Source organism: Lepidochelys kempii, chromosome 10, assembly GCF_965140265.1.
Source record: "Lepidochelys kempii isolate rLepKem1 chromosome 10, rLepKem1.hap2, whole genome shotgun sequence".
Lineage (NCBI taxonomy): Eukaryota > Metazoa > Chordata > Testudines > Cheloniidae > Lepidochelys > Lepidochelys kempii.
In genome coordinates this window covers 34,967,779-35,089,674 of record NC_133265.1, presented here as the reverse complement: position 1 = coordinate 35,089,674, position 121,896 = coordinate 34,967,779, and the positions used below count along the sequence as shown (strand labels likewise).

Here is a 121,896-nt window from a genome sequence, read left to right as displayed (position 1 = left end):
TGAGCCCAATTCCAGGAGACTCCTGGCCAAACCAGGAGGGTTGGCAACCCTAGTGAGAGGTCTCTGTGCTCCCCACTGCTGGATCTCTAGGGGAAACACCCTCAGCAGCTGCTCCCCATGCACAACAGGCCAGCTGGCTCAGCTATAGGAGAGAGGCCCCACACCTGGGCGTGCAAATCCAGAATAACTCCTCCGCCTTCCAGGGGCTACCCCGGGATCAGGCAGGTAGAGCAGGGAGCAGAATACAGAATTTGCTGCTTGGCTTATACTGAGTGTGTGCACAGGGACAGAGCTGCTCGGTAACATCTGCTGTGCCCGTACTTGGGATTAAAAGCTGCTACCTGCCGTTCACCGGGGCTAAAAGGGGGCAAAGAGGTCAAGCTGAGAGGTAGGATGGGCAGAGTCCAGCAGGGGGCGGAACCGATTGCACTGGGGGGAGCGGAGGGACAAACAGCTGGAGGCAGCCGGTGAAGGAGAGGGGCCGAGGGACAAAATCGGGGAGAATGGGTAGGAGCGGGGAGTGAGCTGCTGCCAGATGGTGGCAAAGGGCAAAACCCCAGCTCGGGGGGGGAGGCGCAGAGGGGGTAACAGTTACTCCAATGGGGTGAGTCACATGCCCTGTTTGCAAAAATGGGGCGGGGGGGGGTGGAAGGGCTTTTTTATTTCCTCTCTCACAGGACAGTACATCTCAGCACCCGCTTCCAAGGGCTGTGTCATGAAAGGCACAGGGCGTCCCCATGCCTAGCCACGGCAGCTCTTCCCTATTTGATATAATGTATTGAGGTGCTACAGGAGAAAATATTTTACATACACCCTCAAAAAACAATCTGTCACCTATCTGGAGTATTTAAAAGAATCCCTTAGCTGAGTCTCTGCTACCACTGGATCAGAGGATGACAAAGGTGAGAGGTAGCAAACTGGGACAGGGCAGCAGAAAGAACCTCCCTTGGTGTCAGTAACTGCTACTGGCAGCAAAATCTGTTAGTAGTGGCTTTTGACATTACACCTGGCAGTCTCAGAGTAGCGCCGCAGAGCTGCCCTCTCCACAGCCAGGCCGCATGGAGGGTAGGCTGACAGCTAGGTCGGCGTGGGACTGGCTGAGGGGGAACACTCCCAGTGACTGGCTTTACCTGAACGTGCCAGCGAGCCCCAAAGCAGGAAGACGTCCCCCCATGCTGAAGCCAGGATCCACGCCGCCCATAACTGCCAAACACCCCCTTGGGCATCAGCGCTTACAGCATAGTGCAGGGCTCAACCCCATGCTCCCCACATCAGCTGTAATCTCCGTACCTCTGATTTCAGGTGGCTCAGTGGGGGATCTGTGCAGGAGACACCCAGATCGTGAGAGCACCTGTAGAGATCAGGTACTCTGAGGCTGATCCCCAATGCTTACCAGTGGCAGTGTACATTTTGAATGGCACCTCATGCCCAACCAGCCCCATCCCAGAGGCTGGCAGCGCAGAGGCACATGGCTGCTGGTATTTATAGCCTGCCTCTGCTTAACCTCACACAGAATTTCTAATTCACTGCCGTATTTGCGCAGCATACTCCAAGCCTGCATTTAATTAATCTATTGTTATTGTAGGGCCTACCTCAGATGTAGAAGTTTAAATTATAGACTGTGGAGTGGCTGGCACAGAGTGTTTGGACTGAAGTAAGCAAGTGGCCCAGAGGGCCAAGCAGGAATCTTCCACCCTCTATGGACCCCTCTAGTGTTCTCAAGTGGGTACTGCACACTCTCACCCCTGCTCTATTCTGCCCTCATCAGAAACAATGGCTATGTTATGTTACGATGATGCTGACACCAGCCAGGTCAAGGCTCCGTTGTGCTAGGCGCTGTACAAACATATAGAAAGTGACAATTATGCATGGGGTTTGCTTTAGAACACTGCAGCAATGAATGCTGATGCTAGGTTCAACCTCTGGAATGGAAAAAAATGGGACCTGGTGCTCAGACACTAGGGTGATGGGTGCAGAATGTCGCAGGAATCCTCACAGATTGATGGATAGATAGTTGGTGTAATGCTGATTTTTTTTTAAAGGCTCCAGAGGTTATTCTGGCAATTACAGGCTGGTTAGCCTAACTTCAGTACCAGAAAAATTGGTTCAAACTATAGCAAAGAACAGAATGATCAGACACACAGATAATATTGGGAAAGAGTCAACAAAGAAATCCTGCCCCACCAATCTATTAGAATTCTTTGCGGGGGTCAACAAGCATATGAACAAAGGGGAACCAGTGGACATAGTGTACTTGGACTTTCAGAAACCTTTGACAAGGTCCCTCACCAAAGGCTCTTAAGCAAAGTAAGCTGTCCTGGGATAAGAGGGAAGGTCCTCTCATGGATCAGTAACTGATTAAAAGATAGGAGACAAAGGGTAGGAATAAATGGTCAGTTTTCACAAAGGAGAGAGGTAAACAGTGGGCACCCCCAAGCATCTACTGGGACCAGTGCTGTGCAACATATTCACAAAGGATCTGGAAAAAGGGGTGAACAATGAAGTGGCCAAATTTGCAGATGAGACAAAGTTCCTCAGGATAGTTAAGTCCAAAGCTGACTATGAAGAAGTTATAAAGGGATCTCACAAAACTGGGTGACTGGGATACAAAATGGCACATGAAATTCAGTGTTGAAAAGTACAAAGTAGTGCACATTGGAAAAAATAATCCCAACTAGACATATAAAATGATGGGCTCTAAATTAGCCATTACCATGGAAGAAAGAGATCTTGGAGTCATTGTGGATAGTTCTCTGAAAACATCTGCTCAATGTGCAGCAGCAGTCAAAAAGGGTAATGGAATGCTAGCAACCATGAGGAAAGGCATAGGGAATAAAACTGACAATTTCATGACACCTCGATATAAATCCATGGTACGCCCACACCCTGAGTACAGCATGCAGTTCTGGTCACTCCAGCTAAAAAGAAATAAATAAAATAAATAAATAAAAATGAGAATTGGAAAAACAACAGAGAAGGGCAACAAAAATGATTAGGGGTATGGAACAGCTTCCATATGAGGAGAGGTTAAAAAGACTGGAACTGTTCAACTTAGAAAAGAGATGACTCAAGGGAATTCTGATAGAGATCTATAAAATCATGACTGGTGTGGAGAAAGTGAACAGGGAAGTGTTAGTTTCCCCTTCACATAACACAAGAAATAGGGGTCACCCGATGAAATTAATAGGCAGCAGGTTTAAAACAAACAAGAGGAAGTGCTTCATAAAACACACAATTAACCCATGGAACTCATTGCCAGGGGATACTGTGGAGGTCAAAAATATAATTGGGTTCAAAAAAGAATTAGATAAGTTCCTGGAGGATAGATCCATCGATGACTGTTAGCCAAAATGGTCAGGGATGCAACCCCATGTTATGTGTGTCCCTATGCCTCCAATTGCCAGAAGCTGGGACTGGACAACAGGGAATGGATCACTTTATATTTACTATGTTCTGCTCATTCCCTCTGAAGTACCTGGTACAGACTAACACGGCTGTTACTCTGAAACCTGTCAGAAGACAGGCTACTGGGCTAGATGGACCATTGATCTGACCCAGTATGGCTGTTCTTATGTCCTATGTTCTAACTGGGTCCCTCTGCTCACCTGAAATGCCTAATCCTTGGGAGAAGTAGAACTGGAGTCTTGGACCCCAGTAAGATCAAGGCACATGTGTCACAAGGAAAGATCTAAGGAGCTCTGACATGTGCATCTTCTCGGTTGGGCCTCCAGGAATGTGGACCCTCCTGCCTTCATCACCTAACTCTAGTGGCCTCTTGGGGTGGGAGGAAGCTGCACGCTAGTCCAGGGCCTGCCCTCTACAACAGGATGAGGCCAACAGGGAGATCTGGGATTGTTCTGTGCCAGGGACTAGGCTGAGTTTCCTCCACAGGAGTTTGTGGTAAGCTGTGTAGTTGATCCTGTGAATCTCTCTGCTAGCCCCACACATGAGCTGTCCCAAGGTCAGATGAGCTCATAGCCATACCCGCATTGGAGAGACAGGAAGGGGAGCATGTCTAGTGCAGGAAAATGAGATTAATGTCCACCCCAGCTGAGTCCCCCATTTAATACTGAAATCCAAGGTCCTGGCGCTGATTCTTAGAACCCCTGATGAACTGGCGTCCATGTACCTAAGAGACCAGCTCTCCAGTTCTGACACCCGCAGCAGGGCTTCTCCAGAAGACAGAGCTTCTGCAGAAGACAGAACCTGGGGCGACACTGTGCAGGGGAGAAGGGCTCTGGGTGGTGGGACTCCATGCCAGAAGGAATCGGTTTGAGCCTGAATGTCTCCAGATTTGCCCCAACCACCCTCAATGACAAGGGCTGGCTCGCTGGCACAGAGGGAGAAAGGAGAGAGATTATCAACACTCTAGCAAAGGGAGAGCAGCTGGAGTAAGAGCAGGGGGAAGCCATGGCAAAGGCAGGCAGAGGTTCTATGATCCTCAACTCTGTATGGGGTCTGGACATCATCGGGAGGGGGGAACTAGAGCCATCCAGCTGGGGGAGTCGTAGGTGGGCTGCATTGGGAAGGAAGTTGTCTCAATGCAGTGGGCCTGTGATGCGGGACAGCCCTGACCACCCAAAGTCAAGCCAAAGGGGAATAGTCTGGGGCTGTAGCTGCTCAGCCCATCATCTCCTGTGTGAGCAAGGGCTGGGGCTGGCAGCTAAAGAGTTAACCTTTCCGCATGAATCTGGAGCTATTAATATCCGCACACTGGTTTATCTGTCAGAGCGAGCTGGCTGCTCTGTCATCCAGACAAGCCCCGCAGAGCTGTGTCTCGGCAGGGCCAGAACTTTTCTTTGTGCGAGCTCGCATGTACCCGCCGGGCCGGGCTGCTCCCCCAGCCCCAGCTCCAAACGCTGTCAAGGAGTTCCACTCCCGCATGCACACTGCTCCCCTCCCGCCCCACGGAGTCGCTGAGAGCCACGGCTGATGCTGGTTGCTGAAGAGATTCGAGGGAAGGGGAAACTTTCCCAAGAGCAGGTCGTGCTGCAAAGTCCAGCTGAGGCTGAGCGCTGGGCACTGAGGATCTGCCTTTGGGCACCGGCGCCCTCCATGCTGGACCAGCGACAGCAGCTCCACGGATCCAGACACAGGATGAGATCCAGCACCGGCCCCTGGAGATGGGTGGCCATGCTCCCATACTTCTGCCTTTGAGGAGCAGCGGGATGCTGTGGGGTCTCTGTGCTGATGCGTCTTCCCCAAACTCCTCAGCTCAGGCTCTTCCACCTCAGGCTACAGACTGAGCCCTCCTTGTCCTTCCCCAGCTGCCCGAGGAGAGAGTCCTAAGGGGACAGCCCCATCTCATCCCACAGAGAGAGTGCGACAGCAGTGGCCCCAAAGATGGCCATCAATGGGAGCGAGAGTGCAGGGTCCCTTTTGGCTGCTGAGTGAGGACGGCGTGGGACAGGAGTCACAACAGCTGGGCGGGACCGTGCTGTCCAGGCGCGCTCCCAGTCAGACGGGCCGAGGGCACGGGGTCACCTCAGAGGGCACAGGGCAGGAGGAGCTGCGACCTCTCCCTGGCAGAAGGAGCGACGGGTAATTTGGGAGACAAAGCACATGATGACACCTCCCGGCAACTGGTCCGGGAGACCGAGGACCTGCTGACTCTGGCTTCACTGGCCTCCGGGCAGACTGGTGAGGGGCAAGAGGATGCCAACACCTGTGCAGCGTACACAAGCCTGGAACTGCCCCCGCTGTGGTGCACTGGCTGTGGGAGCGAGGAAATGGATACCTTCTGCTTCGTCTGCTTCCAGAAAGAGGAGCGACAGCCCTTGCAACTGACCAGGTCAGTTCAGTACTGCCTGCTCTCCCTTCCTCCCTCCCCAGCACCCAGGGCCAGCGAGGGGCTGGGGCTTTGAGTCACTCGGAGCTTGGGCAGAGAAGGGCTCCCGGGCATTCTCTGAAGGAGGAATGTGGGCCTACGTGTGGGGAAAGCCAATGGGACTGCCCAGCTGATCTAGGGAGGGGATGCGTGAGTGTCCCGGGGGCAGCAAGGCCAGCTCGCAGGGCGTTGCCCCGGAACGGGCCCATAAACCTCACTTTGTCAAAAGTTTCTCTCAAGCAAGTGCCCCATCTTCTCTCAGGATGCGGCTTCGTGCAGCTGGGACCTGGGCATCTTTCCAGCTGGAATGGGGGAACCTGCAGCATAGGGGAGAGAAGGGATATGCCTGTGTGTGTGTACACACGTCTGTGTGAGGGCATGTCAGAGTGTGTGGGGGTGAACATCTGTGTGTGTGTGCACTTCCAGGCTGTTTGTACAGAACTGCCTAGGTGTGTGTCTCTCTCTCTCTGGGTGTGCCCTTCCCAGGCTGTCTGGGGGTGCACGTGTGTACATCTGGGGAGCACTCATGTTCAGGCATGTGGGAGTGAGTTTGTGGACAGGCACATCTCTGTCTCGATGCTCATGTGTCTATCTACATGTCTCCTTGCGAGCATGCACGTCTGAGCTGCACATAGGGTCAGATGTTGGAACAGGAGCCCAGCTCTGGGTGTGGCAGACTGAGCCGGTCCTATGTGAAATTTATCTAATGCAACAAGTATCAGCGAGTGTCCCTGTTCCTGTGCATGTCAACACCTTCCTGAAGCTGTGACGGTGATCCCTGTTCACAGCCTGATCCTGGGGCGTCCTTGGCAAAAGTGGCACCTGGGTATTAAGAGGGACTGAGCCAACCCTCTCCTTAACCCAGAACTGTATCAGCTTCTCCTGCCATTCACAGTGCCCAGGCAGACAGACCTGAAACCAGGGGAGGGGCTCTGACCTCTGGCCAGCCCCTTCTCCTCCATGCAGGTCCCAGCAGTCTTGCATGGAACCTTTGCAGGGGTGACTGATCCCGCCTGTTGATTAGACCCAACCCAGTGTTCCCCCGCCTCACCCTTCCTCCACACTGAAGCCCATAGTCACTTGCCACCTTGTTTGGGAGGTGCCTTTTCCCTGGGGGCAACTCCTGCAAACTCTGCTCTTCTGCGCTGCAGCCTGGCTTCAGCCCTGCCTCCTCTGCCAGAGATACACATGGCATTGTCTGCTCAGGCTCCTATGCCACTCTCCAGCCTGCTATGGGTGTCCTGGAAGGTCCTGGCCTGAGATGGGGTCGGGAGGGTTACTGGGGGAATGACTAGGTCTGTGGTGCTGGCTTGCTGGCATAGCAGAAGTCAGAACGTGTTTCCCAGGCACTGTGGATGCATGTTATCTGCCAGGCTAAGTGTATTCCAGACAGCTCCAGTCTTGGTTTCTCCAGGTGTGGAGGTTGCTCCCTGTGGATTTATCTGGTGGCAGGTAGAGCTTGGTAGGAGATGGGTGAAATGCAGCTTCCTCCGAGCTGGGATGCAGCAGCAGAAGTTTCACAGAGCACAGCCAGCTGGGACAGGAAGTAAAGAGACCATAATCATTTGCACTTGCCTTTTAGGGCGGGGGAGTGTAATCAATCCCAGTTAGAATTGGGCCAGGTTAACCCTCTCTTCCCTTGTGAAAAGCACCACGGGACCCTTAACCATTGCATGTGACTGAGGCTGGAGTTTCCCGTCTTACCCACAGTGCCCCATAGGTACTGGATCGGTACTGATTCAGGTGCAGGAATCCACAGCCCTTCTGATGCCCCTAGACTTTCCACCAAGGTCTCTCATCTAAGGGCTGAGAAGGCCCCGCCTTCCATAGCTGGGGAGAGGGGAGGAGATCCCAGCTCCAGGTGGTGAAGATAAAGCACCAAGCAGCAGAATGGGTAGCAGTTTGCATCCTACCTCTGCAGGAGGTCAGTGTCAGGACCTCTGTTCCACACCTGCACGCACTGTGCTCCAGCAGGCCCCACTCTGTGTGCAAGGGGTCCCCAGGCTGCAGCACTAGGGAGTGGGGATCCTTCAACGCACACAGCTGGACCTGAGAGCTGAACCTGGCCCATGTCAATACTGCCATGGGAAACTCCCCAGCCCAGGGAAGCAGTGCCCCCTACAGGCAGGGCCCCAGGACTCATGCCAGCCTGGAGGAGCAGGGAAGGGCAGCCCAGCGATATGGCCAGCTGGTGCTGAGGGAAGCAGGGCTAGCCAGCACCATACTGCTCTGCGGCTGGGAGGAGGAATAAGGTCCTGCCCGGTCCATTGCCTACTCGGATTGTTAGGGATTACAGGTGACCTGCCCATCAGGCCTTGTGCTGTGGGGCCCAATCAGTGGGCGACAGGGATGTCGGGCACAGAGGTGTTATCCTGCGGGTGATGCTGCATGTTCATAGGTGGCCTCTAATTATTGAGGCACCAATTTTCAATGCCTATGCAAGGCCCCTGGTTTTCAGACGCGCCGAGTGCCCACAGTGCACACTGACTTCAGTGTGGGACCTGGAGGCTCAGACCCTGGCCCCAGCCCCTTCCCCCCTCCAGCTTGGGGACCCAGCATGTACCAGGCTGAGCCATCACAAAGACTGCACAGCCCCTGCTGGAGCTAGCAGCCCCCGGCACAGGTACACGGCAAAGCTACAGCAAATGGAGTAACCCCTCTCCCTGGGCAGCTCCAGGCCCCACCCAGCTTCTCCACAGGGTGCATGCTGGGCCCATTGTGCGGGATCTGGAGAGGGCTGGCCACAGCTTTGGGGGGTCTGGAGTGAATTAGCTGTAGATTGTACCCACTCTGCTCCTCCCCCTCTGCTCCCCCCGGGACAGAGACTGCACTGCTGGATGATGGCTGCTGTTCGTTGTCATAGTCCAGCAGTACCCAGGGCTCCAGCTGAGATCAGGGCCACACTGCAGTAGAGTCACTGCCCTGCCCTTACAATCTCAACAGACAAGCCAAATGGAGGGGGCCGAAAGGAGGGGTTGTTATTCCCATTTCACGCTGGAGACCTGCACCACTGAGAGACTGGGGCTGTGCTTCTCCTCTCCAGCCAATGGAGTGCCATTAACCTCCCCAGAGCCTCTCCCAATCTATGCCAGCATGACTGAGTCCTAAGTGACGTGGCCAAGGTCAGGCAGGAAGTCTGGCAGAGCCAGGAACTGGCCCCTGATCTCCCAAGTCCTGGCTTTCCCACCAGCCCCAGTTGTCCCATGCTTCCCCATCCCCTGGCTCTGGATGCTTTGATGCCTCGGCAACAGGAGCTGACATGATGAAGAGACAGTAATAAACCCTCCATGTGCAGGTCCCCCGCAGAGCAGTGCCCTTGTTAGCAAGCCCAGCCTGGTCTCTGCATGCACCCACTTCCAATGCAAGGCTCCCTCAGCGGCCGGGAGAAGATGGGGAAATAGATTCCTGGCTGTGCATTCACAGATCAAAGTGCAGGCACCCGTGGCTCCCTCCCCACCCTAGGGTTACCTTCCCCTCCCCTGCCAAGGGTCACCACCCACAGCTTTCCCTTTCCATCCCCAGTTGCTTTGCCACCCCGTGGGGCATAGTCTGATCCCCTGCCCACATCGCAATCTGAGGAATTACTCTGTGTCGATTCCTGTGGCAATGAGATCAGAATCTGGCCCTGTTTGCATTAAGAAGGTGATAAATGGAGAGTGGAGGGGCAGAAGGAAAGAGCACACCTGACTTTCCGGCCAGAACCCGGTTCTGCTCTCTGTGACACCGCTGTTAACCCAGAGTGAGTGAGGCTGCTCCAGATAGACCCTGGGGTAGGTGTGTGGTGAACTCCCATGGCTTCCTGGCCTTGCAGAAAGCTAGTCACAGGCTGGGGGGCTCCCTGTGAGCAGGCGCTTGGCTTGGGGGTATCCCTTTGCCAGAGGCTCTGGAGCTCCCCTCCCTTGTACTTTCCATTCCATTGCTTTGGGAATTGTTCTCCCCTCCCAACTGGCAGCCAAGCCACGTGCCCCAGCTCCCCAGTCCCCGAATTAGCGAACCAGATGGCGGGAATGCAAGGTGCGAATGCAAGCATATGTCTTCCCCAAGCTGTTCCTCCCAGGCAGCAGGACTCACTGGCTGCCGGGAGCTGAGCAGGACCAGGTGTATGTGGGGTGGGGGCATCCTTCCCTCCCCCCACCATGGGAGCTGGCCTACAGCCTGCCATTTCCCTTTAACTCCCCCCAGCCCCAGCATGCCTGCTCCTCCCCACAAGGGTCTGCGGAGGGGACAGTCACTGAACCAAGGGCTCACTTCTACCTGGGAGTGGGGTGGGGTGGGGTGGGGGGCAGGGCAGCTCCAATCTTTTTGAGTCCTTTGAGTGACATTGGCCCCTTACCAGTATGCATGGGGTGGGGGGCTGCATTCCTTTATTTTCATCACTTTGCTGCTCTATTTCCTCAGGCTCTTGGCTGTCATTCCTCCCTCCCTGCCCCCCCAGACTAAGGAGGAGACTTTGTGCCCTTAATGTTGGGGAGCTATTGGCACTGGTATGAATCAGCACTTTCCCCCACCTCCACCCCTCTCTGCCAATGCCCCTCGATCCTGACCAGCAGCCCCTGGCTTCTCTAGGCCTGCCCTCCCCACACTCCACTCTGCCAATGCGCCTCACTCCTGAGCTGCAGCCCCCTGCCTATCAACCCAGCACCTTTCACCACCATGACATGCCCTGGGCCTGGAAGATCGGAGTCTGGAAGAGCATCGCTGCATGATAATCGGGGAAGGTCACTTGGCTCTGGTGCTGGGGCTCGATGGGGCTAAGCTGAGGGCAGCTAGCTCCCTGCCAGCCCATGCAGGAAAGGGCACAGCAGTGGCAGGGCTGAGTCTGGGCTGCTTGCTTGTTTCTGATGAGGCGCCAGGAGAAATGCTGAGCTCTGTGATGCAGGCGAGTGGAAGGGTCACGCGCTCTCCGCTGCAGCCTTGGGTCCAGCGTCTTTGCTCCAGCAGGCAACTGCAGCCACCTTCGTGCTGCTCGCCCTGGCCCATCTGCTGGGCGCCAAGAGCTGATGGAGAGTTTCTGAAAGCTCCCCGAGGGCACCACTGTCAAGGGATTTGTTGGGCCCTTTAGACAGCAGGGGATGTAAAGAAACGTCTGCCCTTCTCCAGCGGCTCCAAGCTGAGATGCCCAGCCCTGCCTGGGGATTCACACTCAGCAACAGCTGCAACACTGGAAAAGAGTCAGACACAGAAACAGACACGGCAGGGCTGGGGAATCTTGCCCATCCCCACTACCAGCACAGGGAGGATGTGTGGGGTGCACAGGGGCCTGTGGAGTGGCCCTGCCTCTGGACTGGGGTAGATTCTTCCCCTGCCCTGGCCTGGCTACTCAGAGCAGGCCCAAGACTCCAGGCTTGGAGCCCAGCATTGCGGCCCATGAGGTGTGCACAGAGGAATCGGGCCATGGGAGGAGCCTGGCAAGGCGTCAGTCCCTAGCAGGCAGCGAGGAACCGCTGGCTGAGCTGAGCTGGGCTTAGCTATTTTCAGGCCCATCTCAGAGTCTCAGCAGCCAGCGCTTCTCACCACCTCAGCTGCCACAATGCCACACTCAGCAGAACAGGCATCACTTCCCTCAAGGTCACAAGGCCTAAAATTAGACCGGCCAGCTGCGCATTGGTACACGAGCCTGCCTGCAGCCCTATCCCCTCTGCTCCAATCATGCGAGCTGGGTGTGTGCTTGGCGGGGGTGGGGGGAGTAATGTACAGGCCCCGTGCCCGCCAGGGCTCTGGTGGCATGAGAAGGAGGCGTGTCTGCTTGCATACCATGCCTGCTCTGGGTGTGCCAGGGCCAGCAGACTGTGAGGCTCCCTGGGGTTGGGTGTTGGAGCCAAGCTGCGGAGGAGGCTTCATTCTTGGGGAGGGATGTGTGAAATTAATCACAATCGGTGGTCTTTTGAAAATCCCCATGGCTGCCCCTTCCACCAAAGAGCCCCGAGGATATCTCAGCCTTTCATCAATCCTCCTCCCAGGCATGTGTTCAGTGTAGCTGGGCAAGATCCTGGCCCCCGACTAAGGCTCCTGTATAAAAAGATCTACAGTGCCCCGCAGGGAATTCCTACAGGATAGGGACAATGTAGGCAACCCTATGTCATCTATCAATCCATCCCTCCCCTCTGCTCATCCCATGGGCTAGGTGGAAGGGCAGGGCCAGGGCGTGTTGGGGACTGGTTGGAGAAGGCAGCTGCCATTCTCTAGAGCAGGCTGCTCTAACTTACATCCGGGGCTCTATCAGCCAACAGAGCAGCCCAGAATTAGGGAGGCATAAAGGTGACACACAGCCCTCCCCTGTCCCACACCTGCTGTGATGTACAACACAGAATCTGGCCCTTGCACCCTAGAGGCACAGACAGGGGAATGGGACCCACCTGAGCTCACATATCAGGTCAGTGGCTGAGCCAGGAATAGAACCCAGGCATCCTGTCTCCCACATACTATGGCGATGAGTGCAGTATAAGTCCCCTGCAGTACCCACCAGACCACGCTGTTAGGGTTAGGGGTGCCCAGGGCCTCTTGCCCTTGCATGCCCACTATCCATTAGCGCTCCACACACTGCTGGCACACAATAACCCTGCTAGACACGGAGAGTTTAGTGGCTTTGCGGTAAAGGGCACAGGTGCCAGCTCACGCAACCATGGTAGGCTCATCACACGGGAAGCCCCCATCCTGTTCTCTGTATCCCAGCATCCCGCTCAGCCAACTTGCCAAGTGACCCGCTATACCAGCCTTCCCCACTCAGCCAACAGCTGCCTTCCCAAACAGCCCCCCATCTTCCTCTAAGCACCCCCTGGTTTCACTGTAAGGAGGGCCTTGCACCCATCCCATATGATCCTTTGAGCCTGCAGTTCCAGGTATTCTCCCAAGACTGGCCGGACTGTAAGTGGCTCACTGCACACTCCTTGCACCTAGCATCCTCCCTAGGACCCTGGGAGAGTGGCAAGTCCTCCCAGGGAAGTTACAGCTTCTTTAAAGGAGGTAAAGATGGAAGAGGCTGGGAGAACAGAGCAGCTGAGCATGGAGTCAGCGAGCCTGAGCTGGCTGCCTTCCCAGAATGTAATGACTGATTATTCCAGGTTGGCACTGGGATCACCTCCTGTACCTGGCAATGCTTTAAATTTCAACAGGCAGATGGAATGGAAGCAGGGAGCAGCCAAGCCAAGCAGCATTTGAACAGTACAGGCTGAATGGGAAAGCAGGGCAGCCAGTCCCAGGGTGGGAGGACCAACCTTCCCCAAGTCACATCCAGACAGGAGCTGACTTTCCTCTGAGGGTCTCCACGTGCTTTAGGGACTCACTCCTTTAGCCTTCTACAAGGAGAGTTGGTATCATTATCCCCAGAGTACAGATGGGGAAACTGAGGCACTGAGCGGGGGTGTGACCTGGCAAAGGTTGTCCAGCAAAGCCAGGAATTAGGAGTTCCCTGCTCACCCAGTAAACCACACCCAGTGAAGGACCCAATTCTGAACTGCAGTACAGCTGCACTCAATGTGGCTCAGGGACCACAGGGTCCTTCCTTTGTGACTCTGGATTCTGGGGCTACATGGAGATCAGTCTGGTTCCTGGCATTAGTCAGAGCAGCCTCAGAATCACACTCCTGGATCTCACCCCTTGCTGCTACCCCAGCTCTAGACCACCTGGCGATTCCCCAGTGGCTGGTTAAGCTGGGTTTCAGGTGTCTTTGCACTAGGGTGACCAGACGTCCTGATAAAATTGGGACTGTCCTGATATTTAACTGTTTGTCCTGCGTCCCGCCCGGTGTACGATCAGGACACCATTTGTCCTGATATTGTAGGGTTGCTTGCCAGGCATCTGGTTGGCACAGGGCTGATAGGCTCCCAACCTGGCTCCAGGCAGCTCCCCAGAAGTGGTGACAGCTCCCTCTGGGTCCTAGGCACAGGGACGACCAGGGGGGCTCTGTGTGCTGCCCCTGCCATGAGTGCCTGCTCCACAGCTCCCATTGGCTGGGAACCGTGGCCAATGGGAGCTGCACGGACAGGCGCCTGGCTGCACCTCCGCCTAGGACCCAGAGGGAGCTGTCATCATTTCTGGGGAGCCGCCTGAGGTAAGCCCCGCCCAGAGCCCGCACCCTCTCCCATTCCCCAAACCCCAGCCCTGAGCCCCCTCCCACACCCAAACTCCCTCCCAGAGTCAGCACCCCAATCCCATGCCCCAGCCCTGAGACCCTCCCTTGGAGCAGGGGCCAGAGCCAGGGCAGTGCACCCCCGCCCGATCTGCGGCTTGTGGTTGGGGCCACGCACCCTCAACCGACCTCCGGTTTGTGGCGGGCGGCTTGCGGTGGGACTGCTGCTTGGGGCTGCCCCTGGGGCTGTGTGTCCCTGCCCCACGGTTTGTGGCAGGGGCTGGGGCCGTGCACCCCCAACCTGCGGCTTCCTAGGACTGTGCACCCCCCGATGGCAGCCACAGGCTCCAGTGGGGGCTGTGAGCCTGTGGCTGCCCCCCCCGTGTCCCCCAATATTTTATTCTTGCGATATAGTCACCCTAGTCGTTACAGACAGCGCCAGCTGCGTGCTGAGCAACGCCTTACTCTGCGTGCCACCCCACCCATGCTCTTCCCGGGAACCGTTTGCTGTTGGGCTTGCTCTTTTGTGCGTCTTCCTCCTAAGCATTAACAGGAATGGGAGGACCCTGTGAACAGAGCTCTTGTGGGGGTCTGTATCCACGTCCTTCTCTCCTAGCCCCCACCTGCAGTCCAGACTCCCTGGGAAGCAGCGTTATTGACTGGGTGTTTACTTTCCAGCTCACTCCGTCCCCAGTGCTCTTAAGGATGCTCAGAGCCCCCGTTATCGATAGGCATCTGGGAGCAACCCAGCTCTGCGGTTGGCCCCATTAGCTCTGTTTGCTTTTGACAGTGTGGTAATTACGAGTCTCTTCCTCGCCCCCTTCCCCACTGCATTATTTACAGCTGTCTCAGTGCCGTTGGGCTGGGTGCTTGCGCTCACCCAGCATCGCGTCATCTCCCAGCAGATTTGTGCCGTATTTATAAAAACAACAACAGAATCTTGGCGCTTCGACTGTACCTTATTTACAGCTGGCCTCGTGTTCTGCCCACGTGTCGTTCGCCAGCCCCGGGCTTCGATCTGCTGCAGCCAGTCTGCCTTCCGCTAACCTGCCAAGACCCCACTGCAGGACTCAGCCCAGCTCAAGAAGCTGTGGGATTCGTTCCTTTCGCGTCAATCCCATTTTTGGGTGCCTTGAGCTCTGAGAGTCAGTGTTTGTGATGACTGTCCTGCCCAGGAATAAACAGCCGGGTGGCTGTTTGCGTAGGACAGGGCAGGTGGCGTCACTCTAGAGGGAGGCAGGTACTTCATAAGGGAGGGCAGTCAGGAGGGCCGATTATAGACACATGGATCCCAGCACCCTTGTGGGATCTGGGGTTGAGCTCTGAGGTTCAGGCCTGCCTCTGATCCTTGCTGCATCTAGTGTTGCCAATCCTCCAGGATTGGCCTGGAGTCTCCTGGAATTGGCAGCAATCTCCCGGTGACTATTGAAAGCAATCCGGAAGACTTTCAGAGGATATTTTAAGAAAATGACATTACATCACGCTCGAAAAAAAAAATCTCTCAGAATAGCTTCAGTCAGAGTTGGCAACCCTAGCTGCATCCTGGGACAAGCCTGGACCAGACACTCTTACCTGGCTGGCTGCTGCCCCTTGGACTTGGATTACATGGTTAACCGACCAGCTTGGATGCTCTGAGCCTGGCTCTGGCCGCAAGGAACATGGGTTTGGTGTTCTGAGCTTGGGGAGGAGAGGACACCCTGCTTCCATGGAGCAGTGACAGCTAACATAGCGTATGCTCTGAAGGGCTTAGGAGCCCAGGATCCTCCCTATGGGGAGGGGGTGGCCTGGATTATTGTGCTCAGCGAATGTCATCTGTTGCCTCCTATCTTTCATTTCTCTTTTTCCATGCTCTCTCACTCAGAGGCGCCAACTTTGTGGTGCTCCGGGGCTGGAGCACCCATGGAAAAAAAAAGTGGGTGCTCAGCACCGACCGGCAGCCAGCTGTCCCACAGCACATCCCTTCTGCTGGCAGCCCCACCCATCAATTCCTCCCCCCAGCGCTGCTGATCAGCTCCTCTCCCTCCCTCCCAGCACCTTGCAGCCACCGTGACCAGCTGTTCAGTGTCGTGCAGGGGGCACTGCGGGGAGAGGGAGGAGCAGGGACAGGAAGAGGCAGGGTGGGGGCTTGGAGAAAGGGGTGGAGTCGGGGCAGGGCAGGGATGGGAAGAGGCAGGGTAGAGTGGGGGGTTGGAAGAAGGGGTGGAGTGGGGGCTGGGTCAGAGTCAGGGGGAGCACCCTGCAGGCTCTGAATAAGTCAGCACCTATGTTCTCACGCCTGGTGCCTTTCTAGAGGCCTCATGCTGTTCGTTTCCCATACATGTTTAATTCCAGTAAGACACAGGGAATGGGCAGCTCTTCAGCCTCGTGGCCTCCAATTATTCATAACACAGGCCACCTCAGCATGAGCTTTCACTCCGCCATGCCTCGGGCCTTCCATTTCCAAGGCCAGCACTGCTGTGGCCTTTCTCTGCAGAGACTGCTAGCAAGGAGGCTAACAGTGCGAACTCTGACCTGGACATGGGTCCGCCGAGACCTGGAGTAAAGCCACCACCAAGGCCAGGATCAGCTGTCATATGTAAATGGCTTTCAGCCGCTACTGGCCTGGGCTAGAGTTGTACTAGTCGCCTGGAGACAAAAGGCTCTGTAGCCCCACTGGCTCCAGCCAAAGAAGAGGGGAGTCCCCTTCACATTTAGCAGAGGCAGGAGAAGGGTCCTTACACTGTCTCTTATTTAACCCCCCTTTAGCCCGTTACCATTCTGGCCCCATCACTGGGGCCTTGACTGGGTTTTTAATGGCACTGAAGTGGCTCCTTCTCCGTGCTCGTCCCCCAGTGCCATCTATGCTGCCATCCCAGCTCTGCAGCCATGCTGCAGCTTTTAGTTAAGTCCTTTCCATGGGGCAGCCAGAGAGAATAAGTTTGAAGAGGACCCAGGTTGCCACTGTGATGCATGGTGAAATGGAGAGCAACAAGGCCCCGTCCAGGGATTATCTGGTGCATTAGGTTGCTCCCGACAGCATGTTCCCTGGGGCTGTGTCCTTCCCAGGATAAGTGTCCTAAACCGCTGACGGTTCTGCGGTTTAATGGATCTCACTGGCAGGTGAGGGTGCTGCTGCAGTCGGACCCATAGAATCCCTGTTGGGATCAGGCAGAGATCCCCACAGGAATGGCCCAGGCACAGAAGATATTTCTCTCCCCTCCTTGCTCTTCGCAGTGTCGCTCTCATGTGAGATAATCCCCTATCTGGGGATTACAGGTGTCTACAGGCAAGCCAAAGGCGGAGATTAGCTTCACACAGGCCACTGCCACCTGTCATGCCTGGGTGTTCAATTAGACGCACGCGCACATGCCTGGTCCTGCACCATCGCGGGTGGGCTTGGCTGTCTACCCAGCAGGCATGGGAGGTTGCATTTCCGGTCCTAGCAGAAGATTTAGGGGCGGGCATCCCACTCGGTTTAGTCCTGGCTCCTCCCTTGTAAAGGGATGGTGATTGTGTTTCCAAGGCCAGCTGCGAGGAAGCCCACGGCGACTGGGGATGGACGGCCTTCCAGCTAAGGGTGCAAGTCACTGAGTGACCACCCCTCTCTATGCAGTGGGGCTATTCCTATGGCCTGTCCGCGGGTGATCTAGCAGCTCACACAGTAGGCTACAAAGCAGGAAGACCAGGTCCTAGGCCTGGACAGCACTAAGCAGGCAGACAAGCTCTCTGTCCTGGATAGCTGAGCACACCAAGCCCTGTGCACAGACTGGTTAGAGGGCAGTGGAGTTGTTTTGACTAGAATAGATGTTGCAGAAGCAGGGTGAAAGGTGGCACTGGGCATGCTGAGTTAGGGAGATCACAGCACAGAAGCCCACAGCCAGGAATGGGAGAGGATTGGGGCTGGCGAACCATGCAGTGTAGTAAGCAACCCAGTCCAGGCTAGACCCCAGCTGGTGGAGATAATTACCATGAGAACCACAAGGTCTGTCTGTGTCCTGCAGCACCACTAACAAGTCCTCGTTAGTCATCCCAGAGAAGTCCTGTCTCTTCTCCCCCACCAGGGGGCACTGGTGGAGCTAAGGAAGCAAGCTGTGGAGTGGGAACAAAGGGGATTCAGGACATAGTCCTGGGGTGAGAGGCTTAAAGGGAGGGGAAGACGCTAGTAGAGGAATGTGGCCCAAGCAGCAGTAGCTGGGTCTGGCAGAGAGCAGAGGCATTCCCTCCCCTCTGGGCCCTGCAGCTCAGAAGGTGCAAGTGCCTGGCTATTTCTGGGCTGTGAAGTGATGCTTGCCACCTCTGTTGAAATAAAACCACTTGTTAATGGGGCTTGAAACTAAGTTAAGCAGCTATTCTCTCAGATCCTGTAACAGAGCCTCCAGGACCAGGTGACTCACCATCTGCAGTGCCTGCTCACAGCTCTGCCCACACTCCAGGAATAGCTGGGGGTTCCTGTTAAAAGGATCAGCACCAAAACAGTTAACAGGGCTATCAGCATGAGACCTCAGGGTGAACACCCCATTGAGCTGAACAGGAGCAGCTCAGCACTCTCTCAGAGCTATCGTTTCAGGCTGCCTGCAGACTCAGGTTTAGTCTACACTGACAAGTTAGGACAGCACAGCTACATCAGCCAGGGGTGTGAAACAACCTCCCTGCCCCACTGTTAGTCTGACCCCCAGCTTACGCACAGCCATGGCAATGGAAGAATGCTTCTGTTGAATTAACTATTGTTGCACAGGGAGGTTCCTACCCCAGAGGATAGCCCTTCTGTCAGTGCAGGCTCCATCTACGCTCCAGTGCTATGAAGGGAGAGCCTCCCTAGCATAGCCACAGCCTCAGACAGGCAGAGCTGCAGGAGTCCAGTAATAGGGCACCATCCTCACACCCACCCCCTGGTGACCCTAAAGTTGCATTTTCCTCAGTGACTTATTCAGAGCCAAGTATTTCAAGCAGGGACCCCCTTTTGTGGGGCTCTGATTTATTAACTCCCAGATAGAATCTAAGCACCTCTTCTTCAGACCCTTGAATCCCAGCCCCTCCAGGGTCCATGTCAGGGTTCAGTTCAGCTTCTGCTCCCACATTCAGCAGCTCCTCAGGGCTATATGCTATGCACCAGACAAGTAAGTCCCAGTAGCTGGAGTAACCTGTCTCTCAAGGAGTACCCTCCCTCAGCTGAGCTACGGCAGCTTTTTATCAGGCTCAGGTGCTCATTAGTCAATTAGCTGCCAAGCAGCCACCTAGGTAGTCAATTACTACAGGTAGGCCAAGATGGGCTTGTTCCCTATCACCACCCCATGGCCGCATCACATTTGGAACCAGCCAGTCCTGGCTTAGTCTGACCCAAGAGCCTCTGTCACATGAGGTGGGGGAGCCTTCCATGTGCAGAGCTCTGACCGCAGGACTGGGTCACAGTGGGTCATTCCGGTGCCACAAACTGCAACCCCATATGCCAATGAACCCCCTTCCTTCCCTGCCTGCCTACCTCCTGTAGGACAGCCCCTGTCACAGAGGGTTAAGCCCCTTGGTCTAAGGCTGAACTGGCTGATGGAGGGTTGTGGGCATGCAGATCTCACCCTTTCTTCAGAGCTATGGGGAGCCCATGAGCCTCTGATCAGGGGTAAGGCCCCGCCCTTTGCCCTGGGAACCCTCCATGACTCCTCTGGGACTGGGGTGAACTAGGACCCATGCATGTGCCTGTGGGGGTTGCCAGAGCCTTTAACCTGAGCTGGGAGGCAGGAATGCTGAGATCCTCCCCAGCCCAGGGGAGTGGGGCCTGGATATTCTCTGGCTAGTGCTCTCCCCCACACGCAGCAAAGCCTACTGTGGGAAGTGCTGCAAGCCCTGACCTAGGGGCAATGCAGAGCTGGAGAGGGGCAGGGCTGGAGTTAGCGGGAGCCCTGGCAGAGCTCTGTGCATGGGTATCCAGGGAGGATGAAGCTTTCCTGTCACCTGCCTGCGCTAGGCCTGGCTTTCCTGAGCTGTCGCTCAGTGACCCAAGAGCCAGACTTTCCATAACTGCCAAACGTACAGCAAACAACATGCTGGCTTTTGGCTGCAGGCACCAGGAGCGCTGACTGGGCAGGCAGGGAGCACAAGGCCACATTGCTGCGCCGCAGGATGCAGAATGAGCACCAGAGGGCGCTTCAACCTCAAATTCCCACAATAGGAAAAGTTACTTGTGTGGGAGCTGAGCATATGTTGCTTTACTGAAGGCATCTCGTCTACCCTCTCATTGGGGAAGGGTCAGTAGGTTCCCCAGCTCACCAGGAGGAACCAGCTCATATCAGGTGCTGGCAGGGGGTGAGGAAGGCAAAAGCTCTTCCTGCCGGACCAGCGGGGAGAGGGTGTTCTCCATTCCCAGAGCAGTCCTCTGTGCTGGCATCTGATGCTTCTTGCCTCTGGTGTTAGGAGCTGTCCTGGTGGGGCTGCCTGTGCATGGCAGGGGTGGGGCAGTTTGAATGTCCCACATTTTGCACATGCACTGTCCCGGCAGATACATCTGCTCTCTAAATGGTGATTGCCCCTCCAGCTCTCTCCAAGCTCTTCACAGAGCAGTGACCTCTAGGCTGGCGGTGCATGGCACATGCAGACAAATGTCTCCCTGGAGGCCCAGCAATCCCCCACCTGACAAGCTCTCCAGACACCATGTTCTCTCCCAGACGAGCTGGGGGCTGTAACGGTCAGTATTGTGGCCTGTGGAATTGTAACACATCTAACTCGTTTTATCCTTTGGCTGCTGGGGGTTCTCTTCCTTTGGACCAGTTTCTGCCAACAAGGTACGGAGCCCTTGACTCCAGGGGTAGTGTAATAGAAAACAATGGGGCTCACTGTGGAGTAAGATGCCGCTGGAGAGGTGTAAGCATGTCGGGATCTGGCCCTTCCTTCACTCTCTAATCCTGTTCTGGAACTAGCCTGTCCACGAGATTCTGTTCAGTTGTAAAGTGACCTGGCATCTGAAGAGTTAACACAAGGGCATTTGGGAGCTAGAGGGGGCTCTCGAAAGGGTAAGCAGCAGGCACAAACACTGGGGAAAGGGGCTAGTTTAACCCTTTAACATCCCAGCAAATGGATCCCCCCCCGAAAAAGTGGTTGAGCTCAGCAGTTATTTTCATGCCTAATGAAGAGGTTTAAACCTGAAAAAGTGACTGGCAGCTGCATGTGGCTGTTCTGGTGGAGTCTGGAGGCTCCACAGACACACTTTCAGGAGGTCTGGGTTCTCTCCCCGTGTGCCCCCTAGAGGCTCTGTCCCACCCAGCCCACAGAGCTTTGGGGCTCTGAGGGCAGACTGGACGGGCTGGCCGTGCAGGGTGCCTGGCTCGGGGTCAGGGCTGCGACATGTGTAGCTGGTAACAACAGGGCCATTCCAAGTGAGTGGCTGAACTGGAGCTTCCTGGCCATCATTTGGAACTGAAGGTCATGTCACATGTCACTGTGCAGTAAGGTTTTGGATCTGATCTGCTACCTCAGGATCAGGAGCTATTAATGTTCTCATGCTGCTAATGCGGCTGGACCAGGGTCCAGCTAGCCCATAGGCTGCCTCAGCAAAAAAAGGCCAATGTCCATTTAGGCCAATGACTCTTCAGAGGAAGGCATAACCCTCCCACCCATAACTATACAGTATACCATAGGTGGGTGGGTGGGTGATTCTTCCTGACTTCAGCCAGGGATCAGTCTATACCCTGAGGCAAGAGGATGAATTAACAGTAACCCTCAGCACTGGCATGGCACCATTCATCTGTGACCATCACAGCACTTTGCAAAGGTGAGAATCCTCGTTCCCATTGTATTGAAGGGGAAACTGAGGCACAGAGAGGCTGCATGACTTTCCCAAGGTCACATAGTGAGGCTGTGGCAGGGCCAGGTAGAGAACCCAGATCTGTGACTCTCCAGCCGCCTAGCCCCATGTCCCATGCACTGAGCCACCCTGCCTTACATCATTACTACCCATCAAGCCAGCTCAGCTTGTTCTCCCTTGAAACATGCAGGTTAGTGCGTTGTTGCACTAAAAAAACCAACCAACCATTTCCCTTTAGCCCTTGGAGATGGGCTGCCTTTTCGTGTGATGGAGAGGGTACTGAGGTGGGGGGCGGGGCACCCTGGTAGAGATGGGGGGAGTTGGTGGAATTCTGCAAAGGGCCCATTGTCTGTTTGGGGTTGGATCACTGAAGCGTTTTGCGGGCCTTTCTCAGCTCCCCCCTCCAGCAGCTGGGGAACGGTGAGCTCAGGTGTGGATCCATGCTGCAGCATGACCTGGCTGTGCTCCAGTCTGCCATCCCCAACAGTACCTACAAACTCAGCTCTGCGGCCAGCTACTGGCAGGGCTGAGCTGTCATCTGTAAGCTGCTCCCATGCTGCAGACTCATCACCTGCTGCTGCTTTCTGTGAGCGGGAGGCAGAGAACCAGGGAGAGTAATAGCCGGAATAGCAAAGCAAACCAGCTCAGTGCTATCCTGGCCAGGGGGATGCCCTCAGCCCACATGCAGTCACATCCCAGGAGATGCAGTGGTGGGTGGTTTGAGACTCCAGCACCGAGACAGGCCAGACTGGTTTCTACTGAAGGGGCATAAAACAGCTGCAAGATGGGATTTGGAGTTAGGCCCTTATATACAAGGCTCCACTAATCCCCCAGGGAACATGGCTTCCTGCTGGAGGTCAGTGGCACTGTCCATGGGACACAGCCGTGTTTCAGAGGGCGAGTGAGTGACTCAGGATTTGCATCCTGGCTCGGCAGTGCTGAGGCCAGGGATAAGGAGGGCAGGGAGGCAGGTGATAATGAGTCAGCCTTAGCGGGGGCATGCCGGGAGACATGGTGATTCATAGATTCCAAGGCCAGAAGGGTCAGTCTAGTCTAAGCCCTGGAGAACACAGGCCAGAGAACATCTCCAACAGGTGCCTTAGAAGTGCTGAGGAGAGGAGGTAGCTAGATCTGATGTGAGCAGGGCCAGAAGGGGGCAGCTGGCTCTGATGTCCCAGGACACAGGATGTGGAGCAAAGGAAAGCCCCCATCATCTGAGTGGGTGGAGCAGGTTGGGCTGACATCCAGTCACTCTCCTGCTCGATTAGGCTGTATGCTGGGCAGGGAGGGTTGCCAACACTGTATTTCAGAAACTGTTTCCTTAGCATTCCTGCTCCACCTCTCCCCTGATATTGTTACTGTTATCATCATTATTAGTATTAATACCAATAAGCAGGACTCACCTATGCTTGCCAGGGCTATTTTTTGGTGCTTTCTGCAGCACACAGCCACTCCCAATCTTCCTGTATAGAGATGAAGACATAAGAGACGTCCCTTGTAAGGAGTTGTTGGCCACCCTAGCGCAGGGAGATTGTTCAACTGGAGCTGGGCAGCCTGCAACTCTCAGCAAGCACCTCCCGCCCAGTGCAGCAAATCAGGGGCCACCACTGGCGGAAAAGTGAACGACTCCACCCGAGCACAGATTCCATCCCAGAAGCACCCTGGCAGGGGGAGTGCCTGGTGCTCAGAGCAGGGGCTGGGCTCCTAACTTCCATTCCCGGGGCTGCTGAGGACTCCCTGGGTGAGGGCAAGTCACCTGGTGCCTGCTTTGCAGTGGGGCAAGACCCTGCAGCACTCGTGAACTCTGACAGATTTAGGGTGCTCAGCACCCCTGGAAACCAAGCCCCGTTCCCATCTCGATTCCCCTGTCAGCAAAATGGGGGAAGGACACTCACATCCCAGGGAGGCTAGGAGGTTACTGCAGGTTGGCAAAGTGCTTTGAGATCCTCAGAGAGGAGGTACCAGAGAAGGAAAGGCCGGTGAGTGGTAGGGACCGTTACAAAAGGCCGGGTGTGATGGCTGCCATCTCTGCTGGCACCAGGCACCTCCAGAGCTGAATCTGCTAGTCTGCTTGCCCTGAAGCGCTGGGACCTGTGATATACTCACAACCTCTATGGATCCAGCAGAGTGTGGGATGCATGACACACTGGCCAGTGGGTTCTATGGGTAACGTGTAATCCCAGGCTTGCTCAGAGTGGTGCTCTGACCCCCTCTAGTGGCAGCTATGTCCCCTGGAGCAGGGGTGGGCAAACTACGGTCTGTGGGGCAGATCTGGCCCGCCAGCCGTTTTAATCCCGCCCTCGAGCTCCCGCTGGGGAGTGGGGTCTGAGGCTTGCCCCGCTCCGGTGCTTCAGCCGGGGAGCAGGGTCAGAGGCTGCTCCACGCGGCTCCCAGAAGCAGTGGCATGGCCCCCCTCCAGCTCCTACATATAGGGGCAGCTAGGGGGCTCCGCTCTGCATGCTGCCCCTGCCCCAAGTGCCGCCAAGCTCCCCTTGGCCAGGAACCACGGCCAACAGGAGCTGCAGGGGCGGTGCCTGCAGACGGGGCAGCATGCAGAACCACTTGGCTGCACCTCCGCGTAGGAGCTGGAGAAGGGATGTGCCGCTGCTTCCGGGAGCCGCTTGAGGTAAGCACTGCCTGGTGGATGCACCCCTGAACCACCCCCTGCCCTCCAAACCCCTCAGTCCCAGCCCAGAGCGCCCTTCTACACCCCAAACTCCTCATCCCCAGCCGGATCCCTCACCCCTCCACACCTAACCCCCCTGATCCCATCCTAGAGCCCCCTCCCGCACCCTGAACTTTTCATTTCTGGCCCCACCCTGGAGCCCGCACTCCCAACCAGAGCCCTCACCCCCTCCCACACTCCAACCCCAATTTTGTGAGCATTCATGGCCCGCCATACAATTTCTATTCCCAGATGTGGCCCTTGGGCCAAAAAGTTTTCCCATCCCTGCCCTGGAGAATGATGAGCCTGCTACAGCCTTGGCTAATAGATGTATCTTTTATAGCTCATGCATTCAGCTCCAGGGGTCCCAGGTTTGATCCCTGCTGCTGATGTCTGGCATTACACATAGTTCTGAAGTCTGGGCTCATTTACCTCTAGGGGAAATTCCCATTGAAAATTTCCAACAGGTTCCAGTTGTCCGTCTAAGTTTTGGAATAGAGCAATAGATCTATGGGGCTACTGGGGTTCCTGGTTCCGCTAACAGAGACCTGCCAAAGGGCCTTAACGGCACCTACTGGACTTTCCCTTGGGGTCTTCTCTCTCCCATGTGTTTCCCCTCTAATCAGTTTTAGTTTGTACAGCCTCTGCCAGCTCCCTTCCCAGCATGCCCCACTCCTGGTCTGTGCCCATCCCCATCCATTTAAGGGGTAGCTATTCCTCAGCCAGGGATTCTGTAATGTACCTGGCAGTTTTTACGTACATTACTAGAACGATGGATAGATTTATTCCAAGAGTAACATGCCTTCTACATTCCTTGGTACAGATTCACTCCAAGGTTATCTATCTATCTCATTCCATGTCCCCGGGGCACTGCCTGTGTTATTAGCAAGGCTGAGGTCACCACAACAGGTGCCAACTGACCAACAAGCTGCCTTTAGGTTCTGTCCATACCGTGTCTTGAACCCTGATCAAAGTTTCAAGCACCTGTTTGCTAGTGCACTTCCTAACTATCAGCGGCTAGGACCCCTATTGCTAACACACTGTGGGTAGGAAGTTTCATTAATAACTCTCCTGGGTGAAACTGCTGAGAGACTGTACTAGAGTCTGGGTTTTATAAAATGGTTTAGGTGCAGCCTTAAACTGTGTTAGGTGGAAAATGTGTTTGAAACAGTTCTGGTGAGAACACGGGCTTCATGATCAGGCCCCTTTCATCTCTTTGATCTTAATTAGTTAATGTTTGTAAGGTGCTTTGAAGATGGAGCGCTCTATGCGACTGTTAAGTGGTGTTATTATTATTATTATTCAATCTAGGCATGACCCACATGCCTGCTCCATAGTGAAGTTCGTTGTGCAGGATGACAGCCCCAGCTGCTGCATGAGAGCTGCTCAGGGGAGAAATTGCTAAGCTGGTCAGGGCTGAGCTCCGGTTTAATTGCTCTAAATAAACTGCTTGGTTCCGCAACCAAGAATTAGCCACTTCCTGGAAAGATTCTGGTGCCTGGGAGAGGCAGCCTGCAAGGGCTTTGTCTCTGACGAGTGAGGAGGGGAACATGTCACTCAGCATAGGGGTTAGCCAGCCGGAGTGACACCAGAAGGGCTGGAGATGCAGGTGCAGAGGATTTACTATCCATCAAACCATTAGCCTGGTAGATGCAGGATCACTGGGCAGCTGGCTAGGCACATGCTTGGCTTTGTTCGTCATCCTCTGTGCAGGGGAAAGAAGCTTTCCTGATCTCTGTGGGGAGGAGTTTAGGGCTATAATTACTCTGATCTTATTGTTGTTGTGACCAATATCACATGAACCACGATCAAAGCCTCTTAGTACTCCATGCTGTACATGCCTAGTAAAGATCACTGCAGGCCCTGGGGAGCTTACAGTCTGAGTAGAGATAAGGCACAGAGAATCACAGCTTGCCCGAGGTCACACAACAAGTCTGGGCAGAACAGGAAATGAAATCTAGATTTCCTGAGGGCCACTCTAGTACCTTCACCTCAAGGCTAGCTCCTTTTCCAGCATGCTTGTACACACAGCTACTCAGACCTGATCTAGAAACAGCTAAACACTTTAAGTGGGACATCTGGTGAACCGATCATAGCCCCCCCTTGAAACACACCAGAGGAGGAGGCTTATGGTAGCACAGAAGGGGAGAACAATTATACAGATGTGGCTAAAAAATAAAAAAGTGGGTCTCTTCCCTCCTAGTTAGGGGTGTCTGGCATGTCTCTGTGCTGGTCTAAAATGATCTGCTCTTTCAATTTGCTCTCCAGAACGTTATTGTTTTCCTTCCAAGTAGCAGACAGGATGATCTTGATTCAAATCAGTGGCTGGGAGGGGAGCTGAGAGGTTGATTATCAGCAGAACGTTTATTGTCTTGTAGGAGTGATTAAGAGCAGGTCCTCAAGGAAACCATTTTGAAGCACTTGGAGGAGAGGAAGGCGATCAGAAACAGTCAACAAGGATTCACCACGGGCAAGTCATGCCTGACCAACCTGATTGCCTTCTATGATGAGATAACTGGCTCTGTGGGTATGGGGAAGGCAATGGACATGATATAACTTGACTTCAGGAAAGCTTTTGATATGGTCTCCCACAGTATTCTTGCTAGCAAGTTAAAAAAAGTATGGTTTGGATGAATGGACTATAAGGTGGATAGAAAGCTGGCTAGATTGTCGGGCTTAATGGGTAGTGATCAATGGCTCAATGTCTAGTTGGCAGCCAGAGTGCCCAGGGGTCGGTCTTGTTCAACATCTTTATTAATGGTCTGGATGATGGGATAAATTGCACCCTCAGCAAGTTTGCAGATGACACTAAGTTGGGGGGAGAGGTAGATACACTGGAGGGTAGGGATAGGGTCCAGAGTGACCTAGACAAATTGGAGTATTTGACCGAAAGAAATCTGATGAGGTTCAACAAGGACAAGTGCAGAGTCCTGCACTTAGGACCAAAGAATCTCATGCACCGCTATAGGCTGGGGACTGACTGGTCAAGCAGCAGTTCTGCAGAAAAGAACCTGGGGATTACAGTGGATGAGAAGCTGGCTATGAGTCAGCAGTGTGCCCTTGTTGCCAAGAAGGCTAACGGCATATTGGGCTGCATTAGTAGGAGCATTGCCAGCAGATCGCGGGAAGTGATTATTCCCCTCTATTTGGCACTGATGAGGCCACATCTGGAGTATTGCGTCCAGTTTTGGGCCCCACCACTACAGAAAGGATGTGGACAAATTGGAGAGAGTCCAGCAGAGGACAATGAAAATGATTAGGGGGCTGGGGCACATGACTTATGAGGAGAGGCTGAGGGAACTGGGGTGACAGTCTTCAGAAGAGAAGAATGAGGGGGGATTTGATAGCAGCCTTCAACTACCTGAAGGGCAGTTCCAAAGAGGATGGAGCTCGGCTGTTCTCAGTGGTGGTAGATGACAGAACAAGGAGCAATGGTCTCAAGTTGCAGTGGGAGAGGTTTAGGTTGGATATTAGGAAACACTGTTTCACTAGGAGGGTGGTGAAGCACTAGAATGGGTTACCTAGGGAGATGGTAGAATCTCCTTCCTTTGAGGTTTTTAAGGTCAGGCTTGACAAAGCCCTGGCTGGGATGATTTAGTTGGAGATTGGCCCTGCTTTGAGCAGGGGATTGGACTGGATGACCTCCTCAGGTCCCTTCCAACCCTGATATTCTATGATTCTATGAAAGGTGGTTTCGTGTGTATGTGTGGGGGGGAGGGGGATCTTTTTGCTTCAAATTGCTTTCGTAGCTCCCTCGGGCAGGATTGAGCATGGAGAGAGTAAGGAAGGCCAGTGTAATTTTACAAGCCCTTGTCTTGTGTATATTTAAGTGCAGAGAATATCTCCAACCCAAGCTGCCTTGCAATTTTGTCTGTCTCTACATAGGAACAGAAACAAGCATTTGATCTGCAGGGGGAAGCACGTTTACGCGTTTGTCTCTGCTTCTGTTTGAGGAGCCTAGTCATTTGCCTGCTGTATGTTTCCGCTCTTCTCTCATTCCCTACATAGGAACAGTGCAGGATTGGATCCTTCTGCTGTTTGAGCTGATGTGAGTCAAGCACGGGCGGCACGTGAATCACCTGTTTGGGGAGGCTAGTCCCCAGCCCTGCCCCTTCCACCGCTAGAGCCCTGAGCCCCCTACCATGGTCACCGGCCCACCCTGCCCCAGCCCTGGGCGGCCTCAGCACGGGCCTGCACCCCCCTGAGTCCTGGGCCACAGGCCAGCCCACCCTAGCCCCAGCCCACTTTGGGACAGAGGAGCAGCCTGCCTGGGCTGAGGCCACAGAGGAAGTGGCTGGAAGCAGGAGGAGACCTCGGGATGGAGCGTGGCTGGGGCCACGCGTGGCAGTTTGGGGAGGCTTAGCCTCCTCTGGACTGCGATACCCTTTGCCCATGGAGTCAGGCCATGGAAATCAGTGGTGCTGGGATCTGGAGTCAAGACACAAATTAGATGTGTTTTATTCTGTGTATGAATCGCATTGGTATCAGAGGCCAACCCAACTCAGAGCTTCATCTGGGGCAGGGAAACACTCAGCTCCTCAGCTGGTGTAAAACACGTAGCTCCACTGATGGCATGACACTGGTGGAGCTATCCTGCTTTACACCAGCTGAGGATCAGGACCCAGATGTTCATCTGTGCTAATGCAATGTGGCTCTTTGTCCCCCTCTAGTGGCTAGATGATGTGTCAAGGTTTGAGTCAGCTACAGCCTCTGAGCTAAAGGAGCAGGTCAGTGAGTAGCTGCTCCTTTAGCTCAAGCAGTAGAGGTTTGTGCATCCAGATCCGGAGATGCAGTTCAATCTCTGCAGCTAGCCCACCTCAAGGCATTGTCACACAACGCCTAGGGATCTGCAGCAATGAGGGGGTAATCTTGGTTTGGTCGGAACCAGTTTCCAGTGGTTGTGGGCAGAAATTTGGGGCAGAGTCCCAGTCCTTATGTCCCTAAGATACCAGTGCTACAACTGCTGAGCCTATAGTCACTCATAGTCAAAACAACCAGCTGCTCTTAGCCCAGGTGTGGCAGCCTGGCTGTGTGTGCTCCCAGGGGGAGGGCAAGGAGGGGTTGTGGCATTGCTCACCCTTACTTTGACCACCATTTTCATCAGCCGCGACTTGCTCCTGGTTTCTAATTGCCCTGGGAGTAGCGGGGAGCTGCAAGAGTTGAGGTCAGGCAACACATGCACCTCTATCTATTGACTCAAATTAGCAGCCAGTCTGTCAACCAGGCTTGGGGCTGATTCACCATTCTCATTGCCACACCCAGCTCCCCAACGATTCCCAAATAGACAAGGAAGAAGCACCACCCTGCAGGAGCAAAAACCATGGCCCAAATTCTGCCCTCCCCCCCCATGAAATGGGGCCAGAGGGGGTGTGAAAATGGCCAGATGGAACTCTCTCTAATACAGGTACATCGGGCACTCCTCAGCAAGTGTGGTCTGACTCCTCCAGGGAAGCAAGGCCAAGTTCCTATCACGTTATGCTAACCCCCCCCTCGTCCGAGTTCAAACCTTCCCCTCCAGCCCAGGTCAATGGCAACTCTGATGTTCTTACTGTCCATGCCCATCACCCCAACTCCAGACCAGATTCAACCGGCCAGAACAACATGATAAGAGAGTTTAGTGATAGTTTCTCAACGGCACTCTGGAGAGTATCTTTGCTTTCTCCTCCTGCCTGCTCTCTCTCCCCCTGACTGCACTATGGGAGCATGTGCTTTCGCACTCTGGGACCTGATTCAGCACAGGAAGCTTGCAGCAGGTCGCTCCCCTCAGCTCTAATCGGATTCCAGTTTAGTGAATTTGTTGCAATTCCATTTTGTGTGCTTGACCTTTAAATTGGAGAGAAGTCCCTGACCCACTCCCGGCTGCAGAGGCAGCTGCTATTTTGTGTTCCATTCAAATGCAGCCTGCTATGCAAGAGACACACACTGTGCTCTCTCTCATGGGGACCCTACTTTTGTTCTTTCTTGGTTTTTTCCTCTTAATATAAAAGGCATTCTGGCAGAGAGTCTATGGTCGCTCTCTGTGGGAAAAACATAACTGGCCCATATGAAATAAACCTAAAGAACTGAGTAAGGATGAAACTGTATGGAAATTACTTGAAGGAAACAATGGAATTGAATAGAATAGCCTATCCCTACTACAGAAATCCATAGGCTGGTTTAAGGAAGACAGAGCAAAGTGATCAATGGTATTCAGTTTAATAAGCATTTCTGTCAATGGAAGGATGGTCCTGAGGCTAAGGAAGAGGCATGGGCGTGAGATGTGGGTTCGATCCCTGGCTCTGCCACAGACTCCCTGTGTGACCGTGGGCAACCTGTATAATATCTCTGTGCCATCGGTGACATTTCCATTGTCCATGTCGATTGTTAGCGCCTCAGGGCCGAGGTGATCTCTGGCTAAGTGTCTGTATAGCGCTTAGACCAACAGGGTCCTGATCTTGTTTGGTTCTTACAGATGTGGCTACCATAGAAATAATAACAACAGATGCCCATCAGTGTTATTTGGAGCAGGGGACTGCACAGTGGGATGGAGTGAAGAGGACTGACTGAACCAGAGAAATCATGAGGCTCCTGACTTCTCAGCTACACGGGGGACAAACGAGTGTAGCTCTTAGTTCACATGGGCCTGGGCTACAAGCCTCATCCCAGCACAAGCGCTGCATGGGGATGCCCAAGTGCTGAAAGCACTGAGTCATCCAAGCAATGGTTGATTAGCAGCGCCTCCTTTGCCTAGTGCCGACAGGCCCCTGGTGTCATAGCAGTGCTTGGCAGTAAATTGAAAAGTGTCAGGTTTTTTTATGAGTGACTTTAAACCAAGAGGCTGAATCAAGATCTAACTGCTCTGTGCACTAAACCAGACTTAGATTAGAGCTGAGGGAGAGACCTCCTGCAAGCTTCAGGTGCAGGAGGAGGTCTCTAGCAGGGTGGCTACCCCCAATCCTAAAATAGAAGGGGTTAAAAGCAGCCCTGGAGAGGGCTGTGGCTGCGGATGGCTGATTGGTGAAGCAGCCGTAGCTGGGCCATGCCCCAGTCAGGCCCCAGCTGGCCTGTATAAAAAGGCTGTGAGCCAGAGGCCCAAGGAGTCTCTCTCCAGGCTGGGAGAGAGCAGGGCCTGCCTAACAGGGTACCGAAGGTGGTGCAGTGCTGGGAAAGGAGCAGACTAAGCAGGGGCGCTCCCGGTTGGCAACTCCCCAGGCTGTAAGGCCTGGTCCAAGGCCCATAGAGGTACTGGAAGGCAGCAGGTCCAAACCCCCTTGCCTATGATGAGTGGCCTTTACACGGCAGTCTGCCCCAGGGAGTGGGGGCTTGGTGATGACTAGCAGTAACCCAGACTGAGGCAAGGTGGGGATAGTGGGCTGGGGGTTCCCCAGGATGGGGAGACCCAGAGGCAGAGTGTGGGGGTACTGCCAGGGGGCAGAACCCTAGAGAAAGGGGTACTGGGATCTGTGAGGGACATGGGGGCCAGAGCAGTGCAGATTGCCAGCCTGCAGAGGTGCTCCAGGCTGGAAAAGAGCTAATTCCCAAGGATAACCAGCAGGAGGTGCCACAGGGGTGAGTCTGCTCTTTTACAAGGTCCCAGCATGGGAAAGTACATGCCCCCAGGGTGGAGTTAGCGGGAGGCAAAGAGAAACTCCCTCATCCCCTTCTACAGCAGGGGGCTCCTCCCCTAGCCAGGCTGCTTCCCTTAATTCAGGAATGTCTATGGACATTGCAGGCCTTGTGACAGTGGGGGGAACAGTGAACATTTTGGCTAAGAGATGGCTGAAGGGCCAGGCACTGAGAAGGATAAAGGAACCCTGATTTTCACAATACATGTGCTGGGAGCCATCTGTTTCATTATTCACTGGAATTTGGATAACAGGGAGAGGCCACAAAAAGTGTTCCCAAAGCCTGAACACGTCAGCAGATTTTAACACCAGTGATGATCCTAACACTCCTATGGTGAAGTGCGTTATTCGTTATTGGCCAGCCTCTTGCTTAAGGCATTTCAATCTTCCAAATGGGGAGGGAAACAACACCATGCGCATTAGGGGCGGTCATCAACTCACTGTCCTGCAGCATCCCCTTGGGGCATGACATGGTGTTTCAGCAATTCTGCTTTGCTCTTGTCCCCAGGACTTCAGTGGTGAGCTTGTCCTCCAGCAGGTCACACTGTGGTTCCATCCCATTATCCGTGTCCCAAAATAATGGCAATCAGTGCAATATCTTCAACCTTTCCAGGGCTCCTTGTCAGTCCCAAGCTTCTTCCAGGACACTGGCTAACAGGTCCCTTGCAAAACTCCCAAACCAGATGAAATACAAACTAAACAACTCTGACCCATCTCAGACTTGAGCCTTTCGTCCATCTCACATTTCCCCCAGTTCTCGACTCTTCTACCAAACACCAACCCACAAGGCTTCCTCCCTGGAGCCTTGCTTCTTTTTCAAGGCCCATCACAGCAGCTAACACCACTCCTGTACATTTTCCTCACAGTTCTTCCTCCAGTTGGCTTCAGTCAGGTCTTTCCCATAGAGAAGGAACTCCAGACCACCTCACTCCTGGGACTCCACCACTCTCAGCTCTTTCCTTTTGACTCCTCCCTGAGCCTGACACACCCTCAGGGTGTAACAAGGTGCAGCTAATAGAGCTCTTAGGCCTTCTCAGGTGATGTGGGGTTTATATACCTCCTAAGAGAGACCAACCACAGAACATGAATAATGAATAGAAAAGAGTTGGAATGAAGTGTTTGTGGACAACACATGGCGTGAAAATTATTGGTCCAAATTTTTCAGCTAATACTTACAAAGAGTGAGCTCTCAAATGAGTTGCAAACCAAACACAGGTCTGCATTTGTAACAGATCCAGTGCCATGTTCTCAGCTGGGGAAAATCTATGCAGCTTGACTGACATCAGAGCAATGCCAGTTTAAACTAGTTGAGGATCATTATTTGTAATGAATAGTTTGACCAGATCTGTCAGTCATTCCAAGAATGGTAGGGTGGGAAGGAGACACAAAAGGAAAGAGATGACTTGTCTAGGGCTGGCTCAGGAAGGAATACCTAACTGCCTTTCATCTAATCTGTTATCTACAGTTATAGCCAGACCTTGTAGTACCACCTCTAGTTAAAATTGCCCTTATAAAAGACCTTCTTGTCAGCTGTTTGAAAACGTTACCAGTTTGGACTGAAATTTTCCATGCTGGGCATCTGCCTCAAGATGAATTTTCTTTTCAAGGTTCAGCTAAGATATTCCAGTCATTTTTAAGAACAAAATTAGGGAAAGAGGTGTTGTTTTGCCATGTTAAAAAAATCTTTCAGCTGTTTTGTTGAGACGCTTGAGAGGGTGGGTCACCTTTTTGCCATCCCTGCAAAAATCTGCCCAAATTTGGGCAAATTATAAACCTTTTTTGAAAAATCTCTCTTTGCACATGCTATGGAGAGACTTGTCAGACTCTCCAAAGAGTCTGTCTGCATTGAGTATGCTCCAGCCCAGGAATGCAGCTGTTGAGTAGGTCTCTCCCTGCAGTTGCTGCTCCCGGGTGCTGGGGTGTGCTGTGGCACCAGAACTGGGAAACTGTCTTTCCTGTGCTCTCAATGCTCCCCATGCAAGGTGTGTCTCTCTTCCCCCTTTTAGTGCTGATCCACAAAAAGGATGACAATCTATTACTGCTGCAGATTATGCCTGTAGCTGAACTGGCAGAGATCTGTTTGGGGGATCTAAAAGTGATCATGTGATGAACCACATGGGGGTGTCAGCATCATTCTACATGATGGAATTTGTTCAGTTTGCTTTTTTAAAAACCTAGGAAATTACACACATAAAACTATATTGAAAAGCCACAAGTAAGTTGGCAAAGTCAAGCACTCAGAAATTAGGAAATGCCAAAATTAAGGCCTGTGCAACCTTAATACTGCCCCCTTGTGTGTATGCATTATGCTACTGTCTTTAATGATGTGATCAGATACTATTTTTTCCACGGGCCCCCTGCCTCATTCAGAGCACAGGATGGACTGTGAATAGATCAGAACTAGCTAGTGTAGGAGGCTGCAATCTGTAGGACTCCTGTTCCTTTGTTGCACAAGTTGGAAGATGCTTGGTGACTGAGGCAGGAGACTGTAGGAAGAGAAAGGAGGGCCTCATGGTTAAGGAAGTTGACTCACAAAAATGTAGGGTTGGAAGGGACCTCAAGAGGGCCTCAAGTCCAACCCCCTGCACTGAGGCAGGACCAAGTAATCCTAGACCATCCCTGACAGGTGTTGTTTGAGCCTGTTCTTAAAAACCGTCAATGATAGGGATTCCACAACCTCTCTTGGAAGCCTATTCCAGAGCTTAACTCTCCTTATGGCTAGACAGTTTTTCCCAGTATCTAACCTACATCTCTCTCTGGCTGCAGATTAAGCCCATTGCTTCTTGTCCTGCCTTCAGTGGACATGGAGAACAATTGATCACTGGCCTCTTCATAACAGCCCTTAGCAGATGTGAAGATTATTATCAGGTCTTTTATGAAGACTAAACATGTCCAGGTATTCAACCTTTCCTTACAGGTCAGGTTTTCTAAACCTTGTTATCATTTTTGTTGCTCTCTTCTGGACTCTCTCCAATGTATCCAGTTTCTTCAAGTGTGGTGCCCTGAACTGGACACAGTGCTGCAGCTGAGACCTCACCAGAGCTGAGAAGAGCAGCACAATTACCTCCTGTGTCTTACATACAACACTCCTATTAATACACGGCAGAATATTAGCCTTTTTTGCAACTGCATCAGATTGTTGACTCATATCCAATTTGTGATACACTATAACTCCCAGATCCTTTCCAGCAGTACTGCTACCTAGCCAGTTATTCCCCATTTTGTAGCTATGTGGTCAGATTTGATTTAAATCTAATTGATTTAAATCACTAGTCAGGAAGACCCGATTTAATCATGGATTTCTATATAAAAGTGCATTCTTGTGGGTTGTTATAACCTTAATACATATTCTTCACAACTCAGAGATAGATGTAGGTTTCATTTTTAGAAGGTACACACTATACATTTTTAAAGTGATTTATTTTGAAAACTTTTCACATTAGTTTTACAACTATATCAGAAAATGAATGATTATTTGGTTATTTCATTTACCAAAGGTAATTGAAGCTGATATTTATGAAGTCATTGGGAGGTGAACAATCTCCAATTCAACAGGTTAATCATTAATATTAGGAGGACAACATCACCAGACAGACATTTACATTGTTTTATTTAATTAAAATAACAACATTATGTATTCTGGATTTTATTCTTCAACAGCAAACATACAATATTTTAACAAAACAAGCACATGAATTTTTGAATTTAGTTAAACATTCAAGTTTTTTAAAATCAGGTTTGTTTTTGTTAAAATTGTTTTTAACTAAAATAGTTAAATGAAATATTAAAAACAACAACAACAACAACCCAACTATGTCAGCCAGGTCAACTTAAAATATTTGCTTCTGCAGCTAACTCAGTTGTCTTCACCTTCATTTTCCTGTTTGTTCATAATCTGGAAAAGAAAAAGAAGCTTTCTTGCTTTGTCAGGTCCCAAACAGTTTCTCAATTTGGAATGAATTAATCCAAAGGAAGAAAATATTCTCTGTACGCTGCAGAAGAAGCTACTGCTGTTAAAAGTGAGATTATCACTTCAACAGTCTCTGAATCCAAGTGCTTAAGTGACTTCCACTAGTTCACTGTGGAAGTCTGACTTTCTTTAAAACATCATCAGCAAACATATATTTCTTGAAGGTTCACCCTTAGCTCTGAAGTTTATTATAGTTGGCATTATGGAGGGATGATTGCTGGATGTCCATGTCATAGCCAACTCCTCTTGTTCAGCAGTTAAGGTTTGACCCTGGAACCGAGTATTGAGAATATTTGCAAGAAAATGAGCTGGAGATAGTGCTTGTCCCACTCTTTTTTTAAATGCTTGTCATTTAACTCTGTCATTGCATATTTCTCTTTTTAGGATCTCACTCAGTTCCTTCCAAATTTCAACAGCATCAGCAATAAAATAGCTATTTCCCTGCATTTTGTTCAAGGCTAAGAAACAGGCTTCAGGGAACTCAGCATGTGTTCAACCTTTCTCTTAAGCTCCATGTTGAGAACTTCGTCTGTGACAGTGCCATCTATTTTTTGACTATTTTGTTCACAAACTGTCATCAGATTAGGCCAGTTCTTGATCTAGTGCTCAAAACAGTCCACTACTGAGTTCCATCGCACATCTTGTGGAAGAGTTAGCTTGGTTCCTCCCACTTTATTCAGAGCAGCTGCTGCAAAGTGGCTGTTACAGAAGTATTTTGCAATTTCAACAACATTAGCCTTTATTTCTGGAACACTGAAGTCTTTGGCTAGGAGGTGCATCAAATGAGCACTGCAACCGTATGTTATTAGCTTGGGACTCTCTTCTAAATTTCTTCTAATCTTGGATACATTTGCAGCATTGTCTGTGACCAAGCTGCGTACTAGACATTTGATTTTTTTTTATCAGTTTGTTATGACTTTTACTGCTACTTCTTGGAAGTATTCTGCTGTGTGTGCAATTCCCAAGGTATCAATTGTTTCTGTAAGGAAGACATTCCCTTCTTCTGTTATCACACAAGCACATACAACAGGATCATTGTGGACGTTGCTGCACCCATCAAGCCTCAGGTTAACAATTTTACCCTCTAGACCTTTTGCACATTGCTCAATTTCTCTTTCATACACGTTATCCAGCAATTGGCCTGTGACATCTGCTCTGTTGAGTGGACTATATCCTGGTCTTAATGACTGAACCATGTTAATGAAGAGTGGGTTCTCAATCATACAGAAAGGAGAGTTTGTTGCATAAGCAAACTGGGCAATTTTTTAATCAATTACCTCTTTTTGTAAACTGCTGGTTCTTAACACAAATTTATCTATATTTTTTTCTTTTTTGCTACAGGTGATATACCGTGGCTATGTGACATACATGATGTGACTGAAACACTATCATGGTGATCTTGAAGGTGGATAGTCTTCAGAATCCTGTATGTTGAGGATGGATTCTCCTAAACAAAATAAGTCAATGCAGTTATTTAATTATTACCATACTGCTAATTTAGTATTACTCATTGCGGTCACTGACACTCAGATCTACTTTAAAGCTGAAATTGTAAAAGGAAGATCTGCCTATTTCAGCTATTTATTTTTTATCACAACCTCATCTAAAATGATAGTACCATAGAGTAACAACTGTAATTTTTTTGCTCAAACATGAGAATTCAAGAATAGTCCAGAAGGAAGACAGGCAGTCCTTAGGAAAGAAGTATGAAATAAAAAAGTTTACCAACCTGAAGATCGTGCATGTTCAGACATGTTCCTTTCATCATCTTAAAATGCAGCTTCCTCCTGAGAAGGAACACTTCTCATGATGTTGTTTCATTCAGGCAACCAGGCCTTGCATTTCTTTGTTGCACTATTTGCATTTTGCACGCATGCCTGTCTTACCCACAGGTAGAGGAACTTCATTAAAATATTCCCAAACTGGATCTCTTTTATGGCCTGTTGCCATTATAGGTTTTCCCTTCTAGTGAGAGAATGATATGGTAGATCTCAAATCAATGAAGGCTACACTCAGAAAGACCTCAAGCCTTCTGGAATATGCTGCTCAAACAGTTTCACATTTGTTTCTACTGACTGTCCCTCCCTTCTCAAATTCACTTCCAGACTTCTTCTCCTTGTCCAGATCTATTCCGCCCGCAACAATCTTCTATTCATTGAACTTTGAAACTTTGTACTTTTAGAGAGACGTAAGGGATTAACTCTGTGTACATGAATTTGCAGAGGGACACTAGGGTTGAGGTCTGTTATTTCTCACCTCTACATATTTATTTATTTATTTAAAAACACTTTTGCTGTTAAGAAGCATGTTATCTCTGGAGACACAAAGCCACAGTCTGAGAACTGCAAAACTAAGCATCTCTGATGGCATCTTCTAGACTGAGCACTGAGTCCTATTGGGTAGATAGAAAGATTAACCTAAATCCATACAGAAGCCCCTGGAACCCCATAAGATTAGGTCCCTAATCCATGAACCCGTTGAAATTTGTTTACAAAACTTTTCTTAAACGTTACATGAATATATTGTCTCATACTATAGAATTCTAATTTATAATCCCTATTCCATGATGAGATCTCTTTGAGCTACAATGTATCTTAATTAAAATGATCTTTAGATAGGTTTTTTCCTCAAAAAGTATTTTATCAAAAAATCTGATTTAAACAAAAAAATCAGATTTTTTTTTAAAATCATTGATTTTTATCCACTCTGTATGTGGCTGATTTTTTTTCTTCCTAGGTGAAGTATTTTGCACTTGTCTTTATTAAACTTCATCTTGTTAATTTTAGACCAAACCTCCAATTTGTCAAGGTCATTTTGAATTCTAATCCTGGCCTCCAAAGTGCTTGCAACCCTTCCCATCTTGGTGCCATCTGCAAATTTTATAAGCATCCTCTCCATTCCGTTATCCAAGTCATTAATGAAAATATTGAATAGTACCAGAGCCAGACTGACTCTTGTGGAACCCCATTAGATATGTCCTCCCAGTCTGACAGTGAACCATAGATAACTAGTCTTTGAGTACGGTCTTGCAACCAGTTGTGCACCCACCTTATAGTAATTCAATCTAGACCACATTTCCTTAGTTTGCTTATGAGACTGTCATGTCAAAAGCCTTACTAGAAGTGAAGATATATCACATCCACTGATTCCATGTCAAAAGCCTTACTAGAAGTGAAGATATATCACATCCACTGATTCCCCAATTCACTAGGCCAGTAACCCTGCAAAGAAGGAAATTAGGTTTGTTTGGCATGATTTTGTTCTTGACAAATGCATGCTGGCTATTCCTTATAACTCTATAGGTGCTTACAAATTGATTGTTTAATCATTTGTTCCAATATCTTTCCAGGTATTGATTTTAGGTTGATTGGTCTATAAATCCCTGGGTCCTCTTTGTTCCCCTGTTAAAAGACAGGTATTATGTTTGCCCTTCTCCAGTCCTCTGGGACCTCACCCATCCTCCATGAGTTCTCAAAGATAATTGCTAATGGTTCCGAGATTGCTTTAGTTGGTTCCTTAAACACCCTAGGACAGGGGTGAAAGTAAGATCAAAATAATTACTGGTATGGGGGCCTGGCTCTGGGTTCCCGGAAGGGGTGGGGCTGGCAGGTCAGCCTCCCCCAGCCAGTCCCTCCATGTTGCTTCGGGGGCAATTTAAAGGGTCCGGGGCTCTGGCCACTGCTGTGATAGTGGCAGCAGTAGCTGGGAGCTCCGGGCCCTTTTAAATCACTGGGACCTGGGGCAGCTGCCCCTGTTGTCCCCCCGTCAGCAGTCGTGGGAGGGGCAGTGACATTAAAGCGCTGCTGTGTATGGGCCGCTACTGATTGCCACTTCTTACCGGTACGCTGTGCCAGCCCGCCCAGGCCCACTTTCACCTCTGCCCTAGGATGAATTTCATCAGACCCTTCTGACTTGAATACATCTAACTTATCTCAGTATTTTAAAACTATTCTTTCCCTATTTTGGCTCACATTTCTTCTCCCTTATGAATATCGTTTTGAGTCTCTGGTCACCGTAAACCTTTTTAGTGAAAACTAAAGCAAACTAAACAAACACCTCAGCCTTCTTAAAGCCATCTGTTATTGGTTCTCCTTCCTTACTAAGTGCAGGGCCTACATGGTCCTCAGTCTTTCTCTGACTCCTAATGTATTTAAAGAACCTCTTTTTATTGCTGTTTTTGTCCCTTGCCAGCTGTAAGTCATTTGGGGCCATAGTCTTTCTAACTTTGTCCCAAGGTGCTTGTGCTGTTTTTGTACTCCTCTATCGCAATTCCTCCTTGTTTCCACTTTTTGTAGGGTTCCTTTCTGAATAACTGGCCCCCCAAATAACTTGAGTTCCGCCCCCCTCCTTTGAGCAGCAGGGGACTGCACTGCCTGAGCTGCTCCTCCTGTTGGCCATTGGCGGCTGGGGTGGCGGCTCACTGCATCTGTCCAGCCAGGGACAGGGGAGCTGGGCGACTCTGCCCACACCAATGGGTGTCTCCTGCAGAGACAGCCAAACTCATGCTCTTGAGTCCTACCGGCGAGTGACACCGCTCCAGCCTGAACAAACCCCAGCCGCCCTCAGACTAACCCCGCCCCGTGAGCCCAGGCGAGCCCGGGCCTTTGGCAGCCTGCCCAGGCGTGTGACCCAGATACTCCGACCGGCGAGGTGAGGCGAAGGCGGCGGCGCAGGAGCGCTAGGACCCGGCTGGCTCGGCCCGCCGGAGGAGGAGCCGGAGCGCGGCGAGGAAGGAGGCCAGTGGCTGAGCTCTCAGGCAGAGACGGGGGGGACGTACCCAGACACACACACGCACCGAGCCAGGACAAAGCGGGGAGCTGGCTGTGGGGCTGGGGCGCACGGATCCCCGCGGGGCTGCTGGCCCAGAGGCGAGGCGGCTCTGGCTGCTCGGGGACCGTCCCTCCAGGGGCCGGGGGGCGCCGCGATGGAGCAGAGAGGCGGCGGCGGCGGTGGCCGGGCTGCGCGGCGGCTGCTGCTCGGGGACAAGCGAGGACCCCGCCCGGCGCCGGCAGCTGTAGCAGCCCGGGGCGCTCGCCGCGCCTGAGCCGCCCGCTCCATCCCCGGTCAGACCCGCGCTGCGGACCCGAGCCGGCAGCAGCCCCGCGCCCGGGGCCATGAGGACCAGACCCCCCTAGCGGGAGCCAGGCGAGCGGCGGAGGGGGGGGATGCCCCGGCCCCCCAGCGAAGTCAGGCGAGGCGGAGACCGAGCCCCGTCCGGGGGGCCCCCAGGGGCGCAGGGAGTGAGCCCCGCCCGGGCACCCAGGGGCGATTGTCGGCGGGCGAGAAGAAGGGAAGGCGAACGTGTGTGAGGGAGGCGGGAGCTGTCCGGGGGCTCGTCCCAGCTCCCACCCAGGTAAGGCCGGGCTCCGAGCCGCCCTGGGGCTCCGCAGATCTCCCCTTCGCGGCGTGGGTGGGGGTCCAGGTGGAGCCCAGCCCAGCCGGACAATGAAGCGGCACCCCCCAGCCCGGGCAGGGCCCTGCTAGGAGAAGGAGGTCGCTGTGAGGCTGGAGCCCCCCCAGCGGCCGGTCTGTCCCCCATTGTGCAGCTGCAGGCGGATGCTTCGGGCGGAGGCAGGTGCAGGGAGGGCTGGGCTCCCCTTCGGCAGCTCGCTCCAGCCCCCTGTTTGTACGTCTGAAGGGCCCTTTCCTTTGTGTCTCTCTTCAGTGCAAAACCTAGTCCCCCTCCCCCTCCCCCTCGTCAAGCGCTCGGCGGCACCAGCCCCAGCACAGCCATCCACAAGGGCTCTGCATGCAAGCCCTAAATGCGCTAGATCGGGGCTTTGCAGGGGGGAGCCCGAAGCCTCCCTCCTAGATTGTCCTGCTCTGGGAACACCCCTCTCCCCCTTGCTACTGGCATGGAAATTGACATGGTGGGGAGTGGCCGTGAAACAGGCATCCAACCTCTCTTTTTATCAATGGATCTCGATCCCGCCTAAGCCTGATTCCCCCCTTCACCCCAGCTGTCCCTCCCCCTGCCCTGTAAGGGGTACTGGAGTAAATAAATAGCAGCATCGGGTATGGCTTGGTTCTGTCAGGCCCTTTCTCTGTGAACACAGAGGGATGTCAGTGAGCTGGTAGCAGCACCAGGAGCAAATTCTATTGTCCCTCCGCCCCAGAGCTCTCCCAAAGCTGGCACAACCTGTGCGTTTGAATTGGTCTCTTCCATCCACAAGTTGTCATCCGTTAGTACCTGTATCTAGGGGCCAGTGCTGGAGGTGACAAGTTCCCAGCAGTGTCAAGATCCTACGTATTATGCCCATCTGTCTCTCACTGCAGCCTTCCTCTTTGCTACCTGCACTTTCCCTGTCAGGTTAGGGTCCTTCTAGCCAGTTCTCAGGTACACTTCCCTTCTGTTCTTGCCTTAAATCCTCACTGTTGTTCTAGGAGGGAATTTTCAGCGCTGCCCGGGGCTACTTATTTGATCTCTTGTTTTCCTCCCTTCTGTGAATCGCTGAAACTTTCTGTCAGATTGCTGCATGGATTTCAGGGCTTGGCTTTAGGCAGTAATGGGGGTGGGGTGGGTTTAAAGGAATGTGAAGAGCAGGAGGAGGGATTATATTCTGAGGTCTCCATATATCATACACTGCCTCCCCCGAGGCTTTCTAGTGCTTCCAGAAGTGCTCCAGTGACATGGTGTTTGTGCTGTGAAACCCTCCTGGAAGAATCTTTTGCTAGAGGCAACCCTGCTGGAAACACTGTCTCAAAGATGGCCTGTCCTCTACCCCCAGGTAGGTAAGTAGCAATCTCTCTTGGGGGAGGAGTGCTGATTTTTGGAAGGTGGTGTATCCCCTCCCTCCATAGGCACAGAGCAGTATCTCCATCATTACGCACCCTGAGAACTGGCCAGAGCTGTTTCTCCTGGCAAACATGCTGTAAATACTAATTAATGGATCCATTTAACAGCAGCGCTCCTTGTGAGCTGGGGAGATAATGTCTTGTCCTGGTGACATCTCCTGATGTCATTGGCCTTAAGGGGGGGGGGCACGACTCACCTGCCCTTTGGGCCTCCCAGCACCTTCTTTAAGCATGGCAGGATGATCACCTCACAGAGCACGTGTCATAGAGCTAGACAGTTCTTGGTCTCCTCTGACTCGGTTCTTGGGCTCAGACTTTCCAGGTGGCCCAGCTATTCAGTTGCTTAGGGTAGCTGGTGACTCAGGGAATGCAGCTGGTGTGGCTATGATGTGCGTGGCCATTTATTTTCATTTCTGCCTGATGGTCCTGCTGTCACTGGAGTCTTCTCTTCTGACCTGGGTGTGCTGCTTGTCATTCAGCTTTGCCTGTACTCTAGGGATGGTATCCCAGGTTGGGAGGGGACTAGAGCCCAGTTGCTTGATTTTGCTGTATTGTCAGGGAACCAAAAGATCTCAGCAGGGATCAGTTCCTGCTGGTAGCTTATAGAAACTCTGAACCAGAGAGGGAAACAGAGTGAGTCATGCTTGAAAGGAGTTGGAGCCTGAGTGGCAATGGAAATCCGGGGGTAAGGACTGGTGAAGAGTTTAGGGGACTTTAGTTTTCCAGATGTGCCTTTTCAATAGTCACTGTGCAGCGGAGCCGCGAGGAGGAGCGTGGTTGTAATGGCTCCTGAGAATTTTGCTCTGGAGTGATTGATTGAGGGCTGTGAATAGAGGTGGCCCTGTTGACTTGACGAAATTGATTGCTGGGATGGAGCTGATGGATTGGGCTAGAAAAGGCAGGAAAAATAAAAAGAGAGACAGGGAAGCAAGAGGCCATCTCCAGCCGTGAGATCGGAAGCTAGGCAGTGGTGGTCCAAGTGGCAGGCAGTGGAGGGGTGAGCTGCCCACCTGAACTGGACAAACAGAGGAGCGTGGCAGGAAAGGTGAGAGCTGATTGGGTTTGGTTTTTTATCTTCCTTCTCAGCGGGATGCAGTGGAAAGAAGCTGTCATTGAGCTAGAGTCTAGCTCAAGAATCAGCTACACTTTAGGAAGGGTGAGTGTGACCCAGTTAAATATCCATTGACCGCCTACTTACCCTGTGGCCAAATTGTGTCTGCAGATGGTAGAAGCAACTCAAGGTGCTCAGAGGCCAGGGCTGCTCTCCTACCAGATGGACAGCATGGTGCATGATGTACCTATATGGGGCTGGATCCTCAGCTGCTATAAATTGGCATAAGGCTTTTATTCTGATTGCTATACTAACTGAGAATCTGGTTCTTGGGATCTAGAGACCTGCAGGAATGGGGCTGCCAATTACCTTCAGTTGAAGCCTGTGTTGGGATGGAAGGAGATCAAAGAAGCATGAAGAGATGGGTCGAGGGAGCCACCATCTGGCATAGGCTGAGGGGGATAATAATTCCTCCTAGACTGAGCAAATCCCTCTGGGGGAAAGAGAGACCATTGGCGCATTGGATGGATGCTGCTTTTACCAGACAAAGAAAGAGCTGGCTGTGGGTTGATCAGAGGGGAGAATGTTGGATCTCATGAGCTAGGAATTCTCTTACGGAGACTTGGGGCATTGGTGGGCACGGTAAATGGCAGCACTAGTGGCAGGCAATAGCAGGATATGGCACCTGGGATCTGCCTGTAGATGCTTAGAAACAAGGCTGAGGTTAGGGACTTTGTGCTCTGAGATTCTTCTAGTCCCACACACAGGGAGATAGAGCAGCTGCAGTTTGTGGATGAGGGGAGGGACTGAGTTTATTAGGTTGTGGGGAAAGGAGGGCTTTTAATCACTGCTGGCAATGACAGCAAAGAAGAGTTTGGAGGCTGTTTAAATTGGATGCAAGGGTGCGGGGGGTGGGGGAAAGCTGGCAGGTGCAGAGAAGCTCTCTAGTCAGACGATGGACATCATCTGCTGGGGACATCGGAGGTACAAGTTCCACTGCAGTATGTATCCAGTAGACTAGGCTAGGATTGCCCTGTGGGAAGGGTGAGAACAAGGAGGAATAATCCAATAAGGTATAACAAGAGTTTCAGGCAAAATGAGCTGCCCTGTTACAAATCACAGCTACTATCAGCTGCAGATCAGCGTGAGATGTTTGAAACATACCTGGGTGAGCTGGAAAGGCTGGGATTGGGGGAAGATCTCGACACCACTGGCATTTCCGTGGTGGGAAGAGAACAATTAGTGAGATGCTCTGACAAACTATACATGGGGAGCAGGGCCATAGCCAAAGGATCCATGCCACAGAGACTGCTTGAGTGATTAGGAGTAGGAGACCCAAACCCATGATGCAGGTCACAAGAATACACATCCAGTAGTCAGCCTCCACATCAGAAGAGTTCTGGTGAGGTGTCCTGATCATCAGTGCATATAAAGAAGAGGTCAGCTACCATGATGCTTCACCACTGAAGATGATGGGTGAATACCTATCATGGGGTTACTCTTCACGGGTGGTGAAAGTGAGACATTGTCAGAGAAGATGGAAGAATTGGGGGCGGTAGGGTTGAAAGGAGATGAAATGATGGAACAACTCAAATAATTAAGTTCCCATAAATCACCAGCACTGGAAGTCCCTCTTCAGAGCTTGCTAAAGAATGGAGTAACTGAGCTAGTAACAGAGATTTGTAATTTATCATTAAAAAGTGTTGAGAAGCCAGAGGACTGGAAGGCAGCCAATGCTGTGTCATCTCTGTAAAAAGGTGCCACGCTAAGGGTGTGCTTGGAAATAATAGGCCAGGGAAAACAGTAGAGAAAAGCTATGGAAGAGAGAATTGCAAAGCATTGAAACGAGAGTAATAGTTTAAGGATGACTTCTATAAGAATAAAGGTATCTGTCTCACCTGTTAGCACTGAATGATCAAACTAGTTGGTAGAGCAGAAATGGTGGAGATCAGTTATTTGCTCTTTCCAAAGGCTTCTGGGGAAGAGCCTCCTAAGATGCTATTCAAGATACCTGGTAACCATGGGGAGAATGGTGAAGTCCTGTCACTGATTAAAAGCTGACATGGGATGCGAAGAGATCTCATTGGGGGGAAACATTACATATGGAAGCCCTGAGGGTCTGCTCTAGGACTTCTGTCCAATACATTTATTAACCTAGAAAGGGGGCTGGGTACTGAAGTAGAAAAATTTGCTCCCAACACAGAGCGCACGACTGAGAGCTCACATGGGGTGGAGGGTGAGAAAACCTGGATTTGTGCTGGAAATGGCCCAACTTGATGATCACTTTAGATAAGCTATTACCAGCAGGAGAGTGAGTTTGTGTGTGTATGGGGGTGGGGGGGTGAGAAAACCTGGATTTGTGCTGGAAATGGCCCACCTTGATTATCATGCACATTGTAGGGAGAGTGGTGGATGGGCTATTACCAGCAGGAGAGTGAGTTTGTGGGGGGGGGGGGCGGAGGGTGAGAAAACCTGGATTTGTGCTGGAAATGGCCCAACTTGATGATCACTTTAGATAAGCTATTACCAGCAGGACAGTGAGGTGGGAGGAGGTATTGTTTCATGGTCTCTGTGTGTATATAATGTCTTCTGCAGTTTCCACGGTATGCATCCGATGAAGTGAGCTGTAGCTCACGAAAGCTCATGCTCAAATAAATTGGTTAGTCTCTAAGGTGCCACAAGTACTCCTTTTCTTTTTTGCGAATACAGACTAACACGGCTGTTACTCTGAAACATACACCTGTGTAATTGATTTAACTACAAAGGAGTCACACCAGATTTACAGAAGTGTATGAGCTGAATCAGGCCCTATATGATTTAACTTAGTGCAGAGGCATTATGAGGAGCTCCAGAAGAATCTGGAAAAATTAGGTGACATGAAATTCAGCCTAGAAAAATGGCAAAGTTGTGCCCATTGGAAGTGACATTGGACAGTGCCCTGCTATCACAGGCAACCTGTGATTGCTGTCAAGGGATCATTGAAACTACTCATCCACTCCTTGAGGATCTGAATTGGTTGTAATTATCTAGGCATCATTGTGGACAACACAATGAAGCTGCCTGCTCAGTGTGCAGCAGCCATGAAAATGGAGTGGATTAGGTGTTAGCATGACATAGGAAGGGGAAAGAGAATGATGCAGAAAATGTTATAACATCATTACCTTGAACATTACCACATTCAGATTTAGTTTTGTCTAGTGAGTGCCACGTGCGTGCTCCTAGTTCTCCATCACATGAGAATAAAAGGCCACTGGAAATTAAAAGGCAGTGTACTTAAAATGGATGAAGAGAGCTGTTTTTTGAGGGGAAGTTGTGGAACTCCCTGCTACAGGATATCACTGAGGTCAACAGGCTAGCAAGATTAAGGAATGATTAGACCTTTATACAGGGTGAGGAGGATGGTCTTGGAATGAGACTCAGTCATTGGATAGCCAGTCAAGCAATCTGATTTCAGTTTCTGGCTCTGCCACATGCTTTTTGTGTGACCTTAGCCAAGTCATTTAATATTTTGGTGCCTCAATTTCCCATTTGTAAAATGGGCATAATACTTCCCTACCTCCCAGGGTTTTTTTGAGGATAAATCTTTTGAGCTGCTCAGATATGAGTGACAGGAGCCGTATACGCACCAAGGCAGATAGAATAAGAATAGCATCAGTTGTGACACTCATTATGAGGACTGTCAATCTAAGTGCCTCATGACATCAGCTGGGGTCAGGAAGAAATGTTGCCCTATGGGATATTGCATCTGTAGATGCTCTCTGTGGGTAGTGATGGTTACACCTTCCTCTAAGTTACCTGATATTAGTGACATGGGACTAGATGGACCATTTGGCTGCCCCAATGTGGCAGTTCCTATGAAACGGCCCCTGTACAAATATTGAATCTCTGCTGAGATGCAGTCTAGTCATGTTATCTGTATAACATGACCTGTCCTGGTGAGTTACTCTGCTGCCCACTGTACTGCTCGTGGCCAGCCAAACTGGCAGTTAGTATCTGTTGCATCTCACTGACCGGGCTTTCATTACACCATAATTATGAACTGAAGAGGTTTTTCCCCCTATGCTCCTAATCAGTTAATTAAGTACAATATCCACTGAATGCCTATGTTTTTCAGGGGCTATACGGCAATATTTATGCTTATAGCTGTTTGCACTGCACACATTCTGACCTTTTGAGGGTCTATTACGTGGCTGCTAATTTTTGCTTTTGGGATGAATCCTATGGTACAAAAGCCTGGTCAGAAATTGCTATGCTGATTCTGAGTTACCCGAGGAAGCAGTGTACAAAATGGTATTACCAAATGGCAGGTGGAGATCCCATAATCCATGAGAAGGAATTGAACCCAGATCTAGTGAGCTAGCCTAGAATGCAAGGCATGTGGGTTAAATACTCTGCTCTGCCACAGACTTCCTGTGTGACCTTGGGGAGGACACTTAATCTTTCTGTGGCTCAGCTGCTATCTATAAAATGATGGCAGTTCCCTCCTCACAGGGGTGTTGTGAGCATAAATACATTTAAAAATTGTGAGGTGCTCAGGTTCTATGGTAAGGGGCCAGATCTGTACAAGAGACAGTTGGCGTGGCTTACCAAGGGGTGGGTTAGAGCAGGATCTTTGAAATCAGGCTTGCTGGTGGCCTCAGAGAGACCGTCACAGTAGGGAGTCAGTGAGAAACCAAGGGCCAAATATCCTGCTGGTTTAAATTGGTGAAACTCCATTAACTCCCACAAAATTGTGACAGATTACAGCAGTTGAAACTTTGTCCCAAAGAATCTGTCTGCCTGGATGGGGCTGGAAGGTTGAGATCAACATGTCCACTGGATAAGGAGTTAGGGACAGAGAGGGACAGTCTGGGGGTTTGGTGGCAGGACAAAGTGTGCTGAATCTGTGTCTTAATTAATTCCCTCCAGGAATTGCTGTCATGTAATTTTTGAAGATTACCAGATTATTATTGTCTGTATTACAATATTGCCTCGAGGTCTGCACTGAGATTGGGGCCCTGTCATGTCAACTGCTGTACAAACAGGCTATGGCTATGCTTTCAGCAGCATGCAAACCCAGCCAGCACAGGTGTAAATAGCAGCGTGGAGGGTGAGGCATGGCTTAGGCAAGTTAAGCAGAGGCCCTGTTTGCCCGAAGCCAAAGAGATATATCCTACATGGCTCTCTGCATGCCCAAGCAACGCCTCCCATGTCTACACTACTATTTTTAGCTGCGTAGCGTCCCACTGCCTCAGCCTCTCCCTGCCATGGTGAAAGACTCCAGCAGTGGGGAAAGGCTCAGGCAGCTTCCCGCTGCCGGAGCCTTTCCCTGCTGTCGGAGCCTTTCGCTGCCATGTGTACCCAGAACCGTGAGTGTGGACTCAGCCTGCCTTTCACTGCAGAGCGTAGCTACATGTACCTGACATGCCACCACAGGTAGGCAAGGCCTTACGGAGGGACAATTCTTGCCCCAATGAGCCTGCCATCTAAATAGACAAGACAAAGGGTAGGAGGGGGAAATAGAGACACAGAAGTGATATGACTTGCCCAAGGTCTGGCAGCAGGTCAGCAGTCCCAATACTCTAGTCACAGACCACACTGCCTCCCTGATATATGCATATAGTCCCTTTCCTTCCCCCATTGTAATTTGTGTTTTGTTTTGCTTTTTTTAACCAAGCAATCAACACTAAAGGCTATATAGCTGCATCCATGGAAAAAAGAGGAAGAAAGCAAAACACAAAGCATTATACAAAGAATAGATACCTTGATGTGACCTATAGTGAAGGTTGCTGCTGAAAAGGAAGGAAGGAGGGGATGTGGTTTAATAAATGGAGTGTCACAGCAGGACTCCTGGGTTCTATTCCTGGCTCTGCTTCTGTTTCAGCTTGTGACTTCTGTGAATGACTTTGCCTCTCTGGGCCTCAGTTTTCCCATTTGCAAAATTTAACTTAGCTGTTGTGAAATTGAATTAATTAATGTGTGTAATGAGCTGTCAGATGGAAGTTGCTAGGGAAGTGCAAAGTATAATTATTTATTTGTGTGGGGCAAGGGAAATCCATCTTTGTGGAGGGCTAAGTCAATTATCCATGTGCAAATCCACCTAGCTACTGACTGCCCCTTAAGACAGAAAAGAGCCCAAGAATATCCAGCAGTAAGAATATATATGTAACTAGTATTTACATGGAAAAAGTAATAGAGCTGGTTGGAAATTTTTTTTGACCAAAAATGCGTTTTCAGTTTGAAATTTGAAGCATTTAGAAAACTGTATTAATTTCAGTGAAATTTTGTTTAGAAAACAAAACAAAGCATTTCAATAATGTCAAACCTCCTATTCCATCCTTTTTTGGAACATGACGTTTTGATTTTTTTTTTTTTGGTTACAAAACAAAATCAGGTTTTTTGTTTTTTTTTTATATAACAAGATGTTTAAAAGTTAAAAAGTCAAAATTGGAATGAAATGTGGTGGTCAACTTGAAATTTTTTTTTTTTTTTCAGAATTTTGTTTTGCAGGAAATTTTTAAATTTTTGGGGTGTGTTGTTTTGGAACTGAATATATATATAGTGGTCAGGGCGGTCAGAGGGCGGGGAACAGGGGGGTTGAATGGGGTCAGGGGTCCTGAGGGAGTAGTCAGGAAGGAGGAGGGGGATTGGATGGGTCGATGGGGGGCAGTCAGGGGCAGGGGTTCTGGGGGCGGTCAGGGAGAAGGGATGGTTGGATGGGGCAGAGGTCCCAGGGGGGCAGTCAGGAATGAGAGGAGGGTTTGGATGGGGCGGGGGGACTGGGGGCGGTCAGGGGACAGGGAGGGGTGGATAGGGTAGGGGTCCTGGGGGGGCTGTCAGGGGACAGGGCAGAGGTTGGATGGGGCAGAGGTCCCGGGGGGGCTGTCAGGGGGCAAGAAGCATGGGGGGTTTGGATAGGGGGCAGGGGCTGGGCCACACCTGGCTGTTTGGGGAGGCACATCCTTCCCTAACCGGCCCTCCATACAATTTCAGAAACCCGATGTGGCCCTCAGACCAAAAAGTTTGCCCGCCCCTGTTGTAAGTGATGATTGCGCTTACAAAATGTTGCTGCAAACAAGCATCAACTGTAATGGTATTTCCCACAAAATGGAAACCCAGTTTTCACCCAGCTTTAAAAATTAATCAACTGATTTGGATCAAACAAAGCTAAATTGAGGTAGGGGGATTGGAATTGGATTCAGCGAGACGTGAGTGCTAATCCCACTTGTGCCTCAGATCTATAGTGTAGCTTTGGGAGGTCACTTTGCCTGGTCTCACTTCCATCATTTGTTTCTCTTGTCAGTTTAAACTGCAAGATCTTTGGATCAGGAACCCTCCCTTGTTATGTGTTTGTCTGGTGTCTAGTGCCGTGCAGCTCTGATCTCATCTCAGACCTCTAGGAGCTTCTGTAATACAAACATATATTGATTATGTGTATTGTGATGGCATCAAGGAGTTCTGGGCATGGCCTGCGACCCCATTGTGCTAGTTGCTGTACAAACACAGAACAGACAGTCCGTCCCTGTCCATATCACTGAATCTGTTTGGAGGTTTGACAAGGGTTATCTTTTTTCCTTATTGTTTCATGTGTGCAGTTCTTGGTTCCAGCCAAGACTGAAATCTGGAATCTAATCTAATCCGATCTTTTTGTCTAATCTCTCTATGGTCTGACTTTACCGGTTCCAGTCCCGTTCCGTATAGACAGGCAGCCCCATAACTAAAACCAACATGCAGCCATTGATATTGCTGGGCAGCTTTAAAGGAGTCCAAGAATGCTGTGGCTAATGGAGAATTACCCTTTCTCATCCCAGCGGCTGGTCCCTCTAGGTCAGGATTGAGGCACTGCCAGAGGCTGGTGTTGTGTGATGCGTGCCCTGCACGTGTTGAGAGAGACTCCTCCAGACTCCAGGGTGTTGCTCTGGCAGCTTTCCTGAACACTCAGTTCACACAGACACCCAAATTAAATACTGATTTACACAGCCCTGCTACCCTACAGAACAAGGACTTATGCTCCAGGAGATGAGCAGTGTGATAAACTGCCCTCCGTCTTTCTCCTTTCAGCAGGAAGCGAAGGGAAATGTGCAGACAGCTCCAGGTGGGAAGCACAGCTGAGAAGCTAGAAGGGCTGCCTGCTTTGCCTGTTGTTATTTCTGTTACTGCTGGACTCCGAGCACTAGGAGCTGTCCAAACCCAGCATGAGAGACAGCCCGAAATAGACAAAACAGAGGAGCAAAGTGATTTGCTTCAGATCATGTAGCAGGTCAGGGATCAAACTGGGACTAAAACCCACATCTGCAGAGTCCTAATCTAGTGTTCAACCCCCTAGGCTAGGTTATGCACTCCCTTCCCTGTCCCAGTGGGGTCTGCAGATGTGCTGTAAATACCTTGTAGGTTCCCAGCTTTTGCTGGACTGGGTTCAGGTCAGTCACTACAAGCAGATGCCCTGCCCGTGAGTAATAAGCACCTCAGAGGTGCGGCACCTCTAGGAGAGTGTGTGAGGCTTGTGTGCTCTTGTCTCAGGTTTGCTAAGGGGGGTGGATCGCTCTACATAATCCCCTGCCTTTCAGATCCACCAGGTGGGACTGCAAACTGGCACCTCTGGGGGTCAGGCTGATGGAGGAAAGCTGCCATCCAAGACATGGTCATGGAGCAGCCTGATGCACAGCTGGTCTCAAATGACAGGCAGGTGCTTTGTTTAGATTCCATTCAGGGAGTGAAATTCACCCTGTGCAGAGGGCCAGCACGAGGCCTGGCCACTTGAAAGCTACCCAGACACTTCAGTAAGTACTGAATGGAGCTGCCCAGCTCTGCCACTATTCCACTGCCCAGGCCCCAGAATGGTGCCATCATCTCCACTTGCATTTAAATACAAACCTATGGGGGACAATTTCAAAAGTGCCCCAGAGAGGTGGGACACTGACTCATTGAAAGCCAATAGGAGTTAGGCATCAGGCTGTAGTTTTCCACAGAACTCATCCCTGACAGTTGTCACTTACTGCTCACCTTCAGAGCTTTCCTGCAGGCAACTTTCTGTACCCCCTCCTACACCTCTTCTTTTCTCAGGCAGCTCTCCCGTGCCCCTCCTGATGCTCTCTTTGCCTGTCTGTCTCACTTCTGGATGCCCAGATGAGATCTCTTAAGCCCAATTAGGAGACAGATGACGAATCACAGGTGCACTGTCCCCTGCTGCCTCTTACGATGGGTTCGTGAACGCGGCTACAAGCATCCCTCTTCCCTAGCCCACAGGATCATCTGCAAACATCACAAGAGCCAGCAGACCAGTTTATTGATGCTGAGGAGCTCTGGAGTTCTGCTATGGGGTCTGGTCAATAGGGCTCCACCTACAGGCAGTGTAACCAGGGACACAGCTCGTTACACTGGAGTCCAGGACTGTGGACTAGCTGGAGATGTTGGTGGTTATTCATAGAGCAGTAGGTGCACCAGGGTCCATTGATCTCAGGGACTCCTCACTCTCCCATGGCTGTGTTCGAACTAAGGTCCGTTTGTCATTCAGCTCCAGGGGCGGGAGCGTTGTCTAAACACGGCTCGAGGCAGCAGCCCTGCTCATGGGAAGGCTACACAACACAGTGCTTAAAACACCAGCCGCTGCCCAGAGCTCTGTCCAGTACAACTCCCACCACTGCAGCTCCACCAGTGATGGCAACAGAGGGAGGTGGGAGCAAAGGGGTGCTGGTGCAGATGGGGCCTCATTCCCCTCCCCTCCCCCCTGCTGCTACAGTTAGCAATGGCACTTCTGCCATCAGCTCCCCCAGCGGACACATGCCAAGGCCTTGGAGGGCCCTGGTGCTCTAGAACTTGCACCTGCTCATGGGCCATCAGAGCCCAAGTCTTCGGCAGTAGCTCTAGCATGGAGGCAGGGGCTGCTGGCAGCAGAAGGCTCAGAAGATGCTGGCGGGAAGCTGTGGGAGCAGAGCTTTGCCTGGGGCTGCGGGCCCCTGGAGCAGGCACAAGGATGAGGCACAAGAGAGTCCGTCTTTGGTCAGGCTGGCCCCTGATACAGCTGCTGCTATCCCTTGGGCCAATGGTCTCTAGCTGATGTTTCCCTGGCTTTGGGTAGGGTGAGAAGGGATAATGCTGCATGGTCTGGAGTCTCCTAGCTAGGCCTAGATAGACAGTGGACATGCTAGATCGCTTCATTGTGATCAGCAGGGAGCAATAGCCTACCTATAAAATAATTTCACCAGAGAGAAAGACTAGGCAGGAGGCCAAAGCATGGGACAAGGAACTGGGACCTCTGGGTTCTATTCCTTGCTCACTTCTATGCACTGCCTTACTGTGTGGCCTTGAGCCCATCACTTCTGCTCTCTGTACCTCAGTTTTCTCCATCTGTACTGGGGGATAATGTTCCCTCACAGAAGATGCAGTCAGGGACATTGCTAAAGTGCTTTGAGATCCTCATGCAGAAGGTGTGTGAGAATCACAGAGTATTTCATTATTGTTATTGCTTTGGGGATGGGCACCTAATAAGTGGGTGTAACAGAGAGAGACCAGGAGGTGAGAGTTCAGAGATGAAACCAAAACTCCACAGATGTTAAACAGAACGGGTCTGATCCTAGTGTGACCCACCCTCTGTTGACTCAGTTGAGCTGCAGCAGTTCACCCCAGCTAGGGCTCTGGCCCAGTTTCTGCCCTCTCCCATGGCACACTGTCTGGAGCAGGTTTCCAAGACAGGTATTTTTTCCTTTCATTCCCTTCCCCAGGGAGCTCTCACCCCTGACGCAACGTCTGGTTTAAGCAGCCAGGTTGCTGTCTTTTACCCAGTTTTCTGGCTGGATTGACTGAGGGCCAAAGAGCTCAGGCAATGCGGTGTTTGATTTATTTCCCCTGGCCCAAGATCACATGGCAAAGATCTGGGCAGTGCCACCCTCATACAGCCAAGCCTCACTGCGATGTTTCCATTAGCATCTGCCTGCTTTGCTCATGTTCGATCCAGCTCTGAACCCACTGACTTTGACTCCATTTAATAATCAGGTTGTTTTCTGGCCTGTAATTTTTTGATTGGCGCAGTCTTGCGCCCCCCCCCCCCCCCGCCCCCGTAATTGACAAGCAGATGCTCCACCCTGCTGGTTTCCTGAGGGGAGCTTTTGTCACAGGGTCTCCAGGGCTCTCAACGAGCTGTTAACGAGTTGCCAATTACTTATTGGCAGAGCTGAAATACTGTTGCACCTAGAGGTAAAAACCTGTCCCCTCTGAACGCTGGGGTCATGGGGGTTTAATGCTTGTCTCTAACCCACTGGCTCATCCTTCACACCAGCACCTTCTGTGGGAACCAAGCTGCTGTTCCCTGAAATGGAAAAGCCAATTAGGGAGTCCAGGCCACCTCTGTGGTAAGGGTAACTCTCAGCCTGTGCCTCTGAGCCTGTGTGGGGTAGGTGCCCTCACTGCCCAGGAGCAGGCTCCTAAATTCTGTTAACTATTCCAACAGCCTTCCTCGCAGCCCTCTTTCCTAGGGCACCAGGAGGGGGGGAAGAGATGAATACAGTGCAGTGGGTGACAGAGGTGCACCTGGTGCTGGACAGAGGTAGTCAGCCTCAGACAGGTATCAAGTCTCAAGGCACAGATGAGCACAAACAGGGCAAGACAAGGCAGAGAGTGGCCTGTACAGGAGGTGGCAGGAGCCTTGATTTGTCCTTTGGCAGCCATAGGCATAGTTTTACTTCTATATTTGGGGTGGGGGCAGCTACAGCCTGGCCAATGGGGCCGGGGGACGGAAATTCTGTGCCTGCCCAAGGCTTGCAGGGCTGGGCACGCTGTGGGTCCACTGCAGGCCTGTGGGGCCGGGCACCTGCCCCGGTGTTTGTTGCGGTCGCACACATGGATCTGTTTTTGTTGCTGTCATTTTTTCACCGCTGCGGCTTTGCGCCCTGGGTGGCTGCCCCACTCGCCCTGCCCTGGTTACAGCCCTATGCTTTCTCATCCTCCCTCACTCTGGGTTTGGAGAACAAAAGGCCTCATTTGTGTCTTAGTTCTCTCTATTTGTTCATGAATACTTCACTGGAGACTTACAAAATGTGGAAGGTGGGCAAGGGGAGTGGAGCCACATGGGTGTGTTATTGTTCTTCCCACCATTCCTCATGTGAATCTCCCTTCTTAGCAGATTTAACAAGCACTAGTGGGCCTCCATAGCTGCTGCTGACTAGAGGTTGCAGGGAGTGGACTTTTCTCAGAGCGGGGAGCCCTAGGGACAAATTTAGAGGAGAGTTTGTATTTTCTGACGCACAAGAAGACTGATTCAAGACCACAGAATGGCAGGGAGAGATGAAAGGGGCTTGTGGGGAAAGATTTGGTACTAACAAATGCAAAGCCAGGGCTTCTAGTTTTCCCATGCTGCTCATTTCCACTGCTACCACAGAGCTCTGAACCGCCTCAGTGAAAGCAGCCGGAGTCTCCCAAGTTTCATTTGCTGCTGTTTGGGAAAACTCTGAGCAGCAGCTGGGGCTGTGATGCTCTCTGCAAACCCGGCATGACACCACTGCCTCACGTTTATATTTAGAACACTCCTCGCAACTGTAAAGGCTAGAAACATTTTAAAATTAAACAGCAGACAGGCAGAAACCATGCGGCCCCAGCTACTGAATTGAAGCAAGCTGATTTGGATCCTGTATCTTTAATAATGCCTTTCCATGACTTCTTCATGTAACCAAACAGCGCACAGTTGCTGCAAGGAATGAGTGGCGAGTGATCTGGGAAGGGAAGTGTTTGTGAGATGCCCTCTCTTAAGCAGTCTACAATATGGACATGTTTGAAAATGATTTAAAGGCCACCTGTAGTTGGCAAATTATTTTTTCCCCTGGGCCCTTGGAAGACAGTTTAAAAAGAACCACTTTGTGTCCAGATCCCAATTCTAATGCTGTTACTTGCACTTAAATAGGACTTTTCATCAGGAGGTATCACAGGTCTTGACAAGTTTCACAGGTTATTCCCCTATTGCAGATGGGGTAACTGAGGCAGAGTTTCAGACAAAGTTTTAAAGAGTGATCAGCAAGGATCCTAGAAATCCATTTGCCACAGAAAAACATTAGCATTTTTATAGGGAGTTCGGTTAATGCGGAGAGTCGGATAATGGAGGCTCAGATAAATGAGGTTCTGCTGTATATCAATAAAACATTGTGTTCAACTGATACTTCTAGATATTGTGGCTAGGGAAACTAAAGTTCAGCGTTTCATTTTAATCATGAAAAAACGCAGATTTATATGTTGTTGGTTTTTTAATTGGAAAATTTTGGATTTTTTTTTCATGGAAAACTAGGATCCCTGGTGATCAGCCCCGGCGGGACACAGAGACTGGGAGAGACAGAGTGCACGTGTAGCTGCTCCCATAGTTTTGTGCCCTGGGCTGCTGCCTCACTTGTGCCACCCTGCAGTTGGGGTGGGGGGCAATGCCCCCATGGCTCTCCAGACTACGCTCATGTTGGCAGCCCCAGCTCAGTAACCAGCAGGGTTATGGGATAACCCCATAAAATGTACCTTTTGCAGAGCCTCTCGATAATTTTAAGGAGAAATCTGGCTATGGAGCAAATAAAACTCCACTTCTTTGGGGGTGAATTTGGCTTCCACTCCAGGCAAACAGAAATGCAGGCTGTGATGTCTTCTACCAGCAGGACATGCCAGCCAGTAGCAGAACTGGGCGCCTCTGGCTGCTAACTAGGGCTATAACTGGGTAAGAGAACATGAGAACGGCCATACTGGGTCAGACCAAAGGTCCATCTAGCCCAATATCCTGTCTTCCAATAGTGGCCAGTACCAGGTGCCCCAGAGGGAATGAACAGAACCGGTACTCTTCAAGTGATCCATCCCCTGTTGCCCATTCCCAGCTTCTGCCAAAGTTTTTCAACTGAAACTTTTTGCTTTGGTGAAAAATGCAGCTTTGGCCCCACTGACAAGGTTTGCAAATTCATGGCAGCTTTGTCAAATGGTTGCAGTTGAGGAAAAACCCAACAAAACAAAATCTGGAAAAAAAAAAATCAAAACGTTTTGTGACATTTTTGGAACAAGCCTTTGATTTTTTTTGTTTAGAAATTTCCTTTAATGCTTTTTAATTTTTTTGTAAAACATTAATCAAAACGGATATAAAATGTTTTGTTTGACCTGAAAAGATTTTTTTTTGTTTGAGTCAACACATTTTTTTTCTTTAATTTCATTTTGGGGGTGACCCCAAAGGAATTTTTTTTTTTTTTTTGATTCTTCGGAATTGCCAGTGACCTAGAAAATCTGTTATTCGCTCAGCTGTGGTCAGCAGCCCTGTGGGCTCACCAGCCTGAGATCAGCAACTCCCGCTCCCGCTGGGCCTGGAGCTTGGCTGGTGTGGCTGGTGGTGACCTGAGCAGGCCAAGTTGCAGGGTGGGTATGCAGGAATGTTGGTGCAGGAGGCCCGGCATGGAGCCAGGGACGGGGAAAGCCCAAAGTCCCACCAATTTGTCTTGTATCAATCTTGACCACTGTGTGGGGGTTGGGATCAGAGGTGTCACTCATTTGATTGACTTGTATGTAGCCTTTCTCTGGGAGCGCTCAGAGCAGTCACAAACTTGCCCCAGGCCCTTGCAGTTGGGGGTTGCTCTGATACCCATGTGCCCATCCCTCCTTACCCAGCTATGTTCCGTTTCATCTCAAACAGGCCCACTGCGGTCTGTCTCTGTGCACATGCCTGGCTGTGACACTAAAATAGGGAGAACACTCCGTCAGCTAGCAGTGGGCATGTCTATCTATGGGGGACAACGGGTGGGTGGGGTCTTAACTTTCTATGCTGCACTGGGGAGGCTGCTGCCAGGCTGCCATGGGGTAAAGTCGGGCACTACCAGAGAGAGCTGGATAACAGGGACAAAGCCAAAGCAGCATTGGGAAATGTGATTCTTGGGGAGAGAAGAGACGGCTGCTGATGGGAGACAGTCACTATCTATAAATACATACAGCAGCCATGGAGTGAGGAAGAAGTGGGTGGATTATCCTCCCTAGTCAATGAGATAAATGATTCCTATGCTTAAACAAAGAACAATTTCAGTCTGACTAGTAGGAAGCACCAATCAAGCCATTGAGCCCACAGAAGGAGCTGCCACATGGGGCTTATAGGATCACCATTGCTGGAGAGCATGAAGGGGGCCGAGCCAGTGGGTTAGCTCCAGGCTTCAGAGCTGGGCTTTAAGGGTGACATACGGCGTTTGTCACTAGCATTCTGTGTATGTTGCTAGTTGCCCACTCTCTGCTGAGCTGGGATAGTGTGATGGGGCGTGTACCCTGCGCAAACTGTAAGAGACTTTGCTTTTGGTGAATGGTTCCCCTGAATCTAAAAGAAACCCCTTCAGGCTGAAAGAGGAGGGTTGATCTTTGCGTGTGGAGCAAAACTCAGGAGGAGGGATTGTTTTGTGGTTAAGGAACTGGACAGGCACTCGTAGGTGGGTTCAATTTCTGGCTCTGCTGCACATCCTCTTTGCGCCCTTGCAAGCCACTTACTCTCCGCTGCTCTTGGTTCCCCCTCGGTAAAGCGGGGCTACACTACCTATTTCCATTGAGAGCTCTTTGGGGCAGGCAGCATCTAGCGCTATACGAGTGGTCACACCCCTCAGGGGTGACTTTCACCAAGACTCCAGCAAGAGTTTCCAAAGCAGAAGCTGTCTGGCTCTCAGCAGGCGCAAGTGCTCAGTCCTGCCTCTTTTTGAGTCTGCTCCTGTGTTTCTTGCATTCCAGTGAATGTGTCAATGGCTTGCTCATTTCGCCAGCTAAAACTGTGGCACTGGCTGCAGCTGGTGAACAGTTCCCTCCATGTGTGTAGAACTCATTGGACCAGGGCCGTGCTTTTCAGGTGCAGTCTGATGTTGAGGGGCCTTATTTCCTGGGACCTGCAGCATCGCTTCCCTCTTCGTTGGCAGTATGGTCTGGCAGCTAGTGCACTGGGCTTGGACTCTGGAGACTGAGTTCTGTTCTCAGTTTTGCCATCAGATGTGGATTGGGGCAAGTCACTTCACCTCGTGGGCCTCATCTGTAAAACAGGGACAATGATTCTTCTATCCTTGGTAAAGCACTTTGAAGTCTGTTGATGACAAATGATGAGCCTGGGGCACTAGCATTACATCCGAGGACTGCTCCAGTGGAAATATCCCATGGGAAGTGCCCGGAGTCGTCCTGAGCCTGGTCGGTGCAATATCGATTCTGTCCCAGAATCCAGGCTCTTGGGCTTTCTTAGCAAGTTAGCCCTGGCTCCGTTTCCCCCATGTGTACCTCTGGCAGGTGATGTAGAAGGTTGCAGATGCCTCTAGCCACAGTGGAAAGCTGAGCCTGGACTAGTAGTGTGCAGCTTTCCTACCAGGAGGCATTGCAAGGGGGTGGGAGTGCTACCAGTACCCATTACATCCCACAGTAGGTGCTGCAGGCAGTGGTGCAGAAGCAGCATAGCTTCTCCCAGCAGGAGGTGCTGTAGGGTCAGCTAGTGCTGCAGTAGTGCTGGCCCCACTTGCGATCTCAGGGAGAGGGTACAACAGTGAGGATTCAGGGAACAGAAGGAACGGATGGAGCTTGGGCTATTTTTATCAAAGGACACGGGGACCGTAGACAGGTGTAGAGTTGCAGGCAGCCGCCGGGGCTGACGTATCCAGAGCAGGGAGATGGATGGGGCTCGGTTGCTCTTCTCACCTTGCTTTTTGGAAAGTCATTAATTGTGGTGTGGCACCAGCACAGCCCCCTCCTCGCTCTCCTCCCCCAGCAGGAGATTCAGAAGGGGTATTTGGATAGGGCCAGGTGGCTGGGTCCTGAGACGACCCAAGTTAACACAAACTGTTTTTCAATGAAAAACTCAGATTGGTGACACTGAAACAGTTTGTGGCTTTGTGTTGCTTTCGGCAAGCCTGTTTGTTCAACCCCTCCCCCCCAAAAAACATTCTGACGAAATAGAACCTTTCAGTTTGACTTTTTGTTTTGAGATTTCCTTTTAATTTTATTTTTTAAAAAAATTGCTCAAGAATAAAAAAAAATGTTTTTGACCCAAGTCAATTCCCCCCACCCCTGAATTTTTGATTTGCCAAAATTAAAAAAGAAAAGAAATTGTTTTCAGTTTGACCTCAAATGAATTTTTCTTCCATTTTCCAGAATTGCCAACAAATGACAAAGTCCATTATTTGCCCAGCTCTGCTCAGGGCTCCTGTGTTCTGCGCCTACCTCCGCCACTCACAGCGCGACCTTGTGCAAATAATTTCACTTCTGCGACTCAGGAGGTCTCCCGTCTCTAAAACAGGGATAGCGCTCCATACCCCATCGGCGGTTTGGGAGGAATTGTTAACGGTTGGCCCGAGGAAGCATGGGTTTAAGGCAATGCACAGTATTCTAGCAGCCAGGAGTACCCATAGAGTCTGGTTTTCTCTGTGGATTGAGGCTTTATCCTCTGCAGGGCATTTGACACAGTGTTGCTAGTGTCTAAGAACTTGCCAGGAATTTCACAACAGTAAATTGTTGGTCACTTACTCTATTACTTCAATTATTTTTCCCTCTAAACCACTATTCCTCAGATCATTCAAGTGTGAGACTTCAGCTAGGGTTGAGTAAAACCAGGGAAAGCACATTCCTTTTGCACATTAATAACTCAAAACCGGCAGAGCTTCCAAACTGCCCTCCAAAACCCACCCGCAGGCCCCCCGCCTGCAGTCAGGTCCGTGCGGGCGGATTCCTGCCTCACCTGCAAGTGTGTTCAGGCACCCGGGTTAAGCAGTGCAGCTCTGATTGCAGGATTGGGGCCTCAAGCTGCAGCCAAGCTCCGTGCAGTGCTGCAGCACCCGAGGCAGCCTGTGGAGAATGTGACCAATAAGGACCCACAATCAGTGGCAGAGCTAATAGAGGGGGAGGGGGAGGGGCAGCAGCACCGCACTCCCCAGTGGCCTTTAGGTGCATGTGCGGCGCCTTTTCAATCCAACAGGTATAATTGAAAATGGCACCACCAGTGACCCATTGCCCTCCTGCCTGCACCCCTGCTCAAAACCTGGCTCTGCTGCTGCCCACAACGTTGGCCGTCCTCTGACTTGAGGGATGGTTGTGCAGAGCCCGGTTCGCCAGAGTGTTTCAGGGACCAGTCCCGGAAGCAAAGGCCTGCAGGCCCTGGTTGAACTACTGCAGAGCAGCGTCAGTGTTTACGCTGGACCCAGAGGCAAAGATCTAATAGAAGTGTATTTCTCTCCCTTTGGGGGGAGGAAGGGAGGATCAGTTCTGGGCTGCACCTGCGCAAGTCAGTCCAGCAGGCATGGTGCAAAGTCATCTTTGCAGTCAAATTTTGGGCTGCTCTGGGAGTGGGGCCCCCAGTGTACCCTAGCCCTTGTCTACACGCAAACTTGACTGAAAAGCACACCTTTAGTAAACCAGTGCAAGACTGTGTGTAGGTAAGACCTTGATCATCTCTGGGGATTCTCTAAGTTATGGCAGCCTCCCCAGGGCAGCCCATGTGTTCTGGCCTCCACTTTTCCCACTCCTCGCCCCACCCCAACATGACCCCTATACTGAGGCTTGTGGGGGACCAGCCTAGACACCCTAGATCCAGTGAGTTCTCCCCTTGCCCCTTGTGGGTTCTTCACATTTCCTAGTATTTTGGGAATAGCACATAAGAGGTGGAATCTCTCGCCAAACCTGCCAAATGTCATGCATCTAATGTGACACTCGTATGGCGAAGGCTGTGCCGCATTCCTGCAAAACCAATGAACTGTTCACACAATTGCTGTAAGCAGGAGAGAGATGGCATTCTGATTTCATGGGTGGGGGAGAGGGGTAAATATCTCCCCGCGGCTCCTCTGGTCTGTGTCACTGCAGGCACTGCTGCACTCCTGTTCTCTGCCACCAGGGAGCCCATGGTGTGTCCCTTGTCACTTCACTGAGAGCAGCATTGTATCCATCTGCTTGGCCGTCCATCACTGTGGGGAGCGTGGGATTCAAACACCTGGAGAGATAAGCTTTGCAGAATTCGTAGTGAACTTTGTACAGCTCTTGTCTCGTCACCTCTCCACAGACGAAATACCATCGGGGATGCAGAGACAATCCAGAAGCCACCCCGTGTCGCTTGTCCATACTATTTCCTCTTTGCCTTTTCACTGACCTGACAGAGCAAAGCAATGGCGTGCAGGAGACCGGTGTTTTACAACAGAAAATCACTATTATTCACCTGATGGTAGTGCACTAATTGAGATCAGAGCCCCATTGTGCCAGGTGTGGTATAGATACCTAGCGAGAGACAGGCCTTGCCCCAAGGAGCTTACAATCTAAACAGACAAGACCGACAAAAGAAGGACTGTTACCTCTGTTTTACAGATGGGGAAACCGAGGCACAGAGCGAGATTAGGGGGCTTTGCCAGGGTCACACAGAAAGTCAGTGGCAGAGCCAGGAGCTGAATACAGATATGGATCAACCCAATCTTCTCAGAAGAAAAGAAAATTGTGAAGAGAGGAGGCTGGTGGGAGAGAAAAAGAAACAAAAGGAATGCCTGTGAATTCTTTGCTCTCCCCTCAGTTTTCTGTTCCAGCATGACTCTGAGTCTTTGCTGAGAGATAAGACAGTTCAAACACAGCTAAAGCAGCCAGCCAGTTTATGTTCATTAGTGCTGGGCAGTCCAAAGAGCAAGCATCAACAGTATTTCTGTATTAAGGTTCCTGCTTGTCAGATCTGAACTTCAGTGTGTTTAGATCATTGGTGTTTATCACCTTGGAGCGGTATATACCCTCTTCCCCTGGCCTCAAGGCCCTGGCATGGCAGCTGCTATCTTTCCACCCCAGTGGAGACTGGGCATGGCTGTATAGTGAACATGCAACGTAATGGCTGCCCCTTGGCCAGCATGCTGGGGGTTGAACCAGGGATTGCCGAAGTAAAAAGGGCTAGTTGCTAAAGGTCTCCAGCTGGAGACTCAGATCCTCTGTAAGTCAGACACTGAGGTGGACTGTAACACACTCTGACCAGCGTGTGACACCAGCACCACTGCTTCATCTGGCATGCCCACGCTCAATAAAACACGACACTTCACCTGCGTCTCAGGATCATAGAATCATAGAATATCAGGGTTGGAAGGGACCTCAGGAGGTCATCTAGTCCAACCCCCTGCTCAAAGCAGGACCAATCCCTAACTAAATCATCCCAGGCAGGGCTTTGTCAAGCCTGACCTTAAAAACCTCAAAGGAAGGAGATTCCACCATTTCCCTAGGTAACACATTCTAGTGCTTCACCACCCTCCTAGTGAAAAAGTTTTTCCTAATATCCAGCCTAGACCTCCCCCACTGCAACTTGAGACCATTACTCCTTGTTCTGTCATCTGCCACCACTGAGAACAGTCTAGATCCATCCTCTTTGGAACCGCCCTTCAGGTAGGATCTCAAAGCACTCCTCATGCCTCCACCTGGAGCTGGGAGCCAGTTCCTAGCTCCCCTTCATCCCACCCGACTGGCTGTTCTGGAGCCATGGCCCTGGAGGCTGGACTCCCAGGCCCCACAGCAGCCAATTAGGCAGGTTTCTTTCAGAACCTGGCTTGGTTTGCTAGGTGAGGGAAACGTGGCAGAGCCGGGATTAGAACTCTGAGTGCTCAATGCCCCGCCAGGGTTTAACCACTAGAAGGGACCCCCTGTCTCTGCAGGCAAAGTGGTTATGGGCACTGTCACCTAGGCCATTCCTAGAGCCCAGCCTGAGTGGGACCCGCCCGGGGCCATGCAGAGTTTGGCTAGTTGGAGTCCATGCATGTCAGCAGCCTCGCTCAGACTGTAGCATCCCTATAGCCAGCTAAGGAGGGACCCCAGCCTGAGCTGGCAGTGGTGTGAGACTGTACCGGCTTGGAGAGAGGGGGTTGCACTGGTCCTGGGTCGGGGATGGGGAGATGGACTAAATGCCATGTTGTTATTGCAATAGATTGCCCAGTGTATGTGTGCACTGCTGCCCTCTCCTGGGTGGAATTAGCTGAGCAATGTGGCTTTGCCACATGTGCACTAACAATTAAGGGAGATTCGCCTTCCGCTTTTGCAGCAGGAGGCCCTGAGTTCTCACTTATGTCGCTGACACCGGCTGTGCAGAATAGGATGGGGTCAGCTATGAGGGGGTGAGAGACTGGTTCAGGGCCCTAGCCTAGGCCTCAGGAGACCTGGGTTCAATGCTCTGCTCTGAAACAGACTTCCTATGTGACCGTGGGCAAGTCACTTAGCCTCTTTCTGCCTCAGTTTCCCAGCTGTACAATGGGGATGACTTACCTGCCTCCTAGGGATGTGTGAGGGTAAATCCATTGAAGATTGAGAAGAGTCCAGTTACTATGATGTACAAGTATCTAGACTTGATCCAGGTGAGAAATGAAGAGGCAGGACAACACAGCCCTTGCCTACAGAGATGAGGAGGGATGTGAGGTCCCCAAGGCCTGGGAAAGGTTTCAGTGCTGGGGCTGGTGGAAACGAGTGACCAGACTTGCTGAGAGCCCCCTCTCCCCAGCCCTGTGTGTTTCAGGTGCAGGTGGGCTGCCATGCCAGGCAGAGCATTGTGAACGAGACCCACAGGCTGCATAACTAAATATGCTCCAGATGAGCAGGCTGGGGCTGATTCAAAAAGGCCCAGTTCCTAAGGGAAGCACTTTCCCTCTTGCACAAGGACCAGGCTTTAATATGTAGTGACAAGGAACTGGCAGCTGCTGAGACAAGTGGAGCTATTAACCCTGCCAGCTCTGGTAGCCACCAGCCCTCAGAGGGGAGCGTGGCCCAGCAGGCGCCCTGGCATGCAAGCAGTCAGTGAGGCATGGCCAGGCTGCTTGGGGCCCCAGCAACACACAATGGGTTTGTTGTGCGAGGTAGAAGACTGAAGCCCTTTGTTCCCCCCACGAGCCAGGTCAGCTGTCTTGCTCTCCATTGTCCTGTGGGGCAGATCCCCCTTCCCACTGAATCGCCAAAGGGTGCGACTCTGCAGGGCTTCTGCCATCACTGCAGCCCCTGGCCCCACTCGGCACCCTGCCCACTGCGTGAGCTGAGGTGGGGAGACGTAGGGAGCCCCATGCTGCCTTGCTGAAAGCCAGTGACCTGGGGAACTGCTTGCCAGCGGCTAGCAGGTTAACTCTTTCCTGCTGGCCCTTCCCCCCTGGCAGGCTTCGTTGCCCTTAGCGATGGCAGGCCTGGTGGGGGGTCTGCCACAGATGTGCTGGGGAGTGGGGCTCAGTCCCTCATTTACTCTCTGGCTCCGTGTCCTATTGGTAGAACAGGGATGCTCCCTTTGTCTAGTCTGTTTCGATGGCCAGCTCTGGGCACAGGCTGGCTCACTCTGCACCTGTACAGCACCTTGCGCGAGGGGGCCCCGACCTCAGTCACAGCCCAAGCGATAAATAACGGTGATAACGTTAGTGTAGATAACTGGACTCACTGCTATAGCACCTCCTTGTGGCTGGGCACAGCATAGCAGCTTCATCTTCCTTAGGGCCCCCTGTGACGGGTGCTCAGGGCCTGCTGTGCTCCTCCTCTTCTTGCAGCTTGGCCCTCCAGCCAGGTGGTGTTTAAGCCCCGCCCCTTCTGGCTGGGGTAACAGAGTCCAACCCAACAAGAAGCCTGATGTCCTTACATCAGGTTTTCTGGCCCTGACTCTGGGCCTCACACCCTTCTCCCAGGGTTTTGTCACTGTCATCCCTGTCTCTTGGGGGGATCTCCCAGCTCATTCCTCAGTGACTGATGGGGGAGCCCAGGACCTTTCTCTCCTCTGGATTCCAGCCCAGAGACCCTGAAGCAAGCAGGAAAGGTCTGCCCATATTCAGACCCATCCCTTGCTTTCTCCCTAGGCTTCTGCCCTCCTGAGCCTGGCAGGAGGTCTCTCCAGGGCCTCCATCAGCTCACCCGTCTTGCAGGGCTAGGACTCCCAGAGCTCTCCTGGAATCCCCCCCAACTAAATCCCAGTGGGACATTATGAATTCAGCCCCCTTCTCCCTCCTCAGCCTTGACCTTTCATCCCTCCCGTGGCCCACAGCTGACTGCTTCCAGGCCCCTTTCCATCTTCCCATCCCAGATAATTCCTCCCTCTTCTGTAGCTCTCCATAACTTCCTCTCTTTATGCTCACCCCCAGCTGGGATTCATCAGCCATTGGGGCTGACCCAGCCTCTGGGGCTGGCCAGGTAGCTTCACTGAGCTTCTATTCATGCTGGTGTGGGCTGGACACCCCGCAGTGTCCACGATTCACAGCAATATAATGGGACCTTCTCACCAGACGTGCCTATGACCACAGCCTGGAGGCACCTGAGGTGCTAGGGTGGCAGTAGACAGTCTAGGGCCTGGCTCAGCCCTCTCTGGGGTGGTCAGTGGTCAGCTGGGTGGGAGCATCCTTAGCAGTGCAGGGATTAATCAGGAGCGAGCTGAGGGCTCAGACAGTGGAGTGTCCTTTCAATGTTACACGTGCCCTGCACTCCAGGCCACTGTCACCAACAGGAGGAGATGCTTCTCCTCATGGGGGCCTTTGCAATGTGGCACTGAATGAGCTGGTGCCACTCCCTCCCCTCAGCTTGTAACCTTTCTCTAGGAGCTCCCTTCCAAGAGCCTCAGAGCACTTTGCAAACAATGAATCCTGCTCCCCTCTGGAGGTAGGTCAGTGTCAATTATCCCCATCACACAGATGGGTAAACTGACGTCCAGAGAATTAAGTGACTTGCCCAAGGTCACCCAGCCAGCCAGCAGCAGAGATGGAGCAGAACCCAGGTCTCCTGGCTCCCAGTCTCCTGCTGTAACTACTAGGTGGCGCTTCCTCTCTTCTTTGCCATGCGACCACTGCTGTTTCCACCATGTGTCCGGGGCAGTAAGAGCCAGCTGTCTTGTGGATGAAGGGAAGCTTTATTGCACCCAGTCCTGGTGTTTCTCGCTGCAGTGTCTCAAAGAGGGCCTGGGTTAGCTGTTAGCAGGATGGTTAGTTTGGGATTTTAAAAAGTGACTAAAGTCCTTCCGGATCACCATCCAGCGACCCTCAATTCTAAAGCTCTGGCTCTGTTAAGCCCATTATTAGCATTAGACCTAACTTTTGGAACTCCCTGCTGCAGGATAGCTCTTAGAACCACTGCTGGGCTGACACTAAGGGCTCATATGTTGCAGGGTGTGTTTGGCTGGGTTTTTGTATTTTTCTTGAAAAATGAAGATTTAGAGAATGTAAAATAGGGCTCTGTAGTGGTGTGAAAACAGCTCTGTGTGAGTGTGACATCCCTGGGATGGGATGGAGCATGAGACATTTCAGGAAGATCAGTTTCATTCCGAGGAAGCTATCTGTAGCCCTATCTCTAGTAGTAAAGGAGAGCATCTTGGATTCATAGATTCCAAGGCCAGAAGGGACCACTATGATCTTCTAATCTGACCTGGGAAAAACAGGCCAGAGAACTACTCCCAAATAATTCCTAGAGCAGATCTTTCAGACAAAGAGCCAGGCTGTGTGGTTACCCTAGCTAGAATGCCCCTGACAAGGGCTCCCAGCCATGTCTGTGGGCACGAGCTGATCACCGGATGGGACCGGCAGAAGTATTCCCCTGGGGTGGAGCATTGCACACTTACGTGCATTATGAGTGTTTAGTGTATTCCTCTGAACTGTCTGGCACTGGCTTCTGTTGAAGACAGGCTGGGCACAGATGGACCATTGGTCTGTACCAGGGTGGTGATTCCTGGAGAGATGGAAACATCCTATTAGATCAGAGCCTCTCCTGCCAATGCAGGATTTTTCCCTACGTGGTATAATTGCTAATGCTTCACCCAGTCTAGTCTGACCTGGACCAAGCCATGGGGTCTCCACCTGTTCCCTTGAAAAGCTTCATAGATCTCAGTTGGGATAGATTCCTGATCTTTAGCCTAAATGTCCCACTGCTTCTCCCTATATGCCTTTGCTCTACTCTCCCCTTCTTGATGTTTGCACCCTCTATTTGTCCCCCTGCTTAGCCATGCGATCCGTGCTTAACTCTCATCAGGCCCTCTAGAACCCGGATGGTTTGTATTGTTGTTCATCAGTTTATCGAGTCTTTCTGATAACCCAGAACCAAACCCAGGATTTCAGGTGAGGTTGTGCCAGGTCCCATTGAGATGGACGGCTATCTACTTGTCCTGGGTGTGCAACCCTAAAATTGCATTGATTGGACACTCCTTTTGCCATAACACTCATGCCTAAATTGCTGTCTGGTATTGCCCCTAGTTCTCTTTCACTGGTCCCGGCTTCCTCCCTCCCATCCAGGATCTTTGACTTTGCACAATTTTAGGATATTCGCTGCATTTTTACAAGTGGGATCACCTGCCCATGGCCTTGATCCCAGGATGGGATCCATGTGGACAGACCCTTGTGTCAGAATGGATTGACTGCGGGATCGGGCCCATGTCAGTAATCTCCCTGGGTCACTGTGTATTATCGACCCTCACTTATGGTCACAGCAACTCCCAGTTCAGTATCAGCTGCAGCTCATCCCTAGAGAGGAAGGATAGGCCAGTGGTAAGGGTAGAAGCCTAAAATGACTCGAAGACCTAGGTTCAATTCCCTGCACTGCTAAAAGCTTTCTCTGTGACCTTGGGCAAGTCACTTAACTGCTCCATGCCTCAGTTTCCCCCTCTGTACAATGGGGACAAGAGGCTTGCCTCACAGGAGTGTTGTGAGGGTAAATACATTAAGGACTGGGAAGAGCTCAGATGTAGTGAGTGCCATGGAAGTGCCTTAGGTATGTAGATTACTGTATGGTGTCAGAGTGTGGCTTGCTGCCAGATTGCCCCCTTGAGGCTGGGCATTGCAAGGCAGTCCGACAGCCTGGTGAATCATTTCTTCTTGTGGCTTGGCCCTCTAGGCAGGTCACATATAGCCCCATGCCTTCTGGGGTAAACCAAGAGTCCAACAAATAATAGACCATCGACCTCTCCTTGGGACATCATCCCGACTCCAGACTCACTCGTCTTTACCCCTGGTATCAGGGGGATGCAAGGGTTGTTACCCTGGTGCCTCACACCCCCCTCAATGGCCTTTCCTGTTCTCTGGCGTCCAGTCTAGGGATCCTTTAATAAGCAGTCAAGGCCTATCTGCGCAGACCCGCACTGCCTCCCGGGACCACTTCCTGCCTCCACCTTTTGCACAGGCTTCGGGCGTATTGGCAGCTCTCTCTCTCCTCAGGCTCACTGCAGAGCTTCGGAGCACTTGCCGCCACCCAGTGGTTCTGCTTCAGGAGAGTTTTCTCTGCTCCCCTGGCAGGCCGGTCCCTGACCCAGCTGGAGTCTTCCTGCTCTCTGCAGGTCCCTCCACTGGCACAGAGAACCCAGGGCCAGCTGCCTTCCCTCCAGCCTGTCTGTCGTCACTGCAATTTTATAGCCCCACGAATCCAAGTCAGCTCTCCTGGGCCAGCCATGGGTGGTCTGTTGCAGTGTAGATGCGCACCCTTAGCTTCCTGCTTTAGCTCGGTTTCTCTCGCTGAGCTACAGCCAGTATCTGTTCTTCTCCCTCCCCCCCCCACCCTCCCAGACTGACTGTCCACAGGCTCTTGTTAATTCCTTCTTGCCCACTGTGGGCTTTGTCCACCCCATAACATATGGTTTATCCCGGGGGCACGGCAGCAGACACCTCCCCACCATCTGTGGTTTTGCTATTTGTTACCCTTGGCTCTTTGCTGCTGTGATAACATAAATCTTGGCCTAGGGCCCTGCAGACCATTTCCCATCTACAAGACACTGTTCATATGCAAGCTAACTGTAATTTATGTTGAGAGATGTTGTGAGCCACTGTATTCACATTTAACTGTATAACAGCAACAGCTCTCCTCTTGCCCAGTGATGTTGGAAATCTGTTGCGAAAGAAAAGCCTTCAGCTTTATCCGGGAGGATCTGTTCTTTGCAAACACCCAGTGCTAGTTGATGCTCATGTTTCCATCCTGCCTTTGGGGTCTGATTGGCCATTGCACTAGTGAGACCATTTACAGCCATGCAGAATCCAAAGTGGATGTGAAGCAGTACTGTTCAGAGTTGGATAGCATTGTCCACCTTCTTGGGGACTACACATGGTGCAAGTCAATAGGGAGGAAGGCCTTGGATGCTTTACTATTTTTTGTTTCATTATTTACTTGAAAGTCAGGTGAGATGTAGGGGCCAGTTATTGTCAGGATCTCTCTTTTTTTTTTTGTTCTGAAGATTGCTACAGCATCTGCTTTTCTGCAGTACTCTGGCACTGCCCTGATTTCTTCCCCCTGCTCTGCACACAGGTTTTGCGCCAGTCTAATTGTGTGTTAGGGGTGTGATTTTTGTTACTGCTATAATTATACTGGTTAAAACTCCCAAGTATGGCTGCAGTTGTACCGGTATAAAACTGCCATTTCTCAATATAATTTATTCCCCTTCCCATGTGGGAATCAGCTATAAGCTCCTTGATACCGATATAAGTGCATCCACACATGGGATTGGTACTACTTGAGCTATATCTGTTTCTAAACTGATATGGTGAAAGCAGTGCAAAAACTGCATATAGACCAAACCCGTCCATTTATTTGTTAATAGCTCTCCATCAGGGCTGCGTGGGGTCTCTACTGCCCTGATATGGACCCAGAGCAGGACTTTGAAGAACCAATGAAGAGACGGTCCCCAGCAATCCATCTCAGGTTTGCTTTAAGAGCAAGTCAGCATTGGTAGGAGACTTTGGACTGGCCATGCAGGATGGATCCATCCAGTGGGGTTTCATGCAGATGTTGGCTTGTTCTCAAGGCTATTTTACAACTGCATGACCTTTGAAGTGGTGCTTAGAAAGTCTTCCCTGCCCCAGCTGTCCATGAGATCCTCTTGTTGCATGGATGCCTCATGGGCTTTCGTATCTTTATATCCCAAGGCTGGCCTCCTATTGCTTGGTTGTGTGGCTGGGACCATGCCAGTTAGATCCAAGTGGCCAGAAGGAAGGGTGGGACTTAATTCCCTTTTGTGTTGGCATCGTTTCTTGAGGTTACCCTGCAGTATGCATGGGGGACTGCTGGGTGCCCAGGTCACCCCAAGGAGTGGCCAGGACAGTTGTGAAATCCTGCTGTCCCATCCCAGTGGGTGATACAATCTAGTGACTGTAATTATGCTGTGGTTGCACTACAGCCACAACACAGTGGGGTGGTATTTATGCTGCAATGACAAGGTAGTTGCCTGTAGTTCTGCTGCACTCGCTGTGCAATCACGCTGTAGCTACACTGTCAAAACAGTGAAGTTATGCATCAGTTCTACAGCAATCCCTGAGGTTCTGTGGTGGTTGTGCTTTGTGTACCTTTCATTATCACCAGTCCCTGTAACTGGAAGGCGGCTGCAACATGACAGAGTAATTCCAGTGTAAACACTATGTAATCAGTGTACCTGGATTCTAAAAATTCATGTATTATGTATGAACAAGTGTAAGGTGGTCACTCATCGCACTCCTTGTGGCCAGGTGTCTCCCCGTGTGGTGCCCCTTGCTGTCGCTCCATTGCTGTGGTGGTCTCTCCTCCACCAGCTTGGCCCTCCAGCCAGGTCACAAGATTTATGTCTGCTCCTTTTGGGGTAACAAGGTTCAACAAATAAAAAGTCCCACAAAGAATTTCTAGACCTTAAGTCGGGGCTCTGTCCCCAGACTCTGGGCTCATGCCACTTTCCCAATGGGTGGTAGGGGAACCCAGGCCCTCCCTTTACACTGGTGTCCAGCCCAAGGATCCTGCAACTGGCAGCCAAGGTCTGCACAGTCCCACTCCTAGATGCTGTTTCCCTGGGCTTCTTTGTACTCAGCCTCTCGCAGGCCTTATTCCCCACAGCTTCTCTGGGTTGGCCCTTCTTTCAAGGCTAGGCTCCCAGGGATTATTCTCCCCCCAGGTTTCCTCCTCACCAGCTGTCTGTTCCCAGACAGTGACTGCAGATTCTCTCCTTGCAGCCCCCTTCTGCTCTCAGCTTCTGGCTTTTTACTAACCCGCCTGCTTCTTCCCAGCTGGTCATCAAGGTCAGTTAAACTTGGCTCCCCCCTCCATGTGCAGCCACATAACATCATTGGCCTCCCAGGCCTCATTAACCCCTTCTGGGTCTGTGCAGGGTACACACCCCATCATGATCAGTAATTAAGTCCTGGGGTTCACTTGACTGTTGTGTGAATGAGTAGCAATGGTAACTAGTCATCAGACAACACAACCACAGCGGGATAACAGTCGCTGTGGGATAACATGGAAGCTCACTATGGAGTGGGGAAAAGCAGGGAAGTGAGAGGTGTAAGATCCTCTCCCCACACCCTTCCCTTCTGTCCCAGTAAAAGTGCTGTCTAGTTCAGCTAGGCTGCTGAAGCTGGAGGTTTGGCTGGAGACAGATGTGCTGAGGTGGATTATAATTGTGGTCAGCTGTGTTCTGGTAATGCCTAGAGGCCTTGGCTTTAGATTGACACCCATTGTGCTTGGCACTGTACACACACATCATTAGGCTTGGGAGTATTAGGTTTTTATCGGTAAATGTCCATTTCACCGTACACACTCAAACCGATTAAGAATATTGCCATGGATAGTAATTGAAATGTACAGAGAGACACAGTAAGAAAAACACAGCTTGAGAACTTATTAGAGTTTGATTGAAGGATATTTATTTTGATATGTGATGTAGACAATGTGTTTTAATGGTCATAAAGCTTTAACTTTTTGAATCTCAACATCTCCTATCATTAATTAATTATTGTCTGACCCCCCCTCCATTTTCCATGACTGTGAAAATGTAAATTGATTTAAAAAAAATTAAATGGTTAAAAATTCGCATCCATGTCATCTGTGGAAAGGATAAAAAAATAAAATTGAATTCTGCCCAGTCTGTATTATGAAAAGACAGCCCTTTCCCCAAAGAGCACTCAGGGGAGAGGTGTCTGGCCACAGTGAGACCTGATGCGCTCCAGCATCCAGTGCTGATGGCTGGGAGTGTCCAGCAGTGGTGAGGGCAGAGCTGAAAGTCATCACAGAGCTACACAGGGCATGTTGGTGCCTGGCGATGGAATCTCACTCAGTTGTTACGGAAGGAGACAGCTTGAACACTTCATTCCACCTCAATTAACGTCCCCTGCCCCTTTGAGGCGTCTGGGCAGTGGTTTTGGTACTAGGCAGCAGTGGCTGAGTGGCTGCTGAGGTGGAACGGTCTGTGTTTGCCCATTGGGGTCCAGGGTGTCTGCCTCACCTTCACCAAGGCCCTTGGGGGACAGTCCCAGAATGCTGATGTCCCAGAGGGGTGCTCATGCCAACCTGAGGGGTCCAACATCAGTAGACAACCCCAAGTGATCCCACCATGTTTATTATTTAGTATGTGAATTGTAGTTGCTCCTAGGAGCCCTAGTCATGGACCAGGCTCTCCTGGCGCTGGGTGCTGTACATTATTTATTAGATGTATTACAGTGGCACGTAGGAGCCTCCAACGTGGCCCAGGACCCTGTTGTGGCAGGTGCTGCACAAACACAGAACAACCAGCTGATCCCTGCCCCAAAGAGCTGACAGTCTAATCTCAGCATCCAGCCTGAATTTCTTCCCCGCCCACGGCCCTCTGTGCCCTGGGTGATCCTCAGCACCACCTCAAAGCAGCATCAGATCCGGGGAAGAGCAAGAAACAGCCCGGCAAACACCCCAGCATGGTGGTGGTTCCCAAGTCTTGATGCTCTTCCTGTGGAATACCAGTACTTTCCACTGATGTCATCCCCTGGGGGCGAATTGGGCCCCCTGTTTGCCAATTGGACTTGGCCACCTCTTAGCCTCCTCTCGCTCCGCAGAGCTGTAGAATGGCAGGGGCCATACGGTACTATGGCAATCGCAGGCAGCCCAGCCACTTACGCCAAAGTGGCCACTGAGCTTGGGTGCCTGACTTGTGACTGCTTGGGGCCTGATTTCCCAGGGGCTGAGCACCCCCTGCCTCTCCCCTTGACTCTGATGGGAACTGCCAGGAGCTCAGCACCGACGGGAACCAGCCCCTGGTGTCCCAAGTCAGGCGCTCCCAAAAATGGAGGTCACCAAGATCAGTGGCATTTTGGAAAATGTTGGCCTTTCAGCCTTGCCTCGGGAGCTCTGGCTGTCCAGTGCTCTCAAAGGCTCCCCTTTGCACTCCCCAGCGAGAACCCCCACAGCCAGTTTGGGAAATGCGGAATGAGCAGGGCCAGTGCATGAGGGAAAGCCCAGATTCCTCTGCAGCCAGAAGCTGAGCATCTGGGGCAATGTACCCCTGAGTACCCAGCACTTGGGAGCTTGGTACAGCCCCAGTGGGACTTAAATTCCCTTCAGGGCCCTTCAGAGGAAAATGTTGTGGGAGAAGATGAGCAGAGACTCAATCGTCTGCAGCGCTTCTGGACCTGCCCAAGAAGAGAGCAGCTCAAGGGGAAGTGCAGTAGCACACAACTCAAACCAAGGTGCATCCTGCTTCTGTCCCAGGGAGGGAGGGAAGGCAAACCAGGAAGATCTCCCACACATGCGTGGACCCCTCTCTTGCTCACCCTGCTCGGGCATTCTGCAACACACACTCCTCACACACTTAAACACATCCCTCTCACACTCCCCTCTCCGTCCCGGCTCTTGCATTTGTACACACCCGTGCATTCCCTGGCAACCACACACCTCTTTTGAACACCGGCTGTGGAGGACATTAGCTGCAGCGTGTCAGAACATGACTTGGGAGGGGGCATCTCTGTGTTTTCATTTCACTGCCTTCCCTTGCCCAGGTTTCCTTGGTGAAGGGTAGCAACAGGCTCTGGTCACAGTTTGTGTATGCTGGGCTTGTTGCTTGTTACCTCATAGCAGGAACAGCAGGGGCCATGATACTGCGCTCGGGAAGCTGTCTCGGGGCTTGTTTTACTGCAGCGTTGGTTTCTTCTGCCTGAACGCTGCTGTTAACTAAAGTGATTTCCAGAGTGAATTCTGTGCTGTCGATGGGCACCCGGCTGCAGGACAGTCCTGGAGCATGAAACGCTTGGATTATCTTCAGCAGCTGTGCAACTTCTCCTGCAAACCACCCCTGTGCCTGCTGCTAGGGCCAGGCAGTAGCTCCCTCTCCAGTCCTCATTTAACCTTTGGAGACCACCAACAAGAGGGCAATCAGTGGTGTTTTTGTGATATGGGAGGAAGTGCCAGAGACCCCTCCTCAACCATTTCATGGGATAAGCACATATCTGGGCTGGATTTGAACCAGTAACCCAGTAGTGAAAAATTCGACAGCCCATTACCAGATCCCTCAACCAGCCAGCAAACTGAGAAAGCAGCTTTGTCACACTGTATAAGGATGGGCCATGAGCTACACAGCTGGCCCCGCAGGGGCTGATTGATGTCTCCTGTAGCAACAGTAGCATAGTATGTGTGGAGGGGGCAGGTCCGGGGGAGGGGGCACAGACTATTTTCCTTTAGAGGAAGTACACCATGGCATCCAAAGGCTGCCGCACATCAACACTAGTCCTTGCTACACTCAAGCTGGTGAGAGAATCATTGTAGGGGATTATTTAATGCTGTGAGGCAGGATGGCCTAGTGGTGTGAGCACAGGCCTGGAAGCTGGGCGATCTGGTTCTCTGCCTCACCCTTGCTGTGTGAATCCAGGCAGTTTACATCACCGTTCTGTGCCTCGGTGTTCCCATGTGCAGAATGGGGATAAAAGATCCCATCCTGCTTTGGAAGGGTGATGTGAGGCTTAATTAGTGTCTCTTTGTCCGGTGCTGTGAGATCATAGATGGTACCAGCTGTCCTAGGGGAATGGATTGGGTTGGAGGCAGCTCTCTACATAATCAGGTCCTATCTTTCTGTGAATGAAAACCCATTGGCATAGCAGGGGGGGTTGCTCTTTAAAGCTCCAAGCACCAGCTGGCCTTCATTGTGCATTTGCTGCTGCGCAAAAGCTCTCCGTTTATAACCCAGGATCTCCTGGATTTCAGATCCTGGCCAGCTCCAACCGCCCCCCCTCAGAAATTGTCTGGGCCTGCACTCGCCAATCCTTGCCCTTCTGTGCCAGCTGAGGTGCCCAGAATCCCCCCAGCCAGGTCTGACTTGCTTTCAGAGCACAAATGCTGCTAGTGTCGCGGGGATAACTCACAGCATCTTGTTTTTTGCTGTGTGCTGCTGGCATCTGGATCCTCTCTGCAGGGGTGAGGGTAATGCTGTGTTGTGGGAAGGCTAAAGACCTGGCAACAACAGCTAACTCAAATGACAAGCAGCAGAGCTGTAACTTTCTCCTGGTGCCTAGATCCTCTGGTACGTGGGCCCCTGACAAATCCACCTTGCTGGCCTGCCCTCCCGCCCCAGCGCCGGGCGACTTCCCCCCGGCCCCAGCAGAGATTGTATAGCAAATGCTAGAATGATACTTAGCTCTTCTTCCACACACAGATCTCGTGCTCGGGACATATAATTCCCCCTTCACCAGCTGGGGAAGTGAGGTGAGGAGACGTGCCCGAGGTCATGCAGCCAGTCCGTGGCAGTGAGGAACACAGCTCAGGCCCCTTCAGCCCCACTCCAGCGAGCTTTCCCCTGGAACAGGGTGTCAGAGCCTGAGCCCATATGGCTACACAGCTCTTTCTAGTGCCACTGCACAGGCCTGAAAACCTGGGCTCTGAAACTCTCTGTTGTAGGCTTCTCCTTGCTTTACAGCCATACCCTGTTTGGGTGGAGAACCAAGACAAAGAGGGGTCAAAGAACGTTCCCAAGGTCACACAGGGAGCCCATGGCAGGGCATGGAATTGAACCTCAATCTCCTGAGACCCAGTGCCAGACCTTAGCCACAAGAGCATCCATTCTGCTGGACAAGAGCATGGGTGTGGGCATGCTCCACTGCCCCCTGCAGGATGGAATCATATGTGCTCAGACAGCTGCTCACGGAAGGCTGCCCTTAGTAAAGATGCTCCTCTGGTGCTAACACCAATGCCTTTCCAAACAGCCTTATTGTGGTGTCCCAACATTCACTGTTTGGTAAGTAGCCACCTCTTCCTCCTTGCTCTCTGTCCCACCTCAGCACAATGAGGGTGACCTCAATCAGATTCTGAAGCAGAGCATTGTGGGTGATGCTATGGAAATCCCCAGCCAGCTGAGACATTGCCACGGTTGAGTTCCTGCTCTCCCCTCTGCGAACAAGCTCTCCCTGACCCTCTGAGTTCCCTGCTGCCTATAGCACGGCTCACAGCCAGCCCCAGAGAGGGGCAGATGTGTGCAGAGTTGTACCAAGTCTGGCAGACCCCAGGAGAAAGCCCTGTCACAGGGCGCTTGCAACGTAGTCCACACTTCCAAACATAGCCAGGGACATGGTCCCTGCCCTGGGGAGCTGACAAACTGAAAAGCTGAGGGGAAAGGGGTGTAACATGCAGGCCCAGTGATTGCATGGACAGTCACTTGTGCTTGGGAGCTCTATAAAGTCATACACACTGAGCTCTTTGGGGGCAGGGACCACTGCTTTGCTCTGTGTTTGTACAGCACCTAGCACAATGGAGCCAGGGCTCCTTGGTGCTACCGTAATACCCCTAATAAATAATGTACAGTGTCTAGCACAATAGGGCCAGGGCTCCTTGGTGCTAACATAATATCCCTAATAAATAATGTACAGCACCTAGCACAATACACATCATATTAACAAGAATACCTAAATTACATGCCCAGGTGCGCACACACACACACACACACACACTTCAGCCCTCCTGTGCCCCCCACCTGCCTGGAATTCCCTGCATCAGTCCTGGAGTCCTGACTCCTCTCCCAGTGCTTGACCTTTCCTTCTATGGAGGGGAGCAGCTGACTCACGAGGTGGATAAGTGCACTGGATATTGGCTACAGCCACAGCAGGCCTTGTGGGAGGGAGGGGGTTGTTGGGGGGATTTAAAGAAGCCAGCCAGCCTGGATTGGGGGGTGGGGGCTCCATGTATAGTGGGGGGCCTGGAAGGCAGCACGGCCACGGGGGTTGCAGACAAAGAGGGCAATGGGGCATCATGGACAGAGCTGATGAGATGGAGCCTGGGCAGATGAGCAGGGAGGGCAGAGCTCTGGAGCTGGCGATGGAGAAGGGGAGCCAGCAAAGGATTAGAGGAATGAGAGTGATGGCAAAGATCAGGACTGACATGGAGAGAGTGGGTGGGAATTTAGACTGATGACAGGAGGGGCTGTTTCTGTACAACATGGGTGGGGAATTATCCAGCACAGTGGGTCTCGGTGCTCCTGCAGGGGCAGCCCTCCCCAGGCCCCAAAGAACTCCCCTAGTGGTTCATGAGGCTCCCCTCTGCCCAGCGCCACACAGGACAGCGGGTGCCAGGCAGTGTGTGTGGCAGGCCCACAGGCGTGGCAACATATGGCGATGCCCCTGACCACGTCTCTGCCTTGCAGTGCGACGATGAGTGCTGGCTCGATCGAGCAGGAGCCGTCGCGCAAGCTGGCCTGCTGCGGAGTGCCCCTGATCACCGAGGACATGCAGTCGCTGGCCATCCGCACCCTCTCCGGCTCTGACATCAACAAGCACTATGACCTCATCCGCGAGCTCGGCAAGGGCACCTACGGCAAGGTGGACCTGGTGTCCCACAAAAGCACAGGTGAGGCCAGCTCGGCTCCTAGTGGCCAGGCCTGGGCATTTGGGCAGGCAGGGCTTGTTGGTAGCTTGGCGAGCCACGGGCTGGGAGCGGCTGGACGGAGAGGGGAGACACGGCTGGAGTGGAGGAACTGAGCAGCCATCTGAAATTCAGCCCAGACCTGTTAGCAGGTCAGGGAGTACAAGGATTCTTGTCCCTCCTGTTTGGCTTGGCGCCTGTCTGCTGCAGGCTGACTGATGCCCACTGGGAGTGGCTCACCTCGGGATATTTCCAGCCATGCCAGCTGCAGGAAGTGTCAGGCTCCTGTACCCCAGCTTAGGTTCAGCTCATGGGGGAGTGAGGAGTTGCTCAGACAGGGACCCCTGAAGCAGGCTGGGTCTCGACTCGTTATTGCCACATCCCCAATCTAAGTCAAAGGGTATTGCTTGCAGAAATTGTACTGGCATGAGGGGTGCACTCCCCAACCTCCAGCCAGGGGGCATCCAGCTACTGGGAGAGTAGCAAGTATGGCCTGTTGCTTGCCTCTTACCAGGGCCTGTGGCCACAGGGATCCGCTCTGTGTGCCATTCCACTGGCTTTTCCCTGACACACCCACAGTCCTCTGTCTCTGGTGAGCTGACAGGATAGGCATGAAGGTCTCCATGGTGGGCTGATGCTGGGGCGGTTCCTTCTGTACAGCTCCCAGTGGACCAGGCTTGCTGCTCTGAGGCTGTTCTGTAGTTCTGGGTTGGGAGGGCAAAGCCCTTTGGGGAGGATGCCAGGTGCTCCTGTTAGTGTCCCTGCTCAGCTACTGGCCCCAGCCCCAGCAGAGCTGGTCAGGAATTTTTCAATGAAATGGTTTTCATCCAAATGGACACGTTTCCTGGGAAAGGGGCGTCGTCAATGAACTTCTCCACTCAAAACATTTTTGAAAAAAGAGTGTCAAACTCAACATGGAAAATTCTACCTTTCTGGTTCAAAACAACTTTTTGTTTAGAAATTTAAGCTAACAAGAGTTAAAAAGGTCTTGAAAAAATTGACAAAATGGGAATGAAACGATTCCACTGACCCGAATCAATTTTTTCCCCCCAGACTTTCAGTTTGAACATTTTTTTGAGATTTCAACTCTTTGTTCTGATTTGGGATGGGAACATTTTTTAAAATCTTGAAAACGGACAGGAAAATCTCAGTCCTTGTGCTCAAAGACCAGTGTCTCCTGCCCAGGCCTCTCCAGAGGTCCAGTGGGTGTGGGCCAGGCCATGACAAGCGCCACGTAGAGCTGGGTTGGTAGGGAGAGCAGCACCTGCTGGGACCTCACTGCTTGGATGGGTGGGGCCTGAGTCGGGGACCATGAATTTGGGAGCTCTTGTGGGAGCGTTGTGTCCCCCCCAAACTCCTCACTGGTCTGGGGGGAGCCCTATGTTGCTGAGCCTTCTCCTGAGCCTTTTCCCCTGTAGGCACAAAAATGGCGCTGAAGTTCGTGAACAAGAGCAAGACGAAGCTGAAGAACTTCCTGCGGGAGTTCAGCATCACCAACACGCTCTCCTCCAGCCCCTTCATCATCAAGGTCTTCGACGTGGTCTTTGAGACTGAGGATTGCTATGTCTTCGCTCAGGAGTATGCGCCTGGCGGGGACCTCTTTGACATAATTCCGCCACAGGTACCAGCTAGGAAGCTTCCCTAGGCTACCTCTCTCCTGCCCCCGTGGAGTCTGAGCTTTAACACCCATGGCCCTCAACTGGGGCTGCCCCAGCTCCCCTGCACAACAGACCCCTTTCCTACACGAGAAGACCACCTTCTCCATTGACCCCCATCCTACCTCCGCTACTCAGAGACCTAAAGGCAGACTCTGTCCTCCAGCTGTGATCTCATGTGCTAAGCAAGGGTGCTGACTGGAGCCAGCAGATCAGGCTCAGGCCTGGCGGGTGCCTGAGTGCAATACTGCCACAGGAAAGCCCTGACATTCCCGTCTGAGAGCACCTGGGCCTGGTTCTCCTCTTGCTAGCACCTTGTGGATCCTTTCTACTTGGGCAAGGTGAGAGTGAGTGGAGAGTTCTGAATTGGGAGCATCCCGAGTGTTAGTGGCTCCCGCATATACAGGGTGTTCAGTAGGTGGCACTCTTGCCCCCGACTCTGCAATCAGACCTCACCCCTGGGGGCAGCATGCCTTCAGATGAGACAAAGCTGAGCCCCTGGCCACTTGTGTCCTGTTAATGAGCCTGTAGCAATTTTCACAAGAGCAGGGCTGTTAAATACTAACTGGGGTCACTACAACCTTCCTGCTTATGCTTGCCCTGCAGTTGCAACTGGGTGCATTATGCATCACTTCCTGTCCTAAACCCTTGCCTAATGATGCTGTGCGCTGTTAAACTGCTGGCATGTCCCACCCCAGAGGGGGCTGCATTTCAGTGGCAGGTGAAGTGGTTTGCAAAGTGCTTTGGGATCCTGAAAGGTGCTAGATGAAGATAAGAAATTAATGACTATGATTCATTATCCTTATGAAAGTAGGGAGGGTTCAACAGTGACCAGGGGTTCATAGCCACCTCCTGGGGCGAGCTAGCCCAATGGCACATATAGTACTGCTTGCTCTGATCATAAAACATTTCCCCTCTCTGCACTGAAGGAACAAGGCATGGGGGGGAGGAGGAATAAGCAGACAGAACTGAGAGAGAACCAAGGAGAAAGGATGACCAAAGAGTAGAAAGAGATCTCCCCAAATATAATTAGACATAATTGAATTGGAAGTGTAATGAAATCGTAATGTAAAGCAAATAAAGGAAAATGTGATTATACAGCTTCAGCAGGTGCTTTAGCAAAGACAAGAGACAGGGTGTATGTGTGGGGGAGGGGCAGGGGAGGGAAGTGAGTCCTTGAAATGCCCTCTCCTTTGTGACCCAGGAAATTCTAGCCCCTGTGTGCCCCTCACCAGTCTGACCTTTGGAAGGCTGGCATTGGTGTCTGCAGTTGGCCCAGGGATTCAGACTAGCCTGGGTTCTGGCTAAGATCTCCCCTGGGGGATGCATTCTGGACTGGTTCCACCAGGCCTGCACTGGTCTCCAAGGTAGTGGTGAGCGGTAAGGACCTTGCCCCCTGGAGAAGAAGGACAACTGTATCCCCACCCCTGCTGAACTCAACAGCCCTGCCCAAGTGGCTGGCAGTTCTTAACCAGCCACCTGATCACCTCTCAAGCCCTTGGTGTGTGGGAGGGAGGGAAACAGTTTGTTGGCTGCCATTTCAGGATGATGATGGTTTCCAAATTTCCACCCAGCTTCTGCATTGCACATGGATAGGGACCCAAGGCAATGCTCATCAGAGACACTAGAGGTAGAGAAGGCCTTTTAAGTCACCTAGTCCATCCCCTCCCGACCCAGTGGCCAGTGTAGGGTTGTTCTCCAGGACCTTGGCCCCCCGGACCTCTCTGCCTTAGATATTTCTCCTGAAGCTCAGCCTAGACTTCCCTTTTGTCAGTCTCCTCCCTCTTACCCTGTCCAACCCCAGAGCACCCTAAGCAATTCCTCTGCCTGCTCCCACATGAACACCATGACCTCCTCTCCTCCCTTTCACACTGCCTTGGCCAAGCACCCTTCATATCTCTTCCTCAGCCAGCCCTTCCAGCTCCATCAGTCTTCTCAGCCAGCTTCCTCCGGGCCCAGGGGATGCTCAACCCCGGCTCCACCCCAGACCCTGCTCCCACCCCACCCCTTCCCCCAAGCCTCCACCCCCACCCCGCCTCTTCCCGCCCCTACCCCTTCCCCGCCTCTTCCCACACAGTTCTGCCTCCTCCCTCCAGCGTGCCCCATCCCTACTCCACCCTCTCCCTCCCAGCGCCTCCTGCACGATGCGATTCAGTGAAACAGATGATTGCGGCAGGCAGGAGGCACTGGGAGGGAGGGGGAGGCGCTGATGGGTGGGGCAGCAGGCAGGTGGGAGGCGCTGTGAGGGGGAGCTGGCTGCCAGTGGGTGCTGAGCACCCACTAATTTTTTTCCATGGATGTTCCAGCCTTGGAGAACGCATGGAGTCGACGCCTCTGCCTCCTCCCAGGGTGTCGTGGTCTGTTGGAGATTAACAGGCACTAGAGAGAGACCCGAGAGGAGGAGAAGCTGAGGTGGATCTCCACTCATTTGCACTGGACTTGGCCTCTCTCAGGGAGAAGGTCCTCAACTGAGATCCTGCTGCCAATTGACTTCTGGGTCCAGCCCTGGGAGCAGGGGACCTTACCTGGGATTGGGGGGTGACAGTGGATGGGGGATGTGCCTGTAGAGGAGAGCCACAGCTCCATGTCACGGAGCAGGGAGGCTGAGCAGAATGTCCATGGTGCGGCCAGGTCTGGGCAGCTCGTTACCAGATACTGACCAGAGAAGAGCCACAAAGCTGTTTGGGGGGCAGGAAGGGCCCACTCTGGGACAGACCTCGGGGCGGGCAGTCATCCCCGCAGCGACCAGGAGCATGGGCATGTGCCATTTTGGAGTGACACACTTCCATCTGTGCGAGGCCACGTGGAGGCCTGGGGAAGGAGGAGGTTAAGCACTGATAAAGGAATTATAGTAGGACCTCCTTAATTCAAGCTCCTAAGGGGAGAGTCTTTGTGTGACCTGAAATGTGCCAACAGGACGTGTCTGTGACGGGGCCCATACACCTTGTGAGGAGCCTGGCAGTCAGGGACAGTCCCCAGGAGAGCCAACCTGCTGTTAATCCATTCGCTTCTGTAGTTCTGTGGCTAAACCCCCAGTGCCTGCCTGTCCAACTCCACATGTGCTGGAGATCAGGCTGGGCCCCTGGGTCGCAGCAGTGATGTGGAAATGCCCCTCCCCCCCGGCACCCCCATCCCCGTGCCCATTGCTAATGCACTGTGTCTGCCCTTGCAGGTGGGCCTCCCTGAGGACATGGTGAAGCGCTGTGTGCAGCAGCTGGGCCTGGCCCTGGACTATGTGCACAGCAAGAACCTGGTGCACCGGGACATCAAGCCGGAGAACGTGCTGCTCTTTGACCGCGACTGCCGCCGGGTCAAGCTGGCCGATTTCGGCATGACCCGCAAGGTGGGCTGCCGGGTGAAGCGCATCAGCGGCACCATACCCTACACGGCGCCCGAGGTATGCCAGGCCGGCCGGGCCGAGGGCTTCGCGGTGGACACCAGCATCGACGTGTGGGCCTTCGGGGTGCTCATCTTCTGCGTCCTGACCGGCAACTTCCCCTGGGAGGCAGCCGCTGCCTCGGACACCTTCTTTGAGGAATTTGTGCGGTGGCAGAAGGGGCGCCTGGCAGGCCTGCCGTCCCAATGGCGGCGCTTCACAGACAATGCCCTGCGCATGTTCCAGCGCCTTCTGGCCCTGGACCCCGAGAAGCGCTGCCCCGTCAAGGAGGTCTTCTACTTCATCAAGTACGACCTGATGTCGGAGGTGCGCCGCCGGCCCTCCTACCGCTCCCGCAAGCATGCCGGAGATAAGCTCTCCGCCGGCCCCCATCGCCATGAGACGCCCAGCTCCTGCACCCCCACCCCGCTCAAGAGAACCATCCTGACGGAAGGCAGCGGCCCCCGGCTCTCCACCTCCGAGCCAGGCCTGTCCTCCCCGGGGGGAGCTAGCCGGACGGACGGGCGGCAGGACAAAGGCAAAGGGCAGATGGTCCTGGCCACAGCAATAGAAATTTGTGTCTGATGAGGGCTCAGCGGGAATGAGGGGGCAGCTGGTCATCATGACACTGCTCCGCTCTGTACAGCCTGCAACGATGATGTCAACACCCCTGCCTCCCCGCCCCACTGGCGAATGGGGTTCAGGGGGGAGGGGATTCCTTTTTTGTGTGAAAAGGGACCAGGAGCCATGTCTCCCGAAGCAAAAAATACTCACACTGCTAGTACTCACTGATACTGAGGCTGCGACGTATAGCTAACCCCTGGAGGAAAGGCCAGAGTGCAGACATAGAGCCAGGCAGAAAGGCCCCGGCTTGGCGGCTGGGAAGGACCCTGTGTGGCATGGTGGCCCCTCCCCCTCACGTCTTCCATGATTGGGCTGGGGGCTGCTTCCCCGGGCACTCTGCACTGCGCCCCCCCTTTGTCAGTGGGGCATGGGAGGAGCGCTGAGGCTCTTCCCATTGTTGGGGGTGGGCAGGGACTTTCACAGGGATGATAGCGGGAAGACACAGGGGTGCGGGAAGGAGGGAATCGGCACCCAGTCTTGGACAAACGGATGGGTGACCATCTTGTGAGCAGCAGGGGCTCAGCAGGGATGTCACAGCCATCGGGCGTGTGGGTGGGGTGGGGGGTAGGATGGGGTGGGGGGTGGTTTGTAGTTAATAAGCAACAAGGCTGCAGCAGGCGTGTGGTTCTGGGGGTCACCGGGAACCCCTATCACTGTCAAGGCTTGATATGCGAACTGGTGCATTGTTCCCTGGGGCAGGGTGGGTGCTGGGGCTCTGAGCAGGGCTCTTGCTACAGGATACCGGTAAGAGAGCATGGGGCCAGCACTGTCCAGTGGGCACTGCAGCAGCGTTGCCCTCCAGAGCTGCCCGCTGTCGCTCTTTCGTTGGCTCTTCGTGTCTGTGCTCAGGCCCGGGGGCCCTCCTGTGATTTCCCTGGGGGGGAGGGGCGGGGGGGCTGGCAGGGTGGACTCGTGGGGTTTGAGTGGAAGGCTCATGAGCCCAGTCTGTGGAGGAGGCCTTTGGAGAGATTGTGGGGAGCAGCATGCACCAGCCTGTTTAATACCAAGCAGGCTGGGGTCTGCCCCTTTTGCCTCATCCCTGTCCCCCACTGCTATCCTGCTTGGAGGGTGGCCTGTGATGGGGAGCAGGAGATAAAGAGGAAACCAATAAGCCTGGTTGAGCCACTGACCCTGTCTGTAAAGGGGGTGTTCTCAGGGCCAGTTCTCTGACAGCCTGAGCCCAGCCATGCCCAGGGCACTTCCCCCAGGGGTGGGGACTCGGGCAGCCCCAGCTCCTGCTGGTCCCCTCCTTGCTGAGGGATCCTGAGGGAATGCCTCTCCCTGCCAGTGGGGGAAGCAAGTGCTAAATGTAGCAAATGTCGGTGTGTTCCATGTGTCACTGTGTGTCGGGCCGGCTGGGCCCGGCTGTTGTCACCATCACCCTTCCCAGGGAACAGCCTCTCCCTGTCCCTGACCCCAGTGGGTCAGCTGGGCACTGGGACCCATATGGGGAGCAAGGGGGCATAGAGCATGATGTCTTGTGAGGAGCAGAGATCTAACCCATTTGGTTTTAACTGGAGGGACGTGGGCAGCAGGAGAGCCGCCATCAGGCTCCGGATCCCCTGCTCCGTGGGGTTTCTTGTGGCTGCAGTGGTTAGAAAGGCTCTCATCAGCATGCAGTGCCAGGCCATATGGGGCTGGGGCTTGGATGGCAGGGGCCTGGGAAGGGATGCTCACAGATACCCCTGATGAGCTTGGCCTGGCACCTGCTTCCTGGGCTGGACGGCTCTTGCTTGCTGTCAATGGGACTCCCTGGGGAGGAGGTGCATGCTGGTGGAAGGCGCAGGAGACAGGTGAGGTCAGCCTGAAAAAACCAGCTGGCGGGGTTGCCCAAGGCAAACCAGTAGGCATTGGCGTGGGGGTTGGCACAGCACCCACTGCTTAGATGGATGCATTGGAGCCAAACCCCAAGTGGTGGCCAGAAAGGAAAGCTATTAACTGCCCGCAAAGTCTGGCCAGTTGCCACGACAAGCTGAAGGCAACAGAGGGTGCTGGAGAGAAGAGATGGAAGGCAGTGGTGCTGTCAGGGCAGGCAGGAGCCCTGTGTCCAGGGTGCTCTGGATGACTCACCGTGCACTGCAGCCATACTGCACTGAGAGCGGCATGAAGGGCTGGGTGGGGCTGCAGGGAGGCAATGCCCTGGGTATGCCAGGCGCTGCTGTAACATGTGCCCCTGGGGAGATGGGCTTTGCTGCTGAGCTTCCCTGGCCTCTAGAATGCCTCCACTTAGACCCAGCCCACACCCGAGCTGCTGGCCAGCTCCCAGCCCTAACCCTCCGTGCCCCACCAGCTCCACAGTGCGCCCTGTTCAGCCACTGTGATACTCTGTGCCAGCTCGCTCTCCCCTAGCCAGGGCACCGCTGGGAGCCCACTCACTGCCAACAGATGCCCATGGCAAGGCGGTTTGATGGAGGCACAGACATATCTAGGGCGGTAGCTTCAGTGGCTTGGGAACACGCAGGTGGAAATGACCCTCCCACCCCCAACATTGTCACCTCTTAACGTGAGCCTTCCACAGCCATGGGCTGAGTGGGGCAGCTGGCTGTGTTTCCCTGGCGTGCTGGAGCCTGCTAGCACCCCACCTGCCCAAAGCCTGTGTGTAGCCCAGTGATGGGAGTTGAGCTTCACCTCCCAGCTGTGCTCAGCTGTTCTCTAGCTGTGGGATCAACCCGCCCAAGTACCTGCATTAGTGGGCTGTGTTGTGACAGGAGCAGGAGTTTGAGTGGCATCTGCTGATTCAGTTGGTCCCAGCTCGGTCACTGGCAGGCAAGGTTTGCAAACCTCAGTGTGGCCAAAGGATGGTGGGGAGTCCCCAGTCCCATGGTAGTGGCAGGGTGCCACCGGCAGGCCCAGGGCAACTGCACTGCCAGAGCATACCGGGAGACTGACCTGTGACAAGCAGGGTCGCACTGAGATGGGAGGGTGCAGGTCGGAGGTGTCTGAGAGCTGGGAGGTGTTTGTGCATGTAATGGGAGGTATGTATGTGATGGGAGAGGTGTGTGTGAGAGAGAGAGAGAAACGTGTGAGGTCGGAGTATGTGTGTGTGTGTGAGTGATAGATGGGAGGGGGTGTGTGTGAGAGAGACAGAGAGGTGTGTGTGAGTGAGAAAGATGGGAGGGTGAAGAGAGGGAGGGGATGAGAGGTGTGTGTGTGTGAGAGAGAGAGGTGTGTGTGTGGGAGATGGGAGGGGTGTGTGTGTGTGTGAGAGAGACAGGAGGGGGTGTGTGAGAGAGATGGGCATGTATGAGAGCGAGAAAGAGATGGGCGGGTGTGTGTGCATGAGAGAGATGGGTGTGTGTGACAAATGGGAGGGTGTGTGTGTGAGACACAGGACAGAGAGGTGGTGTGTGTGTGTAAGAGAGAGAGAGAGATGGGAGGGTGTGTGTGTGTGTGTGTGTGAACGAGAGGTGGGCGTGTGTGTGTGAGAGATGGGTGGGTGGGTGTGAGGGGGAGGGATGGATATAAGCACTTCTCTGATCTGCTGTTGAATCAGACTTGGAGGCCGGAGTTGCCTTCTCCATGGGCAAGTTGGGGAAGGGCCTTAGCAGGTCCAATCAGTAACTAACCACCCCAGGGATGCATAGGGAACCTGCCTGGCTGGTTCTGGAGCAAGGGGGCTGAATGCCCAGCCCAGAGCCTTGGTGAGGGATCGAATTAACACAGTGTGGGTGCTTCAGAGCCAGAGAGGTCCTGTAGGCGTTGGGGGGGTCCGGGGGGAGGGGCAGGAAAGCAGTTCCTTGCAGAGTCCTAGGCCGTACACAAACATGGGTCCGTACACAAACATGAGGGGGTGTCTGGGGCTTCTGCCAGGAGGTGTCCACAGGGTCAGCCCAGCTGCCTACCACAGACTCACGTCTGCTGTCTCCCAGCTCCGGCCCTGAGCAGAGGGTCCTCAGGATACTGGAAGAACAAGGCATATGGGCTCTTTCCCAATCAAGGGCATGCACCAAAGGGATTTCCTCCTGAGCTCAGGGACTATAGGTCCCTGCCATCCCACAGGGGGGCTTCACTTGCCCCCATGACCTCCCATGCGCCTACCCCACCTGCACCTCAGGGCAGATCTTCCCTGCAGAGCTAACACTGGCGACAGGCGGGGTGTTCTCACTGCCCAGACTCTCCTAGCCCGGTGTGAACAGCCACTGCAAAGCCAGATGCAGCTACGTCTGGTGCTGCGCTCGCTGTATGTGTCGCTAGGGCTTCTGCGGTGGCCCATCCCATGGTGCTTTGCACTGCAGCGAGCTGAGCCACTGTCTATGATGCTTTCCCAGTGAATTGTGGGGAACCTGTCTGCCCTTCTGGGCACATGAGGGGAAGGGGGTGGGATTGTGGGATGGTCGTTGGAGGACTAGCAGAACATGAGTGGTTTAGCTGCAGTCCTCACTGCAAAGTGGGCGGGTTACCAGTCCAAGCGTAATCAGCACCCAGGTTTTAGCTTATAGCCCAGGCCAGCTAGCCCAACTGTAAAGCACCATCAGGCTTGTGTGGGGAAGGGCGGGTGAGGCGAGTAGGTGCCTGGGTTAGCACTGCAGCAAAGACAGACCCCTGTCGAGCATCTGGCTTGTCCCCCTTGCCTGTGGCTTGCAGTGTGGGCACAAACAGGGTCAGTCCTGCCACCCGGCTGGCTGAGGGCCGGACACTGTTGGGGCTTCAGTGGCACAGAGCTGTGCTGTCCACCTTTCTGTCCCCCCCTCCCTGCCCTGTCCCAGACTCCCCAGGGCTGGCTGCACTCCCCAGGGGCTGTAGCAGGGGCCATTTCAGGGGAGGGGAGTTGGACTGGCTGAGTGGAGGTGTTGCTCTGGCAAGCAGCTCCCGCCCCCCCAGCCCCGGCCTCTGGGCACGGCCCAACTCACTCAGCACTGCACAAAGGGCTATCATGCTATTATGCAGCAACAGCAGTTTACAAACAGACACCAGGAGGGCAGGCACCGTCCAAGCCCCCCACCTAATACGCAGGGGGCACCTGACAGCCAGTGCCACCGGACTTCAGCAGAAAGCGAGGGTGTGTCTTCTGTATAACCATTGCCGGCCACAGCACACACCCAACCCTGGCCTCCTTCCCCACCACTGCTAGAGCACCATGGTGACTCCAGAACCTCTGGGTACAGTATTCAAGGGGCACCATGTCTGATAGCCCATTGCTCCGTCCCTTGGCAGGACTGATCCACTCAAACAACTACCTATCCATGGTGAGGAAGGGACAGCATCTGAGAGGCTTCTCCCACCCTTCAGACTAGCAGCCTGCTGACCCCTGGATCTTCCTTTGTGTCACCAATCCCGTCCATCTGTCCTCTTCCCGCATCCCCACCATTACAACACCCAGTGTCGCCCCTCCTTCTCAGCAGTCCACGTTTTGGGGGAATGCAACCTGTTTGCCCTCCTGTTTAGGTGTCACCCCGTGCTTTGGGGAAGACCAGGGCTCGAGTATTTTTTAGAGGTAGCATTGCACAGATTTAGATAATAGAGCCGCAATTTCTCCTTTTTGCCTTAGGTCCCTCAATGTCCTTGATCTTTCGTGCAATAATGTAGATAAGGAATAAGAACACCACATAGAACTTTTTTTATTTTTCCGGTTGGTTTGTTGATTTTCAGGGTGTGCGTGAGATATTTTTTCTGTTGCATTGTTGTTATTAGGTTGTCGAGGGGGGGTAATTCCTTTGTCTGTCAGGTTTTGGATATTCTTCCTGTAGGAGAGATTATAGTGTCACAGGTGTTACCTCAGTTACTGTCACTGTTAAAAAGAAAAGAAAAATTAAAAAATGACAAAAAAACAACAAAATGGATATATTTAAAAAAAAAAAAAGCAAAACCTCTCAATGGACGTGAAGGCCTTTTTAAAATAAAATAAAATAAAAGTGATTCTCTGTTGTAACAATGCAGTGATGTTTCCCCCAGGGCTGTCCCATTTGAAGGGAGGGGGCTGGGTCTTCGCCAGCTCAAAAAGTGCTGAGTGTATTGGCTGCTTTCTGGAAGGGCTGAAGCTTGTGTTTTGACTCTTGGTCCAAAAAGGGGCTGTGATTTTTTTTTTTTTTTGCAAACATTTTGCCTTGGGTTTTTTTCAGTGAAAGTTGAAATGTCAGCCTAAAAAGTTGAATTTTCCAACCAGCTCTTCTGACAACCTCCCTAAGTCTCGTGGCATCGCTCAGAGGAGAGTGGAATGAATGCATGTGGTGCAGAGAACAAACACTGTTACTACATACATTACACACCTGCTCATGCAGACCCTGGACTAGAATCCAATTCCTCAGCTCCACTGCACAGACGCCATTTGAGTTAGAGAAGGTCTCCCATAACTGGCAAATGATCAGCCGCTTATCCAGACTGGCCAGCGCCTGACCATCCAGCTAGAGGTGTCCCTGGAACAGTCTTTCTGGTCAAATTCCCAGTCCAGCCCAAAATATCCCAAGAAGAGCTTGTCCTTTGGCTCCCTTGCAGATTGAGTGCAGTACACGAGGCTGGCAGCCAGCGATTGGCCTGCTATCACACCAGAGCAGCTCAATGGCCAATCTAGCCCTGCATCCTGGCTGCTAAAAGCTTTGAAGCAAGGTGTCAGTTCCCTCTTTCATAAGGCACCAAGCTGTGCAGTCGTATCGCACCGGAGAAAATTCTTCCTGACCCAAGCTGTTGTCCTAGACCATGAGGATTGAGAGCCGTTTTCATTTCAGTGTAGAGGAAGGATTGCAGGGAGAAGGCAGCTTCCGGGAGGACAGTCCATCCCTCCCCATATATGGGTTTCTCCAAGTCAGCACCCATTATCCCACCTGCTGCAAAGGTGGCCAAGCAGAGGACCAATCACTCCCTTCCCTGACCTCTACTACAGCCCTTATTGCAGTGCTCTGATTGGTGGGGTGACAATAATCCAGAGGCCTTTGCTTCTTTTTTGGGCAACACCAAGATGAAGAAGGTGTCTCTTACTCTTCTCCCGGTCAGTGGGATAGTTCCACCCACTGTCCCTGGGCATCAGCGCTCCTAAGAGCTTGGATGTTCTCTGAGCTGAACCATCTTAGTGGTTTAGTTGGGGATTGGTCCTGCTTTGAGCAGGGGGTTGGACTAGATGACCCCCTTCCAACCCTGATATTCTATGATTCTATGATCTTTAGAGCAGAAACTAGGCTGGGAATCTCCCACAGGCAGACTGCCCCTGGTGAAAACCCCATTTCATCTGGTTGAGACTATGTTAGGGTGGCCAATTTGGGCGGGGGGGTGGTAATAGGTGCCTCTATAAGACAAAGCCTTGAATATTGGGACTGTCCCTATAAAACTGGGACATCTGGTCACTCAGGGCCTAGACTATATGGATGCCACGAATATTCCCTTGGTGGGGGGGCAGTTCAGCCCTTCACTTGGACAGCAAGCCTTGGAAAGTTGAGGAATTTTGGACAAAAGTTCCTGACATTATTTGATCTGAACCTGCTAAAGAAATCCATGCACTGAACCCCTGCACCCCTCCAGACATTCAGCATGCCAGCAACCACACCAAGAAACTCAGAGCAGGTCGGACCTCGACCTTGCTCCTTTTGAAGCCAACTGGCATTTGGCCATTGGCTTCCATGGGAGCTGGATAAGGCCCTTGCATGTGTTAAATGGACACAACTTACTGAGCAAGACTGACAGATACAAATGGATGGATCAGGAGATGGTGAGAGTAGATGTGACAGGCTGGACATCCCGTTTTCCCCAACTGACTCGGATCTGTACAGCAGCGTGGGCATCTCCTCCATCAGCTGTTTTTGTTGATCTCCCCATGAAGCATCACTGCATCCCGTTGGTTGTGTTGTGACTTAGCCTTGTGAACTGGTTGGGTGTATATACTCCGTTCTTGCACTGTGCGCCTGGAGAGGGGCGGTCACAGAATGAAAACGAGCAGACATGGTGCTGTCGTTGGATTTCTCCCGCCCCCCTTCTGCAAAAGGGAAAACAAACAAACAAACAATCAAAAGAGTACCATGTAGCTGTAAATTCTTTGGAGTTCTTTGACTTGTGAGCAGGAGGTTTTTAAATGTGTTATTTAATTCTATATTGAGGACAATTGCTATAAAATAAAGCCAAGGGGAAAACACACCAACAATCCATCCCAATAAGTGTTTTGAGTTTTTCCTGGGTTGGACGGGTTCCGTGGGGAGGGGGTGCATTCTGAGGGTGTGGGGGTGCGTACGTGTATGTATTGGACACATGGGCAAATGGCCTCTTCCCCGTCATACTGGAATCGACCATTTTAAAGGATGAAATCGAAGGAAGGGGTTTTCTATGAACGAGAACATTTCCTCTCTACTGGAATCATCATCATTTATATTACAGCTGTGCCTAGAGGCCTCACCTGAGCTCACTGCTCCAGGTGCTGTGTGAACACAGGCTGAGAGACAGCCCTTACAGTCTAAACACACACAGGCAGGATGGTTATCCCCATTAGTATTGTCTCTGGAGGCCCAGAGAGATGCTGTGACTCGCACAAGGTCATCCAGGGACTGGGAAGTGAAAGTACATCTCCCGATTCCCAGTCCAGTCCCAGCACAAGACCATCCTTCCTCCCTCGTGAGGGGACTGTGCCCCAGACCCTCCCAGGTAGGCAGGGAGTTGAGTCCAGATTCTAGAAGGTATTTAGGTGCCTATCTTTCTTCCTGCTGCTCCCCCTCGCGTCTGTAACTCTGTATTCCCAGAGCAGGTACAGGGCAGACAGTGGCTGTGTAAGCATCCCCACTGGGCTTTAGCTTTGGCCCCACGGAACCCCTGGCCTCCCTGCTGACTTGGCCAACCAGTCACAGTGGGGATTCAGAAGGGCACGGACACCTGGGCCATCATCAGGCTAGACTGAGTCCAGCAGCCCATTTCACATAGCCCCTAGAGGGAGCTGCTGTCAGCCGTTCCCACCCTGAGCTGGGATCTGGACCAGCAACCCAGCAGTGAAAGGTTCAGACCATCATTAGCCCCCGTTGTATGCCGCACTGGTAACCCTGGCCCATGACAGAAAGGAGAAGTGAGGGGTGGAGGCAGAAGGCAGTGGGGTGGGAAGGCCTTGCAGCCAGTAGTTTATATGGCAGCTGGGACCACGTAGCAATGGCAGTATAAGTTGCTGCCAAACGTTCACACCAGCAAACCCTGGGTACTTGGGTGGTTTCCCATTACCACCCGAGACCCTGGCGTCAAGATGGTCTCATGGGAGGAATTGTCCAAACCCCAGGGAAGGCATCACCCAGCAGCTTCTCAGGCTCATTTGCCATTCGTTGCATCCTGTTTCATTCAAGTCCATGGTGACGGAGGCGAGTTCCGCCTCTGTGCAAGTCAGAACAGGTCCAACCCGCCCCCAATAGGCCAGGGCCACAGCGGTGGAGGCACCTGGCTCACGGCCTGGGGCAGGTGGGTTCCCAGGCTGTGACATGCAGCACACTGGACGAAGGGGACAGATAGGGTGGCAGCTTACGGAAGGCTGTCTGCAAAGCTGAAGGGCTAGTTTGAAAGCACATCCTGCAATTCATTAACAAATAACGGGTCCAAGGAATGATGACTGCTTGGAGCTCCTATCACGCCTTTCATCCTGGGTCTTATAGAGCCTTATTACCATTGATGAATTAACCCTTACTCACACGCCAGGGCTCTGGGACAGGATTGTTAGAGAGAGAGAAACTGAGGCAGGGAGCAGGGAAGTGAGTTGCCCAAAGAAAAGCTAGGGTCAAAGAAGCAGGAGTAGGACCTTGGAGTCCTGCCCGGAGCTCCAAGACTCGATTCCTCACTGCAGAGATGGCATCTCTGTCTAAGCAGTCAGCACTCAACAACCTTTAGCAGCAATAAAAGACTTCATATTCAGGACGCAATAGCACGAAGCACACAGCATACGAGCTCAGTTATCCTTCTGGTAACATGAGCAGCCCCCTAGGCCTGCTATCAATGCAGGGTGCTACCCAGCTTTAGGTAAATGGAGTCACCATAGCTGGGGACAGGGAACCATGCTGTCATGGGGCTGGTCTTATGGAATCATAGAAGATTAGGGTTGGAAGAGACCTCAGGAGGTCATCTAGTCCAACCCCCAGCTCAAAGCAGGACCAACCCCAACTAAAGCAGGCTTGGGGGGCACACACCTCCCATCTGGTTCCTCGCAACTCCTTTCTCTGGCTACTTCTGCCCAATTTGGGAAGTAGAGCTGAGTTTTTGAGGTCTGGCTTCAGGGCCTAGCCATCAAAGCCCTGTATAGCTACCTTGATTACTCCAGTGCTCCTCCAGGCAGATGGTGTTTGAACTGTTGGAAGCGCCGTTTGGGCCCTACTTTCTCAGGAATTGTGTGTGTGTGGGGGGAAACTCATGGGATTCTTGTGGCTTTTCAAAGTATTTGTCCCTGTGGAGATTATTGGTCCTTGCTGGGGAGTGGGTGGGAGAGATCTGAGCTGAGAGAATAGCTAGCCCAGAACCAGTGATCCAATGCACACAGCCTCTGCCAGCAGACTGCCAATCACTCCAACCCATTCAAACGCCCCCCGGAAGTCACTCTTCACATTGTTTTCCCCTACAGAGAAAGCACTCGCACTCGGCACCGTGCTGCTCAGCAGCAATTGATCTGATCGCCCTTGGGGGGCAGGCTCGACATGCGAGAGCTTCTGGGTTTGCCTGGGGACTGATGGAGGGTTGGCATGGAAGTGGGGCGAGGAGGAATCCCTGGAGGAAATTCGTTGCACAGCCTGCCATGGAGATGCGCGACATGTACTGTCCATTGGCCATGCAGCTGCAGTGCCAGCTGAACCAGTTCTGCTGAGTGCACGAGTGTGGCCAGATGCCTTGGGCTATGCTGGAGGTTAATAGAAAGCAGGAGCACATCACCACCATGAGGCTAGGACAAGTGCCAACATAAAAGACCACAAACGGGCTGCATATCGGGAGTGAGGGACACCGGCAGAGTGGGGTGGGAAGCCCAGGACTGCAGGGAGGATGTAAATCAGAAGTGAGGGGTGCAGGCAGAGCAGTGGGGGGATCTAGGGCTGGAGGAGCAGGGGGGCTGCAGGTTGGGACTGACTGGTATCAGCAGAGCGATATGGGGAGCCCAACACTGGGATAGCAGAGGGGCTGTTGGGCCAGGATTGAGGAGCACGGGCAGAGTTGTCAGGGGTCCCAGGGCACCTCCATACACAACTATCCTACCCCAAACCAGCAGAGTGTCTCGGCCAGGACTCCACCCCCACATCATACCCCTCTGCCCTGCATAATGGGAATGATTGATAAAGCCTAAATGTATTCCAGCCACGTCCATAGGCTAATTTCAATTTCCTGGTAATTATGCAAATGAATGTGGATTTAATTAAGGGCAGATTTCATTAAAGGCTTCTTGGGAAAATGGAAACAGAGAAGGGGGCAGGGGGGGGGGGGAAGGAGAGACACAAAGGCTGTGTCAGCCCCAGAAGATAAATGATTGCAGGCATAATGGTGGGGATTGGCCAATCCCACACTCCATTTGTGCTCACTTAACTGTGGGGGATTCTTCCGGGGTGGGGGGGTTCAGTTGAGGTTGCAGGTAACGAGATAAGGAGAAGCCTGAATTCCAATGAAGGCACCTGCATTCCTCCTTTTTGTGTCTGTCTCATTCCTGTTTTCCTTCAAGACGCCTCCCTTCTTCTCTAGCATAAGCGCAGGCACCTGCTGTCTGTCCCTCTCTCCCTATCTCCCTGACAGGCATTTCCTGGGACAGTCCTGTCCCTGTCTCTCTTCTGCTCTGGCAGGAGCCATAAAGTGCAGCCTTGATGCTGCTCTGGCATCACATCATAGCTCGGATTGCCAGGGCTCTGCCACTGGCATGTTTGATCCTTCTGCTGGGCTTTTGTTCATGTGCATTATAGATCCTCCTCTGTGCACAAGCGTGCTATGCATTAAAGGTATATTATACACCTTACACTATTGTAGTGTGTGCCAGAAATGTACATGCATTATGAGCTAGATCCACATAGGAGCATGGGCATTACAATGCCTAACACCCAGGTACCCTGCTGCCTAGTGGAATTCTCACCCCTGAGTTAGCCACCCCTACAAAGCATAGGGGGACTGCGGCAGGGAAAGGCATTCTCAGGGACTGCCAGGGCTAGGCAGGAGTGAAATGCAGAGAAAAGGGGTAGGGCTTAGGACCCAGATTCACAAAGGTGTTTAGGTGCCTAACTCCCACTGATCTGGGCCTTGGGCACCTAACTGGTGAGCAGGAGAAACATGCTCGCTCTACTCGGGCTTCTCGGCCAAGAGCCTTCTTGTGGAGTTAGAGCTGACATGGCAAAAAAAGCGAATGAGACCCCATTATACTCAATAGACCTGTGAGACACCCAGATTCCAATCCCTACTTTACTGGATTGGGAGCAAGGACTTGAAGCCAGCTCCCACCCACTACCACCCCACAGGTGAGCACGGTGACCACCTGGGCGTGTGGGTAATGGCATCTCCTGCTGCAGCTGCTCCCCTTTGCCTAAATAAATTAAATGTTCACGGGGAGAAAGAGAGCGAGGCTAGCCCAGTGGTCACAGGGGCTGTGGGAGAGTCAGGTTGACAGCCCTGCTCAACTATTTAATTAGCTCTGCCAAGTGCGATAGCTCCAACTCGCCACATATGCAGGTCTTTTATGGGGCCTGGTCCCTGCCAGGAGACGGGCAAGGGAACTCCTCATTTGAGAATCCCCCTTCATGTCTGCTGGCACGGCAGCTTGTGCTCATTTCCTGGGGCCAGGCAGCCCACCAGCGGAGGGCTAGGCAGTACCCGAGAGGTGGCTTCGAGTATGTTATTGGATCTAGATGTTGGATGTAGGCTTCTAAGAGGCAGTGAGGCCTCAAAGTCCCTTTGTGGATCTACCTCCATATTAACCCCCCACCCTCAGACACGTTATGTTAAGAGAACTTTATGGTTGCAAGTCAAGTGCTCAACTTAGGAAATGCCAGAATGAACGTTCCCCATCGGACCTGTGTATCAACTTTCTGTAGAACACTTTCAGATCCTGGCCCGTGGTTCAGTACCCTGGAGGCTATGTTCTCACCAGCCCTCAGCTCCCTCCCCCTGCTGGACATGCTGCCACCTTCTGGCTCCATGGGCTTCCTGTTCTAACTAATGGGATAACCGATGCTTCTCTTCTCTTCTCTCCTACTAGCCCACCCACAGCTGTGCAGACCGGGCTTCCAAGCCAAGCCTTCTATCACTTCACTGCCTGCCCCGAACATCTTTGAAACCTGCGGCCAACCCTGAGTGACAAGGCTCCAACTTGAACAGAGCAGCCACCTACCACATCTTGTTCATAGCGTGGTATCCAACAGACGCTTAGGCATGTCCAAGGCACCCATCACCAGAGGGCCACACACAAACTGGCACTGAACCAATGAAAATGGGTTTAATTCCCACCCCTAGCCATTCTGGTGCAATGTGATGATGGCCATTTGGGCCAACACACCAGTCATTGGACTCAATGCATGAGCTGCTACGGCTTGAGTTACAGAGCCAAGGCTCTGCAGGTAGCGGCCATCACAACTCCTGTTCTCTGTGTATCAGCTCAGAGCGGGAACCACACAGAGCCACCAGAGGCTTCCACAAGGGCGTGTGGACACTCTTGCTTCAGATTAAGAGTGATTTCATTAAATTACATTTAAACCACTTGTAATATGAAACAAAGCCATCTGTGCCCAGGTTTGCGCTGAAACAATGCCAGGGGTGAGTTCAAGCCAAGTTAGTTATTTCAATGCTCGTCTGGGTGAAGACAAGTCCTAAAGGAGAGATTAGACAGAGAAATTAGATAGGTAGAAATTATATATATAGAGAGAGATTAAGTAAAAGGGAGGGAGATCAGAGAGAGCAATTAGATACAGTGATCAGATAGCGAGAGACTTGAAAGAGGGAGACAGGACACAACCCAATCTGCCTGTTTCGTGGCAGCTCTGCCTGGTTGACTCTGTTTCCATTTATCATCTGCGTCAAGAACTGAGATGGGCTAGGTGATCACAACAGCCTGGCTTTGTAATCTATGACTCCATTCCTCCATCCCATGATTTTCGCCATTAGAGGGCCCCTCCCCCCCCATGCACTGCTCTCTCCACCCATCTTGTTTTCCCGATTTCTTATGAGCACCCTGTAGGTTTTAATTATTGCACAGCTCCCTAGCACACACGGCACTTTTTAATGCATGAGAAAAGGCACAGGCTCTGCCCTGGGGGTGACTGGCTAAATTAGACAAGCCCCCTGGGTAATTTTCAAACTACCCTGATTTCTCCCAGCTTTCCGCAAATTAGATTAGCGCCATGATTTGAAATGCAAATGTTAAACCCATCTCAGCCCATAGCTCATGCCTCTCTCACACATGGAATCAGCTAAGTGAGCCTGGCTCTGCCAATGCATTGCATATTAAGTGTTGGATATAAATGGAAGCGGTCAAGGCACCAGGGACCCATGATCAAAACTTTCTTCTATCCTACAGTATAAGAACCTGTAAGAAACCCCGAGCCAGCTGCTAGGGTGTTCCCACTGGACTAGAAAACCCTGCATTTTCTTCATCTTATTTTGTGCTCTCCTGTAATCTTTCCATCAGTTTCCCCCTCCCTAAATTAACTGGGTTACAAGTGTCACTTGGATCTTTCGTAACACCATGTTGATCCAGCTCACTCCCCATTCCTGCTGGCTCTGAACCATATTCTGCCAATGCTTGTGCCAGGCTGGCTGCAGCTGTGCAGTTATTACCCCTGCCTGTCCCCTTTCAGGGGTGCAGGCATGTGATAGGTACCCGCCCCCCACTGTCCCTTTTGAAGGGCATCTCCTCCACTTTAGGCAGAATGGTGGTCATGACCTGGTTTGGATGAAATAAACAACAATGCCCTTAAACTTCTTACCATGGGGAGAAGAGAAGCAGAGAATACATCTCCTTCAAGGCAACCTTTACCCATGGCTTTGTGCCTTTTGTTTGCTTCTTTGTGATGAAGGGAGAAAGCCTGAAAGGTTTGGGAAAGTAGGTTTTTATTAGAAATTCAGGTCTTGTCTCCTCTGGGAGACTCTGTGGAGAACCAGCAAGCTTGTAGCATCAGGGATTATTATTTGTATTCCCATGTCAGCTAGAGGGCCCAGCCAAATTGAGGTCCCATTGTACTAGGTACTGGGTTAAAAAAAAAAACAAAAAACTAGATAAATTCATGGAGGATAGGTCCATCAATGGCTATTAGCCAGGATGGGTAGGAATGGTGTCCCTAGCCTCTGTTTGCCAGAAGCTGGGAATGAGTGACAGGGGATGGATCACTTGATGATTACCAGTTCTGTTCATTCCCTCTGGGGCACCTGGCACTGGCCACTGTCAGAAGACAGGATACTGGGCTAGATGGACCTTTGGTTGGACTCAGTAGGGCTATTCTTATGTATAAACACCTGGCAAGATGCAGTTCCTGCCCTCAAAAGTTTACAATCTATATAGACAAGACCATCAAAGGATGGGAGGGAAACAGGGGGGGCCAAGATGGGGAGATTTTCCAAGGCACAGAGGGCAGGCACACAATTCCTATTGAAAATCAAGGGGAGATAGGCACCTCCCTCCTTTGAGAATTCTTTGTGAAGCAAGATGGCTAAGGTCATAAAGCTGGGAGTAGAACGCAGGTCTGCTGAGCTGCAGTCCATTACCCTACCCACTGCACCATGCCGTCCCCAAGGAAGCACAGTTTCATTAACTGAAACGGCACCTGATTTTATTAATACTGTTTAAAACTCCCTGGACTAGATCCTCAGCAGAGCTATGTCAGTCACAACAGCTGAGGAGCGGGCCCTGTGGAAGGGGTCTTATTTATGTGGGCCACTTAATGCAAACTCTTGGGAGAAAAGCATTCTTTGTTGAAGAGTCTCCACCTCTTCAATGAATGGCTGAGAAAGACTGTCCTTCAGTCACCCAGAGAGCCCTCCAGCAAAGAGCACAGACCGGAGCCGATGTTCCTGAGGTTTCTAAAGTTAAAAAAATAAAAAAGCAAGCAGAACAATTCTGTGTCTGTGCTTAACAGGGTTCACTACTCACCAATGGGGCACCTTCTCATGGTGCATCTGGGAGTTAGCTACTGGTTGGACAGCCCTTCCTGCAGACCCTCAGCATCTCGCCCTCCACGACTCAGGGCAGCGTTCTTCCTTGTGACCTGGCCTTTCAGTGAGTCATTTCAGACCTACACTTCCAGGGGTCCATCAATGTCTCTCTAGACAAGCTGTCCCTCAGCCATTCTAGGCAGTCATCCAGTCTACCTCCAAGGCTGTCCTTGCAGCAGCTGGTAGGGGAACCTGAGCCCACCCTCTACTCTAGGAGCCCACCCAGGGACCCCATGCTCCCTGGCTACGGTCTACTGACTCCCAGACAGGGCTGCTGCTTCCCTGGACTCTATCCTGTTTCCTCTTTCCATCCTCAGGGTTTACCCCCTGTCTGAGCTTCCTCCACTCCCCATGGTTACTTCCCCCTATGGCTTCTTTCCAGACCCTAGAATCTTTAGCTAGCCCCTCTTTGGTCAGGGAGGGACTTTAATCTATTACCCCTGCACCACTCCCTTCTATGCTCAGCTTGTTAGTTTTATAGAAGCCCTGCCTGTTCCTGCCCAGGTGAGTTTCATCCTTAATTACACATTATTGAGCCCTGGCTCCCCTCCAGGTCCAGCCTATGTAGTTAATTGGCCCCTCTAGCCTGCCTTCACCCCTTCAGGCCTTGTGTGGAGGGAACACCCCAACACAGTGTGTTTGAAAAACCTGTCAGGCTTTTGTCAGACACACTCAAGGAGTCACCTTGGATCTAGCTGGTTCTAACTCTTGGCCTGCGGTGCTCTGACATCTGTTGGATTTTGCGCACAGATGAGGGGCAAGGTCTGACAGCGCCCGCACTAGCAGGTCCATTTCTCAAGCCTGCCTGTGCCCACACTGGCACATATAATTAGGACTGCAAATACATCATGCACCCTGCGGGGCTCGCACGTTTTATTCCAGCAGAGGCCCCCTGACTCCTAGCGTTAGCCACTCTTAATGTGTCAGGCAAATTCATACTTACTGTGTGGCACCAATGGGGCAGTTAGCTCCAAACGACAAGGGCAGAATTCCTTGTCCCACTCTGTCCTGGGAGGTGAGCGAGGTCAGAGGCAGAACAGGCCTGTGTTTACACTATGCACAGGTCAGCTGTGAGGGTCTCCTTCTCCCAGGAGGACTGCTTAGGCAAGAGCACAGCCTCAGTGACTAGTGTGTATATGTATGGGTGGGGCTGTGCGTGTGGTTAAGTCTCTGAGTGTGTGTCTGTGGGTATGCACTTGTGTATATGTATGGGCTAAGATGAAGCCTGCTGAATGCCTTCATACAGAGACAGGAGAATGAAACCCTGAGCTACCCCAGAGGCTAATGGCAAGCAGGGGCTATGTGCTGGCACAGACGGGAAGGCCAATAGATGAGCAGTCCATGTGCTGGGTCAGGAGACCCCAGCCAGTATGGGTTTCCAAGGGCAGTTTGGTTGCTCCAATCCCTGCTCCAGCACCAGGCTCCTGCAGGCTTCGACACTGAATGATTTGGGTGCCTTTGCAGATGGCTAATTCCCCCTGGATTCTGCTGGCACCACATTGACCCTGTGCTTGAATCTAAAGCTCAGGGCTAAGTGTGATCTCCCTGAGCTCACTAGGATAACATGTGAGGGTGCTTCCGTGGTGCTTAGGATACTGTTGTGCAGAGGCCAGAGCTCTAAGCGGTCTAAGGTAAGAGTCCAACTCAGTCTGTTACACACCATTGTCCAGGAAAGTCATCCAAAGTTAGAGACAGAGACTGGCTTAGTCTGACCACAAAGGACTCCTGGTACCACCCAAGGCCTGTGGACATCATGACTGAGGAGAATGGAACCAGACATGAATGGAATCAATATTGGTGGGTTGGAAATGAGGCCTAATGGGTGGACCAAATAACAAGGGGAGGGGCTGTTGTACTCATCACCCCCTTTTGGGGTCCTTAAACAGACTTGGGGGTGGGGGGGGAATCATGATGCCAGGCCAGGGACAGCTAGAAGGAGAGCTTTTCACCATCATGGTTGCCATCCCAACCACCAGAACACTGCTGGACCTTCACTGTCCTGGTCCTGAAAGGCGTCCTGACCAGGCCAGGCCAGTGAGAGGGACCTGATGACATTGGTCCCTCTACCAGCTTTGGCAAAATCCTGAATAGCCCCTGGGATGAGAGACGGGGTCCTGCTCTCAGCCCCATCCCACTCACCTGCATTATTTTCCTCCCAACCTGATCTCTTCTAATCCCTGTCTCACAGAATCATAGATTCTAAAGCCAGAAGGGACCACTGTGATCATCTAGTCTGACCTGCATAGCACAGGCCAGAGGACTTCCCTGAATTAATTCCTGTTAGAAGTTCAGCAGATCTTTCAGAAAACCATCTGATCATGACTGAAAAATTGCCAGTGACGGAGAATCCTGGGTAAATTGTTCCAATGGTTGATTATCCACATTGTTAAAAATGTTCACCTTATTTCCAGTCTGAATTTATCTAGCTTCAGTCTCCAGCTGTCGGACAGTGTTAGACCTTTCTCTGCTGGACTGAAGAGCCCCCTCTTATCATATTTTTGTTCCCGATGTAGGTATTTACAGACTGATCAAGTCACTCCTTAATCTTCTCTTTGTTAAACTAAATAGATTGAGCTCTTTGAGTTTATCACTATAAGACATGTTTTCTAATTCTCTAATCATTCTCTCATGGCTCTTCTTTGAACGCTCTTGAATTTATCAACATCCTCTTTGAATTGTGGGCACCAGACTTGAGCACAGGATTCCAGCAGCGGTCACACCAGTGCCAAATACAGAGATGAAATAACATCTCTACTCCTATTTGAGATTCCCCTGTTTTTGCATGTCATGGACCAAGGCATGGGCAGCCAGGCCTAGTGGCAGGAGCCAGAGCCAGAAACCAGAAATCAGAGCTGGGGTCAGAACCAGGAGTCAGGAACAGAGCAGAGGAGCAGGTGTGGAGTCCTGGAGCAGGACTGGGAACCAGGCCCAGTTTACCAACTGATCCAGATTGCTCAGTATCAGTGGCCTGTCCTTGTTATTATTTACCATTCCCCCAATGTTTGGGTCAGTGACGATTTTGGGTTTTTTTGCAGGTCACAGATGAAAAGGTTAAATAAAGTGTAGGGCCAAGAACTGGTCCCTGCGGGACCCCACTAGAAACAAACCCACTTGACAATGATTTTCCATTTTCAGTTACATTTTGCGACCCATCAGTCAGACAGTTTTTAATCCATTTAATGTGGGGAATATTAATTTTGTATCATGCTAGTTTTTTAATAAAAATGTCATGTGGCAGCAAGTCAAATACCTTACAGTGGTCTAAGTCTATTACATCAACCCAGTTACCTTTATCAACCAAACTTTTCATCTCATCAAAAAAAAAATATATCAAGTTCATTTGACAGAATTTATTTTCCATACACCCATGTTGAGTGGCATTAATTATATTACCCTCCTTTAAGTCTTTATTAATTAAGTGCCATATCAGCTGCTCCATTATCTTGCCTGGGATCAGTAACAGGCTTACAGGCCTAGAATTACTTGGGTCACCCTGTTTATCCTTTTTAAATATTAACACAACAATAGCTTTCTTCTAGTCTTCTGGAACTGTTCTTTTCTCTCCCCTTTTGGGTGTGTTTGCAGTGTTTTGTCTTAAAGGAAGCAGGACCAGACTTTAACAAACAACAGCTCCACACCATCTTGTCTAGTTTTTTCCTTCTCTCCTCTCCCCCCGGCCCCCCAAAAGACAGTTGTTATAAGAACATAAGAATAGCCATACTGGGTCAGACCAAAGGTCCATCCAGCCCAGTATCCTGTCTACTGACAGTGGCCAATACCAGGTGCCCCAGAGGGAGTGAACCTAACAGGTAGTGATCTAGTGATCTCTCTCCTGCCATCTATCTCCACCCTCTGACAAACAGAGGCTAGGGACACCATTCCTTACCCATCCTGGCTAATAGCCATTAATGGACTTAACCTCCATGAATTTATCCAGTTCTCTTTTAAACCCTGTTATAGCCCTAGCCTTCACAACCTCCTCAGGCAAGGAGTTCCACAGGTTGACTGTGCACGGAGTGAAGAAGAACTTCCTTTTATTTGTTTTAAACCTGCTACCCATTAATTTTGTTTGGTGCCCCCTAGTTCTTATATTACAGGAACAAGTAAATAACTTTTCCTTATTCAATTTCTCCACACCACTCATGATTTTATATACCTCTATCATATCCCCCCTTAGTCTCCTCGTTTCCAAGCTGAAAAGTCCTAGACTCTTTAATCTCGCCTCAGATGGGACCCGTTCCAAACCCCTAATCATTTTAGTTGCCCTTTTCTGAACCTTTTCTAATGTCAGTATATCTTTTTTGAGATGAGGGGACCACATCTGTACGCAGTATTCAAGATGTGGGCGTACCATGGATTTATATAAGGGCAATAAGATAGTCTCCATCTTATTCTCTATCCCTTTTTTAATGATTCCTAACATCCTGTTTTCTTTTTTGACTGCCGCTGCACACTGCATGGACGTCTTCAGAGAACTATCCACGATGACTCCAAGATCTTTCTCCTGATTAATTGTAGCTAAATTAGCCCCCATCATATTGTATGTATAGTTGGGGTTATTTTTTCCAATGTGCATTACTTTACATTTATCCACATTAAATTTCATTTGCCATTTTGTTGCCCAATCACTTAGTTTTGAGAGATCTTTTTGAAGTTCTTCACAGTCTGCTTTGGTCCTGACTATCTTGAGCAGTTTAGTATCATCTGCAAACTTTGCCACCTCACTGTTAATCCCTTTCTCCAGATCATTTATGAATAAGTTGAATAAGACTGACCCTTGGGGAAAACCACTAGTAACCCTCTCCATTCTGAAAATTTACCATTTATTCCTACCCTTTGTTCCCTGTATTTTAGCCAGTTCTCAATCCATGAAAGGATCTTCCTTCTTATCCCATGACAACTTAATTTACGTAAGAGCCTTTGGTGAGGGACCTTGTCAAAGGCTTTCTGGAAATCTAAGGACACTATGTCCACTGGACCCCCCTTGTGCACATGTTTGTTGACCCCCTCAAAGAACTGTAATATATTAGTAAGACATGATCTCCCTTTACAGAAACCATGCTGACTTTCGTGCAACAATTTATGTTCTTCTAGGTGTCTGACAATTTTATTCTTTACAATTGTTTCAACTAATTTGCCCAGTACTGACGTTAGACTTACTGGTCTGAAATTACCAGGATCACCTCTAGATCCCTTCTTAAATATTGGCGTTACATTAGCTATCTTCCAGTCACTGGGTACAGTAGCTGATTTAAAGGACAGGTTACAAACCATAGTTAATAGTTCCGCAATTTCACATTCGAGTTCTTTCAGATCATCTGGGCCCGGTGACTTGTTACTGTTAAGTTTCTCAATTAATTCCGAAACCTCCTCTAGTGTCACTTCAATCTGTGACAATTCCTCAGATTTTTCACCTATAAAAGACGGCTCAGGTTTAGGAATCTCCCTAACATCCTCAGCCGTGAAGACTGAAGCACAAATTCATTTAGTTTCTCCGCGATTACTTTATTGTCTTTAAGTGCTCCTTTTGTATCTCGATCGTCCAGGGGCCCCACTGGTTGTTTAGCAGGCTTCCTGCTTCTGATGTACTTAAAAAACATTTTGTTATTACCTTTTGAGTTTTCGGCTAGCTGTTCTTCAAACTCCTTTTTGGCTTTTCTTATTACATTTAATACCATCTAAATGACTGTCCAATGGTGGGGGAGGAGGGGTCTCTATAAACACTTGCTGCTGCTAAAAGGAAGATTGTTAAAATGAAAGACTTAATACTTGTTTGCTGTGTTGTTGTAGGCACGTTGGTCCCAGGATATGATAGAGATGAGGAGGTGAGGTAATATTGTTATTGGACCAACTTCTGTCGGTGAAAGAGGCAACCTTGTGAGCTCCATAGAGCTTTTCTTCAGCTCCATGGGGCTCAAAAGCTTGGCTTTCACCAACAGAAGTTGGTCCAATAACACTATCTCACCCTCCTTGCCTCTTTACATTTCCAAGTCTTTAGCTGTTTTGCCTTCTTTTTCTGTATCTTTAATAAAAGGTTTCAAAGATTTTGAAGGATGTGTTTGCCAGGGGACTGAGCAGGCTCAGGTCTTCATACTGGAAACTCCAAACCAGGGTTCATAGAATATCAGGGTTGGAAGGGACCTCAGGAAGTCATCTAGTCCAACCTCCTGCTCAAAGCAGGACCAATCCCCAATTTTTGCCCCATATCCCTAAATGTCCCCCTCAAGGATTGAACTCACAACCCTGGGTTTAGCAGGCCAAATCTCAAACCACTGAGCTATCCCCTCCCCCCTTAGTTGGTTAGTGTTGTACAGTGACATGTTAGTACCTTTGATTCTCCGGCCTATTTATGCTATCAAAATTAAGGACAGTCCACACCCTACAGGTCTGGCTGTGCTGCAATGGCTCAGCAGCACCAGTGCCACTGTCCTTGGCTGTCTTTCCACATAGCTTGCCATTATTTTCCTTTTATTCGTGTCTGTTCTCTTGGTCCCTCCCTGCCCAGCATCACAGCAGTAGAAGCCAAGTGTGCAAGGACCTCTGGTTTCAATGCCATTCCCCTGCCCTCCAATCCTTATGTCTCATGGAAGAATCCTTCCTGGACCGGCCACTGGAGTCTGTGAATACTGACTCCTGCCCCAGGATAGGGAATGAATCTTTCATAACCCCGACCCCTGTCAGCTGACTGGTGCTGGGAAATGAGAAACAGCACCCTGAGTGTCACACCTGGATGGCAGCCTCCATGTTACTGCTCACGAAGATCCAGTCCCATCTCCCATTGTGTCAAGGCTGAAGGGAAAGGCACTGGGCCACCCTTGAATGGGGCAGCACCCTGAGGTTCAGAGTCAGGGGAGCAGGAGATCGCCGAGCACCTTCCCGGTCCCTTCCTGCAGCCATGCACAGCACGGGCAAGGTCTGCCCCCATTTGCTACTCAGCAACACTCACACTCTCCTCGTCTCCCTCACTCGCCCTCCGGTCCCCTCTGCCACAGCCAAGGGATGAATGGGTACAGAAGAGGAGGAAATGTGAGAGGAAGGGAGAGATCAATGGAGCAGGAGTGGGGAGAGACACAGACAGATGGAGGGAAGGCAGAGCCTTGCAATCAATCAGAGATGGTAGGGGCAAAGGAGACAATGTGGTTGGCACAGGTGTGCCAGCCTCGAAGAATGAACTAGGGCAGGTGCCAACCCAGAGCCTTACGCAGGTCTGCAGGTCAGGAATGAGGGGCACTGGAATGGCAGGGGGCTGTGGGTCTGCAGGGAGGGGTATCGGCAGAGCTATGGGGGGCATGTCTATTCTCATGCCCCTGCAGCTGGTCTTGTCCCAGAGCAAGCTTGTGAGATCCCTGTTCAGGACGTCCCTCTGCTGGGGGCAGCAATAGGAGCTTGCTGGTGCATAGGGAGATTATGGAGGGTTGGTGGCTGCACCATTGCAGAAGGCTCTGCATAGCCCTGGCTCCCAGCCCCAGGCACCAATCCAGGCTGAGGACCATGCTCCCTGTACTGGTCACATCTGCTCTGGCACACTGCCCGTCTGAGGAGAACAAAGGTGGGGAAGGCAGATAGCACCCACCATCCACTCTGACAGGGGTCAGGGCATCAGAGAAGGTGTGGACAGCAGCTCCTGACTGGGCAGAAAGACATTGCACTGAGGGAATGACAACTTTGCTGGCGTCTGCCTGGCACCTCCTAGGCCCAGCCCTGTCACAGCAGCTGCTGATGCCCTTGGCGCTAATCACTTTGAATTTCCAGAGCCTTGCTAGAATTTCCAGAGACCCAGCCAGAGCAATGCCTCTTCCCGGCCATCTTCCTGCTCTGCTGACACTTCCCAAGAGGCCTGCACTGTGGCAGGTGTCTCTTAAGTCCCTTCCACAGGGCATCGCAGAGGGGCAGCCCCAGATTTAGGCAGCTGTGTCCCACACTCTGAATGGGCCCTGGGGCTTTGTAACTTCTCTAGCCTTAACCTTGCCCCTCTCCAGCAGGTGCTGGGGGCGTTGCATTTCTTGTTGATCTGGGCCAAGTTGAAGCTCTCTCTGGCTCCAGGTGACTTGCTCCCGTATGTGAGAGATGGGCAGGGAACAGGGTGAGCCCAGATACTCCCAGTCTGCTGGTGACATGGCTCCACATTGCCTTGCACTACACCCAGAGAGGGCATGGTCCTGGCTTCCCCCCTGCCTGCTCCCAGGCAGGGGTGAGGACGAGCAGCTGAGGCCGAGTCCAGATAAGAAAAGGGATACTGGGAAGGATGAGGGGGATATTGTCTGTTCCTGGCTCACCCTTTCCTAAGGGCAGTTACTGTTTAGGGGGTGAGGCTGGGACCCCTCCCCGTGGCATTGGTGGCCAAACATAGTTTTTTCCATTCATGCTTAGCATGACTGTGGCTGTTTCTTCCAGAGCTGGAGCTGGCTGCATCACCCAGGCCTCTGTCAGCTCCAGGACAAATTGCTGGGCTGGCTTCGCTGGGGGGGGGGTGACCTCACCACTAAGGGAGCATGTTGCACCAGCACCCCTGAGCCTGCACAGCCTGGCTTCCTACCACCCCTTTGGTCTGTGTGCTGGGTACCTGCTATTTGGCTACCTGGGATCCCTGGATTAGGACGTGGGGGGGGCTGGGGTTAGGGCCATCTCCCATGGAACTCGTTCCCCACTTGGTCCACGTGCCTGAGGGTCTCCATCTTCAGTGTTCATGGAGGCCTCTCTGTTTACTCTGGAGTTAGCCTGGGTCCAGTTACTGGGGAAGGCTGTTATGTCTTTGAGGAAGGATTTGGTGGCTGGCTGCAAATGCTGTCTCAGAGTCTAGACTGCTCACTGTGGGAGTAGCTACCGTGGGTCCTGGATCCAGACAGGTGGGGGCTGCACAATGGTCCCATGGGATTGCACGTGTGGTAGCTGCGGATGTACTCGGAAGTTCAGGCAATGGGCACGTGTGGTCTGTTTAGCTCTCTGCCCCCCTTATCCTCCCTCCCTGGCCACACACAGAGCACTTCTTTCTAGGGATTGTGTGTTTCTACCCACTCCTCAGAAGGAGGACACCTGCAGAGCTGCCAGGAGGTTGTGAGCGGCTGGGGCTCCAATTAAAATTCCATCCCAGCAGCCCTGTTGTGAGCTGAGTTCCTGCTACCATCTCAGGTGGGGCATTCTCTGGTTGTCCTTAGCAGTGGCTGGTTTGTAATGAGGATCTCTGTAGTGCAGGCAGCACCTGATGTTATTTGCTCGAGAGCCACCTCTTCACACAGCACTGAGTATCTCTCTGTCTGGGTTCGGTGAAGGGCCACTGCCTGGTGTCATTTCTCCTGGCTTTCCTCTCCTTGCTGCAGCTGAGGAGAGAATACACAGCCACTGAACCACTGCGGAAAGGGCCAGGGATAGCAAAGAACAGAGACTCAGTACCGACTTCACATGCCCTCAGTCCTGCCCAGGGCTAACTGCAAATTTTAGGGCAATGCTCAGGTTGGTTCACTTTACTCCCAGAGTCCTTGCAGTTCTGGCTGAGGGATGTCAAATCCCCAGCCTCCATCAGTAGATGCCATGGGGGGTGGTACAGGAGCACTTGCTGAGAGGGGAAGCACAGGCCATCCTGCTGGCCTCTTCCACTATAGGGGTGCTATAGAGAACAGTGGGCAGACACAGGAGGACAGCATTGCGGGAGGGAGGGAAGCAGGGGCTGCAGACTCAGAAGCTCACATCTGCCCAGAATGACAGCAGACGGGAAGTTACCACAGCTGTAAAGCATGATAATAATAAGTGATAGATACTTCCATGGCAAGCTCCCCTCGGGATGGGAATCTGGCTGGCTTCCTACAGGGCCGCCCTCTAGGGACGGAGTTCTGAAAAGATCCTAGCTGTTCGGAGAGAGCTTTACACCATCCTCCATCTCTGATGGGCTATGGTGGTCCTTGAGGCCTTGCTCAGTGATGGCAGCATCCAGAAGGGCATCCAGTTCTGCCGTGGAGAGCTGGCAAAAAACCCACTCAGCTTCTCACAAAATGGCGAGGTCAAATGGCTGCCGCTGGACTTGTTTCTAGCCTCCCAAGTTTTCTTGTTCCTTTCCCTGAGTGCTGTGGTCTATATACAGCACTGGTCAGGGTCCTGGCTGTGGCCCTTCCCGGCAATCTGCTTAGGAATGCCTGTGAACAGTTTCTGATTGCAGTGGTTGCTAACAAGAGCTTGCAGCACTGTCACAGATTGTAAGGAGATCAAAGATCTCTGCATGTCTCCAAGCAGCTGTATGAGGCAGGGAGTAAGATCTCTACAATACTGCTATATTTGAATCCTGGAGCAAAAGGGCTGATCCTGATCCCATGGCAGGATTTAAACAGTGGAGGCCACATAAGCAAAGAGATAGGTCAGTCATGGAGGCCTGCAAAATAGTGTGGGTGAGCAGCTAGAGAATTGCCAATGTAGCGCACAGAAGCATTGCGTGCATCCAGGTTAATAGACCATATTAACTCAATTCACAGTGACCTTACTCCACTTCAGAAGTGAAGTACAGAATTTGTAGCAGATAGGCAGTTTGCAGGGTATATACACACAGGCATTTTCAATGAGCACACTAGCTTGAGTCAGTATGAACTAAACGCCCCATGTAGGCAAGCCCAGACTCTCCCAGCAGGAGGCACTGTGGGGATTGGTGCAGGAGCTGTGGCTGGAGGAAGCTCAGTATTAGGGAAGCCCCTGGAGTCAGGAAATAAAGATGAGTCTCTTATCCCCAGCTGCCAAGCATCTGTTACATAGTGTCAGAAAAAAACCAAAATACTGGCAAAAAACGATGATCAAAACCTGAATTTCAAAATAGATCCTGGAGCCAAGTGCAATATAGCACAAGATTAGTGACTCCCCAGTGCTGCAATACAAATTCAGCTTGTCTCACGTGGCAGGGACAAGAGCCCTGTGGCAGAGCCCTTGTGGCACCTCTGTATGAAGGCAGAGTCGCTGGTTTGAAATAGTGCAACAGGAAGCATGTGCTTGGGTTGAAGAGTCACCTGCAAATGCAGATGATCGAACAGGTGCATAACTTGCTTTCAGGTCAGGATGCAATGATCTTCAAGAATGTGATAAGCAGCTTAATGGACTGAGATGTATTCTGGACATAATACAACACTTTGCTATAGATCCCAGGGCACCGTCAAAAATACATGCCCCACATAAAGTCTCATTAACGCTGAGAAATACAGTTAAAAATACTTGACCAAATGATAAAACTAGGTGTTATTGAGCTCATGCAGACATCAGCTGACTAGGTTAATAATATGGATACTAATAAAATCAAACAAGTTAAGGATTTGTAAAGATCCTAAAGATCTGGATTAGGCCTGCTGTAAGCGCTCCCCGTGAGATGGGGTAGGGAGCATGCACAGATTTCAAAAAGGAAGAGTATTATCAGTTTTGGATGCAAGTTAATGGTTTGGCAGCACCAACCAGACAGACAAAACATAAACCTGCACCTTCAACTCCCCTTTTGGACAGACATGTCTAAACAACATCCTGTGAGGATTATTTCAGCATCTGATGTGCCACAGAGTATCAGGTCCCAGATCTTTCATCGAGTTTTAACGCCAAAAGGGACCATTCTGACCATCTAGTCTGCCCTGCTGTATAGCGCAAGCCAGAGAACCCCACTTGCTGATTTCTGTATCGTGAACTGGCGGATACATACCTGCCCCAGGGAATTCGGCAGGCGATCACCAACATGACGTGGCCTTCCAGCTAAGCTCTTGAGTCCTACAGCTCTGAATGTCACCACTGCCTGGTGGGTCATGATGACCTGACCATCACAGAGAGTGGCGTGGGGGAGGGCACCAGAGAGAACATAGGTAGAGCCCTGCAAATCTGTGGATATCAGTGGACCAGGTTTACAGATCATGGATGGATGCAGATCCAAAATTTATATCTAGAGCCCTACAAATCTGTGGCTATCCACTTTATATCTGTAGACATCCACAGACCACGTTTGCGGATCACTGATTGGTTGTGGATCCAAATTTTGTATCTGCGCGGGGCTCTAAACATAGGAGTACGTATAAAAGAGTGGGTTTGTATTTAGTTTATTCCCCACCTCCACCTAAAGTCTTTAGCCCCATTTACCCATAAATTCTCTTACCTCTCAGGCAAGGGCAAAGTTTGCTACGGAGGCAGGCCCCAGCCTGTGCCCACCTCCTCCCAAACTCAGTACCTTTCCCCCTGCTTCTCCTCCTGCCCTTTTCTAGAGCGGCTTTCTCCTGGCACATCTTCAGCCTCCCAATCTTCTCAGCTGCTGCATCTCCTCCTCCCACCCTGACCCTCTGGAATGAGCTGGGTCTGGCTGATGTAGCCCCCAGACCCCTCCTACTCCGAGCAGGTTCTGAGAGGAGTGGTTAATTGGAGTCAGCTGCGTGGGGTTCCCCCCTACCCCCACGTGACAGTTCCTGGTTAAGACTGTCACATGCATCAAGCCCATCACATCTGTTTGAGCTATAGCAGGTCTATTAGAAAGATATCCAGGTTCTCGATGGGGCAGAACAATTGCTAACGATCTACTGATGTGGAGCACCGTTTATCAACAACAAATGAAAGTTCAGCTGCCAGCTAAAGCAATAGCTCTTAATTTGAAATATTGTGAGATTAACAAAGAACCTATGATCTCAGATGATGCACGAGCACATGGGTTGGGGGCAGTCTTTCTGCAAGATGAGTGCCCGGTCACATAGATATCTAAAGCACTGGCTAAAACACCACAGACTGAAAAAGATAAGCAACATTTTTTGGTTGTGAGCACTTTCATGAATATGTTTATGAGCAGAACTCAGTTAAATCAGAAGCTGTTGGAAGCTATATCACAGAACCCCTTGTGCAAACATCACCTAGACTTCAGAAGATGATGCTGCAACAGTACTCATTAAGTGCATTTCTTATAGCTGACATGCTTTCAAGAATCCCCCAAAATAGTGAAAGCCAGGAAGAGGCATTTGAAGTAAATATGACTCATGCATGACCCAGTTCTGAAACAAAATCTGACAAGCTCAGACACAAAATACAGAATGATCCAGCCTTACAAAAACTTGAGTATAATTCTACAGAGATGGCTCCCCAGCCACTTCCACCCTTAAAAGCTGTTTGGGACAACAGAGATGAAAATGCTGCATATGATGATATTCTATATAGGTCAGGGTGTTGGAATACGACACAGCATTAGGTCATAAATGCTAAGCATATTCCAGCGTGCTCGTCTGGGTATTGAAAAGTGTAAGAACATGGCCTGAGAAGAGAGGCACAAATGCAGGCATTGAAAATAAGGTGTCCAACTCTGAAATTTGTTATGAACATAGGAAACAAATGGGAAAAGTACCACTGAAATCATGGGAGATTCCGGGTTGTCCTTGGCTCGAGGTTGGTGCAGATCTAGAGTATCTGAATTAAACAGGAAAGATACTGTATTTTTTAACCACCGTGGTTGCACAAACACCTTGAGTAACAATGTAAGAGCATATGGTAAATTGCAATTTGAACAACAAAGGATTCCCAAAGGTAGTGGTCTGCTATTCACAAGTGGCTTATTTCAGCCACTCTCTTTGAGATAGTAGTTCAAACGCCCCACCCCATTTAGTAAGCTTACTGAATGGGTAAGGACAAATAGCAAAGAACTTGACTAGCAAAAAATCCCTGGGGGATTCAGGGAATGAATATTTAGCATTGTTACAGTTTATCAGCACATCTCAGCATGCTAGCATAGCGTAAGACACCACACTTGAGAGATTTACAGGCAGAAGATCCATAACCTCAACGTTAACACCTAGTAAGTTTTGGGGCCAGGTACGATGATCTCTGAATTAGTTACAAAAGAGCTATAAGTCAGGAAGCTAGAGCTGAAGAAACTAGTCACTCATATTGCAAGGGAGAGAAAATAACAGATTCTAACCAAAAAATGTCCGGTAACCTACTAAATAACAGCTACCCCATCCACACGGTCCTAGAGGGGGAACAGCAAACAGCTCAGCCTAACCAAGTAGGAGCATAGATAGCTCTGTTTCTTGAGGACACCCACAGTGCTTGTGCATGGACAGACGTGACATATGCCCACTCAGTCAGTGACAACACCAGAAGAACAAGCACAGGTTCCAGATAGGTGATCCATCTCCATGACTAAACAGGCCATGTAAAAGCAACAAGAAGCGGCTGTGTGATCAGAAAGCCAGGGAGGACCAGAAATGGGAGTTACTGACAGAGGGCCAGTACTCTTAACTTCATCCTCATGCAGCGTTGCCATTGTCATTGCCAACTCACACTTTTTTTTAATTCAAGTCTCACAATATTTGGGTCTTTTCATAAAGTCTGGATTTATGTGATTAGGAGGGAATCTCAGCTTTCCCTTTAGAATATAAGCATGTTTCCAGGCCTCATGGTTGTGGAGAAACATTTAAAAATGTGAAACCTAACGGCTACAAGATCAGCAAAGAGAACCCAGAAGTTGTTAAATCAGTTTTTCATCAGCACTCCTGTGTGCCAGACATCCAGCTCCCATTGCCCCACCTGCCCCAGATGGAGGGCCAGCAGGGAACAGTATCGCAGTGGGTGAAATCACAGCTCCTTCTCCCAGCAGGAGGCACTGTAGGGATTAATTAATTACTATTATTATGAGTGTTGTGGTAATACTTCAGAGCACCAGTCATGGGCCAGGACTACCTTGTGCCAGGTGCTGTACAAACACAGAGCAGCACAGGAATAATGGCTGTGGGAAGCTCACAGTTCCTCCTCCTGAGCTTTCTCAGTGGGAAGCAAGGTAGGGAATGGTGGAGGAGGGGAGGTCTCAGCTGCCCCTGCAGGAGGTTTTATGGAGCATTGCAGAGGTGGATAATATGCCTCAGAAGCCTAGGAAGACTGCCGATTGTAGGAAAGAGCAGCTGTTCTGAAGGAAAGGCTTTTGTAAAGCGCTTGCACCTGTCATCTCCATGCCCTTGTGTTCTAAATGTGCCTCTGTCCTCGGCAGGGCACGGGAGCAGCAGGTTTGTATAATTTTTGGTGGTGCCCAGAATGGGTCCAAGTCCTCCCCCACACCTGCCTAAGGCTCTGGGAGGGAGTTTGGGTGCAGGAGGGGGTTTGGGGTGTGGGATGGGGTGAGGGCTCTGGGAGGGAGTTTGGGTGCGGGCTCTGGGCTGGGGCAGGACTGCAGGAGAGGATGAGGAGTGCAGTGCTTACCTTGGGTGGCTCTCAAAAATGACCCACACCCCCCTCTGGCAGCACCTCCTAGGAGGGGGGGAGGAGGCAGGGGGTCACCGCGCACCGCTGCCTGCAGGTACCCCCGCAGCTCCCATTGGCCCCAGTTCCCTGTCAATAGGAGCTGCAGAGTCGGTACTTGGGGTGGGGGCAGCATACGGAAACACCCCCTTCCCCCTCAAACAGGCTGTAGGGCTGTTCTGGCCACATCCGGGAGTGGTGCAGAGTGAGGGCGGGCAGAAAGCCACCTTAGCCCTGCTGCGCTGCCAGTGGTGGCAGCAGCTGGGCCCCCCCTGGGTCCTTTTAAATTGCCCAGGGGTGGCAGGCGGGGGCTGGGAGATGCTCCGGGGGAGGCAGACGGGCCGGGGGAGAGACCCAGCCCTGAACATTGGTGGAGCCAGACCCCCGGGCCCTGAATATTCCTGGAGCATGGGCACCACAGGCCAATATAACTCACCACCCCTGCGCGTGTCTCACTGTATCTCTTTCCTGTAGTCAGCATGACTGGAAGTCAGCTGGTAGTCAGAGCAAATGTCTGCAGGCTGAGCTGGCTGCCTGAGCACTATTGAGGAACAAACACCCTGGAGGAGACAGGTAAGGGAGGGCAAAAAAAAAAAAATCCAACCCACCATCATTTGCTAAAGGCCTCAGCTGGTCAAGAAGACTTCAGCAGGCTTTGCAGCTGGTGACCCAGGGCCAGGGTGGGTGGGTGAACATTTGTGGGTGTAAGAACCTGAGTGATGCTAGTAAAAACCATCTTGTTTCACTCCTTGAGTCTTATCAAATGCCACTGAACATTTAGCATTTGGGATATTTTGGCCAGTTCTACGAGAAAGCCCTATAGAAACGTGAGGGCTCATGGGAGTGCGATGTTTGGATCTAGGGGTTAACTCATTCCCAGCTGTTAACATTCAGAGGTCCTGGCCAACCTGCCTGCCAGCACATAGATCCTCCCTTAGTGCCCTGTGTCAGCCAGCTATACTGAGGGCAGCAGCCTGGAGGGGAAAGCTGCCTCCATGGGGCAGCTGCATACCCCTCGTGCATGTTGGTGGGGCGTGGGCAAGAAGGGCTGGCGCCTGGGCTCCACCCCCAACATGCCAGCCAGCACAGCTGCACCAGGATGTGGGGGACCTTCCCTGCATCAGGTATAGGGCTGGCACAGGGGATGCCCCCTCATACCCCACTGAAGCAGGGCAAAAGCAGTAGGTAGATTGTGACTCCAAATCAGCTGTGTGCTGCCCCCTATATGGGGCTTGCAGTAAAGCTAAATTTCCCCCTAACTGATTGAATAATTACTTTATAGCGAGCTGGTCTGTCGTGCTCATTGGGCTATTTTCTCCCCTGCTGTCTAGGAACAGTTGGATTCTGACATTACTGTGTGGTTTAATCACCCTTTAGATTTTAGCAAGTAGGAAATTAACCACCATCCAGACTATAAACTTCAGAGCATGACAAATGGCCTCACCTTGCTCCCCCATTCTCAGCCTCAGAGCTGATGTGCTTGCTCCCAGCTGAGATACTTGGCTCTGGGCTATACCTGGAGCTCTGGTTTGTCATCACCCAGGTGTGTTGCTGGAGAAAGGTGCTGGGTTGAGAGCGCTGGTGTTCAAGGCTCAGATTGTCAAAGGATCGAGAAACCTGATTCCTGTGACTTGGAGCAGCTGAACCCTCAGGGCAGCTTTGGAAATCTCAGCCTGATGCCGTTTCCTCACAGGCTGGGTACCGCTGGGGGGACGGTACTGCAGTGATCCTTCAGCCCACCCCAGTGTTTTCCCCAGGAATTGAAATTAAGGGGAGTGTTCAAATTTACGGGGGTGGGGGGGGTCAAGGCCAATGAGGGGTGGGATCATGGGCTGTATGGCAGCATAGTAAAAACTGAAAAAAAATGTTTCATGACCATTTTATTAGATTTTAAAATCACCACACAAATTAAAAGTTGGCTATTCAAGCCTTCTATGAAGCACTACATCTACATCCTTCTTGGTTTCTTGTTATAATTTTGCACAACTCTGTTAATGAACTTCTTGAATGCAATACATTCATCTTTGGTGACTTCTCATGTGTCCGGTACTTCCATTCCTTCAGTTGATATGTTCATTAGTTCATTCACATGATCAGGCAGAAGGCGACTTCTTTCAGAACACAAAATTCTATTCAATGATGAAAAAGAACACTCTATTGTAGCTGCTGTGACTGGGAGTAGCAAGAGATGAATTCCTACTTCTTTCAGCCCAGGAAACATAGCATAAAGATCGGGTCGAGCCACGAGTGATGATAAAGAAGCTGAAGTCAAATCCTCATTCATTCATCATATGATATTCCACTCTGTGTTCAAATTCTCTATTTTGTCCTGAGCACATGGCAGTCCCATTGCTGGTAGTGCCTCACTCCACTCAACTGTCAGTGTTTTATAGGACAGGGATGTGTAAAAGCTACGTAGAGGTTGAGTGGAATCTAGAAGTCACTGTTGTAGATTTTTAAGAATCAAGTCTGTGTACTTTTTCAGTTGTCTTAACACACACTTCTTGTCCTCTTCACTTAAGGATTCAATATAAATGCCTTCATTAGTCAACTTCTGGACTGAAGTCTTTGCTTCTTCCAGTACTTTTTCAATGGACAGCTCTCTGATGGATCCAAATGTAGCTACTGAACAAGCTTTGCTGGACAGAGATCTACTCCTGTTGTAGCAGATGCTTGGATGGCATTGTTTAATGACTCAAGTGGTTTCAAACAGTAGACTTACTAGAGAGAATGGCAATAGTCTTCTCTGAATGTAGTAGTAAAAGTAATCCACCAGCCTCACTACTTAGATCCATCCCATCTTGGTAGATACTTTTCAAAGCCAGTAATAATGGCTGGAGTAATTTTAAGACAACAGCCAAGGATCGCTCATGAGAAAGTCAGAGGGTTTTCCCAGGTTGGACTAATTTGAACTTCAGTCCCAATGTATCCTCTATATTTTCCAAGATATTCAGTCTTTTTAGACTCTTGCTTAAAAAAATATAAGACTACATTAACTTTATAGCTTTTTAAATGTCTTTTGAAGAGTCTGCAGCTCGTACTAGCACTAGTTGGAGTAGATGGCCTCTGCAATGTGTATAGGAAAGACTAGAGTTACATTTTTCTCTGAGCAAAGCTTGTGCTCCACCATGTCTTCCAGAGAAGTTTGCAGCTCCATCAAATGCACAAGCAGCCACCTGTTTGGGGTCTAACTGACAAGAATTTAACTCTAAGCTGTGGGTTGCCACAGATGCAGCCAATCTGTCTTCTATAACTTGAACATCTAGAAATGTATCTACTGGTCTACCACTGACATCAAGATAACGTACACAATGACTTAATACTTGATGACCATTTGCATTGGTGCATTCAGCCATGTATGCAAATTTTTTGAATGTGGGGAGAGAGGTCTTCACTTTTTCAACTGTCAAGTCTTTCACTGTTGCACCATATGCGTCTAGCCGGTCAGCTGAGTTTCCTGCAGAAAGATAGTGAGCATTTGCTGGTCTTGTTCGGAACAAGTGTTCAACTTCAGGATGAACAAGTGACAAAGCACTTAACATTGGCCTCCAGTTTGTAGTGTGTGATATCTCTTGCCTAAATAGAAAGTATGATGCCACAGCCATGTTTGTTCGCATGAACCGTGTTGTGTCTCCGTCATTCTTAATAGCCTCATTAACACTCACCGGCGTCGTCCTTGGTCCATGGAGACTCAGAGTTCAGAGGTGCTTTCACATGAGTTCACCTCCGAGGTGGGGGGCAAGAAGGCACCTTGCTCATTCCTCCAGCTGCTCACTGTTCGCTCTGTCCACTGTTGTTCATTGTGCCACCGTTCACTCCATCGATCTGTTGCCAATGGCCCTGGGCCGTCACCTTCTACTGCCACCTCCCATTGTGACCTCTGCAAGTTGATGTCTTGAGGTTCCACACAGCTCTCAGTGGGGGAACCTCACTGCTAGTGCAGGCTGGGCCATCTCTTCCACAGAAACACTGTCCCACAGCAGGTCTCAGCACTTAGACCAGATTCTCAGTGATTTCAGCTGTAGTGATCACTTAACAGAACAAAAGACTATCTATGGAGCCTAATCAGCTCTGTCTTTAAACAGTGGAGAGGGGCAGGTCAAATAGTACTTGTGACTCAGGCAGCCCATCAAGCAAAACACCTGTCCCCACCTTCTCTCTTGATACCCTCAATCAGCAGAGGCTAAGTACAGTTCTACATACAATAAGAACAACAACATTTCTTTACCCCCCCTAGATTCAAGTGATTTGTAACCCAACCCCAGCCAAAATCTATCACTTGGACAACACAGCTCTGTTTGCTGGATACCTAGGTAGATTAGGTGTGAATGTAAATACAATCTGGTCCTGAAGCCTTTCCCCCCAGCTCATCACTAGCTGTCAGGGAGAGCTCATTTAGACTTTGCTTACAAATCATAATTTGAAATTATTAGGGTGGCCAACATCACTGAAATGAATGCACTGACATGGTCATAAAAACAACAGCTGTATAAGGAAGCTAGTCTATTATACTTTTTCAGATACAAGTATTTTATTGTACACTTTATATGCTTTTGAAGTGTGTAGTAATGTTTCAATTTCAATTCAAATTTCTAGACAATCACTAAATTGGCAACACTGCATGTAACTCATTCACAAAACTGGGGGAGGGGAGGTGTTGGGGAAATTCAGGGGGGTAAACACCCCCATGGGGGGGCATAGGGAAATCCCCAGTGACCGAGTCTCACCCCTTCCCTGAAGGGCTCTTGCTAAGGTGAGAGGAGAGGCTCAGTCTCCAGAGCCCATTCAACCCTTGGTTTCTCTGCTAAGGCTTCCAGCCCAGGGGCTCATTCATGCCATCTGTGAGGGCAGTGTGTGCCCTCTGGGACACTTCCCTCTTGAGAACTGGACTGAGCTCATACCACAGAGGTCACCTGCAATTGTATGGGACCCACCTCTCACAAGCACCCTCTTCTGGTCAGGTGTGTTTGCAGCATTAAGACAGTCCCAGTCCTGGTATCAGGCCATGCCCCCAGGGCTTCCTCTGTGGAGGCCATGGTTTCACCCTCTGGGTCTGTTCTGGCCCCAGCACTCCAGCTGGGTTGCCTGACAGTTCATTTCCCTTCTGGGCGTTTACTGCTGTCTAATTTTAGGCCCTTCCCTAATGGGCTTTGGGGGGACCAAAGCCCACCCCCTATTCCAGGTTCCAGCCCAGGGACCCTAAGAACAGCAGCCATGTGCTACCATGTCCCCTAAGCAAAACTGCCTTCAGTTCTCTGGGCCGCTTACCCATAGCCCCAGCATTCACCAATGCCTTGTCCTTAGTTCAGGGCTCTTCTAAGCTCAGACACAGTAGCTAGGCAGCCAGCCAGGAGCTCTTCCTCACTCCCTTTGTCCCTACTAGCATTGAGCTGGCTATTGGGCTGCAGTTCCCTTTAGCCAGCCAGGAGCAACACCTACCCTCCATTAGCTCCAGCAAGAAACTACCTGTATTTGTCTCTGCAAATCCTTTTTATAGGGCCCCCCTGGGCCCTGATTGGCTGCTCCCTGAAGTCTCTCTCATTGGATGCTTCCCCGCAACCACTCCAGGCCGCTTGGAGGACTTCTCTTCTGCTCCTCTCTGGGATGGGGTGTGGCAGAACCCTGAGGCCTCCAGCAGGGGGCCTCTGGGCCTAGTCCACCCCATCACATCACCCAAGAGCAACCAGGTGGTAAGACTGTCTGATCATGACAACCACCAATCATTTCTACTCCTGGCACTGATCTGTGTGGAATAATGAGAGAAGATTCTGTAGAGAGCCCCCCACCTCTG

The 121,896-nt window shown here is 51.4% G+C and overlaps 1 protein-coding gene across 4 annotated transcripts; it reads left to right on the top strand.

Annotated features, from left to right (window-relative positions):
* Positions 1–4,766: 4,766 nt before the first annotated feature.
* SBK1 (SH3 domain binding kinase 1) lies at positions 4,767–85,394 on the top strand. 4 transcript variants are annotated; one of them, XM_073362823.1, is made up of 5 exons: positions 40,635–41,258; positions 42,503–42,633; positions 78,982–79,184; positions 80,618–80,820; positions 84,027–85,394. In XM_073362823.1, exons 3-5 carry the CDS (start codon positions 78,989–78,991, stop codon positions 84,813–84,815), a joined length of 1,188 nt encoding a protein of 395 aa, XP_073218924.1. In that variant the 5' UTR covers positions 40,635–41,258; positions 42,503–42,633; positions 78,982–78,988; the 3' UTR covers positions 84,816–85,394. The 4 variants fall into 4 exon arrangements, with proteins under 4 accessions (XP_073218920.1, XP_073218924.1, XP_073218922.1 ...); XM_073362821.1 differs by having other exon boundaries at positions 42,503–42,637; XM_073362819.1 differs by lacking the exons at positions 40,635–41,258; positions 42,503–42,633 and adding an exon at positions 4,767–5,791.
* The last annotated feature ends 36,502 nt before the right edge of the window (positions 85,395–121,896 follow it).

What these genes read in the sequence shown, in the direction of transcription:
- SBK1 (XM_073362819.1), top strand. Translation starts at nt 5,730, where the DNA reads ATGGATACCTTCTGCTTCGTCTGCTTCCAGAAAGAGGAGCGACAGCCC. An exon ending in CAGCCCTTGCAACTGACCAG is followed by an intron (nt 5,792 to 78,981) that starts GTCAGTTCAGTA and finishes TCTGCCTTGCAG; the next exon opens with TGCGACGATGAGTGCTGGCT. An exon ending in GGTGTCCCACAAAAGCACAG is followed by an intron (nt 79,185 to 80,617) that starts GTGAGGCCAGCT and finishes TTTCCCCTGTAG; the next exon opens with GCACAAAAATGGCGCTGAAG.